The following is a 135,983-nucleotide window of genomic DNA, read 5'->3' on the forward strand; positions in this document are numbered from 1 at the left end:
TGAAACAGGCTCCGGGCTCTGAGCTGTCAGCACAGAGCCCGACGCGGGGCTCGAACTCACGGACCGCAAGATCATGACCTGAGCTGAAGTCGGCCGCTCAACCGACTGAGCCACCCAGGCGCCCCCTGAATTTTTTTTTTTAATTAAACATTTCTAAAAATTTAAATATAATTTATTGTCAAATTGGTTTCCATACAACACCCTGTGCTCATCCCAACAGGTCTGAAGGGCATTTGGCCTTGGGGTTGTGTTGGAGTTGGAGGTCAAAAGCCAGATTCTACGCCTCCCCCGCCCCCCTAGGCCTTTCTAGGCCTCTTTTCCTACTGTTGTACCCTAAACCAAAGCCATCAGAACCTTTCCTTCCTCAGAGTTTAAGGCCATTTCCACCTCAGGCCTCGGGGAGCAGGTCTCAGTGGACCCTGCTTCTATGGATGCCCCAAACTTGCACCCTGAAATTAGCCTCTGACCAGATGGAAAGGCCACACACAAGCCCCTCCCCATCCTCAGCTTCCAGGTGGTTCACCTTGGGGGGGTGAAATCTGAAACCGGCCCCCAGACACAGAGGTCAGGGTAAGACAGAGGAAAGAGAAAAGAGGCCACTCTGATCTCCACAGGTGGCAGGTGTAACAAGCAAGGGAATTTACACACTGGCAGGTGTAACAAGCAAGGGAATTTACACACGATGCTGGTCTTGGGCTCTGGAAGACAGAGGATCTCAGCGCCTGCCCACCAGAACCTTAACAGTTTACGGAGGGGCCTTAACCAGGCTCGGTCACAGGTACCGGCCAGAGGGTCTCAACAACACTTTGCTCCCTCAAGGCTACATCCGTGAAAATGGCTCCCGCTGTGGGAATGGTGGGCGGAGCCTATGCTCCAAGGACGGGGGAGGGGGAGGAAACTCCAACTGCCCAGGGTCAGCTTGCAGGTCAACTGGCGGCCACCATGTCCTCTCTGTGACCTCCTCCAACACTTCCTTGCAGTGGGCAGGGATTTCTGGGGCTCTGATACTTGCCAGTCCTCAAGTGTGAGTCGTCTGAGACCTGTTCTCTGACCACTCCGTGGGTCTTGCAGCTCCCGGCTTCTGCATCCCTTTCCTTGACCATCAGGTGGGGGAAACCCCTGGCTGCACACCCATGTGCCACCTCAGTGACACCACGGGCCCTGCGTCCTCTCTCTGCTGCTCTTCTGGATCTTACTCTCTGGGAGGCATAATGTCATTGGTAAGTGGGATATGTGGGGTGAGAGGGGCAGGCGGCTGAACCTGTGCCCCCTGCGAGGGGGTGCTCTTGAGGGCTACCTTCCTTTTCCTACCCAAGTGAAGGCCTCTTGTCAAGGGGATTGGTGCCTAGAAGGCCAGCTTCATATAGATTCACAAGCATCAGAAAAGAATGAAGAACACCACCCCCCCCCACCCCAGCCCCTGGAATTAACAGCTAATCCTTACCGAGCACTGACTATATCCCAGGTGCTGGGCTTGACGTGCACACTCGTATTTAATCCTCACAGTAGGCCTGGGAAGTCCTGAGAAAACTGGGAAAGTTTAAATAACTTGCCCAAGGCCTCAGAGTGAGTGGCAGGGCTAGTTTGAACCTTGGTCTGTAGGAGTGCAATAATTTTGGTATTCTACCTTCTCTCACTATAAAATGGTGGTAGGCAAGTGGTTTTGGATCAACTGTGATGGTTTGGGAAGTAAGAAAAAGAGAGACAGGTAGGGGTAACTCTGAGTTCCAATCCAGACTGGCTGCATGAGCTGGGGCAGGGTGCTTCTCCCTCTAGGTCCGAGAGGGAGAGAGATGCAGGGAGGGAGAGACAGGGAGAAATGGGGAGGGAGGGAGGGAGAGAGTGAGAGTGAGAGAGAGAGAGAGAGGACAGGGAGGGAGAGAGGGAGAGACAGATAGGGAGGGAGAGGGAGGGAGAGAGGGACAGGGAGGCAGGGAGAGAAAGAGAAGGGGACAGAGACAGACATCGGGTTCCATGAGATTTACAGTCCCTTCCAGGCCTGAGATTCTGCCCAGCTGAGCAGGTCCCAGGTGGGAAGAGCTTGGCCCTGGGTATCTGTGACCTATTCATACTCTCCCTTTCATGCTTTCTCATTCATATTCTGGTCACTCTGCCATCCTCTGATAGCAACTCTTGAATTGTTGTCTTCCAACAACAATCTGGGTCCCAGCACCAGCCTGAATCAGGACACCAGTGCACCCAGGGGAGGGAAATGAAATGCAGTTTGTGAGGGCTGGGGCAGAGCCCAGACCCTGAAGATGGGGTGTGTGTGTTCAGAGAGGGTTCAAGGCCTGTTTGGAGTGGGGGGGAGCTCAGATGCTCCTCTCCTCAGACCCTGGGCTCCGCTGCTTTGCGGGCCTGTGAGAACAACAATGGTTGGGCAGTTTTGAGTGGAAAGAATTCTTGGCTGGGTGCCTTTGTTCTCAGAGACACCAGAGGGCAGCAGAGGTCTAAGTCCTAGGCCATTCCCAGGCAAGAGAAATATGCTCCGAAATTCTAGGAGCCTAGTGAAGGGAAAAAGTTCAGTATTGTCTGAGTTCCTCCCAACTGTTTCCTGTCGCTTTGAGAAAAACGTTACATAGCAGGGTCTATAATCCAGATCCGTACTGGATTGCAGTTAATCAATTAAGACATAACATTAAGCCCTCCCTTTTCATACCATATGGAATGACCCTGCAGTTTGGGTACCACTTATCTTGGGGACATGATCACGTTGTATCAGTATTTCTTGGACAGAGTCACAGAGCAAGTTCTTTGTGGAGCTCAAGGTCAGGAGAAAGTTTCCCTCTGGCCATGAACCATTCTGAGAATGGGCAGGGAAGTAACTTTACTGGCATCACCTCTGTTACTGGCCCCTGTGAAAAGGTGCTTTCTAGAGCCGATGTTTCATTTTTGCCTCGGCTACCAGGAAGCCACGAGCTTGGATTTTGCAGTGAGGCCTGGGTTCAAATCTGGACTCCGCTGCTGCTCATGGGCTCTGTGCAAAATGAACGAGGACAATCATGTTATCACATTACCCACCTCACAGGATTGCCGAGTGAATATAGAAAGAAAGCACTTGGCACAGAACCGACACAAAAAGGGCACATTCAACAAATGTCAGCGATGGTTATTCAGTTTCTCTGAAAAAAGATGAATCTCTTCGTGATACCCTCTTTTATTATTCTCTTTGCTTTCTTTTACTCTTGGTATGATTTTCAGCTTCCTGTAATCTATGCCTGTTTGGAAGATGGTGTGGTATGTATACATGAGAGGTTAGCATCAGTGAAATTTTGGGGCAGAAAGAAATATCCAGAGCAGCGCTCTCCAATAGAACATAATGCAAGCCACACATATAATTGCAAATTTTCTAGTAGCCACTTAATGTAGTAAAAAGTGTGGTGGTGGCTCAAAAAGTTAAGCGTGGGATTACCACGTGGCTCAGTGAATCCACTCTCAGCTGTGTAACCAAATGAATAGAAGACAGGTGTTCAAAGGAAAACTTGTTCAACAGTGTTCATTGAAATAGCCAGAAGGTGGAAGCAAACCAGATACCCATGAGAGGATAAATGGATAAAAAAAAATGTCACCTATCCCTCCAGTGGAGTATTATTCAGCCACAAAAAGGGTTGAAGTACTGATCCATGCTACAATATGGATGGACATTGGAAACACTGTGCTAAGTGAAAGAAGCCAGACACAGAAGGCCACCGATGGTGGGTGATTCCATTTATACGAAAATTCTAGAAGAGGCAGATCCATACAGACAGAAAGCAGGTGAGAGGTTGCCAGAGGCTGGTTTTAGAAGACAGTTACTTGAGTGGGCTTGTCAATGTGCAGATTCCCAAGTTTCGTCCCAGATATTTTGATTCAGTAGGTCAAAGGTGGGGGCAGGCCAAAAGAAACTGCTTGTTTGTCTACCAGGAGCTACATTTCAAAAAAGCTTATCAGGGGATTCTAACGTGTGGTGCGGTTTGGTAATCTCTGAATTAGAAGTTCGTGAAAGTCCTTCCGGGCTCTGAGGATATGGGAGCCTAACTCAGTAGGATTATGGGATTATGCATCTTCTTTTTTTTCTTCCTTCCTTCCTTCTGCCTCCTCCTCCTCCTTTTCCAGTTTTGTTTTTTTGTTTTTTTTTTTTTTGAGAAAGGAGGTGTAATCACTGTTGAGATATTCAAACAACACAGAAAAGTCCAAAGAAGAGGATCCCTCGTCCATAGATAATGATTGCTAACTGGTGAACATTCATCCAGCCTTGTCTTAGGTATTCATGTTGATATGGTAGCAAGTGTGGGAAGGAAGCTCTTGCTGTTCTGTAATAGCTTTCGTCACTCAATGGTATGTCATAGACATGATTTTTGAAAAAAAATTTTTTTAACGTTGATTTATTTTTGAGAGACAGAGCGTGAGCGGGGGAGGGGCAGAGAGAGAGGGAGACACAGAATCCGAAGCAGGCTCCAGGCTCCAAGCTGTCAGCACAGAGCCCGATGCGGGGCTCGAACTCACAGACCGCGAGATCATGACCTGGGCCGAAGTCAGACGCCCAACCGACTGAGCCACCCAGGTGCCTCTAGACATGATTTTTAATTGTTAAAGTGTTCGGTTTCTTTAAATATATAAGAATTTTTTTTTATATTTAACCACACCCTGGAACTCTGTAGCTGCTGCTTGCTGTGTTTCCCATGTTCTTTGCCAAATGGCCTCAGAGGCTTTTACTCTCAATCTCACTGCAATTAGACCAATAAGTGTATTTAGATGCAAAGCCTCTATTTTTTGCAACGCTTCTTGGGCTTGCAGATAGATTGCTATGGATGTTTCCTGATATATAGGGATACTGGTTTTTAATTTTTAGGCTCTCCTGTCCTGTGGTGCTCCACTTTATAGGTTACATCTTCCATTTTTAATATTTTTCCAGTTTTAACATTTTTTTTTCGGTCTTTTGAACATAGGCTTCTTTTTATACCATTCTCTCCCCTGAGCCCAGATGGAAACAATCTAGTCTCTTTCCTCTCCCTTGTTTTCTTCTGCCTTCTTAGCACTGAAACTCAAAGCTAAAGCAAGCTTGCCTCAATACCCAACCAGTGGCCCAGACCACCGGGCTCCTAAGAATGAACAGTTTAAGGTACTTGATGAAGAGCTTACATTTAGACTGAAATTAAAATAGTTTCTTTCTGGTTTTCTGATTACAAGTTCTAGTGAAGTTCCTTAAAGCCACACTTTTCGTTACTTTGCTGATGCTTTATGTGCATGCTTAGCCTAGCAGCTGGGTGAGGCTACCCTTCCCTGGAGTGGAACCCTCATCTGACTAGGTAGTTGTGGGTCAGGGTTCTTTGTTACCAGCAATGGAAAGATACTGGCTAACTCAGTGTTAGAAATAAGACCTATGACCCTATCAAAGGAGGGATGCGGAGACTCGGAGCACAGTGAAGCGAGGCTTTAATCAACGTTCTTGCAAGAGCGGGTGTCTGATGGACAGGCACACTTGGGGCAGTTACAGCAGACAATTTATCTCCCAGCATGCAAGTCCCTCCCCTGGTTCCTCATTGGCTGAGTACTACAGAGGTTACAGCCTTACTGGGATGTTGCCTATGCCCACGTAAGGCAAAAAGTAGTCTGATTGGAAAAAGTGTACATTCCCTGGGGTGATGCAGAGACATTTAGTCCTTCCTCCCTTTGTTTCTTTGGTGCATGCTCATTGCAAAGCCCGTGAAAATAAGCCCGTGAAATGGAGAGGGGGAGAAGAACCAGGAAGTGAAGTGTCTAAGGGTTTGGGACTCCATTGTGTGCGGGAGTCCGTACATATTTCCAATAGCTTCTAAACCTATTATTAATTAGACAGCATACCCTTTATTTAGTATTTCTGAAATGAATCATCTCCCTTACGTCTCACATCAAGCAAACCCAGGAATGTGTTGGGACGATACTGGTGCTCACATGATTCATGGAAAGCTGGGGCTCCACGGTTGGGAACTGATGGCACCGCAGAGGGTCAACGAGGAAGAAGTACATTGTCTAAGCAGGAAGGTCATCTAGATTGGGTTGTGGTGGCACCGCTGTGACAGCGATGTTCACTTTCTCTTTAGCTTTTCTGAGAGAGGAAGAATATGATTCCTAATTGAAGGTTTCGCAACCTTCGATCTACTATCATTTTAGACTGGGTAATTCTGTGTTGTGGTGGAGGGACTGTCCTGTGTATTATGTGATGTTTAGCAGCATCCCTGGCTTCTTCCCACTGGAGGCCAGCAGACTTCACCCTCATTTGTGACAACCCAAAGTGTCTCTGGATATTGCCAAATGTCCTCTGGGAGCAAAATGGCCTAGCTGAGAATTTTGATCTTAACTAATGTGCTGCCCCCTACACACCCCATGTGTGGAGAAATGGTCTCGTTCCCTGATTTCAGTTGGTCAGTAGGCTCCTGGAATTGACCTTCACAAGACATCACAGAATGGGGGGGGGGGGGAGAGAATTCCCTGAAAGAGAAATAAGCCACTACTAGGAACAAGAAAGGGATGGAGGCGGCTCACTGTAAATCCTCAGGGCCATATAGACTCTGTGAAGAGGTTCACATTTTATGGGTAGAAGGCAGCTGGTGCAGGAGAAACTTTCGTTGTAAGAAGCTACTCAGGTAGATTTCCTTTCCTGATGCTTCCTGATTTTCCATAGGCTCGTACTTGCAAAATGAGCATACAAATCACCAATGGGTCTTGTTAAAAGGCAAATTCTTTTTTCTTTTCTTTTCTTTTCTTTTCTTTTCTTTTCTTTTCTTTTCACAAACTGGGGAAAGGCCTTGAATTGACATTCTCGCAAGAAGATACACCAATGGCCAATAAGCACATGAGAAGATACCCAATATCAGTCATTAAGAAAATGTAAGTCAAAATCACAATGAAATATTAAACAGGTTCATACTCACTAGGATAGGATAGCTGTAATTTTTTTTCTTTAATGAGGAATAACAAGCGTTGGTAAGGATATAGAGACATTGGAACCCCCAAACATTACAGGAAGGAACATAAAATGGCGCAGCCACTTTGGAAAGCAATTTGGTAGTTTATCAAAAATGTATGGGGTACATGGGTGGCTCAGATGGTTAGGCGTCCAACTTTGGCTCAGATCATGATCTCGTACTGCGTGGGTTCGAGCCCTGCATCGGGCTCTGTGCTGACAGCTCAGAGCCTGGAGCCTGCTTTGGATTCTGTTTCCCTCTCTCTGACCCTCCCCCACTCATGCTCTGTCTCTCTCAAAAAATAAATAAACATTAAAAAAAGTAAACATAGCATTATCACATGACCCAGAAATTGTACTCCTAGATATTTACCCTAAAGAAATGAAAACACGTGTCCATATTAAAACTGATACATAAAACTGATTCTCAGGTCCACCAGAGAATTGCCAAATTAGAATTGCGTTTTAAAACTGTTAGTCTGCCGGGGTGCCTGGGTGGCTCAGTCAGTTAAGTATCCGACTTTGGCTGGGGTCATGATCTCACGGTTCATGAGTTTGAGCCCCACATCCGGCTCTGTGCTGACAGCTCAGAGCCTGGAGCCTGGAGCCTGCTTCAGATTCTGCATCTCCCTCTCTCTGCCCCTCCCCCACTCGCACCCTGTTTCTCTCTAAAAAATAAATAATAAAAATAAAATTTAAAAAATTAGAAAAGGGGCACCTGGGTGGCTCAGTCGGTTAAGGGTCCGACTTCGGCTCAGGTCATGATCTCACGGTCGGTGAGTTCGAGCCCCGCGTCCGGCTCTGTGCTGACGGCTCAGAGCCTGGAGCCTGTTTCAGATTCTGTGTCTCCCTCTCTCTCTGCCCCTCCCCTGCTCACGTTCTGTCTCTCTCTGTCTCAAAAATAAATAAAACATTAAAAAAAATTAGAAAAAACTTATAAATGGATGCTCACAGTAGCACCGCTTATAACAACGACCTAAATATTCATCAACCGATGAATGGACAAAGTATGGTATACCCACACAACGGGACATTATTTGGCAACAAAAGAATGGAGTACTGACACGTACCACAACCTGGACAACCCCTGAAAGCACCATGCCAAGTGAAAGAAGTCAGGCACAAAAGAACACATTGTATAATTGCACTCACATGAACGTCCAGAGCAGACAAACCCACAGAGACAGAAAGCAGACTAATAGTTTTAATGTTTATTTATTTTTGAGAGTGAGACAGAGAGACAGAGCATGAGCTGGGAAGGGGTAGAGAGAGGGAGACACAGAATCCAAAGCAGGCTCCAGCCTCTGAGCTGTGAGCACAGAGCCTGAGCCCAACGCGTGTCTTGAACCCTGAGCGGTGAGATCATGACCTGAGCTGAAGTTGGACGCTTAACGGACTGAGCCACCCAGGTGCCCCAGCAGACTGATAGTTTTAAAACGCAATTCTAATTTGGCAATTCTCTGGTGGACCTGAGGTTCCACATTTCTAACAAGCTCCCAAATGGTGCTGATGCTGCTGGGTTTTTTGTTTGTTGTTTGTTTGTTTTGTTTTTTAGATTATCATCCTTAGGTTGTTTCATATTTTGAAAAAAAATCCAACAATTTCTTAAAAGTCACAAAAGTAATATTTGTTTATTATTTTTTTTTTCAACGTTTTTTATTTATTTTTGGGACAGAGAGAGACAGAGCATGAACGGGGGAGGGGCAGAGAGAGAGGGAGACACAGAATCGGAAACAGGCTCCAGGCTCCGAGCCATCAGCCCAGAGCCTGACGCGGGGCTCGAACTCACGGACCGCGAGATCGTGACCTGGCTGAAGTCGGACGCTTAACCCACTGCGCCACCCAGGCGCCCCAATATTTGTTTATTTTTAAAAAAATTATAAAAAGGTGATATATACAGATATATATGTATATATATGTATATATATATATCTGTATATATCAGAATATTACTCAGCAATCAAGAACGAAATCTTGCCATTTGCAACAATGTGGATGGAACTTAGAGTGTATTATGCGAAGCAAAATAAATCAGAGAAAGACAAATATATGATTTCACTCATATGTGGGGTTTAAGAAACAAAACAGATGAACATAGGGGAAGGGAAGGAAAAATAAGATAAAAACAGAGAGGGAGGCAAACCGTAAGAGACTCTTAAATACAGAGAATAAACTGAGGGTTTCTGGAAGGGAGCTAGGTGGGGAGATGGGCTAAATGGGTGAAGGGCATTAAGGAGGGTGCTTGTTGGGATGAGCACTGGGTGTTAGATGTAAGTGATGAATCACTAAATTCTACTCCTGAAACCCATACTACATTATATGTTAGCAAACTAGGATTTGAATAAAAAAATCAAAGCTATGAAACCTATCTGATAATTTGGCACCTCTGTCCTGGCTGGATTCTTGGAATATCACCTGCATATAAGAGACTGGGGAGACAATCAGGGATTTGAGAGGAGGTTGTATAACAATGTTGGAGATTCCCTCTTGTGGTTGTCTCCTCTTTGGATTTCTTCCCTTGATACATAGTTGCTTTGGGAGTCTATCCTGAGTACTGTCTTCTGACTTCTCAGGACATAAGACTATGGCTTTCTGCTTGAGCTTTATCTGCCTTGCTCAGGCTGGATTGGGGGTCTTCCTCTGAGAAAAGCCATGTGTGGATCTCTTCCACTGTGGCTCTTTTCTTTCAAGGATTAAATCCTATCCAGCTTCTGCTTAATTTTGGTCACTCTCCAGTGACTTAAAACCGCTGTTTTTTACATTTTGTCAAGATAATATAATCGTCATCTGTAGAATAGTTTGATATAAGCTATTCTGCCGTGCTCAGAACCAGAATTCCCCGAATGGTCTCTTAGAAACATTATTCTTCTTTTTGAAACCCTCCATTAAAGAAAAATTATGTATTTAATTTGGGGGCAGAGTGGGAAGGGCAGAGAGAGAGGGAGAGAGAGAATCCCAAGAAGGCTGTGCATTGTCAGTTCTGAGCCCGATGTGGGGCTCAAACTCACAGACTGTGAGATCATGACCTGCGTGGAAATCAAGAGTCAGATGCTCAACTGATTGAGCCGCCCAGGTGCCCCTGAAAACCTCCATTTTTATTCATCACAGTTGAAAGAAATCTAAACTTCTTTCCCTGACATATAAAGTCATACAGATGACCTGGGCCTGCTAACCTCCATATCTTCACTGTGCCCCCAGCTCTATGGGAGCACATTCAATTCTTAGAATATGTTATGCTTTATCCTGCCTCAAGGTATTCACGTTATCATTCTCTCTGGTGGGAATGCCTGTCCCCCTTGTGCCTTGTTATGCTTCAGATGTCAGCTTAAATATCATTTATTCTGGAAAGTATTTGCTGAATCTATTGATAGGTTAAGTTCCTCTACTGCACCTGCTAATAACACCCTATGCCTTTCTTGTAGATCGTGTATTAACATTTATCATCAGGTACTGGGTGGTTGTTGGATAAATGTCTGTCTCCTCTTTAGATTGTCAATTCCATGAGAACAGGGTATGGCCCTCTCTGCTCACTACTTTATCCCATGCCTCATATGGTATCTGGCTTACAGTAGGTGCTCAATGAACGTGCTGAATGAATGAAGAAGGAGAGAATGCATCGTGCATGGAAGAAAGTTCCCAACTGAGAGTCGAAGTATAAAACATAAATGAAACTATGAGATAATAGGGGGATTAGTCAAGTCACCTCACATTTCAGACCTTTCGTTCCAGTAAGTACAATAGGTCAGAATTGGATTGGGTCACTCTCCTCTCTCAAAGTCCATGCTACTCATAAAAAGACTCGTAAAGTTGAGACAAAAGTATAGGAAACCGTAATAATATGGGGCAGACATGGGAGACCTGGATATTTGGTTAAAATCTTAACCACAGGCAGTGTGTGTCTTGAATCAAGGGCCTGAGAAACAGAAATGGTGCTTGAGGATAATTATTCTGGCAACAGCAGATAGAACTAATGAGGTTTTGAAGTGGCCAGATCAAGGATGGATCTGATAAAGAGAGCTTGGCAGGATGGAACTGGTGTCAGGCTGCTGGATATGGAATTTCATGTGGGAGAATGATCTACCAGACCCAGTGAAGGCTAGCCTGGGGAAGGGTTGGAGCTTTTCTCCTACCCTATTTATTCCCCTACAGGAGATGGAATGGGATGGTTAGATGGGGGAACAGATCAGTGTCTTCATGATGATCATTAGATCTCCCTTCTTTCCATCTTCTCCCGGGTTCTGCTCTGCCCCCAGATGTGAGGGTGGAAGGCACTGAGTATCTCTCGAATGACAGGCATACTTGTGCCACATTCCAAGGTCTGCTGCACAAATTCCTTCTTTCTGGGGCCTCTTGGAATCAGAAACCAAACCTTCGAGTTTCTCTGGTGATCAGATATGACCTTGGGAAGAGACCAGACTCAGGACTGTAATCTTTTCGTTCTGTCCCTGGTGTACCCCAAGACCTTGCTTTATGTTGTCATCTGTGGCCCCCCTTTTATCAGTGATCACCCCCTCAAAATATCTCACTTGAATTTAATGTGAAATTCCTTTGGGTTTCTCATTAATTGATGTCCTGTATTACTCCTTGGGTATGTAGTTCTGTAGGAAGGCCTGCAAATGTTGTATGGCTTTGTGCCTTTTTACTGATCTTTGTTGGCACTTGTGAATATTGTCCTTCAGCACCACAGAAAACACACACACAAACCATCCTACAGGCAAATTTAGGATTGAGTGAGAAGGAAACTTGGACAATCACTTGAGCACCCAGGAGAAATCTGAAAACCTGAGGCTAAAATGGACTTTGGATACTAATTGTCTTCAGAGAGCACTTTACTTGTAGTAATTCTTTGGAATACTAGACTACAGTTCTGAAAGAGTTTTCAAGGAAATTACACTCGTTTATACTTGTTTATGTGACACTGTGTTTCACAATAGTCAGAGGGTGGGAAGTCTTCAGAATCCATGAATGTGCACCAGATAGGTCATACCCGTGATGCCAGGCCTAGGAAGAAGTTTTCTATGGATTCAGAATGGTCTGGGTTACTAGACTTTGGTTCAATATCCAGAAACTACCTTTTTCATTTGTCTCTTTTTACACAGGAACAGTTCCTGGGTGAAGGGCTAGGGTGACTGACATCTTTAACCTATGCTTCCTGCCAATTCCTGAGATTTCTCCAAGGCTGTGCCCAAAGTCCAGAGGCAGGGGTTGCCATTGTTGGGATTGACTTAGCATGCCCATATATGGACTTACCCTGGGCTACAGTGCCCCCCAGTGTTTATGGTCCTTAGAATGCTCGTATCACTGGACTCCTTTGTGAAGCTGGGTCCTTGATGAGAATGTGAATAGGGAAGTCAGGGCAAAGGGGAATGACTCTCCATACTCTGATTATAGAAGTTCAGCTTCATTTAAGATTTGCAGCTTCCAGGGGCGCCTGGGTGGCTCAGTCGGTTAAGCGTCCGACTTCAGCCAGGTCACGATCTCGCGGTCCGTGAGTTCGAGCCCCGCGTCAGGCTCTGGGCTGATGGCTCGGAGCCTGGAGCCTGTTTCCGATTCTGTGTCTCCCTCTCTCTCTGCCCCTCCCCCCTTCATGCTCTGTCTCTCTCTGTCCCAAAAATAAATAAAAAACGTTGAAAAAAAAAAAATTAAAAAAAAAAAAAGATTTGCAGCTTCCAGGTGTAAAGTCATAATTTCTATATTCCTGGTCCCTGGGGCACTGGAGATATTTCCCTAGAATATGAGCATTGTTGAGGGTTGAATGCTCATTGATTTGGGGCAGATGAAACAACTTAATGAGGATTATTTTAGTGCCACTTATATGGAAATCCACTGGGGTCAGTGACAAAATACAGGAGCAAACTCAGTTTTGGCGGGTCATGCCAAGGAGGTGCCAACAATGATTGCCTTTATACAGATGAATTCATTACATGGGTAGGTTGGTATCTTCAGAGAGGTCATCAGTGGTTTACATTGGAAGAATCTAGGATGGGAGGAAGTTCTCAGTTAAATTTTTATACATATAATCAGCATGAAAGGCAAATCTGAGCAAGGAAATTAGCAAGAATTCTGAATTCAAAATCTTCCAGTAATAGTCCCATTTATATTCAGAATTATTTTGGCATACTTTTGCATAAGGAATATTCCTTTTTCTTCATTTCTTCCTTATGTTGTGTTGGGTTTCCTTTCTTCCACTGCCTCTGTCTCTGTTAATAAATAAATGTAGCAATTGTTAGCACCTTTGGTAGAATCCATGGGTCTTTTACATTTCAGCAGAACTTCAGAGCTTTTTTTTTTTAACTTTATTTTTTCATTTTTTAAAATTTACATCCAAACTAGTATATAGTAAAGCAATGATTTCAGTAGATTCCTTAATGCCCCTTACCCATTTAGCCCATCCCCCCTCCCACAACCCCTCCAACAACCCTCAGTTTGTTCTCCATATTTATGAGTCTCTTTTGTTTTGTCCCCCTCCCAGTTTTTATATTATTTTTCTTTCCCTTCCCTTATGTTCATCTGTTTTGTCCCTTAAAGTCCTCATATGAGTGAAGTCATATGATTTTTGTCTTTCTCTGACTGACTCATTGCACTTAGCATAATACCCTCCAGTTCCATCCACGTAGCTGCAAATGGGTTTTTAATTCCTATACCATCCTGATCCATAATGCATCCATAAAATGTTAGTGAGCCAATATAGTACTCTACTCTGAGGACATACAAATTAATAAAGTGAGGTCTCTGCTCTTGAGTCTAAGGCTATTGTGTAGCCATTCACTATAGATACTGAACTACTCTGCCCATTCTCACTACTTTGCTTTTTAACTGTGCAAAAATAGGGGTTGAATAGGATCTTAAAGACCTGAGGTGATCATGGTAGTGGTGAGTTGTTGGGTGGAGAGCTTGGGCGTCTGGACCCACGTCCTTCTTCTGAATGAGCCTCTCGTTGTTAGCCTCTCTGGGCTCTGATTTTCACAATTTCAAAAGAGTTTTGTTGAACTAAATGACCTGAGACCTTGACATTTGTGCCTGTGACTGATCGTCCCCAACCCAGGTACAATCTTGTCCCATTGCTCAATTTCCCCTGGCCTCTTTCTTGCTTTTTTACTGAAAAACCAGGGTTTCTAGTATTTGGTGTCATTGGGGGTTGGGTGAGGAGCTGAGAGACTTACTTTTCAGGAATACAAAATTTTTCGCAGAGAAATTTATGTTTAAAGTTGTTTCTGTTGCCTCCACAGCCAGAGAAGACGAAGGGCTCACACAAAAATGTCAAGGTGTTGTAGTAGAATCTCGTGTAACCTGACTTACAGGTGCCAAATACCGGAGGATAGTTGCAGATTTCTGGGCATGAGAATCCCAGAGTCAGGTTTTCTTTTCTTTTCTTTTTTTTAAAAAATTTCATGTTTATTTATCTTAGAGAGAGAGAGAGAGAGAGCACAAGAGCAAGTGGGGGGAGGGGCAGGGAGAGACGGAGACACACAATCCGAAGCAGCCTCCAGCTCCAAGCTGTCAGCACAGAGCCCTACACGGGGCTCAAACTTGTGACCCACGAGATCATGACCTGAGCCGAAGTCCCTCGCATAACCGACTGAGTAATCCAGGCACCCCAGGTTTTCTTTTCTACTGCCAAGCGGACATTCTTTTCCTCATGGACTCAGATGACTGATGGTCATCAGCCCATGTGAATCTACCTGTTACTCTTTCACTGGGAGAGTTCCTTCAGCAAAAATATCACTGTATATGTGATATGGGGCAATGATTCTAGACTACGGCCTGGGTCAGTGACTCAGATAATTGGAGAAGGACGGTAAGGTAGAGTGGAAAGCAAGAAAGACCTGAGGCTTCTGCGCTCTATCACAGCATTTCATATTAAATATATCCCATTTCCTGATTCTCCACAGGCTTTCCCATGGCACTGGAAGTAAACATGTCATCTGCTTCCCCAAGGCCATAGGTCAGAGCCCTTACTTTACTTTTACAGAGTCTCTGCAAACACAAGCTAAAAAGGCCTTTGTCTGTCTACATCTACTCCTGAAGGATAGGCTCAAAATGCTTAATTTGCAAAAGATCTTCCTTCCTTCCACCAGTGTCTGTGTCCTCTCGCACCTATCTATGCCCCTCCCCTTTTACCTACCATGCAGACTCACCTGGCCTCACTGAGACCATGGAGGTGGGTGGTCAGAGCAGGAACAATGACGTCCATGTTGGAGACAAAGAATGAGTTAATGTCAGTCTTCCTGAAGTCCAACTCCAGCCCTCACCCACAACTGGGACTTTGCCACATTTACTCATGGATACATGAGTATTCCACATGTGTCCATCATGATAAGTAGATGTGAGTGCCCCAAGTGTGTGAATGATGGCTTTGCTTCTCCATATCTGTGGAATGCAGAGTGGTCCTGTATATATGCGTTAAGTAGAATTAAAGTTCATCTAATACACACACACCCACACCCACACACAACAATAAAGAGGTTTTCTGGACACTCTTTACGTTAATCCAATTTTCACAATCCCCCTCCTCTTCCACTGAAATCCCTTGGAAAAAACTTGATTCTATTTTCTGTCTTCCTCCTTCTCCAATCCATAGACAGAAATGAATGAAACTTCTGGAATGAGATGCTCTAGGGCTGTGTGGTGTAAGAGAAAAGCAGGACTTCATTACTGCCTATCACCCAGGCTGCCTAGATCGCCTTCACCTTCACAGTGTTCTCCTGGGCTGCCCTTCCTATTTTGCCTTACCTCCAAGATGTCCACTTTCACACAATTGTTTTCTGAGAGGTAAAGGAAACAGGACGCCTGAAAGTGTCTGGAGGGGCATAGACAAGATGAGGAGACATAGAGAAAAGAGGATCCATTCAGTCTTCATGGTGTTGCAGGCCGGAGATAGGAGAGTCTAGGACTGGGCTGACATTTTATATTTGGGATGGAGCTCCTTCTCTTGGGAGGAGTTGAACCCATCTTTTTGATTTCATCTCCCCAGGGCCCAAGCCTGGGCAGAGTTCTGGTGCATACAAAATCAGCCTAGTGAGCAGAACACTAAGTGCTTGGGTACCCAACCATGTAGCATCCAAGGTCATGGTTTGTCACAGCTAGACTGGTGAGCCTCAGTGCCCCTACTCTCTTCTTCATATCTAAGGCTCAGGGCATCAGCATTTCTATAATGAACATTTAACATATAAATGTAAAAATTTGAAAGTAAGTTAATGCAGGCTTGAACCTAAGAAAATGGAACAAAAACAGCAAAATAAATGTAAAGAAAGTAGACAGGATATTGATGAAGATATTGATGCAGATATTGATGAAGATAGTTGAAATTAGTGAGTAGTAGAAAAAAGACAATACAATTATCAAATAGTATTAAAAATTTGTACTTTATTTTTTTATTCTTATTTTTAAAATTATTTAATTATTTTTTATTTTTTAAATTTACACCCAAGTTAATTAGCATATAGCGCAACAATGATTTCAGAAGTAGATTCCTCAATGCCCCTTGCCCATTTAGCCCATCCCCCCTCCCACAACCCCTCCAGTAACCCTCTGTTTGTTATCCATATTTAAGAGTCCGTTATGTTTGTCCCCCTCACTGTTTTTACATTATTTTTACTTCCCTTCCCTTGTGTTCATCTGTTCTGTGTCTTAACGTCCTCATATGAGTGAAGTCATATGATACTTGTCTTTCTCTGACTAATTTCACTTAGCATAATACCCTCTAGTTCCATCCATGTAGTTGCAAATGGCAAGATTTCATTCTTTTTGATTGGCGAGTAATACTCCATCGTATACATATACCACATCTTCTTTATCCATTCATCAGTTGATGGACATTTTGGCTCTTTCCATACTTTGGCTATTGTTGATAGCGCTGCTATAAACATTGGGGTGCATGCGCCCCTTCGAAACAGCACACCTGTATCCCTTGGATAAATACCTAGTAGTGCAATTGCTGGATCATAGGGTAGTTATATTTTTAGTTTTTTGAGGAACCTCCATACTATTTTCCAGAGTGGCTGCACCAGCTTGCATTCCCACCAACAATGCAAAAGAGATCCTCTTTCTCTGCATCCTCACCAACATCTGTTGTCGCCTGGGTTGTTAATGTTAGCCATCCTGACAGGTGTGAGGTGGTATCTCATTGTGGTTTTGATTTGTATTTCCCTGATGATGAGAGATGTTGAGCATTTTTTCATGTGTCAGTTGGCCATCTGGATGTCTTCTTTGGAGAAGTGTCTATTCATGTCTTGCCCATTTCTTCACTGGATTATTTGTTTTTGGGGTGTTGAGTTTGAGAAGTTCTTTAAAGATTTTGAATACTAACCCTTTATCTGATATGTCGCTTGCAAATATTTTTTCCCATTCTGTCAGTTGCCTTCTAGTTTTGCTGCTTGTTTCCTTTGCTGTGCAGAAGTTTTTTATTTTGATGAGGTCTCAGTAGTTCATTGTTGCTTTTGTTTCCCTTGCCTCTGGAGACGTGTTGAGTAAGAAGTTGCTGCGGCCAAGATCAAAGAGGTTTTTGCCTGCTTTCTCCTCGAGGATTTTGATGGATTACTGTCTTACATTTAGGTCTTCATCCATTTTGAGTTTATTTTTGTGTATGGTGTAAGAAAGTGGTCCAGGTTCATTTTTCTGCATGTTGCCGCCCAGTTTTCCCAGCACCACTTGCTGAAGAGACTGTCTTTATTCCATTGGATATTCTTTCCTGCTTTGTCAAAGATTAGTTGGCCATACATTTGTGGGTCCATTTCTGGGTTTTCTGTTCTGTTCCATTGATTTGTGTGTCTGTTTTTGTGCCAGTACCATACTGTCTTGATGATTACAGCTTTGTGATACAGCTTGAAGTCCAGGATTGTGATGCTTCCTGCTTTGGTTTTCTTTTTGAAGATTGCTTTGGCTATTTGGAGTCTTTTCTGGTTCCATACAGATTTTAGGATTGTTTGTTCCAGCTCTGTGAAGAATGCTGGTGTTATTTTGAAAGGTATTGCATTGAATATGTAGATTACCTTGGGTAGTATTGACATTTTAACAATATTTGTTCTTCCTATCCAGGAGCATGGAATATTTTCCCATATTTTTGTGTCTTCTTCAATTTCTTTCATAAGCTTTCTATAGTTTTCAGTGTATAGATTTTTCACCTCATTGGTTAGATTTATTCCTAGGTATTTTATGGTTTCTGGTGCAACTGTAAATGGGATCGATTCCTTGATTTCTCTGTTGCTTCATTGTTGGTGTATAGGAATGCAACCGATTTCTGTGCATTGATGTTGTATCCTGCCACTTTGCTGAATTCATGGATCAGTTCTAGCAGTTTTTTGGTGGAATCTTTTGGGCTTTCCATATAGAGTATCCTGTCATCTGCAAAGAGTGTGAGTTTGACCTCCTCCTGGATGATTTGGATGCCTTTTATTTCTTTGTGCTGTCTGATTGCAGAGGCTAAGACTTCCAATAGTATGTTGAATAATAGTGGCGAGATTGGACATCCCTGTCTTGTTCCTGACCTTAGGGGGAAAGCTCTCAGTTTTTCCCCATTGAGGATGATATTAGCATTGGGTCTCTCATATATGGCTTTTATGATATCGAGGTATGATCTTTCTATCCCTGCTTTCTTGAGGGTTTTTATCAAAAAAGGATACTGTATTTTGTCAAATGGTTTCTCTGCATCTATTGAGAGGATCATATGGTTCTTGTCCTTTCTTTTGTTGATGTGATGAATCACATTGATTGTTTTGTGGATATTGAACCAGCCCTGCATCCCAGGTATAAATCCCACTTGGTCATGGTGAATAATTTTTTTAATGTACTGTTGGATCTGGTTGGCTAATATCTTACTGAGGATTTTTGCTTGCATGTTCATCAGGGAAATTGGTCTATAGTTCTCCTTTTTAGCGGGGTCTTTGTCTGGTTTTGGAATCAAGGTAATGCTGGCTTCATAGAAAGAGTTTGGAAAATTTCCCTCCATTCCTATTTTTTTTTGGAACAGCTTCAAGAGAATAGGTGTTAATTCTTCCTTAAATGTTTGGTAGAATTCCCCTGGAAAGCCATCTGTCCCTGGACTTTTGTTTTTTGGGAGATTTTTGATTAGTAATTTGATTTCTTTACTGGTTATGGGTCTGTTCAAATTTCCTATTTCTTCCCGTTTCAGTTTTGGTAGTGTATATGTTTCTGGGAATTTGTCCATTTCTTCCAGATTACCCATTTTATTGGCATACAATTGCAAATGATATTCTCTTATTATTGTTTTTATTTCTGCTGTGTTGGTTGTGATCTCTCCTCTTTCATTCTTGATTTTATTTATTTGGATCCTTTCCTTTTTCTTTTTGATTAAACTGGCTAGGGGTTTATGAATTTTGTTAATTCTCTCAAAGAACCAGCTGCTGGTTTCATTGATCTGTTCTACTGTTTTTTGGGTTTCGATAGCATTAATTTCTGCTCTAATCTTTATTATTTCCTGCCTTCTGCTGGTTTTGGGTTTATTTGTTGTTCTTTTCCCAGATCTTTAAGGTGTAAGCTTAGGTTGTGTATCTGAGACCTTTCCTACTTCTTTAGGAAGGCCTGGATTGTTAAACACTTTCCTCTTATGACCACCTTTCCTGCATCCCAGAGGTTTTGGGTTGTGGTATTATCATTTTCATTGGCTTCCATGTACTTTTTAATTTCCCCTTTAAATTCTTGGTTAGCCCATTCATTCTTTAGTAGGATGTTCTTTAGTCTCCAAGTATTTGTTCCCTTTCCAATTTTTTTTTCTTGTGGTGGTTTTGAGTTTCATAGTGTTGTGGTCTGAAAATATACACGGTATGATTTTGATCTTTTTGTACTTGTTGAGGGCTGATTTGTGTCCCAGTATGTGGTCTATTCTGGAGAATGTTCCATGTGCACTGGAGAAGAATGTGAATTTTGCTGCTTTAGGATGAAATGTTCTGAATGTATCTATTAAGTCCATCTGATCCAGTGTGTCATTCAAAGCCATTGTTTCCTTGTTGATTTTCTGATTAGAGGATCTGTCCATTGTTGTAAGTGGGGTGTTAAAGTCCCCTACTATTATGGTATTATTATCAATGAGCTTCTTTATGTTTGTGGTTAATTGATTTATATGTATGGGTGCTCTCACATTTGAAGCATCAATGTTTACAATTGTTAGGTCTTCTTGGTGGATAGACCCCTTAATTATGATATAATGCTCTTCTTCATCTCTTGTTACAGTCTTTATTTTAAAGCCTAGATTGTCTGATATAAGTATGGCTACTCTGGCTTTCTTTTGTTGACCATTAGCATGATAGATGGTTCTCCATCCCCTCATTTTCAATATGAAGGTAGTTTAGGTCTAAAATGGGTCTCTTGTAAACAGCATATAGTTGGATCTTTTTTTCTTATCCATTCTGTTACCCTATGTCTTTTGATTGCAGCATTTAGTCCATTGACATTTAGAGTGAGTACTGAAAGATATGTATTTATTACCATTATGTTGCTTGTAGAGTTGGAGTTTCTGGTGGGGTTCTCTGGTCCTTTCTAGTCTTTGTTGCTTTTGGTCTTTATTTGTTTGTTTGTTTGTTTTAGTCCTTTCTCCCCTCAGAGAGTCCCCCTTAAAATTTCTTGCAGGACTGGTTTAGTGGTCATGAAGTCCCTTAATTTTTGTCTGGGAAACTTTTAATCTCTCCTTCTATTTTGAATGACAGCCTTGCTGGATAAAGAATTCTTGGCTGCATATTTTTCTTATGCAGCACATTGAATATATCCTGCCACTCCTTTCTGGCCTGCCAAGTTTCTGTGGATAGGTCTGCTGCAAACCTGATCTGTCTTTCCTTGTAAGCTAAGGAGTTTTTTCCTTTGCTGTTTTCATGATTCTTTCCTTGCCTGAGTATTTTGTGAATTTGACTATGATATGCCTTATTGATAGTCAGTTTTTGTTGAATCTAATGGGAGTCCTCTGCTTCCTGGATTTTGATGTCTGTGTCTTTCCCCAGGTTAGGAAAGTTTTCTGCTATTATTTGCTCACATAACCCTTCTACCCCTATTTCTTTCTCTTCCTCTTCTGGGACCCCTGTGATTCTGATGTTGTTCCTTTTTTAATGAGTCACTGATTTCTCTAATTCTTCAATTGTGCTCTTTTGCCCTAATATCCCTCTTTTTTTTCTGCTTTAGCCTTCCTCTTTTTTTCTGCTTCATTATTCTCCATAAGTTTGTCACTGATTCTCTGCTCTGCCTCATCCATCCTTGCCGCTGTGGCATCCATTAGAGATTGCCTCAGTTACAACATTTTTTATTTCATCCTGACTAGCTTTTACTACTTTTATCTCTGCAGAGAGGGATTCTAATCTATTTTCGACTCCAGCTAGTATTCTTATTATCGTGATTCTAAATTCTGGTTCAGACATCTTGCTTGTATTTATGTTGGTTAAGTCTCTGGCTGTTGTTTCTTCCTGTTCTTTCTTTTGGGGTGAATTCCTTCATTTCATCATTTTGAAGGGAGACAAGGAATTAATGAGGTAAAAAAATTAAAATAATTAAATTAAAAAAGGAAGATTGAAATAAAAAATTAAAAACAACACACACACACACAAATCAAATAAATGATGTCAGATCCTAGGTGTGTTTAAAAAAATTTTTTTTTAACATTTATTCATTTTTGAGAGTGATAGAGGCAGAGCATGAGCAGGGGAGGGGCAGAGAGAGAGGAAGACATGGAATCAGAACCAGGCTCAAGGCTCTGAACTGTCAGCACAGGGCCTGACGTGGGGCTTGAACTCATGGACTGTGAGATCATGACCTGAGCTGAAGTCGGATGCTCAATCCACTGAGCCACCCAGGCGCCCCAGATCCTAAGTGTGTTTTTGTCTGGTTGTTGGCAGGGTCTTGATAGAGAAATGGAGAAAGGAAAAAAAAGGAAATCATTTGAAAATTTGAAAAAAACGAATACACTGAAATAGAATAAAATGAAATTATGTAAGTAAAATAGAAGTTGAAAAAATTTACACAAAAGTAAAAACATAATAGAAAAAAATTAAAAATATTTTTAATAGAAATTGAAAATAAAAATAATTTTTTTCTTTTTCTGCATTTAAGAAAAAGAAAGGAAATGCAAAAGAGAAAATAATTGAATAGTTGGACCAGTGAACAGACTGAGATACGATTGAAATTACTTCATTTTCACCTAGAAGTCAAACTTTGAAGCACTTTATAGTCCGTAAACTAAGCAGCTGGAGAGATTTGTGTTCCTGAAGACGAAGGTTGGCCCAGTTGGACGGGGCTTAGTGTAAGGGCTCTGCTCTCCACTAGATGGCACTGCTTAGCTACTGGGGTGGGTTGGTGTGGCGCTTGTAGGTGTGTATGCGCATGCGCGGTAGCAGTGAAAATGGCGTCACCCAGCTACTCAGTCTCTGGGTAGTATCGGGACTCAGTTCTCCCCGATCAGCAATCATGCACCTGTTCTTTATCTCTGGCTTTTGTCCACTCCATGCTTTTACACTGTCAGTGACCAAGCCCCAGGCAACACCTCCCTCTTTAGTTTTATCTCAGATGCGGCTGTGTTTCCCAACCCCTCACTTCTGAGGGACTGCGGCTTTGACCCCTTCTGCCCCTCTGCAGGAGAGTCTCACTGAGCAGTGGCCGGGTGCCGGCCGCACCCAGGAATGTTCGCGGGATCGTGCTGCTGCTGAAGCCCAGAGACCGCGGCCGGGTGCCAGCCCGCCCCAGAAAGAGTTCACGCGATCGTGTAGCAGCAGCGCTTCAGGGATTATGGAAAATCACAACACGCGTCTGGCACCAGGCTTCACCCCCAGCGACCTTGTTCCAGCACCAGCGAATGTGGTTGTTCTCCCGGGTCCACTGGGGCACACAGCCTCTACCAGATGTCCTCCAGAGAGGGAAACCGCCTCTCCCCTGTGGCCCGAAGACCCCCCGGACTCCTTTCTGCTCCTGGGGATTCACCCTTCTCACCAGAGCACCGCCAGGTATCGAGCTGCAGAGTTTCAGACTCTGCGCTCCCCCTGTTTATAGTCTTAATGGAATTTAAACCCTCTCCTTTCTCCCTTTTTGGTTCAGTCCCTGCAGCTGTTTCCACTTTTCCACGTTCTCTCCAGCTGCTTTTGGGGGGATGCTTTCCCATATTCTCCCCTGATCTCCGTCCTCTCTCCACAAGCAAAACAGCTCCCTGCCCCCAGCAGCTTCTCTCTCCCCCAGTTCACCTCTCTGCGCCGCGTACCTGCTGAGTTCTGTGGTTCAGGTTGTGCAGATTGTTGTGTTAATTAATCCTCAAATCAGTTTTCCAGGTGTGCAGGATGGTTTAGTGTTGATCTGGCTGTATCTCTTGGACAAGAGATGCAAAAAAAGCTTCCATGCTGTTCTGCCATCTTGGTCCCCCACCCCCCTCTTTTTTTAAATTTTAAAGAGAAAGAGAGCGCACTAGCTGGGGAGAGGGGCAGAGGGAGAGAGAGAGAGAGAGAAGGAGAGAGAGAGAGAGAGGATCTTAAGCAGGCTCCACACGTGGAGCCCGATGCAGTGCTTGATCCCATGACTCTGGGATCATGACCTGAGCCAACATCAAGAGTCAGACGCTCAACTGACTGAGCCAGCCAGGCGCCCCATGCAACTGTGTGCTTAACGTTTTGAAGAACTGCCAAGCTGCTCTGCAAAACAGCCTCTCCATTTCCCACTCATACCAGCAATGCATGAAGGCTCCAATTTCTTTATATTCTTGCCAACAATTTTACTAAGTTAAAAAAATTATTATTATTTTAATTCTAGTGTAGTTAACATACAATGTTGTATTAGTTTCAGGGGTACAATATAGTAACTGAGTCCTCATAATGGTAAGTGTACTATTTATTTTTTTTTAAGTTTACTTGTTTTGAGAGAGTGTGAGAGAGAGCGCAAGTGGAGGAAAGGCACAGGGAGAGGGAGAGAGAGAACCTTAATAGGTTCTGTGCTGACAGCGTGGGGCTCAATCTCACAAACTGTGAGATCATGACCTGAACTGAAACCAAGAGTTGGACAATAAGTGTGCTCTTAATCCCCATCATCTATTTTACTCATCCTTCCACCTACCTCCCCTCTGTAACCCTCTGTTCTCTATGGTTAAGAGGTTAACCTTCTGTTTTTTGGTTTGTCTCTTTTTTCCCCCTCTTTTGTTAATTTTGCTTCTTAAATTCCACATATGAGTGAAATCATATGGTACTCGTCTTTCTCTGACTTATTTTGCTTAGCATAATACACTCTAGCTTGTGAATGTATATGTTCCCAACCACAGAGGTCTAAGATATGTAACAGGGAGTAACTTAGCATGTCTGACTCCATATTGCTTTTATTTCTCTTGCTGCTGTGAAACTGTATAGCTAGGAAACCTTTGCTTAGCTCTGCACATAAGCTTGTTACAGCTGAGTGGTAAAAACTGCTCTTTTTCCAAAACCTACCTCACCCAAGGAGATAAAGAAGGACATACAGAAATGACTATACTATGTTTATTTGCTAGAACGACAAGATCAGATTCCTGTATGCAGAGGTCAACTGACCAAGGACACATAATTTACATGACCTTCCTCTTGTGTTATAGATGTCTGTCACCTTTTGACTCCAAGCCCTTCCCACTTCCCCCTTCTGCTAACATAAAAGAAGCTCAAATTTCATGCTGAGGGGAGATGAGTCTTTAGGACAGTTGTCCACCATCTCCTTGGTTTGCTGGTTTTCTGAATAAAGTCATTTTCCTGCTCCCCTGCCCCTGGTATCTTGCCTGTTGACATTTGAGCCTATCCCGTTGAGAGCAGTAAGAGTTTAGATTTGATTACAGAGAAACAAACAGAATATTGACAGGATTGGACCAATTGGCAATCCGAATTATAATGTAAGATTTTTTTAAAGGTTTTTTTTTAACCTTTATTTATTTTTGAGAGACAGAGAGAGAGCATGAGCAGGGGAGGGGCAGAGAGAAAGAGAGAGAGAGAGGGAGACACAGAATCCGAAGCAGGCCTACTGAGCCACCCAGGTGCCCCATAATGTAAGATTTTTAATATACCTTTATGAGAAACTAAGAGATCAAAAAGACAAAAACTCTAAACATATACATACATACATGTATCCATGTATATGGATATTTTATTTTACATATATACATGTATCCAAAAATAGATAATGTTGGTTATTCTAAAGCCACTTGGACTGGAAGATAATACAACCTCTCATCTGAGCGCCATGCCCACATGTTGAACGATCTATTGAACATACCCACTCACATGTTTTGGACAAGCCAGGTCTTTCCTTCTCATTCTTACATGTATTAGTGAATGACACATCCACCTACTTAACCAAGCTCACCTGGGAGGCATCCATACCTCCTTCTAATGCATATCCCCATCGTCCTGTCTATTTACAAATCCTTTTAATTTTATCTCAAAAGATGTCCCTACTGTGTCCACTTCTCTCTTTTCTACCACCCCTCTCCAGCCCATGCTATGGTCATTCTGCACTTGGGTGTCTGCCAGAGCTCTCAACTGGTCCCCCTCACTCTGCCTGTGGTCTGATTTAGTTTACTCTCTATAGAAATCAGAGTGAGTATTTTTTAAAAAATTTTTATTTGTTTTTGAGAGAGAGAGAGAGAGAGAGAGAGAGAGAGGCAGAGAGAGAGGGGGGAACAGAGGATCCCAAATGGATTCTGAGATAACAGCAGAGAGTCTGATATGGGGCTCAAACTCAAGAACTGTGAGATCATGACCTGAGCTGAAGTCGGATGCTTCACTGACTGAGCCACCCAGGTGCCCCAGAAATCAGAGTGAGTTAAAAAAAGGAAAATATTTTAAAATAGGTTCATACTCAGGGCGCCTGAGTGGCTCAGTCGGTTGAGCCTCTGATTTCGGCTCAGATCATGATCTCACGGTTCATGGGTTTGAGCCCGTATTGGGCTCTGTGCTGACGGCTCAGAGTCTGGAGCCTGCTTCGGATTCTGTGTCTCTCTTTCTCTGATCCTCCCATGTGCACTTTCTGTCTGTCTCTCTCTCTCAAAAATAAACAGCAGCAACAACAACAAAATAAAATAGGTTCATACAGCATCGTAAGAATAGTATGGAGAAGTGTCTTACACTCTTTGTTTAGATATCCTACTCAAATTCTGCCAATTGTTCCAGTATCCTCCTTTTTAATAGAAAGGATCATTCTAGGAGCATGTGTGACATCTAATTGTCATGCCACTCTGGTCTTCTCCAGTCCAAAACAGTTTCTTGGCATTTCTTGACTTTTATGAAGTTTCGTATAGGCCAGGCATCTTGTATAATGTCCCTCAATTTGAATTATACCAACGTTTCCTCGTGATTAGGTGTAGGTCATGAATTTTGACCAGAATATTCCAGATACTGTGTTTTTGCCATTGCATCGTATTGAGTGGTTCACAATGTCTATTTGTCCCATTATTGGCAGTGGTGATTGTAGTCACTTGACTAAGATGGTGTCTGCCCCGTTTCTTTATTGTAAAACTGTTCTTTTGCCTTTGTTATTAAATATTTTGTGAGGGGATCTTTAGAGATCATGCAAAAATTAAATTGCTCATTGCACTTGTGACGGTGATTCCCTCATCTGTCATCTTTTGGCCCGTATTCAGATGTGGGGTGTGGATGTCATGAATGTAACTCTTAACAACTAGATTTTATGCAGCGTTCCGTGATCCTGGCCCTATCAAATCCTTTCCTTTAGGAGCTCTTGGCACTATTTTCTTTCTTTCTTTCTTTCTTTCTTTCTTTCTTTCTTTCTTTCTTTCTTTCTTTCATTTAGATATAATTGACATTTAACACTGTATGAGTTTAAGGCATACAACATGATGATCTGATGCGTTCACATATTGCAATATGGTTATTGTTGACTATAATCACTACGCTGTGCATTAGATCTCCAGGACTTACTTATCTATTATTTGAGTGTTTGTATCATTAAATAAAAATCTCCCTAATTTCCCCAGCCCCCAGCCCTGGAAACCACCATTATACTCTTTGTATTTAAGAGTTTGGCTTTTTAAGATTCTACGTATAGGTGATATTATATAGCATTTGTTTACCTCTGTCTGTCTGATTTATTTCACTTAGCATAATGCCCTCAAAATCTATCCATGTTATTGCAAGTGGGGAGATTTCCTTCTTTTTCATGGCTGAATGATAGTCCATTATATATGTGTATAATGGAGTATTTTATTTTATTTTATTTATTTTTTCAAATTTTTACTTAAATTCTAGTTAGTTAATATAATAGTGTAATATTGGTTTCAAGAGTAGAATTTAGTGATTAAGAGTCTCTTGATAAAGAAGATATGGCATATATATACAATGGAATATTACTCAGCTATCAAAAAGAATGAAATCTTGCCATTTGCAATGACATGGATGGAGCTAGAGTGTATTATGCTAAGAGAAATAAGTCAGTCAGGAAAGACAAATACCATATGATTTCACTCATATGTGGAATTTAAACAACAAATCAGATGAACATAGAGGAAAGAAAAAAAAGAGAGGGAAGCAAACCATAAGAGAACAAACTGAGGGTTGATGGAGGGGAGGTGGGCAGGGGATGGGTTGAATGGCTGATGGGTACTAAGGAGGGCACTTGTTGTGTTGAGCACGGGGTGTTATATGTAAGTGATGAATCACTAAATTATACTTCCAAAACCAATGCTACACTATATGTTAATAAACTAGAATTTAAATAAAAAATTGAAAAAAAATTGAAAAAAAGTCTCTTTTGGTTTACTTCCAAAATTTTTTTCTTGTGGTTGACTTCAAGTTTCATAGCGTTATGGTCTGAAAATACGCATGTTTTGATCTCAACCTTTCATACATGTTGAGGCTTGATTTGTGACCCAGTATGTGCTGTATTCTGGAGAATGTTCCATGTACATTGAAAAAGAGTGTGTTTTCTGCTGTTTTAGGATGAAATGTTCTGAATATGTATCTTAAGTCCATCTGGTCCAGTGTGTCATTCAAAGCCATTGTTTCCTTGTTTATTTTCTGCTTAGATGATCTGTCCATTGTTGTTAGTGAGATGTTAAAGTTCCCTACTATTAATTTATCATTATCAATAAATTTCTTTATGTTTGTGGTTAATTGATTTATCTATTTGGGTGTTCCAAGTTGGGGGCATAAATATTTACAATTGTTACATTTTTCTTGTTGGATAGACCCCTTAGTTATGATATATTACCCTTCTTCATTTCATATTACAGTATGTGGTTTAAAATCTAGTTTGCCTGATATAAGTATGACTACCCTGGCTTTCTTTTGAAGTCAATTAGCATGATAGATGGTTCTCTATCCCCTCACTTTCAATCTGGGGATGTCTTTAGGTCTAAAATGAGTCTTTTGTAGGCAGCATATGGATGGGTCTTTTTTTTTTTTATTATTAATCCATTCTGATACCCTATGTCTTTTGATTGGAGCATTTAGTCCATTTACATTCAGTGATTATCGATAGATATGAATTTAATGCCACTGTATTACCTGTAAAGTTGTTGTTTCTGGAGATTTTCTCTATTCCTTTCTTTGTTTTTTAATGTTTATTTATTTATTTTTGAGATAGAATGCACAGAGGAGGGGTAGAAAGAGAGAGGGAGACAGAAAATCCAAAGCAGGCTCCACATTTTGGGGAGCTGGTATCAAAACTCCAAATTTTGGGGACCTGGCACAGCATGAACTTGGTGCTGATCTTCAGGGGAGGGTCTTGCCATGCTCATACACCCATTAACTGCTTCTTTTGCTGTTTGCTATAATCTTGTAGGTCTTGTTGATGCAAATCTCACTGTCTTTCAGAATTAGTGTTCTGGGGGCCCATTCTTTAGGTGGGGCACTAAATTTGGGCTTGAAACACTTTGCTCCTCAAAAGGCTGGGAGTTGGGAGTTCCTTCCTGATTGTATGGCACTGTGCTAGGGGTGGGATTTATTTATTTATTTATTTATTTATTTATTTATTTATTTATTATTTTAGCGGTGGCATTTATGATGAGAGTGTCTCAGGCTTTTCTACCTGTTTCAATATGAGTATGTTCTCATTTGCCCAGTGTATAGGAATCACTCAGCTAGTTTCTGGCTTTTTTTTTTTTTCAGAAGTAATTGTTCCATGTGTAGCTGTACATTCAATGTTCAAGGTGGGAGGGGAGTTCAGGAGAATCCTGTATTGCCATCTTGGTTGATCCCCTATCTCCTCCTCTTTAAAAGGACACTATTGCTGGATATAGGATTCTTGGTTGATGGTTTTTTCTTCTGGCATTTTTACTGTATTAGCCCACTGCCTACTGGCTTCTAAAGTTTCTGATGAGAAATCTGTTGTTATCTTAATGAAGATCCCTTGTATGTGATGTGTCACTTTTCTCTTGCTGCTTTAAAGATTCTCTCTTTGTCTTTAGCTTTTGAAAGTTTGATTATAATGTGTCTCAGTGTGCATTTCTTTGAGTTCATCTTATTTGTAGTTTGTTGAACTTCTTGGATATTTATAATCCTATCTTTCATCAAATTTGGGAAGTTTTCAGTCATTATTTCTTCAAACAGTATCTCTGGTCTTCTCCCTTCTTCTTCTTCTTTTTCTTCTTCTTCTTTCTCCTCCTCCTCCTCCTCCTTCTTCTTCCTCCCCCTCCTCCTCTTTTCCTCCTCCTCCTCCTCCTCCTCCTCCTTCTTCTTCTTCTTCTTCTTCTTCTTCTCCCACGATGCATATCTTGGTTTGTTTAATGGTGTCCAAACATCTCTAAGGTTTTGTTCGCTTTTATCAACCTTTTTTCTTTCTCCTCTTTAGACTTGATAATTTCCATGGTTCTATCTTCATGTTTATTTCTTTTTTTCTTCTGTCTTCTTCAATCTGCCTTTGAATCCCTCTACTGAAAATTTCATTTCAGTTATTGTACTTTTCAGCTTCAGCATTTCTTTTAAGTTTTTTTTAAAGATTTAAAAAAATATAGGGATGCCTGGGTGGCTCAGTTGGTTGAGCGTCCAACTTTGGCTCAGGTCATGATCTCACAGTTCATGGGTTCAAGCCTCACATTGCGCTCTGTGCTGACAGCTCGAGTCTGGAGCCTGCTTCAGAGTCTGTGTCTCCCTCTCTCTCTGCCCCTCCCCTGCTTGTGCCTCTCTCTCTCAAAAATAAATAAACAGTTTAAAAAAAGATTAAAAAAATCTCCTTATTAATATTTCTGTTTTGTTTATACATTATTTTCTTGATTTTCTCCATGTTATTTCTTTGAGCATCTTTAAGACAGTTGTTTTAAAATATTTGTCTAGCAGATCTGCCATCAGATCTTTCGGGGGGGAGGCAGTTTCTGTTTGTTTGTGTGTTTATTTATTTACTTAAAGTTTACTTATTTTGAGATGGGGAGGGGCAGAGAGAGAGGGAGAGAGAAGAGTCCCAGTCAGTGCAGAGCCTGGCGTGGGACTCAATCCCAGGAAGTGTGAGGTTATGACCCGAGCTGAAATCTAGAGTCGGACGATTAACTGACTGAGCCACCCAGGTGCCCCTGATTTATTTATTTTGACTTGAATGGGCCATACTTTTGTGTTTCTTTGCATGCTTTGTGATTTCTTTTTGGTGGAGACTGGACATTTGAACCTAATAATGTGGTTAACTCTGGAAATCAGATTCTCTTGCTTTCCCAGGGTATGTTGTTTTATTTTGCTCTTGTTTTTGTGAGGTTTTATTTGCTTTTTGGATTGGTTAGGTTGTCTCTGTGCTGAGGAACAGTCTTAAATGTACACTTAAGGTGTTCTCATATCTTTTCCTAGGTGTGTATGGTCACTTTCTAATTTTCCCTATACATACAGTTGTTTTGAATGTCCTAGTCTTTAATGTCTGGCTCCCAAAAGGAAAAAGAGGAAAATAAAGGGAGGGGAAAAAAGGCACTGGCCCTTTAAACACCTGGAAGTCACTTTAGCATGAGAGGGAGGGGCTTGCAACAATGAGGGGAGGTGCTTCTTTGTGTGCACTCTGATCAGAGGCAGCAATCAGTGATCAGACCGTGGATCCCTGACATTTGGAAGAGGGGATCCTTTTTTGCCTACCCTGGCTGCTGTAAGCTGTGTTTAAGTTGCTCCAGGAACATGTGCACAGCTGCCTGCCATGAGGCAGGATGAGGGTGGAGAATGTGTAGCTACTAGTATGCTAAGAACTGAAATTGATTAAAATTAGTTGCAATTACCATCTAAGCCTTCCTGTGGAAGTTGCAAACCTCAGTAGACTCCAGTTCTGAATATAGTTCCATCAGACATATTTTGTAAGTGCCATTGTTGTCTAGGCAGAGAGACAGATTCCTGGCGTTTCCTGTTCGGCCATATCGCTCTGCCTTAATTTTCATATTTTAAAATTTCTTTATTCTTTTCTGGTATTTCAGAGGGCTCCTTGACCTAATCTTCTACCATCACTAATTCGTACTTTGGCTGTATCCTTTATTTTTATCTCGAGTTACTGTGTCATTTAGGTCACCTTTTCTATTTTCCAAATCCTATTATTTTTTATTGGTTCTTCTTTGATAATATATGTTCCTGCTTTAACCTACCCATTTCAACTCTTACCTAGTTGAGAATATTAATTATGTCTATTTCATTTATCCCTTCAATTAATTCTGGGTTATTTAATATTGGTTATTTAGCTTGTTGTTTCTCTTTGTTTACATGTTTGTGACAAATTTTGTTTGTGATCATTTGTGGAAATACGAGCCGGTTTTGCTTTCATTGTGTGTGTTAACCTTAAAACTAAAAACTACCAATTATTTTACCAGCAAAATATGGGTTTATTGGGGGGAACAAAAGAGAATTGTAATCTGGACAAACAAGCTGTGGCCAAACTGTAGGCAAGTTTGGGGAACAAAGGAGAGGTACGCTTTTTTAATGAGAAAAGGAGTACGTTGGGAGGGCTGTTATAAACTAAAAGTGCATTGGAGTATAGTGGGAGTTCAAAGTATGGTGGCTTCTCATTGGCTGAGCTCTTGCCCAAAGGGATGAGGGGAGTATTTCTTCCTGAGGCAGGAAGAGTAGAGTAGTATCCACATGCAAGGTCAAGTCTGTCTCTTCCTGCTTGGTCTACAATTGACTAGGAGAGGTAGAGCTCCCCCTGCTGACACCTCCCAACTCCATTTTAGTGAGGCTTCCTGTTATAATTTTCATATGTATGTGGTGGATGGGTGGTTGGTGGGGTAACTTGCACTTCTCTTGGTTGATTCAAAGTAGGTGGTGGAGAATTCCAGTCAAAACTCCACAATAATACAATCTGGTCTTACTTACACTCATTTGCTACTTCCTAAATAACACTTTCCCTCTGTCTCCCTCCCTGCTTAGGGAACATTTCTATGTTTCTCCCCTAGATGTGTTTTCTATGGCAATTTTTTTTTTCTCTTTGGTTTAGCCGTTATCCCTCAGTGTGTATAGGAAGAAGGATAAACAATAAACTCTGTGTCTGCCTCGTCCAATTGCACCTGTTTTTATATACTTCTTACTATAGCCGTGCTCTGGAACCACCACTTTGTTATATCTGTTGCACTTGTGGTATCTTGTGGATGTGGATGGTGATAGATCCAGATTTTTGTGGTGGGGAGAATAATTTAACTCAAAAGCTTTCATCCAACTCCTTCTTTTACCATTGGTGCCCAGCAATCTGTCTTGGGCATCTATTTCTTTTCTCACCAAGATAACACTGCCCTCTTTCCTCAAAAAATTCTTAGTCTTGGGGCACCTAACTGCATACCCAGTGGCTCAGTTACTTAAGCAACCAACTCTTGTTTTAGGCTCAGGTCATGAACATGCAGTTTGTAGATCTGGGCCCCATGCCAGGCTCCACACTGACAATGCGGGGTTTGTTTGGGATTCTCTCTCTCTTGGTCTCTCTGTCTCTCTCTCAAAACAAATAAATAAACTTAAAAAATTCTTAGTCTTGACTTTAGTTATTCATATCCATATACCTTCTTTTTACTTGTCCAGCATTTCCAGGATTTGGTTAGCAGAAGAAGCAAACAGGCTGGGGGAATATGTTATTTTGTCTGAAAGACTGTCTATTTCTGGGACACCGAGCTTCGTGACTTGCAAAAGGAAAATCTCAGAACTTCCAGTTATGTGAACCAGTCAGGTTAGCCTAGTTCCTATTATTTCAGAGTGCACAGCATGTCTCCAACAGCTTATTTGGCTTAAGAATAATTTGTAATTCCCAGGTCTTCACCAAAATTGAAACATGCCAGAATTTGGGCTTCACCTGTTCAGAGTAAACTCTCTTTGGATGAAGGCCTAATTTTGCAGTAATCAGAGCTCTTGCAGAAAATGGTCTCAATTTGGGGGATTAATTTTCTCATTTTTAAGACTGAGAAAAGACCAGGCTTGCATGTCTGGTTACAGGATCTCACTGGTTTATAATGTCTCTGATGTTGGCCCTAGCTACTAATAGTCCAGGATGCATTCTCAGGTAAGGAATTGGACTTGGTCAATAAGACGGACAGGGAAGGTATGCAGGACAGGGATGTTTGGATAAATTCAGAGATAAGATGGTCAAGCTGAGTGTCCTACAGCTGGGAAGATCATGGCCATGTCGAACCTTGTAGCATTATATTCAGGCACTTGGCAGCTAGTGTCTGGGTGATTATTTTCTTGATAGTAAAACACAGTCATTGATTGAAATTGAGTTATTTTGCCAGAATGACTAAGAACAGCCAAGTGAAATTTCAATGACTGAGATACTAAACAGTGTCTAAATAACTACTTATTGATAGGGATCAAGTCAGGAGGCTAGTTAAGCTAACTGCGGCTCCTGACTTGGTGTGCATGAATCAGAAAGTGTCACAAAGAAACATTTGTCATGAGTGCAAGGACATGTATTTCATGTGAATGTGAGGCTCAGGGCTCATTGTGCTCATTTTGGTTTCATGGGCAAAAAGGAGCACAAGTTAGGTACTTTGGTTCTACTAACTAGTTCAACCTGAGAAAGGAGGTGATATAAACCTCTACAGATCTGGTTTGTCACACCTGAAACATTGTGTGCATGTATAAGAAATGGTTCAATGGGGAGAGGGCAGCTAAGGATGGAACCAGCTGACATTCAACTCTGGGTAAGGTGGGGGAGAGACATTTCAGAGAGCAGGGAAAACTGACACAAAGTTGCTTTCATTTTAATGGTCATACAGTTATTTCTCAAGAAAGATAAAACTAAAGTCAGGAAAATAGCAAACAGATGGAAGTTTCCAGGATTATGGAAATATTACAAAGATCTTAAAATTGGTTTGAATTTTCTTACAGCTATGTTTCAGAATGATGTATCAACTCTTGACTTTTTTTAACTTGGTTTCCCTGTTGAAGCAAAAACAAACAAACAAACAAACAAACAACAAAAACAACAAAAATCTGTGTTATAGGTTTTGAAAAGTCTCCCTCGATTAATTTAAGTCATTTTTATCCCAGGGGAAGTCCTGAGGATGCCATATCTTTCAATGTCCCCCCTGTTCCATTGATTGATCTCTTACTCTTTCATTCCCTTAAAACTTAGTCATTGTCTACTATGTGCCAGGCATTGCAAAAATTCACTAGGAATATTAAATAAATAAAACAAAATTTCCGTTTTTGAGTTACACCCAAGGTTACTTTCCAACTCACTCTCCTAGAAATCAGCCATACCATAGCCTTGTTAGCCTCCATAGACCTTCTTCTAGTTCCAATGACTGGGGAATGGTCAAATTTGGGCTGAGAGCTTAGTTGTATAAAACAGGATATCGCTATGGAGAGATCACAGGTCTAGGATCACAAAGATTGGGTTTGGGTGAACTTTTGCACGTAAAATGGTCAAGCTGTAGGAGACCATCAAATCTGGTTAGAAAACTTGGTATGTCATTTAATGTGAACTTGGGCCAGTTAGTTACCTCTACTGGAGTTGGTTTCTTAATCTGCCACTTTAATAATACAAATCTACCTTAGGGTGCTTTTAATTTTAAATTGTATCGATACATGTAAATTGCTTAGGGCAGCGCCTGGCACACGGTAATTATCTGATAACTGGTGACTACTATTTTTCCTCTGGACTTTTGATTTCCTAACTGAAAAATGACAAATGATCCTGAGATCCAACCCAACTATTAAACTTTTTGGTTAGGACAATCCTCCCTCTTCCCATCCCAACCAGGGATCCTAGGATCTCAGAGCCTCTCCTTTTCCTCTCCCCCAAGGACCAAGGGCAAGATGGGACTCCTTACTTTATTCTGTATTCTTCAACACAGGCTATGTCACATTCTAATTTAAGCTTGTAGTTGTTAAGGTTGCCATTACAGCCAGTGAAGATAAAACTTTCACATCTTTTGGAGGTTTGGTTGTAGAAAAATCTAAAGTGAATTTCAAAACAGCTGCCAGGATTCATATCCATTTTGCAGGGATCTGCATGAGAGGTTCCCATTGAGTTAGGGGGAATTAGTTAGGACTCAGCAGGAGATCTTGCCTTCCAGGGCCCTTAAAAATTCCTCATGTTAGTTTGGAAATGGGTGGTAAGTGATTGAGTGACTTGACCAAGAGCCCACATTTGCTAAGTGGCTGGGCCAGAGTTTGGGGTGTCTGACTTGCAGGATAGACTCTGCCACCTTCCCATGCTCCAGAAGCACCAAGCCTGTACTCATGATCTGTGGAAGAAAGCTTCATTATCTTTCACATCTACATTGTGAGCTTATTAAAACAGGGGCCATGTGTTCAAGTGTTCTCTATGCACTGGGAGCCAAGATATTGAAAATGCCTGTTTTCTCAGTATCCAACCCCCCTTTATTCTCATCTCAACATGTACTCTTGAATGGTCTGAGATCTTTGAAATTTGTCATAAAACCCCTAATTCAAAATACTTTTGGTCCTTTGGACACCCTTCAAAAGACGGCCCTATCTGGAAGGGTGTTATTTGCATCATAGTTGTTTTTTTTTCTCACCAGACATCCACAAGACCCCTAGATTAAGCAATTCCCAGAGTCAAAGGACTAAGAATCTATGGGTAATAACACAAAAGGAGAACCTTCATGGACCAGCTGTATATAACATTTTCTTTTTTTACCACTTTCTCCCTCATTCATAATTGGTCTTTGGATTTATTTTCTGCTTCAGGCTCATACCTTTGAGGTCTCCACATATCATTTCAGCAAGTCTAGCAACACCACCCATTAATGGGGTAGTCAGCAAGAAGAAGATGAAGAGACCTAGAAGAAATCCCAACTCAGCAGTCTTCATGATGCAGCAGACAGCAAGTAGGAGAGTCTTAGTGTCAACTGATGTTATATTTTGGCCTTGGTACTTGAGAGGGCTGAACCCGCTTACCCCAAGGGCCAGGACTGGGCATTACTAGGTGTTGAGTTGAACAGTGAATGCTTGGGTACCCAGCCATGAAGCTGAAGGCCCCAAGCTGATTAGACCCCTGATAGTGAGTCCCATGTTCATCTAGAAACTATAGAAACTAAAGCTTCAGAGCTGCTAACATAAGTTTAATCATGGAGAATAGAATAATTAGGGCAAAAATTTAAAAAGGCTTGCTTCCTTTCTTCTCTTCAGCCTTCCACAATAAGGAAGAGACTGATCCTGGTGAAACAGGAAGAATGTAATAAAAACAATAATAGTAATGATAGTAACCAACCTCTATGGTACTTCCTATATGCTAGGCTCTATCTATCTATCTATCTATCTATCTATCTATCTATCTATCTACACAAAATCATTAAATTTCAAAAGAATCACAGGCACCCTGTGAGTTTCATGCAATTATTACCATCATAGATGAAGAAATTGAGGCCGAGGTTAAGTTATATGTGTAAGGTCACCCATCGATTATGTAAGTGGAATCAAAATTTGAACTCACTATACCTAGGAATATGGGACAAATTTATTTTTTCTTAGTTTTGTTTTCTTGTAAGACTTTTGAAATTTTGACTTTCACATCTATACTCTTCTTTATCCATTTCAAATTAAGTTTCATGAGTGGTTTAAGATAGGGGTCCAGTTTCATTGTTTTGTACGTGAACATGTAGTTTTCCCAGCATCATTTATTAAAGTGACTATCCTTTTCCCATTGTGTATTCTTGGTTCCCTCGTGAAATATTGGCTAACCATATATGCGTGGGTTTATTTTTGGGCTTTTGGTTCTGTTTCATTCGTCTATGGGTCTGTTTCTTTTTAAATGTTTATTTTATTTTTGAGAGAGATAGAGAGCAAGCAGGGGAGGGGCAGAGAGAGAGGGAGACAGAGGATCCGAAGTGGGTTCTGCGCTGACAGCAGAGAGCCTGATGTGGGGCCTGAACTTATGAACTGGGAGATCATGACCTGAGCTTAAGTCAAACGCTTAACTGACTGAGCCAGGCACCCTGTGGGTCTGTTTTTATGCAAATACAATAATGTTTTGATTACTGTAGCTTAAAAATTTTTTTTTAAATGTTTATTTATTTTTGGGAGAGAGAGAGAGAGACAGAGCGTGAGCAGGGGAGGGGCAGAGAGACCGGGAGACACAGAATCCGAGGCAGGCTACAGGCTCTGAGCTCTCAGCACAGAGCCCTACAGGGGGCCGAAACCCATGAACCCGAGATCATGACCTGAGAAAAAGTTGGACACTTAACTGACTGAGCCACTCAGGAACCCCTGATTACTATAGCTTTTTAAAAAAAGTTAATTTATTTATTTTGAGAGAGAGAGAGAGAGAGCGAGTGAGCAAGCAGTGGAGAAGCAGAGATAGAATTCCAAGCAGGTTCCGTGCTGTCAGTGCACAGAGCCCAACATGGGGCTTGATCTCACGGACTGTGAGATCATGACCTGAGCTGAAATCAACAGTCAGACACTTAACCAACTGAGCCACCCTGGCACCCTGGATTATTGTAGCTTTTAAATGTAGTTTGAAGTCAGGAAATGTGGTGCCTCCAGCTTTGTTTATCTTTCTCAAGTTACTTTGGCTATTTGGGGTCTTTTGTGGTCCATACAAATTTTAGGATTGTTTTTTCTATTATGCCTTTGGAATTTTGATAGGGATTGCATGGAATCTATAAATCCCTTTGGTTAATATAAGGGAAAAATACACTCCTCCTGTGTGTCCTTTACTCTCCTGACTGTACAATAACACTGCCTCACTTCTGAGACCAGGTGTGAGTGTGTGTGTGTGTGTGTGTGTGTGTGTGTGTGTGTATGTGTGTGTGTGTGTGTGTGTGTGTTTCCACACATCAAGCAATTCTGTAACACCAGCTGGGTGCCCTACAATTTAACTAAATTCTCACACTGTTTACCTGGAAATATCATCAGATCCCACAGATAAGGGGGCTCAGTCTGACAAGACCACACCCCTCTACTCACATCAGATACCAATGGCAAGTCCAGGTTGTTAAGGGTACTTCTGACCAACCAGTTATAAATTGGACGTTCCCATGATCCCCTCCTTGGGTTTGAGCAATTTGCTAGAGCAGTTCTCAAAATTCAGGGAAAATAGTTTACTTATCGTGTTACTGATTTATTATAAAAGGCTACAACAGGTTTTGTGGAGCGTGAAACCTGTATAATTTTGGGACCTTATTTTAGAAAAATAATGCAATGGGGGCGACTGGGTGGTTCAGTCAGTTGAGCTTCCAACTTTGGCTCAGGTCATGATCTCGCGATTCGTGAGTTCGAGCCCTGTGTTGGCTCTGTGCTGACAGCTCAGAGCTTGGAGCCTGCTTCTGATTCTGTGTCTTCCTCTCTCTGTCTGCCCCTCCCCTGCTTGTGCTCTGTCTCTCTCTGTCTCTCAAAAAATAAAATAAAATGTTAAAAAAATTTAAAAAAAGAAAGATAATGCAACGGAACAATACAAAACTACAGATAAAAAATTAGGTAGGTAAGTGAGAATATGCATTTGGAATGAAAAAAGAAATTACAAAAAATCACATGTTTCCAAAAGCTTATAAATATATCAAACATCATGAATCCTAGAAAAATAACATTTCATTACCATTATTTAAAACATCTTTATAATACCCTTTTCCTATATTTTGTGGCTGATTATTCTTTGATCACCTTTTATTATGACAGTGATTCTGTAATATCTTATTTCTGTAGGGAGAACAGAAAGATAATTCAGTCTTTTCTCTAGCATGGTTGATCAAAAATTTAAAGTTGTAGTCCTGGAGAGCTAATACACAGCATAGTGGTTATAGTCAACAATACTGTATTATAATCTTCAAAGTTGCTAAGAGACTAGATTGTAATCATTCTCACCACAAAAAAGAAATAACAATTATGTGACTTGATAGAGGTGTTAGCTAATGCCACAGTGGTAATTATATTGTAATATATAAATTTATCAAATCAACAGGTTGTATACCTTAAATGTACACAATGTCACATCTCAACTATATCTCGATAAAAAAATTAGTTACTGATTATTTGGGAAAAATCCTTTCCAGATGGATAACACTGGCAAAGCCACATCTGTAACTTTCTTCATAGTTTCTGGTTCAGGTGGTGCTACATGCCTGGGGCAAGCCCTTGGAGAATTCTAGCTCTTTGATCTGGATCTAATGGACTCTCATTGCAGCCTAATAGCCACTGATCCCGCTCCGCCAAGTCCTCACCACCCTCACTGTGCCTGTCTTGGGTTCGTGATATGGCCATGAAACCTTGAACTCTGGCTCCCAGCACGTTGTAGTGCAACATCTTATTGCTACTTCTCCCTGAGGTCAAACATGGGAGCATTTTGGCCGATGGGTGCAACCAGGGGCAGATTGTCAGTGAAGGTTGTCCAGACATGAACACAGAAGTAACTTAAGATCGCTATTAGGATATACCCCCCAGCCCACCACCCTTCCATCCCCCATCTTGGGTTGGGACAGTGATGGCTGTTTCTGGGCTTGGACGGTGTTGTTCTTTCCTTTCCTCATCCTGAGAGAAGCAAGTGATGGATCTGGAGCTTAAACTACATGAGTTTCATGGTAAATTAGTCTTTTCTGCCAAACTCAAAATCTGTTTGCAAGTCAGATTTCGTTGGGGAGAATGACCTCAAATTTATTGCTTCTCAATGCCTTCCTCAAAGTGGACTAAGAAAAACAATATTGTGGAGGTCTGTGGGGGAAAAAGAGGATAATTAGTGCATTTTTTCTTCTGGGTTCTTGAAACACATCCATGGATTATACCATGTAGGGCCTCCAAAGAGCTGTTGTCATTGAATTGTGTATTGTTGGCTTATGCTTAAAAACCCTTAAAGAAGTAGCCCCAGAAAACTTCCTGGAATCTAACATGACGTCATCATGGAGAGTGTTGTCCATCTTACTGCACAGTCTTTCCTCTTTGAGAACATGTGGAAGAGCTTGTCTCTTTTGCTGTTTACTACCATGATTATTTCCACTGTTCCTGAGTATCTTTTTGGGCTAAACTTATGCTTACTGTAAAAGTTGTAACTGATTGTGCTGCCCTTGTTGTGCTGTTATTACGAAAGCTCAGAGCGAATTTTATAATATTTATTTTATTTATTTTTTATTTGAGAGAGAGAGAGAGAGAGAGAGAGAGCGAGCATGGGTTAAGGAGAGGAGCAAAGGTAGAGAATCTTAAGCAGGCTTTATTCTCAGTGTGGAGCCCAACACAGGGCTCCATCCCACGACCCTGGGATCATGACCTGAGCTGAAATCAAGAGTTGGATGCTCAACCAACTGAACTACCTAGGTGCCCTAGTTATGATATTTCATAGCAAGTGTCTGTGATCCTTGTAGCATGTATTTGCTGTGCTAATCTTCTGCATAGTTTTACCATACTTTATTATTTTTATATCGTCTTTCCTCTGTCTTACTTAGATAGGCTAAATTTATTTATTTATTTATTTATTTATTTATTTGAATACTATGTATTATGAATCCTGGTAAGCTGCCTTAAATCCTTCAAAACAAGGTTGAATGTCAATAAATAAAACCGTAAATTGATTTGAACCCAGGTCTTCACATAAACTTAAATTATTTTTTCTAGGACATCATGCTGCTTTGAAGGTGGATAGGAGGGGATGGGACTCTGGGGACATAAGATTCCCCTTTGTTCATTAGCTACATCCTGTCCTGCCCCAAGGGCTGAGAGGTAGTGAAGTGGGGAAGATGGGAACTAAATGCAAGAGGAACCACCAAAAATCTACGTCCCAACCTAAAAGGATAATCTTATCTCAGATGAAATTTCTTCCGTGTTGTCCTGATAAAATCAAGTAGGAGGTTCATCTGAACCCTTCTGGGTGCTTTACTCACTGCTCCAGATGATTAGACTGAATGGCATAGTAGAGCAGGACTGAGACCCCTGGAGGGGCTACATTCTTGCCCTAGCCTTTACCATGAAGGAGTGTTAGAATATTGCGAGGCTAGACTCTAGGTCAGGAATTCCTAATGCACTAGGGAGGTATTCTTTCCTGTAATCAGAACCCACAGTTTCGCTCTCAGTTTAGGAAGGAATGCCTAATGACAAAAGGCTGATGGAATGTAGGATCTATCTCTGACTTCTCTGAGTGGATGGTTTTCTGGAAAGCGGCCCAAGGGAGTAAGTAACTAGGTACTTTGTGTATGAAAAGTTTAATAAAACTGACTCCGACTGATGGTGAGAGTGGACATACCAATAGTGCAGGCAAATCCCCCTGAGTCAGGAAGTGTGTGCCTGGCAGGGGGACCACCATGAAGCTAATGCTATCAGAGCTTCATGGAATCCCAACTGCTTCCCGGGCCACTGCTCCTGATACTTCAGAGTTCCCGGGTTAAGTCTTGAAAGCTTGGCTATGAGAGAAGAGGTGGGACTCTAAAACTTGGTTGCATGAGTACATGCTGCTGGTGAAGGAGTTCTGCATACTTGAGTATGGACACTATGTTACAAGGGGTCTGAAAGCAAGAGAAGTGTACCGCATGCTTCTGCATCAGTACAGCCCATTAAACCCATGGGGACAAAGCAAGACCCAAGATACTGTGCTTTGACTCTACCAATGCCACTTTCCTTTTATGTGGTCTCGAACATATCCTCCCTTTCTCTATCAGTTATTCTAACTTTAATTTTTTTTAATGTTTGCTTATTTTTGAGAGAGAGGGAGACAGAGCATGAATAGGGGAGGGGCAGAGAGAGTGGGAGATACAGAATCTGAAGCAGGCTCCAGGCTCTGAGCAGTTAGCACAGAGCCCAATGTGGGGCTCAAACCCACGAACGCTGAGATCATGACCTGAGCCGAAGTCGGACGCTTAACCGACTGAGCCACCCAGGTGCCCCTAACTTTAAAATGCAGAGATTAGACCAAATAATTGCACAGATCCTTCTGGTTCTAAGGTTGTGGGAAGAAGGAATGTGAATTGTGTCTGTCCAACCAGGAGTTTGAGGGTAAAAAAGGAAATAGATCTGAGGTGGTAGGTAATAAAAGCAATATATGGTTAAACAACAGTGGGCAACTGGGTGAAGAGAAGTATTTCAGCTGCTTGGCACCGCCATGATGGAGCTGTGGGCCCAGACATGGTAGAACCTGGCCATGAAAAGCTTGATGCCTGTTTGTTGGTTCCATGGACAAAAATGGGGGTGCAAATCTGATATTAGGTGGAGCTATGAAACCCCTTGCAGTCAAGGAGTCTGGGGCCAGCCTCTGGGGTTGGGTTATTATGGCCCTGATTTCCTTCCCAGACCCTGGTACATGCCTCTCCTTTTCTTTGACAAATCCCAGGGCCCAGGAGTCATGGAGTTGGCTGATAGCAAGTATACAGTGTCTGACCCAAAGTTAGCAATTTAAAAAAAAAATTTTTTTTTAACGTTTATTTATTTTTCAGACAGAGAGAGACAGAGCATGAACAGGGGAGGGTCAGAGAGAGGGAGACACAGAATCTGAAACAGGCTCCAGGCTCTGAGCTGTCAGCACAGAGCCCGACGCGGGGCTCGAACTCACAGACCGCGAGATCACGACCTGAGCCGAAGTCGGCCGCTTAACCGACTGAGCCACCCAGGCGCCCCCCAAAGTTAGCAATTTAATAAGTCCTAGTTGTTGGGATCTTACTTGTTTTGTTGTGTACTTTTTCTCCTTGAGTCTTTTAGAGCAGGGACCTTTGGGGCTCCAATTACTCCTCCATCAAAAGAACACCCTCACTCTTTCCTTTCCTTCCTTCCTTGTGCTGAGCCCAAGGCAATTGGGCATTTTTCTGAAGTATTTCAGATCATACTTGGAGCTTGACACCCAAGTTGCCAGAAGTTCACAGGGAGACTGCAGTGGCTATAACTATAGCTTTCCTACCGAAAAGGCACGTGAGAGAACTTGTGCATTCTCAAAGTAGGGACCTCACAAAGCACATGAGTTCAGAGGTCGTGCTGTTAGGTTTTAAGAGCCATAGATGAATAAGCCAAAAGGTAAGAGTTTGGTGGGGGATTTACATGAGTGATGGCTTAGAAATAAGGATTTTCTTTGATTTCCAAGTGAACAGAGGTAGCTAGTGCCAATTGTTTGCAAAATTTGGGACGAATGATGACTACAATTCCAAGTCTCTCTTCATATCTCTTCCTATTAAGGCTGCTTGAGTTGTTGTGTTGCTGTCCTTGTAACACTTGGGACTTCCAAACCTAGGAGCTCATCCTCATATCCTCCCTTTACTGTTTGTCCCACCATCTCACCCCTTGTGCCCACCACATGTTATGTGCCTATGGTAAGTGAGGGAATTACAAGCAGATACCCCTGGACTCAGGGAGTTTTTAGCATTTGAACTCCAGAAAAACAAACTTGATCTGTTGGGAACAAATCTAGTTCTCAGGAGCATTCGTAGATATGTTCCAAGGATCTTACTGTATCTTGCCACTGTACCCATATTGTATACACTCTGTATGTACACTCAGTATGTACTTCTACCTTAGGACTGTGCCCCTGGGCTTCTAACCTTTTTCTGTTGTATTCATATGGAAACTGTTATGCCAAGTCACTAGGAGCAGAGCACTCAAGGCTAACTGGGAAAAGATCTAAAGTCATAGCTCCACAGCAATAATTTTGTCCCAATGTCACTGTGACTTCTTTCCGCTCTGTTGGTCAATGCCGATGCAAGATATTTTATTTATTAGCCTAATACTACTTGCTTAAACAGCCCTTCCCACCACTGCTCCAAAAGATTCCCTGGATTTGTCTCATGGAAAGTTTCTGCCCTGAACTCCCTTCTTGGGTGTCCAAATTCCAGGACCAGCTTCTCTGATTGATCGCTGCATTAAAGTTTCCTTAAGCAACTCAGCCATACGCATACACTACTATATTTATCATTTGTATCTTGAATCAATACACAGTTTTCCTAAGGCCTTCAAGTTCCTTTATACTTCTATTATGTAGCATTCTTGTGCTGCAGTCAAACTCCCATTTAAGATCCTTCACTGAAATAATTCCTTGTACTTATCCAGACACTCACTTAGTTCTGGTTGAATTGAAAAAGTTTGTTCCAATAAGGATGTGTAGATGGGACACAAAAGGACTTAGTAAAAGTTCCCATCAGGAGAGTCCCAGATTCCAACAAAGGCGAAATCTCTGATCCCTATTTTTGGCTTCACCACCTTCCCTTTACTCTTCCTTTTGCTCTTTTGGACTACAATTTTTTTTTTTTCACTTATTCACCATCTCTACAGAGAATACCTCGTTAGGGCTTTGCTTCTTTCACATTACTTAAATGGTGGAGGTACAGACAGTCTTATTCCTTATTCCTTATTCCTTATTCCTTATTCCTTATTCCTTATTCCTTATTCCTTATTCCTTATTCTTTATTCCTTATTCCTTATTCCTTATCCTCCTGCTTCTATCTTCCTAGCTCCCCTCCATCCTGTCCATTGCTTCCAGTATAATGTTCACACTCTTTATACTATCATAGTTTTCTAAAGGTTTCAGAGTCATTCAGAAGGGACTTTTCTCTATTTTGAAATGCAAAGTGTGAATACACTGGATGCATATGCATTTATAGTAATTAAGTTAACCTCTTTCTTGTTAACCTTATCAAATCCATTATTATTATTATTTTAAAAAATTTAATGTTTATTTATTTTTGAGAAAGAGAGACACAGAGCACAAGCAGGGGAGGGGCGGAGAGAGAGACACAGAATCCGAAGCAGATTCCAGGCTCTGAGCTGTCAGCACAGAGCCCAATGTGGGGCTCAAATCCACAAACCATGGGATCATGACCTGAGCCGAAGTCAGGCTCTTAACCGACTGAGCCACCCAGGTGCCCCTCAAATCCATTATTATAGATCTACCCTCTTCCAATGGCCTCCAGGTGGACAGACTGTACTCCCTCTGTATTTTCTAGGTCTTTGACTTTGGACTTGATCCTTTTGTTTGCTTTAGTCAAAGAATAATATCAGGCTTGAAATATGCTTGCAGGTTGGATTTCCTCTTTTGAGCTCTGCATTTTGCCACAAGAAGAGTGTTTCTTGAGAAACAATTGTCCAAGAAGCATGAGAGACACAAGGATCAAAAGTGGACTCTACCCTTGGCCCGGATCTAAGCTCAGTCAAATCCAGTTTAGACTAGTTAGACATCTGTTTTCCTGCTTATGTGTGAGAGAGAAATAAACTTTTGTTGTTGCTGTCACTGAGATTTACTGGTGAGGGATTGTTATGGAGCAATGCTGACTAAAACACCCATGCAAAAAATTCTAATGTAAATATTACCTGCTCACATAATATAAAATAGTAGGAGAACATGGGAGATGGAAAATAACTAAAATAAACACACACATACAATATTAATGACATTTATATTTATAAACATCCATAGTATAGCAACGAAGAGAAAATTATGGTCCTCTTTTCTGATCAGAAAGTCATGGCTGATATTTTTGACTTCTTCCTCACACTATTCATCCACATTCCCTTGCTTTCAGCCAGCAATGCATCAGCTGATTAATGTTGTTGTTTTTCTCAGCTGGTAGAATGTTCCAAATCCTCATTTCTTTAAAAACGATTTTTTAAATGTTTTTATTTATTTTTGAGACAATGCAACAGACAGAGTGCAAGCAGCAGAGGGGCAGACAGAGGGAGACACAGACAGAATCCAAAGCGGGTTCCAGGCTCCAAGCTATCAGCCCAGAGCTCGATGCGGGTCTCGAACTCAACAACCGTGAGATCATGACCTAAGCCAAAGTCAGACGCTTAACCGACTGAGCCCCTTAGGCACCCCCCAAATCCTCATTTCTGAAGCGTGTGAGCTCTTCATGGCTCTGTCTGTATTGGTTGCTGTTATCTTCTACTATGCCAGACCTAGAAAGTTCCTGTGTTCTAGCTCTAATTCCTGTCCCACTGTTGAGTAGCAGTCTTATTTCTCCTTTGTAATGGTGACTGATCACTACAGCCAACAGGGCAACTTCTTTTGATTTGTTCAGTGAAATAAGAAGCACAAAGTGGCCACTTGGCAGTCTTATTCCATAAACCAGGTACGGTTTTTTGACATTTGGTAGAGGAATTCTACCCTGGGATACTAAAAACCAAAAAAACTACACAAAAACAAAAACAAAAAAACCCCAAACTGGTAGAACACAATTGCCATTGTTGGGGACATTCTTGGAGCCTTAGAAGAAAGATCTGTGGTAAGACAGAAGGGGAACTGGGAATCTTGGGTTGATGAGCCTTTGGAAGATTTCTAATCTAGCCTTTCTTAAGGCATGTCCATACCCATCCCCCTCAGTCCGAGGGGCATTTTCAGTTCCAGACTGCAGCATTCCCTGATGAGGTGAAGCACTTTATGCTAACTTCTTCTATAACTGCCCCTGGCAACACACACTCAAGGTATCCACAGCTTGTAGCCTTCTTGCTGAAGTTTTTCCTAGATGTCCCAAGCCTGGATACTTCTGTTATTTCCTTGGCTCACAAAAAGCCTCAGGCTTCCTAGCTTTTTCAAACTCTGGATGGGAAGACATCTCCCATCACCTCTCATCATCTAGACAATAGTCTCTATGCCTTTCAACCTCAGAGGACACACCTCAATCCCTTCTAAGCACTCTTATATGCTCTGCTTGGACAGCAGCAGGGTAGGGGATCGCCTCTTCCTGAAGTTCATCTGCACCCAGCTTGGGGCTGGAATGTCAATGTCTCTTCGGGCAGAAGATTCAACTCACCTGTGAATGGTTGATTCCTCTAAAGCCTCTCATTAGGCAGGGTGGAGGGGAGCACAGCATTCCTTAGTTCTATGACACCTCTTCCAAAAGCATGTTCATGAACCCTCTCTATATTAAAGATCTAACCTTCTCTTGGATGGTTAGAGGTTAAGGGTGGCCATTGGACCCACTGTGGTCACTTGTGAATACTTTCATCTTCAGGCATTTCACACTTCTCTTTAGAATGGGTGGGCACTCATCGATAATTGTCTGTAGCTACAAAGTCTCAGCTAAAATCTATGAGACAAAGGACAAAGTTCCATTTCACAGCCTGTCATAAGTACATTTGTTTCACACCAGGGATCTATCATAATCTACATAACTAGTCTCCTATTGTTGAAAATTAAAGTTGATTCAAATATTTTACATTTATAGGTAATATTGATGACTATCTATCCACACCACTTTGAGTAACAGGTTTCACTTGGTTTGATGGATGTGGGCCTTCCAGTCCAACACTCATCTAATCCTCCAAAAACATGGGCCCATTCCTGTATCACTCCCAATTCCTTCAGTTGGAAAATCTGCAGTGTGGGTGGCTATGAGATAGAAGACCTTCATTTTCCCAATGCCTTCACCGCCTGTCCCTACCTCAGGTTCTTTTCATATTACACTGTTATACTATAGCAGAGTAAAAAGTTCAAATACATCTTCGACAGCACATATCCTCAAATTTTATTTCCTTACAAATAATTGGAACTAAATGCTAATACATTAAATGTAAAATAAAAACTCCTATAATAGTAAACCCTTGTAAAATTCTCTGACATCATGATCTTTATTTTCCCGTTATTATTTAGACATTAGCTCCATATAACTCAAAGCAATGTTTCCAATAGAACTTTCCGCCATGTTGGAAATGTTCTGTTTGCATTGTTCAATACAGTAGCTACAAGCGAAGGACGGTTATTGAGCACTTGAAATGTGATTAGTGAGACTAGGGAGCTGATGGAATATTTCATTTTACTGAGTTGTAATTAATATAAATTTATATATATATATATATTTTAAATTTTTAAATTCATTTTTGAGAGAGAGAGAGAGGGAGGGAGAGAGGCAGAGAGAGAGGAAAACACAGAATCTAACGCAGGTTCGAGGCTCTGAGCTGTCAGCACAAAGCCCAGTGTGGGGCTTGAACTCGTGAACTTCAAGATCATGACCTGAGCCAAAGTTGGATGCTCAACCGACTGAGCCACCGAGGCGCCCCAATATAAATTCACCTTTAAATCGCCTCCTGTGATCAGTGTTCTTGTAAGGGACAGAACAAACTCAGGTGATTCAAACAGTGGTAGCTATAGTTTGAACCGGCCACTCTTAGTGTGAGAGGTCACCTTGAACCACATCAGGTCAGCTCATGGCAGTGAAGGACCCTGTAGAGTTTTTGAACAATGTTTCCAGCTCAGGGTCAGGGGTCGCCAGAGATCAGCTGGATTAGAAAGGGGGAAACAGAAGAGAAGAGTGCAACATGGAATTGTGATAAATTTATCTTGGAATAAGTTCATTTGGATGGGATGTGGTTGCGGGAGTGGTAACGTGGGACTAGGTGACCACAAATTTCCAAGTTGGCACATTCCCATGGGATTTGCAGGGGAAGAAACATCTTCCCTAGTTGCTGGAGGCTTGGTAGAGGAATCAAGATCATTGTTGAATTATCTGGTTCTTCATCACGTGGTTTAATTATATTGTCTCTCAGGGATGGAGTACTTTCCACGACTATGCTTGATTCCGTCTTAGATGTTTCCAAGGTCAGAGACATGCCGCTTATCTTCTCTGGGAGCTAATTTATTTGGAACCTAGAGAAATTTTTTAAAAACATAGAGTTTCAGATGGAAGATACACTTGGATTCTTTTCTAAAACAAGACTTTTGGATAAAAGAAGGATTGAGGGGCGCCTGGGTGGCGCAGTCGGTTAAGCGTCCGACTTCAGCCAGGTCACGATCTCGCGGCCCGTGAGTTCGAGCCCCGCGTCAGGCTCTGGGCTGATGGCTCGGAGCCTGGAGCCTGTTTCCGATTCTGTGTCTCCCTCTCTCTCTGCCCCTCCCCCGTTCATGCTCTGTCTCTCTCTGTCCCAAAAATAAATAAAAAAAAAAAAAAAAAAAAAAAAAAAGAAGGATTGAGAAGACGTGAACAATGATGGTAACCTTCTCCTCAGACTCTCTATCAGGTGCTGTGGTACATGCTTTACCTGCCTCATCTCATTTGGTCTCATGACACTCCTGAAGGTAGGTGGTATTCAGCTCCATTTATAAATGAAGAGACTGAGGCCCCAAGGAGTTGGAAATGCCCAGCTCCCCCAGGCCAGCAGGGACAAAGCTGGACTGAGTCCCAGAGCAGCTAGGACCTAAAGCACTTACGTTCCTACATACTAGTTCCACTACTGACCCGTTGGTTAGTGCTGTGCATGTGACTTTATGATCCTCAGTTTCCTTGCCTGTAAACTGGGTGTAACGGCTGCTGTGGGGACCAAAGGAAGTGAAGCATGGCTAACACATTAGCTCACATTTAAAAAGTTGGAAGCCCTTGGCAACGCCCACCAGAGCCCAGATTATATGGAAGACACTGGCAAGGTATGCCGGGGCTGTTCTACCCACTTTGCCACCATAGGCAGCTGAACACAGCACTTTCTGGGAATCAGATGAGCATTTTTCTCAGGTCCTCACTGGCACTGCTATCTCCTTCCTCACTTGAGCTTCCCAGCCAACACCAGCTCCTCCAGAGCAGTAGTGGCCAGTCGAGGGGAACGGTTCTCCAGAGGACAGGCTGCAGGACTGGGGAGAGCAAACATTCTGACATGGGGATCTAACAGATACCACAGTTAATGCAATGCATCAAAGGGCACAGTCTTAGCTGAGCCTACCAGAAGATGACAGGATGGGGATGTCTATTTGTATAGAAGACACACTCAGGTCTATGGCAGTGTTTTTCTGCTTGTCGAAGATGAAGTCTTGTCTCTCTGGGCAATGCTTAAGATGAGGCTTGCTACGGCTCATATACCTGTAGCCACACATCCCTGAAACGGCGATAAAAATACTCTGTATAGTTGCACCAGCCACCTTCTGTTACCTCTCACCTGGATAGAACCCCTGGGTTCTTATTACAGGCTCAGTATCTTCCCACTGCGCAGGCCGTGGATTATGTGACAATGCGGATGCACTGAAGGAGAGCCAGGGTGTGGTCAGAGTGCCTGATCACCTACAAGGTGCAGAGGAGTTAGCATGGCTGACTCACCAGGGTCTGAGCAAGGTGGTATTCATGCACGTAAATTCCTCCACTGGACTCCACTTCTCACCATTTATCAAACTCCTTTGTACAGGGTTAATGAAAGGACTGCATAAGCTGAAATAACCCTTGGAAACTCTGGTGACTTCCGAAGGACTGTTAGAAGACCCTAAGGTCCTCCTCTTTTTCCAGTCTAAAACAAAATCCACCAAATTATAAGTTGTAGCTTTGTTTTGGTGGTGGAGTTACAGAGGACTCTATTTTGCTCAGCTTTCTTGTAACATTGTAAAATAATAAAGATGATCCCCCCTTTTTTAAGAGGCAAAATCTGAAACCCATAAAGAGTGGGTTGCTGGCAGCTTCTAACCTTTGCAGGCCCTTTGCAACGATCAAGTTCTTCCATTCCACGTGGCTTCATGTAATCCTCGAAAAACCTGACACATGGATGTTCTCCTCATCTCTCACACGAGGAAGCTGATGGTCTCAGAGGTGCGAGGAAACTAAGCCACACAGAGTGTGAAGGGCTCAGCTTGACTTCCTGCCTAGGACATCATTAACACTCAGGCTGGCAGAACCTGATCCTTGGCAATGGCTCAGATGTGAGGGCCCTGTGTTCCCCTGGGGCCATGACTCTGCCTCCTTATGTTGCTCTGTGAGGTAGAACTCACCCTGGACCACATCCCGCTCCAGGGAATGAGAGCATAAACGGTGGCGGTGTGTGTGCGGGGAGTAATGGAGAAGGGTGAAACTGGGATGACAAAAGGCTATTCTGACATTGCAGGAATATTGGAGAGGTTAGAGGAGGAAAACTGGAAAAGGCTATGCTGGGAATCTCAGGCCAAACCCCCATACTTACAAAATGCTCTGAGAAACATGCCTCAGTTACCAGCCATGATGTTTCTTATGTTTGGTTCTGTAGAAGAAAAATATTTTCAAATATTCTCTGGTTAAGTTTTGTTCTTAGAAATGTAGGTATTTAGGGGTGCCTCGGTGGCTCAGCCAGTTACATGTCTGACTCTTGGTTTTAGCTCAGGTCATGATCTCCTGGTTCCTGAGTTCGAACCCTGGGTTGGGCTCCATGCTGGCAGTGGACTCAGCTTGGGATTCTCTCTCTCCTTTTCTCTCTGCTTCTCTCTCTCTCTCTCTCAAAATAAATAAATGAACTTTAAAAAAATTAAAAAAAGAAATATAGTTATTTAATTTTTCCATTACTTCCATCATTAAAACTAGACCATAAAGCTAAATTTTCCTGCCATAGAGAAAGCAGAACCTCAAAGAACCAAGTGACAACAAAAAGTCTTACTTATGCTTCTGCATTCCACTTTAGAGCCTGGAAACATGTGAAGTTTCACTGCAAAGGCCCACCTCTTAAGAAAGAAGTGGTTGCCTAATTGCAAAATTTACTGAGTAATTAATCTGTCGTGAGTAACGTTTTTAGAGCTTGCATGGGTTATCTAATTTAATCTCAGTCTTGTTCCAGTCTTAAAGATGAGGAAGCTGATGCCCGGAGAGAGGTTGATTAAGTTGTCTGAGATCACTCAGCTAAGAGGTGATAGAGCCAGGATTTGGGTCTGGGTATCTGGCTCTGGGCCCCTACTTCACCACTCTGTTCCTTGTGTCCTATGTTGGGTATTGTGCTCAGGGCAGGGAATACAGCAGTAAACAAGACAGTTTAGAAGGTCACTGGTTGAGTCTCTTGCCTTGTGGGTCTTTATAGCAATCTTGTAAGGCTGAATTAAAGAGTCCTTATCTTATGCATGAGAAAAACAAACAGAAAAGGCAAACATGTCTTGCTCAAGGTCATAGAAAGACATAGTTGGAAGATAGAATTAGAAAACCAGATGTCTCATAGCTCTTTAATGCCCTTTCTCTGCTCTGGAAGCACTTCCATTCAGCAGACTTGGGGCCAGCGTTAATGCCTCAGCAAATAACCAAAGTTTTGCTCAGGCTGGAGGATGTGCAGTGCCCAGGAACACTGGGAGCCAAAGGTTGGTGTTGGATGAAAGAGGGAAAGCAAAACCAGAAAAAACAGATTGACTTTGAGATTTGGGTGAGACTTGAAGATATAATGTCCCAGGCTTCTGGATAAAAGTGGATTCTGGGACAAGCAGGGTCTGTGGATGGGTGTTTGGGTGAGTTCAGAGAGACATATTCAGAGATTCACAGATGTGGTGATGAGGAGACAAGTTTGGGAGTGGAGGAAGGCTCTTTTTGCCAGGACATTTAAGGAAATTATTGTTGGTAAAGAGAAGGTGAATGTTCAAAAAATAGTTCCACTGTAGGGGCTGGTAAGAGACTCTTCTGTTGAATTCCCAAATGGCAGCTGGATCAGAACTGGGAATGAGAATCCCCTTACCTGTCATGCTTTATATTTATGTTTAGAGTACAGACTATCCCACAGAAGGCAGAACAGCACTGAAATCCTTTATGGCAATCTTCCTGCAATGTACAGAAATGAGTACAGTTTTCAGGGTCTGATTTGCAGGGTGGCGGTTCCAAGATACTCCCTGGAACACAGAACAGGAAAGAGAAGGGCTTAAAGTAGGCTGGAGTAACATTCAGAACTCCAAAAGCCTAAGGAACTTCCAGGCAATCAGCCACCCTGATCTTTCTCCTGTGGTTATAGGGAAGTGGAATCAGATTTTGTCTGTAGCTCCTGCCTTTCTCTGAGTTCTCAGCAGGGAAAACCAAGAACTCTGGGTATCTGATTGAAGACAGAGGTAGGCAGAACCCTACACCCACTGGTGATTCACCTCCTTGCAGATCAGATATCTTATAGACCCTGGCTGGGTCCGGTTCAAGGGAATGAACAGTGTGTGGTGAGCAAGAGAGGGGTGTGTAGGTGCATTTGCACTGACTCATTGCATAGTCCCAAACAAGTTGTACGAACTTTCATTAACAACATAGTTTATCTCAGGGTTGACCTAACATGTATTATTTGTGTGTAGGAAGAATGAGTGGGAAGGAAGATTTTGGGAAAGGGCGAAGACCACACAGTAAACTGAAGATACTGGCATCAGAATGCTAGAACCCAAATCACAAATGAGTTCTGAGGGTGACTTATTTCATGGAGTTGAGGGTGGGCATTTCAGAATGGGGTGCAAAGATTGGCTTTTCTTTCCTCCCAGGTCTCTTCTGATAAGGAAGCCAGAGAACCAGGATGCCCCCACTTTGTACTATTAGAAAAGAATAAGAATCTTCATGCTAACATCCCATTTCTCCCATCTCTTAGTTCTTGGGTCAAAGTCCAGACCACCTACACCAGGAGATCCTACTGCAGGGCTCCAATTCACAATCTTCTTTCTGTTCTTGAAGTCCATGGCGTTAAGAATAGACACCATAAACCCCTTTATTGAAGCCAGGCCAGGCCTTAATTTTTGTACCTTGTGACTTGCCCTTTCTCGGGGCAAATGTCATAGGTGGAGCATTCTATAAACCCCTGTTGACTTATTCCTTTGCAAGTATTTGCAATTAGAAGGGGATCCATAGGATATCATACCGACCTGGAAGGAACAAATGATGATGAAGTTGGGGGCTATAATTGTAACAGCAAATGGCACCAGAGAAAAAAGCCAAGGCCCAAGCTATTGACAACTTGGCAGAGACCAGTATGAAGCTCACCCTGGGTCTCCAAGTCATCCCATGGCTCATTAGTTCAGTGCAAGAAATTGGAACTGGCCCCCACTTTGGGGGAGCTTGGGGAATCAATGGAACAGTGTGGGGAAGGAGTCTGTGAGCCAGGGATCTCAGAGAGGCAGATCTTCTCAAGTTTTGCCTCCTTTTCTGGGTATCTGGTCCCAATTTTACTCACAAAGACTTACTAGTCTTTCAGGACCCCTCTTTGTATTTCCTTTGCAATTTTAGTCCTTGAGGGGCCCCTGGGTGTCTCAGTCTGTTAAGCGTCCAACTTTAGCTCAGGTCATGGTCTTGTGGCCTGTGAGTTCAAGCCCTGCGTGGGGCTCTGTGCTGACAGCCCAGAGCCTGGAATCTACTTCGCATTCTGTGTCTCCCTCTCTCTCTGCCCCTCCCCAGCTCGTGCTCTGTCTCTCTCACTCTCACAAATAAATAAACATATGAAAATTAAAAAAATTTTAGTCCTTTATTCTCCAATTAACTCTACCCTGGATTCCCCCATTCTCTTGCATCTAGTTTAGCCTCCCTCAGTCTTACAAATCTGCGTGCCCTCTCTGAGACCCCTAAAACAGGATCTTCCCTCCCTGTACACCTGAGATAGTACTCACATCCCTCTTCTGAGCCTCAGTATTCTGAGGATGCTCTCCGCATAGAAGGGTGCAGGTATGATGGATAATAGTTCATTTCCCATTTGGCATTGGTCAAAGTCAACATAACATGGTCAGCACTCTTGTTAGGTTGAGCTGGGCAATGGTGGCTGCTGAGATGGACTCTGTACTTTGCCATTGATGACAGTCAGTGGCAATTGTGCAGGTCCCTCTGAATATTTAAAATGTGGAATAGGGGTACCTGGGTGGCTCAGTTGTTGAGTGTCTGACTCTTGATTTTGGCTCAGGTCATGATCTCACCGTTCATGAGTTTGAGCCCTGTGTTGGGCTCTGTGCTGTCAAGAGCAGAGCCTGCTTGGGATTCTCTCTCTCTCTCTCTCTCTCTCTCTCTCTCTCTCTCTGTCTGTCTCTCTCTTTCTCTCTCTCCCTCTCTCTCTCTGCCCTTCTCCCACCTGTGCTCTGTCTCTCTCTTTCTCAAAACAAAGAAATAAACTAAAAAAAATGTGGAATAAAATGTAAGGCTTTCTCTCCTTCCCTCCCAAAACATTCTCCAAGGCAGAGATTATGTAGGTGACAGCTCGAGTTCTACCAATGTAATTTTCCTCTCTGTTTTAATGCTTGAAAAGTTGGCGCATGCATCCGTGAAGGAACTTAGGCAGCAAGAATAACCTGGATGATGAGGCTGATAACATTTGCGGTAGTTAATTCTTATTGAGCATTTACCATGGTCCAGTAAGAGTGCACTCTGTGTGCATGCATTATCTCAGTTTCTCCTCCCAACTGTCCCAAGATCATTATATCAATTGCAAAGATAAAATCTGAGTCCCAGATACTTTTGTCCAAGACCACTCAGTAAGCACACAGCAGGGATTCAAACCTGGATCTTACTGACAATAAAACTTGGACCTTTGAACATGATACTATATTTTTTTCACAATGTGTATCCTCAGCCCTCAGATCCTCTCATCTCTACAAATGCCGCTTCCCTCCCTGGAGCCCAGACCCAACACGTACTCATAAAATGTTGCTTGGGACTCCCAGGCACCCGCTGAGGTGCTAAGTGAATCAACAGCAGAAGTTGAAGAAACAGCACAGGCTTCATGCTGCTGGCAGGATGGGTTGGTAAGTCCTGGCTGAGGACTGCTGGGTTTGACCAGGCACAGCTCAAACGAGAAGAGAGGAAGAGAGGGCAAATTAGAGGCATGGTCATTCATTGTGTATTCCAGTGACACATCCAAGTGCCTCCCAACCACACCCACCCCAGGGACAGGCAGTGTTTTCAAATTCACACCCATTTTATCCCCTAATCTTGGACTTGTTATGTCTCTCATCCATCTTGTTGCTGTCCTTTCGCAAAATTTTAACAATTCTTCCCATGTAGCGTTCTGGCATGTCTTTGTTATATTTATTCCTAGAGACTTGGACTTTTAAAATAAAATTGTAAGCAGTATGGCAACTTTTTGGTTATTTGTTTCTGTTTGTTGCTAATGTAGAGAAATGACTTTCATGTATTGATCTGTTACTAGCTATCTTGCTAAATTCTCCCCCTGTTCATCTTAATTTCTTGGTGTGTTCCTTGCAGTGTTCTGGGTGGTCATCATCTGCAAATGATGACAATTGTATTTTTCTCTTTAAACTTTATGCCATTCTTGGGGTGCCTGTGCAGCTCAGTCGGTTAGGCGACAGACTTCAGCTCAGGTCATGATCTCGCAGCTCGTGAGTTCGAGCCCCGCATCAGGCTCTGTGCTGACAGCTCGGAGCCTGGAGCCTGCTCCAGATTCTGTGTCTCCCTCTGTCTCTGCCCCTAACCCACTCACATTCTGTCTCTGTCTCTCTCAAAAATAAATAAACATTAAAAATTTTTTTTAAAAAATAAACTTTATGCCATTCTTAATGCCTTCTTGTGCAGACTAGGGCCTCTATACATTATTGTATAGAAGTGAGGATGTGCATATTCTTGTCTGACACCTGATTTAAAACGAAAGCTTTTTGGGGCATCTGGGTGGCTCTGTCAGTTGAGTGTCCAACTCTTGATTTTGGCTAAGGTCATGATCCCAGGGTTGTGGGATCGAGCCCTGTGTGGGGCTCCATGCTGTGCATGGAGCCTGCTTAAGATTCTCTCTCTCTCTCTCTCTCTCTCTCTCTGCCCCACTCCCCCGCTCCCCCACTTATGCACTTACTCTCTCTCTCTCTAAAATAAGTAAGTAAGTAAGTAAGTAAAAATAAAAGCTTCTTGAATTTCCCCTTTTAGGGTAGTATCTGTTTTAGGTTTCTCATAAACATCTTTATCAGGTCCAGAAAGTTCTCTTTCATTCCTGACAAGAAAATTTTCCTTAATTTATGTGAAGTTATATTTTTGCTTTTTTTTCTGTTAATGTGTTGAATTACATTTCAGATTTTCTAACATTAAACCATTCTTGCATTTCTCCAGTCATCTAATGTGATCATTTTATATTATCATTTTTCATATCATTTGGTTCAGTTTCCAATTTTTAAAAAAAATTTTTTTTTAACGTTTTATTTATTTTTGAGACAGAGAGAGACAGAGCATGAACGGGGGAGGGGCAGAGAGAGAGGGAGACACAGAATCGGAAGCAGGCTCCAGGCTCTGAGCCATCAGCCCAGAGCCCGACGCGGGGCTCGAACTCACGGACCGCGAGATCGTGACCTGAGCTGAAGTCGGCCGCTTAACCGACTGAGCCACCCAGGCGCCCCCAGTTTCCAATTTTTAAGGGATTTTATATCTATATTCACAAGAGAACTGTGCCTGTAACTTTCCTTTCTCACACTGTCCTTGCTTGGTTTTGTAGTAAGTTTGCACTAACCTCATAGAATGTGCTGAAGAGCAGACTTTATCAAATATGTGGGAAATTTTGTGTAAGATAAAGATAATTAGTTACCCGAATCTTTAATTTCCTTTTTTTTCCTCGCACAAATATACTCACTTGCACTTTGTTGTTTTCACTTAACAATATATCCTGAAAATTACCCTAAGGCAGCTCATAGCAATTTCTCCTTTTTTACAGCTGTGTTCTACACTACCGTGTACACACAAACTTAGTCATTTGGCCAATCTCCTTTAAATGGGCATTTATGTATTTTCCAAGATTTTGCTATTACAAACATGCTTCAGTGAACAACCATATGCATATTTTCTGTATTGTTGAAGGTGTAACATCAGGGTAAGTGTTTGTAGGTATTTTTGTTGCCTAAAAGGGTAAATTTATACGTACTTTTGTTAGATATCACTAAATTCTACTCCGTAAAGTTTATACTATTTTGTACTGCCACCAACCATGTGAGCATGGGTGTTTCCCGTAACAGACTGTATGGTGGTGTTTTTGAATTTTTGCCAAAATAAGTGAGGAGTGTTATCTCTGTGGTTGTTGTGGTTCATTCACATTGTAGTATGTATCAGTACTTTATTCATTTTATATCTGAATAATATTCCATTGCATGTATATGCCACAACTTGCTTATCCATTCATCTGTTGATGGACATTTGGGTTGTTTCCATCCTTTGGTGATTGCAAATAGTGCACTGCAAATGTTTGTGTACAAGTAATTTTTTTAGCACCTATTTTCACTTCTTTTTAGTATATATAGATATACATATATACGTATATATGTATATATACATATTCTTTTGGGTATAATAGCTAGCAGTGGAATTGATGGGTTATATGTTTAACTTTTGAGGAAATTTCAGGCTGCTTCTACAGTTGTTGAACTATTTAACATACATTTTTTATCACTAATGCATAGGAATTCCAATTTCTCCACATCTTTGCCAACTCTTATTCTCTTCCTCCTCCTCCTCCTCCTCCTCCTCCTCCTCCTCCTCCTCCTCCTCCTCCTCCTCCTCCTCCTCCTTCTTCTTCTTCTTCTTCTTCTTCTTCTTCTTCTTCTTCTTCTTCTTCTTCCTCTCCTCCTCCTCCTCCTCCTCCTCCTCCTCCTTTGTTTATAGTCATCCCTGAGAGTGTGAAGTGGTATTTACTTGTGGTTTTGACTTGCATTCCCCTAATAACTAATGATGTTGAGCATCTTTTCATGTGCTTGCTGACCATTTCTGTTTCTTCCTTGGAGAAATGTCTATTCAAGTCCTTTGCAACTTTGTCACTGGGTTGTTTATCTTCTTTGAATTGGAAGAGTTATTTTTATATTCCAGATATTAGACTTTTATCAAACATATATTTTTCAAATATATTTTACCACTTTATGTGTTGTCTTTTCACCTTTTTGATAGTCATTTGGTGCACAAGTGTTCTTAACTTTGATGAAGTCCAACTCACCTATTTTGTTGATGTTGTTGCTATGCTTTTGATGCCATTTCTTGCCTAATACGAGGTCATGATGATTTACCTCTACACTTTCATCTTAGAATTTTATAGCTCTTATATTTAAATCATTGATCAACCTTGAATTAATTTTTGTATATGGTGTGATATAGGGGTCCAGTTTCATTCTTTTGCATTTAGATATCTTTTGCAAATCGTCTCAATACCATTTGTTGATGCGACTATTCTTGGTCTTGATGCCCTTGTTGAAAATCATTGGCCATAGATGTGTGGGTTTATTTCTGGACTCTCGATTCTATTTGTTTTTGTTTTTAATGTTTATTATTTTTGAGAGAGAGACAGAGTGTGAGCAAGAGAGGGGCAGAGAGAAAGGGAGACACAGAATCTGAAGCAAGTTCCTGGTTCTGAGCTGTCAACACAGAGCCTAATGTGGGGCTCGGACTCACGGACCATAAGATCATGACCTGAGTCGAAGTTGGACGCTCAACAACTGAGCCACCCAGGCACCCCTCAATTTTATTTGTTAATCTATATGTCTGTCCTCATGCAAGTACCACACTCTTGATTATTGTAGCTTTGTAGTAAGTTTTGAAATTGAGAAATGTGAGTTCTCCAATTTGTAGTACTTTATCAATATGTTTTTGTGTATATGGCATGCCCCTTGAAATTCCATGTGAATTTGAGGTTTGGCTTCCTCATTTCTGCAAAAAAAAAAGGCCATTGGAATTTTATGTGGGATTCCATTGCATCACCATTTTAACACCCTGGATCTTCCAATCCACACATATGGGATGTCTTTTAATTTATTTAGGTCTTCCTTAATCTCTTTCAGCAATGTTTTGTATTTTTTGGTGCACAAGTTTTTCACCTTCATGGTTACACTTATTCCTAGATATTTTATCATTTTGTATCTTATTATAAATTGAATTGTTTTCTTAATTTTGCTTTTGGATTGCTAACTGTTGATGTGTAGAAACACAGTTGATTTTTGTGTGTTATTTTTATACTTTGCAACTTTGGTGAATTTGTTTATTAGCTCTACTAATTTTTTGTGTGGATTCTTGGGGAATTTCTCTACATGGGATCATGTCATTTGCAAAAAGACAGAATTTTATTTCTTTCTTTCCAATTTAGATGGCTTTTTCTTGCTTAATCGCTTTGGCTAAAACTTCCAGTGCAATGTCAACCAGCAATAATGACAGTTGCATTTTTGTCTTATTCCTGATCTTGGGAGGAAAGCTTTCACTCTTTCACCACTGAATATGATGATAGTGGTGTATTTTTCATAGATATCCTTAATCATGTTGAGGAAGTTCTCTCTGTTGCTAGTTTCATGAATGTGGTGCATTTGTAAAATGTCTCTTCTGTTTCAGTTGAGAGTATCATGTAATTTCCCCCCCCCCTTCTTTATATTAATGCGTTTGATTACATATCACTGAAATAGATAAAAGTTTCATAGTTTTTAAAAATAAGCTATATCTGTGTACTGAAGGAGACTGTATTTGGAGTTTAGAATATCAAAACAAGGTCCAAATCTTCACTGCTATCCAGCTTCTTCCCAGCTTCCCAGCCTATTGGGAGCCCAGTGTACACAGGTTTCCCCTTTTTCTCCTCTTAGGGGAAAGTCAACTTCTTTATTTCTGAGAGCATTTAATATTTCTCCACAATATTTACACTCAATAACCACCTTCTCCTGGAGAACCTGCCCTGGGCTCTTGGCTGACAGATCTCCTCTTCTGTCTGAGCTCTAAGATACTTACTGTGTGCTCCTATTCTTCCCATGTCCTCTTCTAGTCTCTCTGTATATAACATTTTTTATTATATTAATTACTTAGAATTAATATATATTAATAAATCTGGAAAATGTGTGTTAATATATATTTTAAGCTTTATTAAGATATAATTGATCTATTTCAAAATTTTTTCAAGCAGGAAAAAATACATGTGTGTAATATATGAAATTATATATGTAATATATTGTTTTCCAGCCTTATTAAGATATAATTGATATAACATTGTAGAAGTTTAAGGTGTACAATGTGTGGATTTGATATGCTTATATATTGTAAAATGATCTACCAGTCCATCACATCACTCACTTATCATTTCTTATTTGTAGTGAGAACACATAAGATCTACTCTCTTAGCAACTTTCAAGTAGGTAATATGGTCTTGTTTTCTATAATCACTATGCTGTATGTTAGATCCCCAGATCTATTCATCTTATAACTAGAAGTTTATACCCTTTGCCAACATTTACCCATTCTCCAGTCTCCAGCCAATCATTCTACTCTCTGTTTCTAACAGTTCAGCATTTTAGATTCCATATAGAGGTGTTATCATACAATATTTATCTTTTTCTGTCTGACATTTTACTTAACACAATGCCTCAAGTTTTATCCACGTTGTCAAAAATGGCAGGATTTCCTTCCTTCTCAGGGCTAAATACTGTATATATATTATACATAACATATTGTATATTATATAAATATATAATAATATATTTATATATAATATAATATATAATATATATATACCACATCTTCTTCATCTATTCAACCATTGATGGACTGAGGTTGTTTTTATATCTTCCTGCAAAAATAATGTTTTCTTCTTTTCTGTAAATCATTTTATAATTAGAATATAGAAATATTATTTCTTTCAGGGAAAAAAATTTTGTGTGCAAAAGAGGGGTTTAGACGTGTGAAAGGAGAGTTGTCTGCAGAAGCCCTAGTGCCACAGAGAAAAGGCCATGGTAGAGGCAGGCAAAGGAGAGGAAATGTTTTTGGCCAGTGGAAGCAGGGAGGAGCCTGGGATAACCACCCAGCTCTCCAGGGAAGCCTGTGCCAGACTGAGAGCTCTCCTCTCTGGCCAGAGTCATGCCAACCCAGGCTCTCCTGCCCATGCTTCTCCTCTCTGTGCTGCTGCTACAGGCCCAGGGAGGGCACCGTAAACTGAACAGGATGCAGGGTAGGTGATGGACTAAGGGGGTGGGGAGGGAAGGGGGCAAGAGGTGCTGTGTCGCTTCTGGGGAGGACCTGGAAACTGGAACCTTTCAGCACATCCTGCTCTGATTACAGCACTATGAAGACTCTGGGTCGTCCAAAGTCAAGGCCCTCTGGCCCCTTTACCCCGCACTGGGAACAATAATGGGGGTACGGGGGGAACCTATGTCTTTTGACTCTCCATTCCAAATACCAGGACACAAATGGTACATAGTGTGGTGAAAGGTACATCAGGGCTGAAAATCACTTGGGGACACCCAACCACTATTCTTGGATTTCTGCACGTATGTGATCTCTAAAGATCCGGAGATATTGTTGGGAGTGGGTACAGAATGAAAGGGCCCTGGGAAAATAAGCTTTGGGGTGTCCAGGGTCAAGTAGAAGTTCTCATCAGAGGACCAGGATGGTGGCAGCAGAAGGGAAATAGTGCAAGTGGTATTTTCTGGGAAAGGGCAGGGGTCCTGGACACAGTGACAGGCACAGGAGAGAGGGGGGAAGGTGACAGGTCATCTTCCTCTCTGGACCCTGCAAATCCTGGGGAGTGAGAGGGTCTGCGGGGTGTCTCAGACTCTGCTGAGTTCTCAGAGTGTAGATTCTATGGGGGTGACTTCACCAAGACCATGACTAACATGGGAGACAGGTTCCTGTCTGCAGAGAAAGGAGAGGGCCCAGGGAGGCCAGGCATTGAGATCTGTTGGGGCAGAAGGTGTGTGGGTGGGGGGATATAGGATTTAAGATACTACAATCACCAGGTTTGGGTAAAGGGAAGAAACTGCGTTCCCTGAAAAGTTCAAGAGCATCATGAGTAGGACTTGGGTTTTAGGGTTTTTGGGAGAGGATTTAAGCTTGAGAGGAGTGCTCTTGAGGGATCTGGTTCCACTGACTCTGATTCTGCTCTTTTTAGGTCTAAAGGCCTGTGAGAAGAAGCCCAGTGTGTATCTTTGCAGCAATCACTGTTCATATTTTCTAAAGTGTCCAAAAGCAAATACTGTATGTTGTTCAACCTTCTGTGGGAACGTTTGCATGAGCCTCCAGTGAGTGGGTGAGGGTGCTGGACTTTGCATTCTGCTCCCCCAAACTTCTATTCAGACCAAAGCACAAGGACCTCAGATCCTGGGTACCAGGATGTCAACGGGAGTACACCTTTACCCTGTCTGAACTGTTTGTTCCTGTCAAATAAACCAGAACAAATGTCCACAGACCTGCCTATCTTACTCCCAGGGCTTATAGTCATTGAGGACCCAGTGCAGACCCCAGAGCGCTCCCTTCTCTGGGTCCAGGGCTCTGATCTCTCCCCCCTTGTGATGTTTCTTTATTTTCTCTCCCATTGGCCCCTGCTCCCCCACCAGGGCCCCGAGGCCCAGCCTCATTGTTGATCTGCTCATTGAACCAGTGACGCCAGGGAAGAAACTGCTCATGTGTGGTACCTCCCAATGCTAACCAGAACACTCCTCAGCCTGGAGTCAGAAGGGCCAAGTTAAACATGAGGTGGGGTGGGGCTACACTCTGGGGCACAAAGTAGGAGGTCCCCAAGGAGGCTTCTTCTTAAATTTAATCCACCTCCATCCTGTTCTACCCATTCTCCTTGTGAGGTTCAGATTACCATATGTTTACAATATAGAAAACCAATCGCAGGGAGTTAAGTGACATGCTTGAGGCCAGAAGACAGTGAGAGGTCATGTTGTGGCTAGAGGACGATGTTCGTCTGGACTCCCTGTTTGCTCACTGCTCCTCCATTATTGTGAGAACATGGGTGTGGAAGTGAGTGCCTACACTATCGTCTCCCACCCCACCCTCCATCAATATGGCCCCTTTTGTGATGGGGCATGGAATGGGGTCCCAGGACCTGAGACTCCAATGTCTTCCATCAAATGAATGGTCCCCACCTTTCCCCAATCCTCCTCCTTATGGTCTCATTCTCTCTCTCTCTTTTAACCCAGAAAGAAGCCAGGTGGTAGGGAACAGGTGGTTCACGGTGATACTACTAAGGATTAATTGGCCACTAAGGGGTCAGTATGAGTGTTTCCCATGGTCTCATGGTGAATCAGTGGAATTCTGTGCAAGCAGAGCTCCTCTGAGGTTGTCCTGGGACTAAATCCAGGGACTAGGTCACATGTGCCCAAAGGGGACTTGGAGTCAAGTGTGAAGAACTCAGGCAGGTAGGCAGGGCTTGCTGGAGGCAGGTGTGCAGTGTTAAAACTCCAGGGAAGTGCTTCCTGTGGGCATCAGTGAGGATTTCCCACAGAAGAAACCAGCATCCCTCAGGCCAGAGTCTACGGCCCACCTCAGAAGCATCCCAGGGCTCCTGGTATTGGAGGAGCTTCTCCACCTATCCTGGGAGCTGGGACCAGGAGACTGTAGGAAAGAGATCATGATCCATTAGCAGCACAGACATCATCAGATGTAGGTGGATGGTAAGGGCATGCCCTGCAGCAGATCTTAGCGGGTGCTTCCTCAGACAACCTGACTCTGCAAGCATCTTCCCAGTGCTTGGCCATGCCCCCGAACACCCTGGGAGAGACTATTAAGAGAGGCAAAGCTACCTGCCAGGGCCCACATAGAGAATGACCTCCACGTCCATGACCAGTGTTCCCCACTATGTGGGTTCACCATGCTGCCAGCTGACCTATTCCTTGCCACCAGTGTGAGCACCCCAGACCATGAATTCTACTGGAAGGATCTGGTTTTCTCCATTGTGATAACTCGTGTCTTGGGCTGTTCCCCAGAGATCTCTGGACACTCTACATTGCCTCACTGGACCGAGAGGCCACACCTAGACTGCTTTGGCTGGGAGGAGTGCTTGCCTGGCCAGCACTGCAAGTTCTGTGGTATGGGACAACTGTGTGCCCCTGTGGTAGATCAAGCGGAGGAGTGGGGACCCCTGCAAGACCCTGAATCTCATGGAGGCAGAGGAGGAAGCGAATGTAAATTGTGCCATGGCTTGGGTCTCCAGAAAGCCAAGTCCCAGCTGAGGAGAATCGTTGATCAGGCTGGTCTGTCTGTGAGAAACAATGGCCTTGCAGTTGCCCTGGCTTCTGCACCGTTCTCTTCTCATGCCCCAGACATGCTTTAGCAAATTTTTTCTTCGCAAGTTCTCATCACGGTAATAAGAAGTAGCTTTCTCATATGCAGGGACTCAGCCACATGCCTTCACCATCTTAGTCAGGACTAAGTCATCTCCTTGGCCCTGTGACATGATAGAGGTTGAAGAGACTTTGATTACTTGATATCCCACAGGACATCATGCTGGTCTCTCAGGTCACTTACATTGTGCTAACTGACCATGGGGAAATAGTAGGTAGCCTACATGCTTTATCACGTGCATGCCGGAGGATAAGACTTTCTATCTGGTGTATTTTCAGAGATCCACTGGTCTAGGTCATATGGAGACATTCTCTTGAGACAGGAGACAACTTCCGGCACCTTGTATTGTTCACCATGAAGCAAGAGAAAATGCATGGTGGGCCTCTGGATTTTGGAGATGACAAATGTCACTTTTGGGCATTCTCTATTTCCTTGGGAAATATAAGGCTGCTAGTTTTTTAAATTTTTTTATTTTTTCAGAATTTTTTTCTTATTTATTTATTTATTTGTTTGTTTGTTTGTTTTTAACGTTTTATTTATTTTTGAGACAGGGAGAGACAGAGCATGCACAGGGGAGGGTCAGAGAGAGGGAGACACAGAATCTGAAACAGGCTCCAGGCTCTGAGCTGTCAGCACAGAGCCCGACGCGGGGCTCGAACTCACGGACCGCGGGATCATGACCTGAGCCGAAGTCGGCCGCTTAACCAACTGAGCCACCCAGGCGCCCCCAGAGTTTTTTTCTTTTTTAAGTCCAAGTTAGTCAACATATAGTATAATAGTAATTTCAAGAATAGAACTTAGTGATTCATCACTTACATTTAACACCCAGTGCTCATCCCAACCAATGCCTCCTTAATGCCCATTGCCCGTTTAGCCCATCCCCCCACCCAACACCCCGCCAACAACCTTCAGTTTGTTCTCTGTATTTAAAAGTCTCTTATGGGGGCGCCTGGGTGGCGCAGTCGGTTGAGCGTCCGACTTTAGCCAGGTCACGATCTCACGGTCCGTGAGTTCGAGCCCCGCGTCAGGCTCTGGGCTGATGGCTCAGAGCCTGGAGCCTGTTTCCGATTCTGTGTCTCCCTCTCTCTCTGTCCCTCCCCCGTTCATGCTCTGTCTCTCTCTGTCCCAAAAATAAATAAACGTTGAAAAAAAAAAGTCTCTTATGGTTTGTCTCTCTGTTTTTGTCTTATTTTTGCTTCCCTTCCCCTGTGTTCATCTGTTTTGTTTCTGAAATTCCACATATGAGTGAAATCATATGATACTGGTCTTTCTCTGACTGACTTATTTTGCTTAGCATAATACACTCTAGTTCTATCCACATTGTTGCAAATGGCAAGATTTCATTCTTTTTGATGGGCGAGCAATATTCCATTTATATGTACATTACATCTTCTTTATCCATTCACCAGTAGGTGGACATTTGGGCTCTTTCCATACTTTGGCTGTTGTCGATAGTGCTGCTATAAACATTGGGGAGCAGGTGCCCCTTCGAAACAGCATTTTTGTATCCTTTGGATAAATACCTAGTAGTTCAATTGCTGGGTCATGGGGTAATTCTATTTTTAATTTTTTGAGGAACCTCCATACTGTTTTCCAGAGTGGCCGCACCAGTTTGCATTCCCACCAACAGTGCAAGAGGATTCCCCTTTCTCCACATCCTTGCCAACATCTGTTGTTGCCTGAGTTGTTAATGTTTGCCATTCTGACTGGTGTGAGGTGGTATCTCATTGTGGTTTTGATTTGTATTTCCCTGATGATGAGTGATGTTGAGCATCTTTTTGTGTGTCCGTTAGCCATCTGGAAGTCTTCTTTGGAAAAGTGTCTATTCATGCCTTTTAAGGCTGCTAGTTTTGAACAAGACCCAGATTAAGAAAAGATTCTGCAGCATGATCAGGGTAGGTTGAAAGTTGCCTGCCAGTTGGGTCTTAGCACCTAGCCTATGCATTTTACTAAATGTGTCTCTGGTGGATTAAGATGCTGGATAGAACATTTGCATACTCAAGTAGGAGAATCACAGAACACATACTTGGAGTATTGAGGTCAAGCCTTGTCCTCTTCTGTTGACAAGTGCTTTCCATTTGAGAAGCATCTCTTTACTTGCTAGTGGACCCCAGTAAAAAAACTGAATGCCTGACCATGGGACATTGAGTCACTTTGAAACTGGAATTATCCATCACAAATTGGGAGCTATCTGACCTATGAAGTCTTAAAATGGGATGTGTATAGAGGCAGTCCATTGTCAAATAGAAATGGTATAAATGAGACTGGGCTTGATCAGATAATTTCTTCTAGAAATGAGTAACCTATGCAATCAGGTATTTGGGCTCCAAAGACCCACTGATATCTCCTCTTGCTTCATTCTTGCCTGCTGCCACTAAGTCTCCGACAGGGGCTCCCCTTTCCACACATGCATTCCCTAAGAAGTGGTGTCTTTTAACATCTGCCTATTTGGGTCCCTTGTACTTTCAAATCCCTTCCTTATGGTTTCTTAGGAACCAGAGAGACCTGATCTACCAGATATCAGCCTTGTGTTCTAGGCTAAGCCCCCTGCTCATATCTCATTTCCATACCATCTGTGTATGTCTTTGCCATTAACCTAAAATATAAAACTGTCAGTTATTTTTTACCAGCAAGAATAGGTTAACTTGGGAATAGCAGAGAATTGCAAATCAGGGCTAACAAGCTTCAACAGAAGAATAGGAGAGTCCAGAGAAGAAAGGAGAGGAAGGTTCTTTTATAGAGGAAAGTGGGAATTAACAGGGAGTTCCAACTAGAATGGCTTTTCATTGGTTGTGATAGTCTCTTATTGGGTGGGCTATTGCCAGGGGAGGAGGAAAACCTTTCGTCTTGCTGTGACAACAAAGCTAAGGTACTATCCACTTTCTGGGAACATTTCCTGTTGGGTCAGCAATTGATAACAAGTAGTGTGGTAGGAGCACTCCCCCTGGTGGCCTCCCAACTCCATTTCAGTGAGGTTTCCCTTTATTAATTTTCACATTGCTTCTATGTGGATGCCAACACTACTAATCCAAATCTGCTGGATATGAGTGTTTTATTTCTCTGCTCACAGATTGTTTGAAATTTGTAGCATTCTCTATTTCCTCATTAGGCTGTGGCTATGGGTTATAGATTGATTTATTTGCTTTCCTTGTTGAGCTGTATTTTTTTTGTTTTGTTTTGTTTTTAGGAAAAAGATCTTATAACGCCTGATGGGATGAACTCTATTCTTCCCATTCTTACATGTGAGTAAATGAAGTTTCAGAGAAATGAGACGACGTACCTAAAGTCTTTCAGTCAGCAAGTGGTGGAGGTGAGTTTCAAATCTGTCTGATGAACCTAAGGTCTGTGAGTATGACACTATACAACTGTGAACTTCCAATCAATAATACATTGGCTCCTCTGAATGACATTCTGGATCATCTATGGTTCAGGGTCAGGATGAGGGAAAATGGGTTGACCCATATTCTGTTGGTGCAAGTATAACCCAAACATTATGAAGGGAGAATTGGCAACATTTATGCACAGATTAAATTGTGTGTATTTTCATTTCTTCTCACATTGGCTTTCCCAAGGAATAAAGAAATGCTCAAGGATTTAGTTATAAGAATGTAACTAATAATAGTGAAATGATTGCTTACAATAGGGAAAAACTGGAACAACCAAGATGTCAATAACTGGTGATTAATTGGCAGACCAATCCCTTAATCAATGAAGTTGTAGAAAATATTTAAGACTATGGGAAAATATTCATTATAAATGTTAAATTTTAAAATAGTCACAGGATTTTCCACTATAATTTTTCTACTTTTATTGTGATAAAATACACATAAATCTAACCATTTTTCTTTTTTTTTTAATTTTCTTTTTTATTTTTTTAAAATTTACATCCAAATTAGCATATAGGGCAACAATGATTTCAGGAGTAGATTCCTTAGTGCCCCTTACCCATTTAGCCCATCCCCCTCCCACAACCCATCCAGTAACCCTCTGTTCGTTCTCCATATTTAAGAGTCTGTTATGTTTGTCCCCCTCACTGTTTTTACATTATTTTTACTTCCCTTCCCTTGTGTTCATCTGTTCTGTGTCTTAACGTCCTCATATGAGTGAAGTCATATGATACTTGTCTTTCTCTGACTAATTTCACTTAGCATATACCCTCCAGTTCCATCTATGTAGTTGCAAACGGCAAGATTTCATTCTTTTTGATTGGCGAGTAATACTCCATCGTATACATATACCACATCTTCTTTATCCATTCATCAGTTGATGGACATTTTGGCTCTTTCCATACTTTGGCTATTGTTGATAGCGCTGCTATAAACATTGGGGTGCATGCGCCCCTTCGAAACAGGACACCTGTATCCCTTGGATAAATACCTAGTAGTGCTATTGCTGGGTTGTAGGGTAGTTATATTTTTAACTTTTTGGGGAACCTCCATACTATTTTCCAGAGTGGCTGCACCAGCTTGCATTCCCACCAACAATGCAAAAGAGATCCTCTTTCTCTGCATCCTCGCCAACATCTGTTATTGCCTGAGTTGTTAATGTTAGCCATTCTGACAGGTGTGAGGTGGTATCTCATTGTGGTTTTGATTTGTATTTCCCTGGTGAGGAGTGAAGTTGAGCATTTTTTCATGTGTCGGTTGGCCATCTGGATGTCTTCTTGGAGAAGTGTCTATTCATGTCTTTTGCCCATTTTTTTCACTGGATTATTTGTTTTTTGGGTGTTGAGTTTGAGAATTTCTTTAAAGATTTTGAATACTAACCCTTTATCTGATATGTCATTTGCAAATATTTTTTCCCATTCCGTTGGTTGCCTTTTAGTTTTGCTGCTTGTTTCCTTTGCTGTGCAGAAGTTTTTTATTTTGATGAGGTCTCAGTAGTTCATTTTTGCTTTTGTTTCCCTTGCCTCTGGAGACGTGTTGAGTAAGATGTTGCTGCGGCCAAGATCAAAGAGGTTTTTGCCTGCTTTCTCCTCGAGGATTTTGGTGGATTCCTGTCTTACATTTAGGTCTTTCATCCATTTTGAATTTATTTTTGTGTATGCTGTAAGAAAAGTGGTCCAGGTTCATTTTTCTGCATGTTGCCGCCCAGTTTTCCCAGCACCACTTGCTGAAGAGGCTGTCTTTATTCCATTGGATATTCTTTCCTGCTTTGTCAAAGATTAGTTGGCCATACATTTGTGGGTCCATTTCTGGGTTCTCTGTTCTGTTCCATTGATCTGAGTGTCTGTTTTTGTGCCAGTACCATACTGTCTTGATGATTACAGCTTTGTGATACAGCTTGAAGTCTGGGATTGTGATGCCTACTGCTTTGGTTTTCTTTTTCAAGATTGCTTTGGCTATTCGGGGTCTTTTCTGGTTCTATACAAATTTTAGGATCGTTTGTTCCAGCCCTGTGAAGAATGCTGGTGTTATTTTGAAAGGTATTGCATTGAATATGTAGATTGCTTTGGTTAGTATTGACATTTTAACAATATTTGTTCTTCCTATCCAGAAGCATGGAATCTTTTTCCATTTTTTTGTGTCTTCTTCAATTTCTTTCATAAGCTTTCTATAGTTTTCAGTGTAGAAAAAATTAAAGAAAAATATTTTTAATAGAAATTGAAAATAAAAATAAATTTTTTTCCCTTTCTGTATTCAAGAAAAAGAAATGAAACGACAAAGGGGGAAAAAAAGTGAATAGATGGACCTGCGAGCAGACTGAAATACGATTGAAATTACTTCGTTTTCCCCTAGAAGTCAAACAATGAAGCGCTTTATTGTCTGTAAGCTAAACAGGTGGAGAGATTTGTGTTCCTGAAGAGCGAGGTTGGCCTAGTGGGTGGGGCTTAGCGTAATGGCTCGGTTCTCCACTAGATGGCGCTGCTCAGCTTACTGGTGTGAATTGTTGTGGCGCCTGTAGGTGTGTACACGCATGCGTGGGAGCGGTGAAAATGGCGTCACCCAGCTACCCAGTCTCTAGTGTTGTAACTCTGTTCTGCCGGACCGCCAATTGCACACCGGTCCTTTGTCTCCAGCTTCCATCCACTCCCCGCTTTTACACAGTCCTGACCAAGTCCCAGGCAGCACCTCTCTCCTGAGTTTTCTCTCAGATGTGGCCGTGTTTCCCGACCCCTTACTTCTGAAGGGCTGCGGCTTTGACCCATCCTGCCCCTCTGCGAAAGGGTCTCACCGAGCAGTGGCCGGGTGCCGGCGGCACCCAGGAACGTTGGCGGGACCGTGCTGCTGCGGAAGCCCAGAGACCACGGCCGGGTGCCAGCCCGCCCCAGAAAGAGTTCACGCGATCGTGTAGCAGCAGCGCTTCAGGGATTATGGAAAATCACAACACGCGTCTGGCACCAGGCTTCACCCCCAGCGACCTTGTTCCAGCACCAGCGAATGTGGTTGTTCTCCCGGGTCCACTGGGGCACACAGCCTCTACCAGATGTCCTCCAGAGAGGGAAACCGCCTCTCCCCTGTGGCCCGAAGACCCCCGGACTTCGCTCTGCTCCTGGGGATTCACCCTTCTCACCAGAGCACCGCCAGGTATCGAGCTGCAGAGTTTCAGACTCTGTGCCCGCGCTCCCCCCGTTTATAGTCTTAATGGAATTTAAACCCTCTCCTTTCTCTTTTCTTCCTTTTTAGTTCAGTCCCTGCAGCTGTTTCCACTTTTCCACTTTCTCTCCAGCTGCTTTTGGGGGGGGGGTGCTTTCCCACATTCTCCCCCTCCCATCTCCGTCCTCTCTCCACAAGCAAAAAGCAGCTCCCTGCCCTCAGCGGCTTCTCTCTCCCCCAGTTCATCTCTCTGCACCACATACCTGCTGAGTTCTGTGGTTCAGGTTGTGCAGATTGTTGTGTTAATCCTCAATTCAGTTTTCTAGGTGTGCAGAATGGTTTAGTGTTGATCTGGTTGTATTTCATGGATGCGAGACACACAAAAAACCTTCCATGGTGTTCCCAGGTTTTTTATATATGGCTTTAATTATGTTGAGGTGGTGTTCTATTCCTAGTTTGTTTTTATTATGAAAGGCTGTTGAGATTTGTTGAGTGATTTTTCTGCATCAATTGAAATGATCATGTGTTTTTTTCCCTTCCATTCTTTTAATGTGGTATATTATGTCGATCATTTTTCATATATTAAAGTATTCTTGCATTTCAGGAATAAATTTAACTTGATTGTGAGTGATGTATAATCCTTTTAGTACACTGCTTAATTCAGTCTGATATTATTTTGTTGAGGTCCAGAACTTCTCTTTGGTGGAGGTTTTTGCTGAGATTTTTGATTCAGTTTTTCAAATTAGTTCTAGTTAAGGGACCTGGGTGGCTCAGTCGGTTGAGCATCTGACTTCGGCTCAGGTCATGATCTTGAGGTTCGTGAATTTCAGCCCTGTGTTGGGCTCCGTGCTGAAGGCTCAGAGCCTGGAGCCTGCTTTGGATTCTGTGTCTTCCTCTCTCTCTGCGCCTCCCTCACTCGTGCTCAGTCTCTCTCTCTCAAGAGAAACTGGGGACTTGACCATCTGGCATACATGGCTCTAGACTCACTTCCTTTTAAATCCTGTACCTGGCACTTACTAGCTGTGTGGGCTTGGGCAAGTTGCTTAACTCTTCTGTGCCTCAGTTTCTGTATCTGTAAAATAAGAATAATAGTAGTACTAAACTCATAGTGTCATTGAAAGTATGTATTAATTAATACATGTTACATATCTGACACATAGTAAATTTGCTCTTAAACTGAATGATTCTCAACACTTCATTGGGCAAGTGTTTCATTTGTTTATTTAACAAACAAACATAGACTCTATGCCAGACTTTGGCTCTAAGTGCTTAACACATAATCACTCCTGGAGCCTTCACAACAACCTTATTGGTTGGAAAGTGCTATTATTATCCCCATTAGCAAATGAGGAAATTAGGGTGCAGAGAAGATTAGTGACTTGCCCAAGTAAGTGGAAGCTAGGATTTGGATCTGAATAGGAATTCAGTCATAATGTTCTAAATGTACCCAACTTATGGCTTGGGGCAGAACTCCCAGATCTGTCACAGCCAGAACGATAATTACATTCTGAGTGTTTGAAATCTACTCTGCTCATCGTTGCCCTGTGCAGGGGCTCTGGCATTCCCAGAGACCAGGAGGAAGAGCCACCAGTCAAATAGCTACCAGCTTCCAACTCGAACATCTTCAGAGGTAGGTAGAGGTCAGAGTCTTGGGGCTAGAATTGGGAACTTGCAAACACTTTTGTTTGTGGTTTGGTTGGATGAGTTCCCTGTCTAAATCATGCCTCCAGATCACGCCAACCCTATGCCTATATGGAAGAAATTATTGTCCTTTTTGTTCAAATGGAGAAACTAAGAGAGAGAAGGATGACGTGGATAGACACTGTGTCCCTTCATGCATGATACCCTGACAAGGATACTATGTATCGATCATGTAATATTCCCACTGAGCATGTATAACCTGAGTCTAATCATAAGAAATTTCAGACAAAGCCCAAAATGAGGAATGTTCAACTAAAAGAAAAGTTTGGCTCTGTTATTCAAAAATTTCAGTGTTGTATAAGACAAAGGACATTACTGGGTGAACTTGTAAAATGGAATATTGATAGTAGCTTAGATAAGTGTATAAAAGTATATTTTGTCAATGTTAAATTTAATGAAATTGATAATTGTACTATGATCACTCACCAGAACTAATTCCAAATAGGTCAAATAGTTAAAAAAAAAAAAGACCACAATAAACTCAATGAGATCAATGTTTACTCTTCTGGAGAAGAAAAGAGAGTCTGAGCTTAATAATCACAATAGCGGCCATTTATTTTGTGCATTCCATGTGCCAGACCCTATGCGTGGTACTTTCTATACTCAACATTTGCAATGTGGATTATAATATCACCTCCATGTTACAGATAGGGAAACTGAGGCTCTGAGAAGTTAGGTGGTAGGCCAATTTCAAAATTTCAATTAAGCTCAATGCGTTGGGGTCAGGTTTCAAGCCCAGGTCTCTCTGATTCCAATGCGCATGTTTTGTTCTCTGTCTTATATGATATTGACAGTCTTCAGTGTGGTAACAAGTGGGAGGGAATTTCCCTTTTATGGTGAGACAAGATGAGCATCCTATTTGCAGAATAAACCAATTTTAATGGAGAAGAAAACTGGCAACAACTATGTGGGGTTCGTAATAGGCAGTACCCTTTACTCAGGACTTCTGGAGCTGGACATTTGTGCTCTGAAGCTAATACTGGATTTAACTGAATTTCAGTTGCAATATTCCTACTGACACTTTTTCCTAATGCAGAGAAATTTTCAGATATTACAAATTTTCAGATACCTTATGATCAATGGGGAAGTATGAATGCTATATGTAACTAGAATATTGGGAAAATATTCACAGAGAGTGTTATTGATAGTATGGTGAAAAGCTTGTCCTTTGTCTCATTTAAATTTATTTATAAAAGCTACTTTTTTTCCCTACCTCCCTGTGAGACCTTGGGTGTAGAACTTGACTTTTCTAGACTTTAGAATATATAAAAAGAGTCTGAGCCCATGCAATAGTCAAAATACTAAAATTGAAATTGTGGCTTCCCCCACACCAAGAAACCTGCAACTGGGGAAGAGAGTGGACGGTTTCCTCTTCTCCTGCAGCTGGCTAAGTGCCATTTTGGAGGTGGGAGGAGGGAGAGGAGGAGAGGGGGTCAGGATGGTTCTTTCTGGCAGGGAGGATTGTACCTTTGTGCTCTGTGCTTTCCGGGCTTAGTATTGCTTAAAGTTTACTCCATTGTGGGTGGTTTCAAGGGTTCTTTGAGTTTTCCCCCCACCCCAACTGATGCAAGTTTCTCACCTGTGGTTCTCTTGATATGGCGGAATCTACCTCCTTTCTGATACCTTTCCCAGGCCCTAGGCATCTGGCTACTCACTTTCTACTTCTTTATGCTGAGGTCCCCTGGCCTTCCCAGGCAGCCCGCCTGACATGAAGCTAGTGCAAACCTACACTGGCTTTCTTCCATATGTTGCCTTATCAAATGCCATAGCACAAGCTGTAGTCTCTTGCTTGTGGCCATAGGTCATTTCAGCCAGTGTCCTACCCTTTGTTTCTCTGTTGTGACTCAGACACCTGCTACTATGTCTCCATAAAACCTTGGGGGTGCATAAAAAGCTCTATGGGAGGTATTCTCAAAGCCTTTCTGGTGACTTGGAATTAAAAGAGCACAGCAGTTGGGGCACCTGGGTGACTCCCTCAGTTAAGTGTCTGACTCTTGATTTCAGATCAGGTCATGATCTCACGGTTCTTGATTTTGAGCCCTGCATTGGGCTCTGTGCTGACAGTGCGAAGCCTGCTTAAGATTCTCTCTCCTTCCCTTTCTCTCTCTGCCCCCTCATCTCTCTCTCTCTTTCTCTCAAGGTAAATCAACTTTAAAAAAGAAAATAAAAGAGCACAGCATTCTTTAAAAATGAGAGAGAAAAATGGCCCAAGAGTGGTTGGTGACTCTTAAAACTCTGACTTTTTTAAAGGTAGAAAATGACTAGGAATTTGACATATTTTTTTGCAGGTGATTTTTGAGCACATCTTCTTGAAAGTACAAGTTGACTGGTCTCATATGCTCACTTTAGGGTCTCTCTGAAGGTCTTGGCCAAAACTTTAATTTTAATACCAAGATATATAAATAAATAATATATACATATATATCATATATATCATATATCATATATATATAAATAAAAAGTCAAGCCAGATAGCCTGATTTCAGCTTTATGTGCACATATAAAGGAATAACATACACCAATATAGTGGGGTTACTAGAAATATTTCATTGTCTTCTTTGTATTTTTTTATGTTTTAAGAATTTTGTAAGCTGGATCTAAATTATCTTCTAATCAGGGGAAGGCAGCACATTTTTAAAAACACATTTTCAAAATAATTTTTTTTTTTTTTTTGCAAAAGGAAGGCATGAAATGTGAGATGGAGAGAAACCTTTTAGCAAAGCCAATGTTCAGTGTGCCTTTTGCCGAGTGGGTAGAGGCAAGGAGGAATGAGTAGACAAAGAATAAAGAAATTCTAGGAGCACGTCTTCTTGCTTCACAACTCTGTTTATACTTCTTGGTCTCCAGCAGCAACTGGAAAGGGGAAAAACATCCTGACAGTATATATTCAGACACATACGGTCAGCCTCATGAAGCTCTGGACGCCTCAACTCATGACATTCCTCTGTATGGTGCTACCGTCTGTGCTGGGAGTGATAAAAGAAAAACACAACTGTAGGTGACTAGGCCGGGCTGGGGAGTCAAAGGGGCGGGGGGTACTCTGCTTGTTCCTGGATAAGTGAAGGGGTATTGTGTCTGGCACATCTGACTCAGGACTCAGGACCTTCCCTGGAACACCTAGTGGAGATTCAGAGACTTTCTTACGCACAGAGTCCAAGAAGTGTCCAAGTTGAGGTCCTTTGATGCTTCCTCTCCAACCTTGAAAGTGGCAATGGGTACCTGTCACCTTTTATGTACATTCCATATGTTATAAGGATATAATATTTTCCCATGTCAGGCTACCATAACTTTTTGTACTTCCAGAAGCTCTGTGTCTTAGCTTGTGTGTACTTTAATGAGTCCCATATGGGGATTTCTTAATATATACACTTAGTTTCAGTGGCAGGATCTTTTTGAATATGAAAAGATAGAGAAGAGACATGAGATGGGGCCCTAGTGGGGCAAAGTTGGGGGCCATGTGATGAGAAAATGGAATCAGTCGAGGGTACCAAGAAAATTGAGTGAGAGAGAGAATTTGGTGAGAAGCTGTTCTTAAAGGTGGAGTCAGCAAGGAAGAGAAGAAAAAGAGAAAGAATCTGTTCCTTACTCTCCCTGGTCTGGCTTCCCACACTAGGAATTAAGTATGGTAATAAGGCTAGAGGCTACCTTGGGCCCCTCCTATTACAGAAATGTAGATTTTATAGGATGACACATGAACATGGGGAGTATGAGGAGTCCTGTCTCCAGGATGCTTGATGAGGGCCCAGAGGTCTGTGGGAGCAGAGAAGGCAGAGATCTGTGAAGACACAATGAGGAAGCTCAGCAGGGGGATTTTCTCATAAGGCAGATGGATAGTCAGGTGGGGCTTGGTGGGGCTTTGATTCTAGGAGGGGCCGTTAAGCTCATGAAGGACTTCTCTTCCCACCTTGGCTATGTAGCCCCTGTGAGCCTCTTCCCATCTCATCTCAATTACAGGGGCTGAAATGTTACTTGAGGAGTGCTGGGGACAGCCAAATGTCCTTGAATGCACCAAGAAGTGTTCTGGAACCTTTAAATGTATAAACAAAAATCACACATGCTGCTGGACCTATTGTGGAAACATCTGCTGGAAAAATAAAGTGAGTTGGGAGGTGTGTTTGGGCATGGATCTTCACTGATTCTCAGATGCTGTCATTCATAAACAGAAGGCCGAAGCACCCTAAATCCTAGGCACAAAAATAGTGGAAGACAATGTACCTTAAACCTGGACAGCAGTTCACTGGCAAGTAAACCAAGATACCAGGCTGGGGCATATTGTTCATTATATAATCAATGCCTATGTTGTTCTCATTATATTGCTCAATGGTTTGCTCTTTTCCTGATTTTTGTCCAAATTTCTAACCATTGCCTCTAGAGTCAGACCTTTCTTTGAGCCCTTTTGGCTCAGCCAGGCCCCAAATCTCTATGTTTCTCTGTTCAATGAACCAAACCCACCTCCCCACCTCAGAAGTGGACTTTTTCTTGTTACAAAAAGTACTCCTGTCCCAGGGTCTGCCATAGATGGGTAATATTAAGCTTGGGAATGAATGCTTGTTCCTCAGAGTTCCCTAACCTCTGAGTATATAACCTTTCTGTCTTACAGGAAATCTTTGAAAGACGTCTAAAACCCTAATCTCCCAGCTGGACACCAGTCTGTTCTCACTGAGGGCTGGGCAGGAGCAAATCCTTGACAAATAAACTCATTTATCAACAGTGGCTTTTAGCTTTTTCAACTCCATTTCACTACTTTTTTTTTTAACTTTATTTTTTATTTTTAAAAATTTACATCCAAATTAGTTAGCATATAGTGAAGCAATGATTTCAGGAGTAGATTCCTTAATGCCCCTTACCCATTTAGCCCACCGCCCCAATAGATCTCAATGCCTGGCCTCCCTGGGCCCTCTCCATTGTCTGCAGCCAGGAACCTGTATCCCTTGTAAGTCATGGCTTGGGTGAAGCTACCCCCCTTAGAATCTACACTCTGAGAACTCAGCAAAGTCTGAGACATCCCGCAGACCCTCTCTCTCCCCAGGATTTGCAGGGTCCAGAGAAGAAGATGACCTGTCACTTGTCCCCCTCTCTCCTGTGCCTGTCACGGTATCCAGGACCCCTGCCCCTTCCCAGAAAATACCACTTGCGCTATTTCCCTTCCGCTGCCACCATCCTGGTCCCTCTGATGAGAACTTCGACTTGACACCCCAAAACTTACTTTCCCAGGGCCCTTTCTTTCTGTACCCATTCCCATCAATATTACTGGATGTTTACAGGTCACAGAAGTACAGAAATCCAAGAATAGTTGTTTGGTTTCCCCAAGTGATTCTCAGCCCTGATGTACCTTTCACTACTGAGTGTACTGTTTAGTGTCTGGGTACTTGGGATGGAGAGTCAAAAGACATAGTTTCCCCCTCCACTCCCATCAGTGTTCCTGGTGCTGCGTAAAGGGGCCAGAGGGCTATCGTTTGGGAAGACCCAGAATCTTCATAGTGCTGTGGTCAGAGTGATGAGGGACCATAAGGCAGGCTGAGGGCCAAGCACAAGCTAGCATCACCCCCCACCCCCAGGTGGGATATGAGATATTCCTCAGACACTCCTAACTGCACAAGTACAAAGGAAAGGACAGAAAACAAATGACTAACTGATAGAGATCACAGTCATACAGGACATGGGTCTCCATCAGTTTACAAATATCTTAGTAAATTAAAATTTAAATAAATTTTAAAAATTTAGCAAATTTATCAATAGCCTAGTCTCTAGAAACCTATAGACTCAGTTTCCTGGAGTCCCTAATATCACCCTTCCCTCCATAGTGATGTGGGGAAGGATTAAAGGCAAGAAGGAAATGGCAGGTAAAATTAAATTTCTTTATAACCTGCAGCCCATCGACAAGTACTTGAGGCAAATATAGAGTAGTACATTTCTCCAGGAACATTTGTCCTAGAGGGCCCTACCGCCTTAATGCTTTGCTAGAGGGAAAAACAACCTTAGCTTGACAATAGCTAGGCTTCCAGTAATCTGTGAGTCTTTAGCTTATGAAAGTCTCTTTGGAAACTTCCCTTTTGACTTTACCTCCCCCAAGTCCATGGTTCTACACAACCCCAGTGAAGCTCTTCCTGCCCACTGGTCCTGTTCCCGTGCTTTAATAAAATCACCTTTTTGCACCAAAGACATCTTCAAGAATTCTTTCTTGGCTGTCGGCTGCAGACCCCACGAACCCCACCATCACCCCAAAACCTCATCAAGAGCAGAATGTGCTGAAAGGGTCCAATTCCCAGGTCTCCCTCAGAAGGGACACAGCCCCTCCTGGCTCCCTTCCCTCCCCACCCCCTTAGTCCATCACCTATTCTGCATCCTGTTCAGTTTACGGTGCCCTCCCTGGGCCTGTAGCAGCAGCACAGAGAGGAGAAGGATGGGCAGCAGAGCCTGGGTTGGCATGACTCTGGCCAGAGAGGAGAGTTCTCAGTCTGCCACAGGCTTCTCTGGAGAGCTGGGTGGTTATCCTGGGCCCTTCCTGCTTCCACTGGCCAAGCAAGGGGCCTTTTCCCCCATCCCCTATGCCTGTACCTGACCATGGCCTGTTCTCTGGGACTTGGGCTTCTGCAGACAAGTCCTCCTCTCACGTGGCTAAACCCCTCCCTTGCAAACAATTATTTTCTACTTTAATTATAGTGCCTTAGAGCTCAGAGTTATCCAAAGCACAAAGACTCAGGGGCTCAGGGCTGGGCTTTGTTTTGACCCTTAGGGATAAGAAGGACTTGGAACTGGAACTGGACTGAGTGAGGGTGGTTATTCCTTCATGACAAAAGAGGTAGAGAAGAACAAAAGGTTAGGGACCCTGAAAGGAAGGATCAGGGAAGGAAAGCATTTTCCTCTTGGATATCCAGGATATTACAGGGGAGGAAAGCAATTTTTCCTCTACCCTTCTGGGTTCTTGTTTGAAACCACCCCTGCAGTAAAAGATTAGCAGGAGAAAAACAAACTGAATTTTCCTAACATGTATACCTCCAATATACATGGGAGAGACCAGGAAAGCTGAGTAACTTCCCCAAGTGGCCCAAATGATCTCCTCAAAACCTGCTTCAGCTGAAGACAAAAGATGTGGAAAGGAAGGGGAAGACCAGTTATGGGAAGTCACCAGGAAAGGCACTAAGAACAAAGGTATGGTTGTTATGCAGATTTCTGCTACAGGCTCCATTGATAAAGAGTTTCTAGGGTTTGAAAGTCACCCTTCTTTTCCACTTAACAGAGAGGAAGACACGTTTACAAATGGAGACTTTCCTCATACGTGTAAATGTTTCTTATGAGGGGGAGCAAACTTTGCCAACCCAGGATCTGCCTCTATGGCATATTGATTATTTTACGCTGGTTATTTTTAAGAACTAGCAGACACAGGTGAAACTCTGAAAACTGAATAGAAGTTACCATTTTGTAAGAGATTGTTTAATGTAATCCCGGGCCATTGAGAGATGGAAGGGAGAGAAGATGTGTTGCTTCAATTTGGAGTTTTGACTTTCTTATTTCCAGACACCTTCTATTTCCCTCCCTTTGAACATCTGAAGGAATTTTGTTCATTTCATCTGGAGTATTCCAAAAAAGGAAATAACTTTAAGGGAGACAGTTCCTTGACAGTCCGAATATCAGAACTGTATACTTTTTGTCTCCTCCTTCTTTTTCTACTTGAGTGCCCATGTAGTAGGAGAGTAGAGCCAAAGAATGCATGCCCAGCTGTAGATAGTACGTCCCAGTCATCCTGTAAGTAGTTGCTTTTCCTCTGAGGGGGCTCCAGAATTCCTCAGCCTCTGCACCAGCTTGTCTGGTCTCCAGGGCCATACACAGCAGCACCGGGGACTTCACTTCACCATCATGGAGGCACTTCAATTCCTCCCGGATTAGGAGCCCATTTCCTAGATCCCTCCTCTCCCTTTTTCTTGAGGACCTCGTTTTGGTAACATACACTGCACAGGAGCTTCCTGAGAGAGCATGTGAGAAAGAAGTAAAATAGAGACTTTTAAGCCTCCATTCTACATTACCATATACTTCGGTTGGTATTTCAGTTCAGATTAGTTTTGAGTACACGATGACTACAACAACAAAGAAAATAGTGGCTTAAATAAGATAGGTCAATATTTGTTCGCATGGAATATTCAGGATTTAGGTGTCCCAAACAAGTGTGGAGACACCACAAAACGATGGAAGATCCAGGCTGCTTTGCCTCTTTGCTCCATTGTCCTTGGCATGAAGTTTCCATTTCCAAGATCACCTCATGACCTACCAGGACTAACCGAGATATGAAATATCACCCGTATTACTCAAAACTGGATGAGGAAAGACTCTGTGGACTTAATAATAAATATGGTTTTGTGGTGCAGCATTTACAATTTTTTTTAACGTTTATTTATCTTTGAGAAAGAGAGAGAGAAACAGAGTGCAAGCAGGGGTGGGGTAGAGAAGGGGGGAGACACAGAATCCGAAGCAGGCTCTAGGCTCTGAGCTGTCAGCACAGAGCCTGACACGGGGCTCAAACCCACAAATCATGAGATCATGACCTGAGCTGAAGTTGGAGGCTTAACTGACGAGCCACCCAAGCACCCCCATGGGGCACCATTTTAAAAAAATATTAATCTAGATACTGTTTTTTCTACTTTGCAATTCCTTATTTTTCCATCAAGGCCTTTGACCATGAAACTAGGACATGAAGCTGAGGTTTGTTTCCCCAGGGAAAAGGGATCACAAAATAAACCAGTGAGGATAGTCATGTTCATGGATCTGAGGTCACAAATAGTTTTGAAAGCCATTACTGGTCATTGAGAGAGAAAAGTTGTTTCTCTATGTTTGTCTTGCGTTTGAAATAACAAAGGCTCAGCTTTGGCTATCACGAGTGTGGAGTCATTCCATAACCTCAGAATTCGGGAAAAAGCTAAATAACGTAAGAATAGATCTTGTCCACTGGGAAGGTATAAGCACTTGGAGAGAAAGGTGGACACCAGAAGACTGGGTTAGGATAGAAACAGAAACGTCCAGATAGGTTGGAAATCCCAACACAAAAACAGGTCCACCAGGTAAACAGGGTATTTGAATATGAATATTTGTTTCCTATGGCTGCTGTAACAAGTCACCACAAATTTAGGAGCTTAAACCACGCAAATTATTACCTTACAGCTCTGTAGGTCGCAAGTCCCACACAGGTCTCTTCTGATTGCAATCAGAGTGTCAGCAGGGCTGCGCTCCTTGTGCATTTCCTCTCTAGATGGAAGGACCCATGTCTGTGTTCATTTATTTATTTAATTTTTTAAAATGTTTATTTATTTTTGAGACAGAGAGAGACAGAGCATGAGTGGGGGAGGGGCAGAGAGAGAGGGAGACACAGAATCCGAGGCAGGCTCCAGGCTCAGAGCCATCAGCACAGAGCCCCACAAGGGGCTCGAACTTGTTAACCGTGAGATCATGACCTGAGCTGAAGTCGGACGCTCAACCGACTGAGCCACCCAGACCCCCTGTGTTCATTTAGATTGTGGGCAGAATTCAGGTCCTTGATGTTATGAGACTGAGGTCTCCATTCCCTTGTCTGCTGTCAGCTGAGGGCTGTTTTCAGCTTCTAGAGGCCACTCACATTCCTTGGCATGGGCTGTGTTCCTCTATCTGCAGAGCCAACAAAGGCCAACTGGGTCCTCATGCTTCAGGTCTCACCTTCTTCTGCAGGCCTCTGACTCACTGCAGTCAGGAAACATGCCTGCTTTCAAGGGCTCATGGTTATACCCGTCCCATCTGCCTCCCATCTCAAGGTCCCTGCTCTTCACCATGCCAGGTCAGGTAGTCCCAGTTTCCAGGGACTAAGACATGAGCATCTTTAGATGGGCCTTTATCCTGTTTACCTCTGCTTGCACTGAAAACCTCACTAAAATAATGAAGAAGAAAAAAAACCCCACCTTAAGAGGTGAGGAAATGGTAAATGAGCATTTTCAAGGAATTAAAAGCTGGAAAGCAATGGCTAACTAGTAAGTATCTTACTTCATTAGAAAACATAAACCGTCCCTCCCCATATGTTCATCTGTTTTGTTTCTTCAATTTCACATATAAGAGAAATCATATGGTATTTGTCCTTCTCTGACTGACATATTTTGGTTAGCATAATACATTCTAGTTTCATCTACATTGTTGCAAGATTTTATTCTTTTTGGTGGCTGAGTAATTATCTATCTATCTATCCATCTATCTATCTATCTATCATCTGTTCCCCACATCTGCTTTATCCATTCATCAGGAGAGCACTGGTTGTGATGAGCACTGGGTGTTTTATATAAGTGATGAATCACTAAAATCTCCTGAAACCAAAACCAAAACCAAAACCAAAACCCAACACCAAAACCAAAAACCAAACCCAGATTCCCTGGGGGATATGTCCAGATTCATAGGAGTTTAGGGCAGGGGCTGGGTGAGGAAGGCAAACCCAGCTGATTTAGCCAAAGAATCACAAAATGTCTGAGAACTGAAGCCATCAAGTGTCTGAAGGTGGGGATGTGGATGTGGTTGAAAAAAAGGTTGTTGGAAAACCAGAACAGTCAGAACTTGCCTTTATACATTGTCTTTATCTTCTGTACGTAAATTAAGCAGTCTTTCACTCTTCTCAAATCTCTTGAAACTCTTCTCGACTCTTTGAAATTCACCTTCTTCACAGAACTACCTCCTTTGTCCACTGCCTTCTTCTTGAGATATTTGAGGCTATCCATCACAATTTGCTGTATCAACCCGGTGCTTGACTCCCCCCGCATAGTGATTGTGCTTAGCAATCTACGTATGTATTTTACTAGCATTAAAAAATATCATGCCATGCTCTGGTGACTCACCACAGCTTTCTAGAGCCTACGAAACTTTCATAATTCATTTTCCTGTGCGCAGAGGAATCATGTGGTCTTTTATGTGTTCACCATCCTCAAGTGCTGAACACTTAGCAACTTTTCTCCTAATACGGTGGGCTTTTCCAGTCCCCCTTGGCTCATGCCAACCTCATTCATAAGGTTTAATTTGTGTAGAAGATGTCTTCACTTAGTAATGTGCGGAAGATGAGTCGATAATGCACAATATGTGTAAATAATGTGAGCGTGGAACAAGCTGAAGTGTGCCGCAGGGACTACATATACTTCCTCTTGCCTGGGTTCACGGAGAACTTAAACATTTTTGCAGGCACAATTCCTTAGAGGATTTGTTTTAAAAATCTGGATAGATATGATGCAGGTAAAGTCAAACTGTGACTAGTAACCTCTCCAATGTGTCCACACTTGGATTGCTTTTTTCCCAACAGTGTGATGGAACATCTCTGTTACACGTCCGGACTTCCACAAAGCTTGTCATATGTGGGTGATGGTCTAAATAAGGGTTCTCCCTGGCTCCTGGACTGTGGCCAAGAGGGGAGAGTGCCAGTTCACAGGCCACTTCAGGGTCTCATGCCAAGACCGAGGTCTCTATGCCTATGACCCAACCTATGGGTGAGACTCCTTCACCTCCCTTCATGTACAGAGCTTGATCCCACAGCTTCCACAGAGGTACTTCTGTCTGTGGGTGGATGCCAAATTGTTGTAGGGGGATGACTCAAGCAGGGGTGTCTTATTCAGCCATCTTGCTGATGCTACTCCCTAAAAATACCTTAATGGAATTGAGGGATAGAAAGTTAGTGTATCTCCAAAAGTTGTAAATTAAGTATGCTTTAAAAATGAAATGTGCTGTTATCATTTAGGAGCTAATTCTTGAGAAACACAGAAAAAGTAGGGGAAATTCAGGCTTAGAAAAAATTGTTCCACTTCAAAGTTTGTGATCAATTTTTAAAAGTCTCTGGTGATCTTTGGGGCGCCTGGGTGGCTCAGTCGGTTGGGTGTTCGACTTTGGCTCAGGTCATGATCTCACAGCTTGTTCGTTTGGGCCCTGCCTTGGGCTCTGTGCTGACAGCTCTGAGCCTGGAGCCTGCTTCAGATTCTGTGTCTTCCTCTCTCTCTCTGCCCCTCCCCATCTCTCACTGTCTCTCAAAAATAAGCATTAAAAAAAATTGTTTTTAAAAGTCACTAATGATTTTTAAATTTTACTTTCCTTACATTTGATATTCTTTTTTAAAAATTTTTTTTTAATGTTTATTTATTTTTGAGACAGAGAGAGACAGAGCATGAACGGAGAGGGGCAGAGAGAGAGGGAGACACAGAATCGGAAGCAGGCTCCAGGCTCTGAGCCATCAGCCCAGAGCCCGACGCGGGGCTCGAGCTCACGGACCGCGAGATCGTGACCCGGGCTGAAGTCGGACGCTTAACCGACTGAGCCACCCAGGCGCCCCACATTTGATATTCTTTAATGGCTCTTAAAATACAGCAAAATACTTTTACAATAAATACCTATTTTTTTTAATTGACACATCAATTCTAAAGTTACCTTTCATGAAAGGCAAATGACCCTATTATCTGACTAGCTAATGGATAGCTTATCTTATCTTATTATTTTTGTTGTACTTTTCTGTGTTTTTCAAATTTCTAAAATAAGAAATGGTAAACTTTTGAAGAATTCATTTCTGCAATGAGAGGAGGAGAAAGCATAAGGAGAAGGCAAGTAGCTCAGGAGACACCCGTGCCCAGCCAAGGAGTGGTGCGTGGAGGAGAGGAGGCAGAACCAGAGGGGGCAGTGAGAGACCAGTCACGTGTTTTCCACACCCCAAAGCCCTTCGCTACCCCCAGCAGGACCTGGTGAAATCCTGGGTCTCCTGCCAGGCTCACACTCAGACATCCCGAGTTCACATCATGAAGGGGTTGTTTCTCCAGCTGCTGACACTCTACGGCCTGGTGATCTCGCCAGTGGCAGGAAGTCTTAAAGACAAAACTAAGACTACAACTAAGCCTCCAAAAGACAGTAGGTATTCTGGTTGAGCTTCAAAATGAAGAAGGGGTTGAAAGCAGAAGAAATAGGGACTGACTGACATATATGAAGGCATTAGTTCCTTTTATAAGCCAGGATACTAAGGAAAGTTGAATGTGCACTTCTTAAGTTTGAGGGTCTCCAGATGTTTCATGTAATGATGTTTTTATGTGTGTCGTGGGGACTGTGGTGGCTACATGGCATTTTTAAAAAAAGGAGCTTAGCAGTGGAAACCTCCACAGGGTTCAAAACCCACGTGGAAGGTGCTTAGACTGAGTCACCAGGAGTTTGTGTCCTCCAGTTAGGAGTTCCAAGGGTGACTACCACATTGGGAAAAGGGTACTAACTATTTCTTGAAATATGCCCTTTGCTTAGGGAATTGAGTATTTTAGAACATTGGGCGTGGGGTGCAGAAATAAAACACATGCTTATTGAAGAGAAATTTGGAATTCTTGGGGTAAAGAATTCAAATCAGCAATAAAGTGGAAAATTGTATATCCATAACTGATGGCAAAGGTTTCTGGGGAACAGCTAGGTTTGGAGGGCTGTCTCACCCAGACACAAAAAGTACAAGACAGTTCTTTTTTTCTCTGTAATCCATTCTCCCAACCCTGTAAAATGAGAGCAGGTGGCAAGAGGATCTCTTGAGTCTCTTTGTTCTGAGAATTGGGTTTCAGGACTCTGTTCCTGTGATGTTAAGTTCCATGGAGGTGACTTCATGGTTGCTGGATTCGTTAGGGGATAGGAGCTGGATTTTGACTCGAGGAATGGAAAAGGCCACCAGATGCCTGGACAGGGAGAAGAGAAACCAATGGAATGGGTCCTGGGGCCTTAAAGGGGCTGATAGTAATGGGAAAATGTCTTCTTCTTGGAGTCATTGCTCATGTGTTCCTTCTCAGTTATGGTAAAGGCAAATCTGAGAAAATGCCACTTGGATTCCTAATGCCTACAAATGCTGAAGAAAATGCCAGCTTAACTCAAATTGTGATATAGGCTATGAATGCTGCATTTCTATCTGTGGAAATACCTGCATGAAAAACCCAGAACCTGGTAGGATCTTAAAAGCACCACTCTTTTGCCATTCAGTTTTCAAAGACTATGGACCCCCTAATTGTGAGGGGACAGACAGAAGGAGACTATGCCTCCCTAGTCCCAGTGCCCAAACCAACATTGAGACCCCCATTTCTTCATCCCAGCCCAAACCCCCATTCTCCACTTGCAGGCCTACCTGATTTATCCAAACTTCAGGAGGTCTGTCATTTATGTGTCTTTGCTCACTGGACTTAAAACATCGGAGAAAAGCCTTGTGTGGGCATCTTCTAAGCCACAGGAAATATTCCTGCCTCCTGGGTTTGGGAGGGTGTTGCACTTAGAGAAATGTATTTCACTACACCATGTGGCCACTGACTACCTACCCCTTCTCTCTTCCAGAGACTGGCACTGAGAACTATATACCCAGCCCTAGGGAAGTGCTTACATGACATCCCATAACCACCACTAAGAGCTGTGGGACAGACACCAGAGGGGCATCAGAATAATACTAGCTGAAGTCCAGTGGGACCATTGTCTTGTCCCAGCTGGAAAATGAGAGGAGAAAAGAGAAGGGGTCCCAGGACAATGTCTTTCCTACTTGACAACCCTCTTCCCTGAACCATTGTATCCTCAATTCCTTGACAAATAAACTGTGGCAGTAACCCAGAACCTCTGTCTCTTCTATAATCCCAGGACCATTCGCTGCCCTCACATTTTCCCTAAGCCCCAAACCCCTGCCTCCCAGTGGATTTCCCTGCCTTCTCAACATCCAGAAGCTTATTCTCCTTAGCCAAGAGTCTTGGACTCTCTTGGTTCATTGACCAACATCCCTGAAGAAGGCTGCTATGTGTGGGAGATTCTTATGGCTACAGGAAACATCATCCCTCTGGGTTCCCCATACCTTGGTGCAGCCTTTCTTTCCTTTTTTGTTTTTTTTTTTAATGTTTATTTATTTTTGAGAGAGACAGAGACAGAATGCGAGTGGGTTAGGGGCAGAGAGAGAGGGAAACACAGAATATGAAGCAGGCTCCAGGCTCCGAGCAGTCAGCACCAGAGCCCGATGTGGGGTTCGAACTCATGAGCTGTGAGATCATGACCTGGGCTGAAGTCAGACGCTCAACTGACTGAGCCACCTAGGGCCCCATTTCTTTCCTTATTTCAGGCCTGTGATTCTAGCAGGTTCCCACAAGTGGCCTCCCTTTTAACAATCTTCCTAAAAAGTGGCAGCACCCATGGTCTACAATTGGAAAGAAATGCCTTTGGCCTCTCCAAACTGTCCTCTCAGATGATGCCTCATTTATTACCATTATTTACACAGTCACTTGGAATCTGGAAAATTTTTTTCAAATGTAAATACTCCTAGAAAGAATAGGCAACCTTTAGAGGTTATAGAGAGCTTACAATGTGTTCAGGTTTGTGGCAAGGGCTACTCCTCATGAGTGCAGATGTGACCAACTCTCTATTGGCATATAGCCCAATGAAGGGTTAAGTCTTATGATCCAAACAAGCAGAAACCAGGTGGGGTATGCAAGAAGGGATGAGTGGGGCATATAGTCAGTGCCTTAAGGTATAATAAATCCAGAGGAGTTTTTACATGTCTGGGTCATGATATCAGGTTTCCTGGAAGAAGAGATGCTTGGTCCTACCTTGAGGGATAGAGAGGAGTTGGGGTAACTCAGAAGGAAAGTTAGTTTTCCTCCATGACAGGGTTAAATATGGACTTGGGGGGAAAGGAAGGGAACTTGAGGGAAATGAAAGGTTGAAACCCTATCCTCCTCCTGCTCCCAAAACCAACAGGTGAAGTTGCAGACAAGGTTGGATTATGGATTTGGTATTAAGCTCTATGACCCTCGCATATTCAAACTGCCAACTTTTCCTTTTGGGTCCCTGTTGTTATACCCATAAAACCTGCAGAGCACAAGTATTGTTTGATAAAATTAACAGAGGAAAACAAACAGACACAGACAGGTGGCTGAAACTACTCAGTCTGCTCTGAAGGTTGATGACAAACAGATACGTAGACTTCAGTGTCCCAATGCCCCTGTACTCAAGTTTCCTGAAATATATACAAGTTAAGGGCCAGAGATGTGCTTAAACAGGGGTTCTAGTGGGGAATAGGGATGGGAGGGATGCTTTGCAGAAAGAGTATTAGCTGAGATGGGTTAAGGAGGACAGGTCTGTAGTGTTGGACTAGCAGGGGGTGATTGCCTTAGGACAAAACAAATGAACTGTTTCATGCTAAGCAATTAGCAAAAAAAGGCAATTGAGAGAAACTCTGGGGACACCAGGTGGAGACGACACTCTAAGCCACAGGTGCTTAAGGAACACACTGAGCTTTTATACTTGGGTGTCTCACTTCAAAGGCCACAGTTAATCCACACTGAAAGCAGAAGTGGGAGGTTATTTGTATCCAGCCATGGGGCTGGGTAACCCACAGGGATTTCTTTTGCTCTCCTGGAAGGATTGGTCCCGAGTAAACTAGACTGGCAATGCCAGAAGAATTATGGACCAACAGGCAATTTGAACATACTTCCTAGGAACTTATATAATAGGAAGAAAAAACAAAACAAAATAAAACAAACCCAGTAATTACCTAAATTATGTTGTTTGATTTGAACAACACAAATAATAAGGGACTAACTTCTCTCAAAAAGAATTCAGAATATACAAGAGCAAATGGAACATTTTTTAAAAAGTCTCAACAAATGTCAGGAAATTGAAATCAAACTGATCATGGTAGAAGCAAATAAAAATAAGTAATGTAAAATGGCTAGAAAAAATTTCCATATGATTAAAAATTAAGCAAAGCAATTAAAAGGAGTCAAGAGCCAAAATGAAATCATGATAGAAATAGAAAATATTTCAAACCAAAAATGAAAATATGACATCTCAAAACATATGCATACAGAGGGATGTCCACCAAATGACAACATATGAGACCCCAGCCTCTGTCCTCCAACAAAGATCAACAATTACACAAGAATCCAGGAACAAAAATAGTTCTGGGAAAGCTCTGGAGTCCACGTAGAAACTTCAGCAAAACAGGGAATATACACCTGAGAGTAATTGCGTACGAAGAGACGGAAGGGCAGCTACATTCGCCTATGTCATCCCATCCCCCAGCTGGCCTTGCTGCATACCAAGGGGAAGTCTCCCATTAAAGCTCCCCTCACCACAGAAGGAGAAAGCAGAGTGAGTCACTGCCCCCACCCCTAGCCTTCTGGGGTATCACACAAACGTCGGGCTTCAGTTTCACCCCACACAGACCAGCAAAGCTGAGACGTTTAGAGACAGCTAGGAACAGGGATGAAAAGCAGTAGCAGCCACACAGTGGCAGTGATTGTGGTAAATAGTGACCTACCCTGCAAACAAACCCAGCAGATTTTCCACTGAAGAAACCAATGGCCAGCATGGCCACCATAGACTCCTGCGGATTTCACTAGCTTTTGCCACACGATTATTTGCATCCACTGTCATCAACCACCTGAGTCTCTCCCAACTCCTTACCGCCTGCCCACCTGGAGTCCAGTAACTGCACTGGTAGCTGATCCAGACCTCTGCAGCTGTGCAATTGCAAGATGCCAGTCTAGACCCCCATGGCTGACTCCCACCAAAGGGTGCATACTTGGGGCTGGCCTTTCCAGCTGTCACAGGCCACCATGTAATGCACATGGCTGGGGGAAACTGTGAAGTCCAGGAGGGCATGCTCACCCCCACGGCCCCTGCAGCTGCTTGTGGTCCTGGATCAGGCCCTGTCTTTGGTCACTGGCCTGTACCACAGCACTCATCTACAGATGGCCCTCTAGCTGTGCAGCTGCACATTCCTGGTCCCACCCCCACCACAGGTCTTCACTGACAGGTGCTGGGGACCTATGTACAGCATGTTGACTATAGATAATAATAGTGTAGTGCATACTTGCAAGTTGCTGAGAGAGTCAATCCTACATGTTCATCACAAGCTTTTTGAGTCTATAGGCTTGTGTCTTTCAACATACTTGGAAATTTTCAGTCATTATTTCCTCAAATGTTTTTTCAGCCTTGTACTGTTCTCTTCTCCTTCCATGAGTGTGACAGATGTCAGGACTTTGGTTATTGTCCCTGAGGCTCTGTGTATCTTTTTTTAGTATATTTTTTTGTTATTAAAATTGGATAGTTTCCATGGGTCAGTCTTCAAGGTCACTGCTCCTCTCTGTCATGTGCATTCTGATATTAAGCCCATCCACCATCCAGTGAGTGTTTAATCTTAATTATTATGTTTTTATTAAGTTTCCTTTTCCTTCTTCTTTATGTTTTCTGTTTCCTTCCCAAGACGTTCTATTTTTCCATCAGTTTCAATGGATAGAAACCATGATTACTTGCTTCAGAATTGTTATAATAGCTGCTTTAACATCTTTGAAAGATAATTCCAACATTTATTTCATCTCAAAACTAGAGTCTGTTGGTAGGTTTTTTTTGTTTTTTTTTTTTTTGCCACAGGAGTTGATATTTTCCTTTTCCTTCATAGGCTACATAATTTTGGATTATATCTTGGACATTCTGAAAATTATAAGACTGAGTCTTACTTACACCGAATGGAGAAGGTTGATATTGTGTTTTGAAAAGTAGTTGAAATGATTAGGTTCAGGCTGAAGAACTTAACCTGTCTTGAGTGGGTTGTATTCAATGTCAGTTCAGCTTTTCAAAGCTTTGTTTGTAGTTCATTTATTGCCTCCCTGGATATGCACCACCAAGTGGTTAGTCTGGGACCTAGGTGGTGGTGTATCTGTGAATTCATTTCTCAAAGTATGTCAGTATGCACAGCTTAGAGGTGAACCCAGGAATACATAAACAACTGTATGTGTTTGCTTTCTCAAGTTTTTCCCTTGGTGATCTCACCAGTGCCTTCTGTTTCTCCAAGGTTCCAAACAGGTTAGGCTTTGTTTACCCTGAATTGCCAGGCCCTTCCGCAACTATATACATATCCAGAGCCAAGTGGCAGAGAACAAAGAGAGAAAAGAGAAACAGGGGCAACCCACCAGGGGTTCACCCACTCTCTTAGAATTACAGCTGACCCAACAGAGAAAGAGTTCCCCTCTCTGAGTTTTCTCTCCTTCCAATCCTATTCCACCTGCTGCCCATCACTACTATAGATTTTGTTAGGGACTAGGAAGCAGAACAAGAATTAAGGGACACCTGGCTGGCTCAATTGGTAGACAGCGTGACTCTTGATCTTGGGGTTGTGAGTTCAACCCCCATGTTGGGGGCTAGAGATTACTTAAAAATAAAATCTTTAAAAAAAATCACCAGAGTATTGAAAAAGTACCAAGTAGAATATCTAGAAATAAAATATATAATTGAAATAAAAAGCAAAAAGAAAGAAATTGTTTGAATCACTGAGGATTACTCAAGAGCAGCAAAAAAAGCATAAAGAGAATAGAAATAAATTTTCAACATGCTGGCTTAAAACAATTAAACAGTTCTGAATACCCAGTGGAACCTTCTTTTTATTTTTATTTTTTTTTAAGTTTTTTTTGTATTTATTTTTGAGAGACAGAGAGAGACAGAGCGTGAGCAGGGGAGGGAGATACAGAATCCGAAGCAGGCTCCAGGCTCTGAGCTATCAGCACAGAGCCCAATGTGGGGCTTGAACCCATGAACCATGAGATCATAACCTGAGCTGAAGTCAGACGCTTAACTGACTGAGCCACCCAGGCAACCCCCTTCTTTTTATTTTTAAAAAATTCTGTCAGGGGGACCTGGGTGGCTCAATCAGTTAAGCATCGGACTCTTGATACGGGCTCAGGTCATGATCTCAGGGTTATGAGAGGGAGCCCCACGTTGACTCTGCACCGGGTATGGAGTCTGCTTAAGATTCTCTCTCTCCCTCTCTCTCTGCTCCTCCCCCACTTGCTCTCTCTCAAAATAAATAAATAAACTTAAAAAAATTCTGTCCAGGTTTTTGAGGTAGATTGACCAATAAAAATTGGGTATATTAAAGGTAGGTATCATAAATTTTGATATAGGTACATATTGTGAAATGATCACCAAAATCAAGCTAGTTTGCATATTCATCACTTCAAATAATCACCTCTTTTTTTTATGTGTGGTGAGAACACTTAAGGTCTACTCTCCTAGACACAGTATTATTAATTACAGTCACGATGCTATCCTTTGGATCCCCAGAGCTTACCCATCTTTTAACTGAAGGCTTGTCTCCTTTGACCAGCATCTTCCCTTTCATACACCCCCTGATGCCTGGAAACCACTATTCTACTCTCTTGTTTCTATGAGTTCAACTTTTTGAGATTCCACATGTAAGTGAGATCGTGTAGGATTTGCCTTTCTGTGCCTGGTTTCTTTCACTTAGCATAATATCCTCCAGATTCATCCATGTTGTTGCAAATGGCAGGATTTTTTTTAAGGCTGAATCATATTCATGTATATCATATTTTCTTTATCCATTCATCCATCCATGGATACTTAGACAGTTTCCGTGTGTTGGCTTTTGTGAATAATGCTACAATGAATATGAGGGTGCAGATATCTCAAGATCGCGCTTTCATTTCCTTTGGATATGATATCCCCAGAAGTGGGATTGCTGGATCATATGGTAGTTCTGCTTCTGATTTTTGAGGAACCTCCAGACTGTTTTCCACAGTGGATGCATCAGTTTAAATTCTCACCAAACATGCACTAGAATCCTCTTTTCTCCACATCCTTGCCAATACTTGTTTTCTTATGAATGTTGGATGATAGGCATTCTAAGAAGATATGAGGTGATATCTCATTGTAGTTTTCATTTCCCTGATGATTAGTGTTGTTGAGCATCTTTTCATATACCAATTGGCCATTTGTATGTTTTCTTTTGAGAAATGTCCTTTCAAGTCCTTTGTCCATTTATTGATTGGGTTATTCTTTTTCTTGTTATTGAGTTGTTTGACAAACACACAAAATGAATTCGCAAATACTGCAAATATCTGCAAAAAATAAGCATAGATTATAGATAACTCAAAATAAGATTGTAGAAATGAACCCACATATGTAATTAGGCCATAAATGTCAATTAATAAAGACTGGCAGACCTGGTTTTTTTTTTTTTTTTTTTTTTTTTTTTGTAGATTTACACGATTTGAAAAATGAAACACAAGTGCATGGAAAGGTTGAAGCAAACTGAGGGGGAAAAGTCGAGGCAAATGCAAACAAAAAAAAGAGATGGTATAGTTAGATCGATATCAGGAAATACAGAACCGTAAGACGAGTTTATTCTCAGGATAGAGGAGGAGTCACTGTATAACAATAAAAGATTCCATTCACCAGGAATGTTTGCATTTACCTAAATCAATAGAATCAAGATCTATTAAACAAACACCGATGCAATTGCAGACATAAATTGAGAAATCTTTGTAGTGAGAGCCCTCCACACACCGTTCCGAATTATTGACAGTCAAAGAGACAAAAAATTCCAAAGATTTAAGATATTTAAACAACACACTGTGGAGATAGGCAGTGCTCTGCATGCCACACTTAGCGAGATTCAGTATCGGAATGTAGATCACTGGATAGGAGTTATGTAGAAGATCACATCTTGGGAGGAAGCATCTGCTTACTGTGCCCAAGCGTGGGACAGGGTGTATGAAGGAGATCCATGGAGCTAATTGTCCGCCTCAAGGTCTGCCAAGTGACTGAGGCAAAAGGCACATTGCTGGTTGAGTAGCCAAGCAGGAGACGTGCCGTGCCATTGAGAGGAGGAAGATGTGAGGAAGGAGCTCTCGGCCATGGAAGTGGGACCTGAGGCTGGTGTACTCCCGGCATGGGTTGGGAGTGGGGGGAGCAGTAGGGGGTTATGGGATGTGATAGAATCATAGTGAGGCCTTACCTGTAGTTTCTGGAAATGGTAACCTGGAAATTCAACTGTTCCCCTAGCTCCTGACCACCTGTGGACCTTTCAGTTGCAAAACGCTCCTCCATTCACTGCAAAGAGCAACCTCTGCCATGTGGGGAAGCTGGGCAAAGAGGTAGGTTCGACGATGGGGTTCTGGGGAAGCTTCTGACTACCCAGGCTCAAGAAAGGAGGAGCCCACTGGGTTTGGAACGTTGTCAAAGGGACAGCTGGGAAATAGGGAAAATATCCCCACCATCGTTTTAAGTGACTTAGAATCTTATGGTCCCAGAAATTCAAGCAAATTGCCTTAATCTCTTAAAATTTCTCACAATTGCACCACTACGCATGTATTAGAACGACTAAAATACAACATCTGCGATCTTAAATGCTAGCAAGTAAGTGAGGCAAGCGGAGCTCTCCTGCACCACTAGAGGAGATGCAAGATGGCACAGACACTTTGCAAAGCATTTTGGTGGCTTCTTGTAAACATATACTTATCACACAACCTAACAATCCTACTCCCTGGTACTTTCCCAAGAGACATGGCAATTTATGCTCATACAAAAACCTGTATGAAACTGTTTGTAGGGAGTTAATTCATAATCACCACAAACTCGAAACAACCCAAGTGCGGGCTAACTAGTGAATGGATAAACAACCTGTGGTGCCTCCATACGATGAAACATAACTCAGCAACAAGAAGGTCCAGACAACACACAACAACATGAGGGAATCTCAAATGCATTATGAAAACATGTTGTGAACGTTAATATTTTAAACACTGCAACATAACTTTTATTTTATTTTAATTTTTGTTAATGTTTATTTATTTTTGAGACAGAGAGAGACAGAGCATGAACGGGGGAGGGGCAGAGAGAGAGGGAGACACAGAATCGGAAGCAGGCTCCAGGCTCTGAGCAGTCAGCACAGAGCCCGACGCGGGGCTCGAACTCATGGACCGTGAGATCGTGACCTGAGCTGAAGTCGGACGCTTAACCGACTGAACCACCCAGGCGCCCCTGCAGCATAACTTTTAAAACAAATCCTTTGGAGCCAAAATACCATCCTAATTTGATACCCACAATCATCCACTTAAAAAATATATGGGGGAGGGGAAGGGAAAAAAAAAGCTAGAGAGAGAGGGAGCCAAACTATAAGAGACTCTCAAAAACTGAGAATAAACTGAGGGTTGACGGGGGGTGGGAGGGAGGGGAGGGTGGGTGATGGGCATTGAGGAGGGCACCTGTTGGGATGAGCATTGGGTGTTGTATGGAAACCAATTTGACAATAAATTTCATATATTGAAAAAAAAATAAAATAAAATTTAAAAAAACAAAGAGGAAAAAATATATGGAAAGCATTTCTTGAAAAGTTAGACATTTTAAAACTCTTCTCCTCGTAGAACTCATATTTCCATTCTTATTGCCCCACAGACTCACAATCTAATGCAATATAATCTTATGCTCAAAAGCCTTTTAATCACGACCTTTTCATACTGCTATGCCATAAACACATGTATATAGATTAAAATGTAAAGTTTTCAATTCCTGGGACCATAAGACTCTGGGAATAAAATGTTTTCTTATGGACTGATTTTTCATTCCATTTGTTACTTTAATAACATTATAATAGTGACCATATAAGTAAATACATTGAAATTATCGATTGGCAAAATTTTATTGATAAACAAAATTCTATAGGTAATGAATCTCTTGGTGATATGTAAGTGCATGGGAACAAAAGGAGTTTTAGTATAGGTATGTCACGTGGTTCTTCAAACTTCCAGATCATTGCCCCCCAATCATGTAATATTCTATAATAAAAAACTCTTTTTAATGATCTAATCTAAATATTCATATAAGCTTACTTAAATCCCCTTTCTATGTTTACAAGGCATAGAACTGGAAACCTTATACTTGAAAAGAATTTGTTTCCTAGGAATTAGGATACTGATCACAAATCACATGTGACTTTCTCAATTTCTGGAAAGTACCAAAAAGGCTTTACCAGTATTTACCAAATGATCAATAATGTTATTAATTAGACTTGTTACTCTTTTATGTAGAGACATTGTTTAATCTGATACACTGTAAGTGTTGGAAAGTTTGAATACTACTAACTTTGATAGACCTTCCGTAATATATATTTTATAAAATGCTTTTATCTTATTGCATGCTTTAAATAGATTTTAAAATTTGGGGGGGCACCTAGATGGCTCAGTTAAGCATCCCACTCTTGATTCTGGCTCAGGTCATGGTCTAGTGGGATTGAACCCCACGTCAGGCTCCAAGCTATAAGTGCAGAGCCTGTCTGGGATTCTCTCTGTCTCCTCTCTCTGCACCCCACCCCTGGCTCTCTCCCTCTCTCTCTCTCTCTCTCTGTCTCTTAAAATAAACAAATAAGCATTAAAAAAAATTTATGCCACAGATTTAACTCTATTTATGGAAAATGTTAAACAAATCAACTAATTGGCAAAGTCAGTCCTCAATCGGCCAAATCAGGCCACTTTCTCCCACAATACAGCTGACTTCATTTTTCAATTGAAATTAATGTTTTCATACACATCCCTGTGGATATGTGCCATCACTCTTGGGATTTCTTTTCTTTTTTCTTTTTTTTTTCAACGTTTATTTACTTTTGGGACAGAGAGAGACAGAGCATGAACGGGGGAGGGACAGAGAGAGAGGGAGACACAGAATCGGAAACAGGCTCCAGGCTCTGAGCCATCAGCCCAGAGCCCGACGCGGGGCTCGAACTCACGGACCGTGAGATCGTGACCTGGCTGAAGTCGGAAGCTTAACCGACTGCGCCACCCAGGCGCCCCTTGGGATTTCTAACTCTAGAAGAGGGAGCTAAAGGCACAGTGACATACTATGACTTTGTCACCTGAGTGAAACAGGGTACTGACCAACCTCTTAGTATTTCCTACCCACACATTTTTGCTTTGCTCTTTGGGAAGCGTCCTCAGGAAAATGCACTCTCAAAGTGTTCCTTTGTTTGTAAGTCAGTTTTTACACTTTGGACACATGCAAGAGATAGGTAAGAAGTATGGTCCCTACCCCTCCTTTTTTGGAAGCAGCACGGGGCTTTGTGCGAGACAGAGAAGGAGAAAGGCAGACTGCAGGCTCTTCCTCAGGCAGACCAACTTCAGGAAGAAGTAAATGCGGAATTTGAGAAGCAGGACATCATGTCCTTAAATCTGTCCGTGCCTGTGTACCCTCTGGAAAACCTTCCTGTGCCCTCAGGGGTACGTGTGTGCCAGCATGATCAGGACTGACTGAGTCGAATCTCGTCATTTTCACATGGGTAGACTGACATAGGAGGAGCCCCAAATGGCATGGCTTCAAAGTCTCTTCGTTCCTGGTTCGTTGCTGTTGCTACAGCACCCTAGTGCCCATGCCTCCCACGTCTGTCCCGCTGCCTAGGGCCACTGGGCAAGTCCCCCACACGCATTTGCTCATTCCCCATAGGACCCATGTTTTGTAGTCTCTTGCCCAAACAGATCCTCCTCAAATCAAAATGAATCCACTGTTTTAAAGTTGCCAGATTTAGGGGCGCCTGGGTGGCTCGGTTGGTTAAACGTCCGACTTGGGCCCAGGTCATGGTCTCACGGTCCGTGAGTTCGAGCCCCGCGTCGGGCTCTGTGCTGACAGCCAGAGCCTGGAGCCTGTTTCAGATTCTGTGTCTCCCTCTCTCTCTGATCCTCCCCCATTCATGCTCTGTCTCTCTCTGTCTCAAAAATAAATAAACTAAAAAAAAATTAAAAAAAAATAAAGTTGCCAGATTTAGCAAATAACAATATAAGCTGACCGACTAAATTTGAATGATAAACACCAAATAATTTTTAGTATAACGATGGTCCTTGTATTTCATGGGATATACTTCTATGAAAAATTCTAACCGGACGTGCTGTATTATATTTGGCAACCTTTGGTCTGCATCTCGCCCTGCTCCCCCCCCCCCCCCCCCCCCCCCGGGAGCTCTGATTCCTACTAACTGACTACAGGCTAATCTAACCAATGAATTCCAAAGACTGGGTTAACAGGTGTAAAACTTCACACCAAAAGGGTGATTTGATTATAAGAATTTAAGGCAACCTAGGGCCTTGGCTAATCTTTTGGGGGAACAAAAGTAATGATATACAAAGTCTTATACAGGAAACTCAAAAGCTAAAATATATTTTAAAATATTTTAAAAATATTTTTCTGCATTCAGTCAATTATTTGTTTAGTGACTAAGCTATATTAAGTACTAATATGCTAGTCACCATGCTTTCCACAATAGTTCAGTTAATTCTCATGTCTATGAAGTAGATGTGTTATATTTCTTTTAAGGAAAACTGAAGCTTGGGGCTTGTGTCTAGATCAGTCAGTAGAGCATGCAATTCTTGATTTCAGGCTTGTGAATTCAAGCCCCACATAGGATGTGGAGATTACATAAAAATAAAATCTTAAGGGCGCCTGGGTGGCTCAGTCGGTTAAACGGCTCTTGGTTTCCGATGAGGTCATGATTTCACAAATCATTGAGTTAGATTTGGGCTCCACACTGGGAGTGTGGAGCCTACTTGGGATTCTTTCTCTCCCTCTCTGCCCCTCCCCCATTCTCTCTTTCTCTCTAAATAAACTTACAAAAAAAAATTAATAAAATCTTAAAAAAAAAAAAAAAAAGAAAGGAAAACTGAGGCTCAGTGAGGTTCAGTGGCTGAGCCAAGGCCACATAGCTGGCAAGTGGGGGATCCACAGTGTGAACTCGGGTCCAACCTCAAGCACTGCTTTTGACCCCTCCATACCACTCAGGAGGAATCTCACACAATCTCATCTAACTCTCACAGTGACAACAAAGCTGCCAGGTAGGTGTATCATTTCCATTTCCTCGATGAGGAAACTGAGGATCCGCATACAGCTACACCTGTAAATTACCAAGCCAGGACCAAAAACCAGTTGTCACTGAGTTTGGGGCCATAATTGCCATTCCGAACAGTCCAGGCATTGCTGTAACATTCAGAGAGGATACAGGATTAGAATTCCGGTGGCGGGGGTGGGAAACGATAAGTTGCTACAAGTCTTTCCTCTTAGGCAGCCACGTAACATGGTTCAGGAGATCTGGAAAAGACTCCTGGCAAGGTCTGAAGTTCCACCAATAATATAGGTGCATTCTGGGCATAATGACGTTCTCTGTCTCTCTCTTTCTCTCTTCCTGTCTGCCTCCCTCCTCTCTTGCTGTTTTCAAATTGCATTTATGTATTTATTAATTTAATGTGTTTAAGTTTATTTATTTTCAGAGAGACAGAGAGAGAGAAAGAGTGAGCACCCACGAGTGGGGGAGGGGCAGAGAGGCGGGGAGAGGGAGAATCCCAAGCAGGATACTCTCCGCAGATAGCGGGGGACCAATCTCACAAACAGTGAAATCAGGACCTGAGCCAAAATCAAGAGTCAGATGCCCAGCCAACTAAGCCAGACAAGTGCCCCTCAAAACGCATCTTAGTTTGAGAGGTAACACTGTATGGCCTTATCAGTTCTTCACATCACAAAATGAAACAGTATATAAGGAGCAGGAAGAGACATATGGAAATGGGATTGAGTGAATGGGAGAGAGCTGTCAGTTTATTAGGTGCTCTAGGAGTAATTTAGGGGAGCAGGGGAGGGTGGGTGAGCAGAGCTAGTCCTCTGAAGCCACAGTAGAAGTTCCTTCATCCGACATGAGTCCTTGCCTGCTGTCTGACCCTCAGTCCCAGGAAGGCCTCCTGAAGAAGGGGCAGCCGTAGCTTCCCTCGACCCACCTTTGACTCTTTTCATTGGCGATGAAGATGTCTCCTCCAAAGAGAGAGAGAGAAGCAGCAGGAGCACTACATTCCTTGGGGAGAAGGTGGAACTGTGGACAGGAAGGTGCCTGTGTGGGGTGACAAGAGGCGGGGGATTAGGCACAAGCCAGACAGAGATACAGAGGGTGTGCTGAGAGCCATGCAGATGGTCCACACTTCCCTCAGTTCACAGATGAGGAAATCAAGATACACGGTGGGGAAGGGGGTTGTCAGAGGTCACGTGGAGAGTACGGCCGGCCCTTCAAGCCCAGGACCCTCCTGTTGGCCCCACACTCTGTCCCGGCACTGGGCCATGTCCCACCGGGACCCTCGCCCATTGTGTCACTCCTACATGAGAGGTCACATATCAGTGATCACAGGGATTTGTCTGGAACAGTTGCAGGGCTGGTCTGCCCACTGTCATTCCCAGGGCAACCCCAGACACGAGAGAACACCTTTTTCTTGCTCCACTGATGGCAAGACACTGATGGTAGGAGACTTTCAGGAGGGCCTGAGATGTCCCATTGGGTCCAGGAGCAAGAAAGTCCCAGATGACCGAGGGTTAACCAAAGGATCCCTCATTTCCTTTCTGTTGTTATCCAAGCCTAGCTTCTGATACTCCTAGAGCACCTCATAAATAGACGACCCCCCCCCCCCCCCACTCACTCAATCCCATTTCCATATGTCTCTTCCTGGTCCTTATGTACTGTTTCATTTTGTGATGTGAAGAACTGAGAAGGCCATACAGTGTTACCTCTCAAACTAAGATGCGTTTTGAGGGGCACTTGTCTGGCTTAGTTGGCTGGGCATCTGACTCTTGATTTTGGCTCAGGTCCTGATTTCACTGTTTGTGAGATTGGTCCCCCGCTATCTGCGGAGAGTATCCTGCTTGGGATTCTCCCTCTCCCCGCCTCTCTGCCCCTCCCCCACTCGTGGGTGCTCACTCTTTCTCTCTCTCTGTCTCTCTGAAAATAAATAAATAAACTTAAACACATTAAATTAATAAATACATAAATGCAATTTGAAAACAGCAAGAGAGGAGGGAGGCAGACAGGAAGAGAGAAAGAGAGAGACAGAGAACGTCATTATGCCCAGAATGCACCTATATTATTGGTGGAACTTCAGACCTTGCCAGGAGTCCTTTTCAGATCTCCTGAACCATATTACGTGGCTGCCTAAGAGGAAAGACTTGTAGCAACTTATCGTTTCCCACCCCCGCCACCGGAATTCTAATCCTGTGTCCTCTCTGAATGTTACAGCAATGCCTGGACTGTTCGGAATGGCAATTATGGCCCCAAACTCAGTGACAACTGGTTTTTGGTCCTGGCTTGGTAACTTACAGGTGTAGCTGTATGCGGATCCTCAGTTTCCTCATCGAGGAAATGGAAATGATACACCTACCTGGCAGCTTTGTTGTCACTGTGAGAGTTAGATGAGATTGTGTGAGATTCCTCCTGAGTGGTATGGAGTGGTCAAAAGCAGTGCTGGAGGTTGGACCCGAGTTCACACTGTGGATCCCCCACTTGCCAGCTATGTGGCCTTGGCTCAGCCACTGAACCTCACTGAGCCTCAGTTTTCCTTTCTTTTTTTTTTTTTTAAGATTTTATTTTTAAGTAATCTCTACAGCCAACACGGGGTTTGAACTCACTTGCCGGAAATAAGGAGTTGCAGGTTCTACCGACTGAGCCAGCCATGCGCCCCAAGCCTCAGTTTTCCTTTTTTTAAATGTTTCATTTGCTCTTGTAAAGAATGTGTGTTCCACAGTATTTCTGAATTCTTTTCGATAGACTTCTTACTTGCGTTGTTCAAACTTGTGCTACTGGGTTTGTTGTACCTTGGTTTGTAGTATCTTCCTATCAGCTACTGGAAAGCATGTTCAAATTGTCTTTTGGTCCATAATGCTTCTGGAAATGGCAGGCCCATTACCTTGGGAACAGTTTTTCCAAGAAATCAAAATGAGATCCCTTGGGTGTCTCCTCACCAAACATTTAGATACTAATCACCTCCCACTTCTGCTTTCAGTGTGGGTTAACTCTGGCCTTTGAAGTCAGCCACCAGAGTGTGAAGGCTCAGTGTGTTCCGTAATGCACCTGAGGGTTAAGAGTGTCCTCTCTGCCTGGAGGCCCCAGAGTTTTTTCAAATGCTCCCTTTTGCTAATTGCTTAGCATGAAAGAGTTCATTGGTTTTGTCTTAAGGCAATCATCCCTTGCTAATCCAGGAGAACACTACAGACCTGTCCTCCTTAACCCATCTCAGCTAATAGTCTTTCTGCAAAGTACCTCTCCAAACCCTATTCCCCACTAGAACTCCTATTTAAGCACATCTCTGGCCCTTAACTTGTATATATTTCAGGAAACTTGAGTACAGGGGCATTGGGACACTGAAGTCTACGTATCTGTTTGTCATCAACCTTCAGAGCAGACTGAGTAGTTTCAGCCACCTATCTGTGTCTGTTTGTTTTCCTCTGTTAATTTTATCAAACAATACTTGTGCTTTGCAGGTTTTATGGGTATAACAATAGGGACCCAAAAGGAAAATTTGGCAGTTTGAATATGCGAGGGTCATAGAGCTTAATACCAAATCCATAATCCAACCTTGTCTGCAACTTCACCTGTTGGTTTTGGGAGCAGGAGGAGGATAGGGTATCAACCTTTCATTTCCTTCAAGTTCCCTTCCTTTCCCCCCAAGTCCATATGTAACCCTGTCATGGAGGAAAACTAACTTTCCTTCTGAGCTACCCCAATTCTTTTCTATCTCTCAAGGTAGGACCAAGCATCTCCTCTTCCAGGAAACCTGATATCATGACCTGGACATGTAACAACCTCAGGGTATTTATACCTTAAGGCACTGACTATATGCCCCACTCATCCCTTCTTGCCTGCCCCACCTGGTTTCTGCTTCCTTGGTCCTAAGACTTAACCCTTCCTTGGGCTATATGCCAACAGATAGAGTTGGTCACACCTGCACTCATGAGGAGTGACCCTTGCCACAGTTTGAGCACAGTGTAGGCTCTCTACGAGTATTTACATTTGAAAAAATTCCTCCACTTTCCAAGTGATTGAGTAAATAATGGTAACAAATGAGGTCAGAGAGAACAGCTTGGAGAGGCCGATGGCATTTCCTTTCAATTGTAAACCATGGGCATGGTCACCTTTAAGGAAGATTATACTTCCCTGGATTAGTTAAAAGGGAGGCCACTTGTAGGACCCTTCTAGAAGCACTGGCCTGAAATAAGGAAAGAAAGGCTGCACCAAGGTATGGGGAACCCAGAGAGACAGTGTTTCCTGTAGCCAAAAGAACATCCCACACATAAGCAGTTTTCCGCAGGGATGTTAATCAATGAACCAAGAGAGTTCAGTCGTCTTGGCTAAGGAGAACAAGCTTCTGAAAATTGTGAAGGTGGGAAATGCCTGGGAGGCAGGGAGTGGGGACTTAGGTTAAAGGTGGAGGTAGTGAATTGTCCTTGGACGAAAGAGCAAGAGACAGAGGTTCTGGGTTACTGCCATAGTTTATTTGTCAAGGAATTGAGGCTGATGATATAATGGTTCAGGGAAGAGTGCTGTCAAGTAGGAGAGACATTGTCCTGGGACCCACCCTCCTCCACCCTCTCCCTGCTTTCCAGTTGCAACAAGAAGAAGGTCCCACTGGACATCAGGCAGTATTATTCTGATGGCCCTCTGGTGTCTGTTCCTGGCTTTCAGGGATGGTTATGGGATATATAGTAACTTCCGGCCAAGGGTTGGGTGCATAGTTCGCAGTGCTGATCTCTGGAAGAGAGAAGGGGAGGGTAGTCAGTGGTCACACAGTCTGGCGAAATACATTCTCTAAGTGTAACATCTTCCCAAACCCTGGGGGCAAGAATATTTTCTGTGACTTAGGAGATGCCCACACAAGGCTTCTCTCCGATGTTTTAAGTCCAGTGAGCAAAGACACATAAATGTCAGACCTTCTGAGGTTTGGCTAAATTAGGTAAGTCTGCAAGTAAAGAACTGGGGTTTGGGGTGTGATAAAAAAGTGGGGGTCCCCAGGTGGACTGGTTAACAGGACGAGGGAGGCATATTCTCCTTCTGTCCATCCCTTCAGTTAGGGGGTGCATAGTTTTTGACAACTGAATGGCGAGAGAGGGGTGCTTGTTAGATCCTATCAGTGTTTGGAATTTTCATGTAGATTTTTCCATAACCGGAATAGCAGCATTCATAGCGGAAACCACACTCTGAGTAATATTCACAATTTCGTTGGCAACCAGAGTAGGTGGGAACTTCCATGCATATTGATAGTTTCAGTGTTGGTTTAACTGAGAAGGAACACATTAGCAATGACTCCAAGAAGAAGACTTTTTCTCACTATTATCAGCCCCTGTAAGGCCCCAGGACCCATTCCATTGGTTTCTCTTCCTCTTCTACCTGTACAGCGATCTGGTAGCCTTTTCCATTCCTAGACTCAAAATCCATCTCCCACCCCCTAACAAACCCAGCAGTTGTGAGCGCACCTCCATGGAATTTAACATCACAGGACCTGAGTCCTGAAACCCAATTCTCAGAACAAAGAGACCCAAGAGATCCTCTTGCCACCTGCTCTCATTTTACAGGGTTGGGAGAATGGATTACAGAGAAAAAAGAACTGTCTTGTACTCTTTGTGTCTGGGTGAGACAGCCCTCCAAACCTAGCTGTTCCTCAGAAACTTTTGCTACCAGATATGAAACCACAACTCTCTCCTCAATTGTGCTGATTTCAAGTCTTTTACCCAAGGATTCCAAACTTCTCTTAATCCTCCCCATGCCCAGTGTTCCAAAATATCCAATTCCCCAAGCAAAGGACATATTTCAAGAAATACTTAGTACCCTTTTCCCAATGTGGTACTCGCCCTTGGAACTCCCAACTGGAGGACACAAACTCGTGGTGGCTCAATCTTGGCACCCTCCATACATGCTTTATACCCTGTGGAGCTTTCCACCGCTAAGGTCCTCCTCAACAAAACACCATGTAGCCACCACAGTCCCGGCAACACACATAAAAACATCATTACATGAAACAGTAGAGACCCTCAAACTTGAGAAGTGCACATTCAACTTTCCTCAGCATCCCGGCTTATAAAAGGAACCAATGCTTTCATATATGTCAGTCAGTCCCTGTTTCTTCTGCTTTCAACCCCTTCTTCATTTTGAAGCTCAACCAGAATACCTACTGTCTTTTGGAGGCTTAGTTGTAGTCTTAGTTTTGTCTTTAAGACTTCCTGCCACTGGCGAGATCACCAGGCCGTAGAGTGTCAGCAGCTGGAGAAACAACCCCTTCATGATGTGAACTCGGGATGTCTGAGTGTGAGCCTGGCAGGAGACCCAGGATTTCACCAGGTCCTGCTGGGGGTAGCGAAGGGCTTTGGGGTGTGGAAAACACGTGACTGGTCTCTCACTGCCCCCTCTGGTTCTGCCTCCTCTCCTCCACGCACCACTCCTTGGCTGGGCACGGGTGTCTCCTGAGCTACTTGCCTTCTCCTTATGCTTTCTACTCCTCTCATTGCAGAAATGAATTCTTCAAAAGTTTACCATTTCTTATTTTAGAAATTTGAAAAACAGAAAAGTACAAGAAAAATAATAAGATACGATTAGATATCCATTAGCTAGATAGGTAATAGTGTCATTTGCTTTTCATGAAAGATAGCTTTAGAAATGATATCCAATAAGAAATATATATATATATTTATTGTAAAAGTATTTTGCTACATTTTAAGAGCCATTAAAGAATATCAAAATGTAAGTAAAGTAAAATTTAAAAATCACCCAAGACTATTTATTTATTTAATATAATTTACAGTCAAATTGGCTTCCATACAACAAAGACTTTTAAAAATTGATCACAAAATTTGAAGTGGAAGAACTTTTAGTAAGCCTGAATTTCCCCTACTTTTCCTGTGTTTCTCAAGAATTAACTCCTAAGTGATACCAGCCCATTTCATTTTTAAAGCATACTTAACTTGCAATTTTTGGAGCTACACTAACTTTCTATCCCTCAATTCCATTAAGGAAGGTATTTTTAGGGAGTAGCATCAGCAAGATGGCTGAATAAGACACCCCTGCTTGAATCGTCCCCCTACAACAATTTGGCATCCACCCACAGACAGAAGTACCTCTGTGGAAGCTGCGGGATCCAACTCCATACACCAATGAACCCAGAAGGAGTCTCCCCCATGTGTGGGTCATAGACCTAGAGATCTCAGTCTCTGAGATCAGAGACTCTGAAGTGGCCTGTGAACTGACTGTTTTCTCCCTCAGCCACAATCCAGCAGCCATCAGAGAACCCTCATAGACAATCACCGCAGATGACAGAGTTTTGTGGAAGTCCAGGCATGTAACAGAGATGGAACAGAGGGAATTACAGATAGATGGATGCAGGGAGCTTGAATCAGGCATGGCATGGGGGTTGTTCACCTATGACATTCAGTGAAATTTATTGTGAATGAGGATAAACCTTTACTGTGTTTACTGATATTTTAAAAAAATCTCTGCATTTTGCTAGAGTCATGAGTCTACTTACATATGTTAGTACCCATGGTGGGAGGGGACAACTGTTGATCGTTGTAAAGAGAGAAATTGAACCACAGGAGTGGAGTATAAAACAAGGCAGAGTCCTCAGGTTGGTTATCAGTTTATTTGTCAAGGACTCGAGCCTTCTCAGGGTGGGGAGGTCAAGGGGAGAACATGAGTCCTCAGTCAGGGCAAGTGAAACCCCAACAGAGAGCCAGGCAGCACTCTTCTTAGACTATATAGGCATCTTCTCAAGCATAACAAACCCAAAATCTGGAACCTGAGCTCAAAGTCACAAACAAAATATGTCTATGTATTTTAAGAAAATCCTTTTCTTGAATTCTGTGTCTTTTCACAGGAAGCCATTCTGGCATCCCATGACTTCCCTCTTTCTCCATGTCCCTATAGCCCTGCAGGCTTTCAGGCCCTCCTTAAGGTCCCTAAGGTTAAAACCCAGGACAACCTCACCATCATAGGCATCAGAAAGACTATTCTCATAGGATGTTGGATTTCAGGGCCTACAATATTCTGAAACTCTAATTTCCATACCCATGTGCAGACTGGAAAGCTGAGCTGGAGGAGAAGAGGTACTGATCTCTCCCCTTGTGTGTTTTCTTCTGTGCTGATACCACCTAAGCAATCAGCCTCTCCCCAGATTCATATCTTTCACAAAATTTGGGGGACTTACCTAAGCTTTCCTGCGGAAGCAAGGAAACAACTAGCCATTCTGAATAAAGAATACACACAAGGGAGACAAAATAATATGATCACATCACACAAGTCATGCCAACAAGCCAACCATAAATATCATGATCAATCCCCCAGAGATGGTTAAGGAAATTGTTAAGGAAAAAAGAGTGAAGCAGAAGATGAGATAGCCTGCTGACAACTGGCAGCTGAGGGGTGGGGGGAAGATAATTACCAGTCAATTTTCCCAGCGCTCTACTGTTCTGCCCCCTTTAACCTTTATCTTCTGCTTTACCATCCTGGAACCAGAAAGGAAGGAAAACAAAAGAGCCCAAGGAAAGATCAAAATTGTAATGTTATGATTGCATCGTCACAGGTAATGATTGTCCTTGTTCCTGAAAGTCTTTATATTTGCTCAGAAGTTTTCAACCAAGCAGAAGAGACTCCTCTGCACTGTCCAGTATGGTGGTCCTTCCCATATGTGACTATTTTAAGTCAACTTAAAATTCAGCTTCCAGTCCTTTCAAGCATTCCATAGCCACACGTAGCTAGTGGCTATTATATTGGGCAGCTCAAACATCAAACATTTCTATCATCACAGAAAATGCTACTGAAAAACGCTGCTCTCGACGAATCGACCAAAATGCCTCTGCTCAAAAGCAAGTGTAAGTCATACAGATCATTTAAAAGGTGCAAAATGCTTCCAAGGGGCCTTTGAAAACTTACTCTCCTTTCAGAATAAGTGAAATTTAGAAGCTGGAGAAATGCAAGTTTTAGGCATGTGAATGTTTGGCACGCTGACTTTGAGCAGGTTGGATTTAGGAGACCTGAAGGGAAGAGGAGAGAAGGAGATTGTGGGGAGAAACAAAGGAGAGCAGCTTTAAACGTAAAAGATCAGATGCTGGGGGGACTTCCACTCTTAGGTGCTTACATCTGCGCTCCCACATTCTCCGTTCAGAAACCATGTCCCTGCCAGCCTGCCTCAGCACGGCTTGATGAAGGAAAGCTGCCAAGTGAAGGCATGGGGGCTCATTTACCGTGGGGCGGTGTTTACCAGAGGATACAACCGAACTGGTGAAGCTCCAGGGCGAAGGCAAACTGTCTTCGAGCACGATAGCTTTCCAGAAATCCTATAAACCACTCACGTTGTTTGCACAAGCAAGCCAGCTCAAGGTGCAGGGCGTCCGATTCCTGAGCCTGGCTCAGACCGTGTCTGTGGTCCTCTGAGGGCATCGGCACAGGGCAAGAGAGACACGCAATGCCGACGCTCCGTCCTCCACTTACAGGTGGGGATCTGAGGTAGGAGGTAGCTGGGGGAAGGTGGGCACGCACTGGGGTACACCTGGGTTCCTGGAAACTGCCTTTTGCACAAAGAAGGAGGAAGGCTGGTGCACAGCAAATCCAAAGCCACGGGTTCCATGCAGCTATTTATTTGTATCTAAAAATATCACTCTCCGCCCAAGTTTTCCAGAACTTTGAGATCTGTTCGTTGACAAGGCCTTGCTCTTAGTCCAGTTTTCTGCGTTCCTTACTTGCCCTAAAAGGGTGTTGAGGATCCTGGGGGTGTCCCATCCCCTTCTTCGCACACCTCAGGTGCCCTAACTGAGCCAGAGAAGAGAAATAGAATCACGCCCAGGCTGGGCACTGCTCACATAGAGAATGCTGGGCGACTCTTTGGGCATCTTCTGAGACAGAGTGTAGGGTGATGACGAGGCCCCTGGGCATCACAAAGACCCAGAACTACCGCTCCCCTCAGAATTCAGGGTCCTCGGCTTTCCAGATAATGTTTAAGAGGAGAAAGTGTTCGATTTAGTTAGAGTCAGCGATACGGGGGTCTCGTGTCACGTCTGCCCCTTTTATTTGTGTGACCTCAGACAGGTATGCCACCTCTCTCTCAATGTTCTTATTTGAACACCAGGGACAACAATCCCCATCTCACAGAAATGGTGTCGACACCACCTGGGCCGGGAACTCCTCCAAGAAGCCACAAGTAAAATGTCACGCCTCAGGACCCTTACCCCCACCTACCTCTGAAGGTGTCTGAGGTGAGTGTGTGCGGTAACTGGCTGAAAGCTCTTTTATGTGGCCACTTCCACCCGGGGAGCGGGAGGGGAGGTAGTGGCTTGGAATGGGGGCAGAGGAGCAGAAAAACAAAGTTCAAAGGCCTGGAACTTAATGGTGATTGGGTCGTGGCGGATCTGTAAGTTCTACCCAGGAACTACACGGTGGCCGTATCACAGACTCTTTCCTTTGATATTCTCCCCTTCCAAAGTATCGGATTTTCTTTGATGTGAGCAGCACCTCCTGTAAGCTGGGAGGAACGCTGTGCACCCGAGTCAGCTCTGGCCTCCTAAGCAGACCCAAGTCTAGACTCTTTCTGTGGCGCCTCCGATTCTACCCAAAGGTGGGGAGTGAAGGGCGGTTTGTACAACTATTTGCCTTGGACTTGCTTGGTGCTAATAAGGTCCCACCCTCCTCTGTATTGATTCTCTTTTGCTATTTCGGGCATCACACTGTCTCCCACCAAATGCCCTGGGGGTCGTATGTGGACACAAAGAGACTGTCTAGGAAGGACTTTAGGAAAGACAGATGACCACCCAGCAAATGAGGGAAGGGAAGTGACGGAATCTATCACGAATCTTGGCAGTTTGTGAGGTGAGGGGTGGGCGGATCTGCTCACCAAGTATCAGAGAGGAGCAGTGTATTGGGCACTCGCACCCATGCCTTGGAGCTGATTAGACAAAAGAGAAGAGTCAGGTGGGCAGGGGCCAGGGCTCCCGAGGAGCAGACCTCCTGCTTGCGAACTCTGTCTCCAGGAATATTTCCTACACTGTCTGGAGACACCCATATGCAAGTGATGTGCCCCAGGATGCATCGGGTGCATCGAGCAGTGGGATTCCAGGGACTTGGCTGAGGAGGGTGGACTGTATAGAGACAAAAGGCAGGATTTGGGGACCTGGGTACAAATGTGTGGGAGCAAACCGAAGGGAACTTTGGGGGGGACCGCAAATGGTGCCAAACCTAAAGCTACTGAATTATGGATTCCCAAGTCCTTGCTTTCTATGGTAGGAAAACGATGTTCTGTACAGGGCGATCACAGCCCTGCCCTGCGTCTGGCCCGGATGTTAGGGGCCCTTCGGGGTCTGTTTGAGGAGCACCGTCGCTGAGAGGGCCAAGGAGCTTCCTCCCAGGATTCTTGCCACTCTTGGTTCCGGATCACGCGGATGGGTATGCAAAAAAGCTGTGTAGAATTTAGGAAAACAGCAGGCTCTGGCTGTCACTATCCGCATATGTTATACACACAGGCACACACATGCACACGCACACACACACACACACAGTGTATATGCACACACATATATAAACACACACATTTTTACACACATATATAAACACCCCTCATATACATACACACATGCACACACAGACGTACAAACACACATGTTTACACACACCCATATGGACACAGATGTATGTATAGGTTATTATGTATGTATACATATTATTATACGATTATATATACACATATACATATTATTATACGATTATATATACACATATGCACACATATATTACACCTGTATATAATACTTGCTCATGTATTTCTGATCCATAGTGTGCCTATGTGTTCTCCTACAGCTGCAAGGTTTGTTGTTGGTGCCTGCTCTCATAGTCTCCGTTCCCGAGCTCTCCATATATCCTAGAAATCGATTACTCCACATGCATTTGCATTTTCAAGTGGATATATAATTGACATATAACATTATGTTAGTTTCAGGTATACAGAGTAATGATTCAAAATTGGTGTAGTGAAATGGTCATCACAATAAATCTAGCTAACAGTCGTCACCACACCACTACACATTTGTTTTCCTTGTGATGAGAGCTTTTAAGATCTAGTCTCTTAGGAACTTTTCAATACTGCTACGCAGTATTGTTAACCACGGTCACCATGCTGCACAGTACATCCCCAGGACTTACTCATTTCATAACTGGAAGCTTGTGCCTTTTGAACACATTTTGTTCACACCCTACCTTCCACCTCTGACAACCACCGAATTGTTCTTCGCACGCGTGAGTTTGGGCTGTCTTTGTTTTCTACTCACATAGAAGTGAGATCATACAGCGTTTGCATTTTGAAAGGGATCCAATCTCCAAAGAAAAAAAATGGCTGCTCGTGGAAATGTAAGCATCACTTAGGAATCCTTTTTGGATAGGAATCCTTTTTGGATAGTTGGCCTCAGGGTAAAGGGTGAGGGTTGAGTGTCTTGGGCTAAAACTATCCCACCCAGGAAATGTTGAAAGAGGACGCAGTTTGTGGAGATCTTCCCACAGCCACTAGGATGAACAAGTAGAGAAGAGGAGGCAGGTGAGAAAGGAAAGGCTGAGGGACTCCCCCTAAGGGAGTAGGTCGTGGAGCCTATCGACAGGAAGAAATAAGTTGAAGGACAAGGTAGAGTAATTGACCCTCAACCTCATAGGATGAGAAAAGGTCCCTGGAGCAGACTTCACCTCCTCCCTCCAGAAAACCAGAACAAATTCCCCCACACTGTCTGTTCTTTAAGAGAGTAGACATAGTTCATTTGAAATGGCTGTTTTGGGGTTCCTGTACGTCTACTCCTGGCTATGCCTCCAATCCACGTGGAGTCAGCGGATCTGCTTGCATAAGCACGAGAGTCCCGCTGACTCCTGGACAAAAAGGTTTTTCTTCTAAGAGTCCAGTTCCAGGGCTGGGTCTTAATACCCAGTATAAACTAAGAGGTAAGAGACTTCTTTTGGTCCTTTTTGTGCGGGGCTTGCTATGTGTGGTTGGGAGGGGAGAATGGAGAGAAGACCAGTGTTACATTGAGCACTTGCTGTGTGCCAGGTAGTATGAAGGTGCTTCTAGATGCCATTTTATCTCATCCTCACAGCGGAGGTGCCAAGAAATAATGAGTAAACGAAGTCTATAAAGGTCATAGGATAGTCCCAATATTACAAAGCTGGCAAATATTGGAATCAGGATTCCACTCCTCATCTGCTTTAGCACCAGCACAAAACCTAAGGACATTCCTCTGCTACTCAATTTTTTATAGCCAATAGAGGGCTGATTCCCCACAACATCTCCTGATTTATGCCGTGGTGCCTTTCAAAGTTTGAGGAGATTGACAGTCAACCTCTGTTCAGTTCAACATGATGCAAACATGTTTAATTACAAATCTCATTCTCCTTCTCTCTGTGTCTCCAAGTATGTGTGTGTCTATACAGGTAAACATGTATATATGTGTGCATTTATTTATTTATACTTGAAATAACTTAACTCTTACACCCATAAATTCTACCTCTCTTATATTAGTCTAAAAACTAAAAGGTTTATGGTTGAAAATGCCCAACATAATATTGTCTAGATAATCAGTAATTAGAACAAGGCAAATGCTTGACAATAGATAAGTTTTTAAAATTTTTCAATGTTTATTTATTTTTGAGAGAAAGACACAGAGCAGGAACAAGGAAGGGGCAGAGAGAGGGAGACACAGAATCCAAAGCAGGATCCAGGCTTTGAGCTGTCAGCGCAGAGCCCGACCTGGGGCTCGAACCCACAAAACTGTAAGTTCATGACCTACACTGAAGTCGGACACTTAACCAACTGAGCCACTCAGGCACCCTGACAATAGATATTTATCTTAAGTTAGACGTGTGTAATTATGGAAAACCACACTGGGGAATATTTTCCTGATTAGATGAGGGTGGGACCAGATGGGTAACAAAAGGTCAGTTGTTCTAAATGTGAGAAAACGATAGATACTTTATGTTAAATATGCAAAAAATAGAATGGTAATGCAAACAGGCACAGGTTAATTCTCTGCAGTTAGATTATGACAATTCTTAAAAATTACACCTTCTTCCCTCTTTCTGTGAATCATCTTATCATTAGAAAGTAGGAAATATTGTTTGCAAAGGAGAGAGTAAATCATGTAAGAGGAGGAGTCATCTGAAGAGTCTAAGTCCCAGAGAACAGGCCATGGTAAAGGGCAGGCAAAGAGGAGGAGGGTAAAGCCTCCTTGTTTGGCCAGTGGAAGCAGGGAGGAGCCCAGGACAAGCACCCAGAGACTCCCAAACTGAGAGCTCTCCACTCCGGCCAGAGTCATGCCAACCCAGGCTCTCCCGCCCATCCCGCTCCTCTCTGTGTTGCTGCTGCTGCTACAGGTCCAGGGAGGGCACCGTACACTGAACAGGATGCAGAGTAGGTGATGGACTAAGGGGGTGGGGAGGGAAAGGGGCCAGGAGAGGCTGTGTCCCGTCTGGGGAGGACCTGGAAATTGGAACCTTAAATCACACCCTACTCTGACCACAGCACTATGAAGATTCTGGGTCTTTCCAAACGATAGCCCTCTGGCCCCTTTACCCAGCACCGGGAACACTGATGGGGGTGGAGGGGGAAACTTTGTCTTTTGATTCTCCATGCGAAGTACCCAGACACAAATGGTACACAGAGCAGGGTACCCCCATCAGGGCTGAGAATCACTTGGGGACACCGAACCACTATTCTTGGATTTCTGCCCATATGTGACCTGCAAGCATCCAGAGATATTGATGGGGGTGGGTACAGAATGAAAGGGCCCTGGGAAAATAAGTTTTGGAGGGTCCGGGGTCAAGTCAAAGTTCTCATCAGAGGGACCAGGATGATGGCAGCAGAAGGGAAATAGCGCAAGTGGTATTTTCTGGGAAGGGGCAGGGGTCCTGGACACAGTGACAGGCACAGGAGAGAGGGGGGAAGATGACAGGTCATCTTCCTCTCTGGACCCTGCAAATTCTGGGGAGTGAGTGGCTCTGCAGGATGTCTCAGACTTTGCTGAGTTTCTTATAGTGTAGACTCTGTGGGGGTGACTTCACCAAGACCATGACTAACTTGGGAGACAGGTTCCTGGCTGCAGAGAAAGGAGAGGGCCCAGGAAGGCCAGGCATTGAGATCTGTTGGCTAGACTGGAGGGATATAGGATTTAAGATACTACCAATCACCAGGATTGGGTGTAAAGGGCAGAAAGTGAGTGCCTTGAAAAGTCCAAGAGCTTCATAAACGGGACCTGGGTACTGGGGTCTTTGGGGAGGCTTTAAGCTTAAGACACATGATCTCTAGGGGTCTGGTTCCACTGACTCTGCTCCTGCTCTGTTTCAGAAATAGAGCAGTTCAATGAAGTCAAGGTTTGTGAAAAGCACACCAACATATATATGTGCAGACGTCCATGTGAATATCACCAAGATTGTCAAGCAAATAACATTTGCTGTTCAACCTTCTGTGGGAATATCTGCATGACACTCTAGGGAGTGGGTGAGGGGGATGGGTTGTGCACCCTGCTCCCCTAACCCTCTAGGCGGACCAACACCAGGCCCGCAGATCCCTGGCACCAGGATGTCAAGAGGAATGCACCCTCCCTCCTGTCTGAACCGCTTGTTCCTGTCAAATAAACCAGCACAAATGTTCACAGAGCTGCCTGTTTTACTCTCTGTGCCTGTAAGCATTGAGGACCCAGTGCAGACCCTTTCTCTGAGTCCGGGACTCTGATCTCTCTCCCCTTGTCATGCTTCTCTATTTTCTCTCCCATCGGCCCCTGCTCCCCTGCAGGCCCCTGAGGCCCAGCCTCATTGTTGATCTGCTCACTGACACAGTCCTGCCAGGGAGAAACTGCCCATTTATGGTATCTCCCAGTGCTAACCAGAACACTCCTCAGCCTGGAGTCAGAAGGGCCGAGTTAAAAATGAGGTAGATGGGGCTACACTCTGAGGCACAGAGTAGGAGACCCCAAGGGGGCCGCCTCTTAAATTTAATCTACCTCCATTCAGTTCTCCCCATTCTGCTCCCTTAGGGGGGGTCCCTCAGCCTTTCCTTTCTCACCTGCCTCCTCTTCTCTACTTGTTCATCCTAGTGGCTGTGGGAAGATCTCCACAAACTGCGTCCTCTTTCAACATTTCCTGGGTGGGATAGTTTTAGCCCAAGACACTCAACCCTCACCCTTTACCCTGAGGCCAACTATCCAAAAAGGATTCCTATCCAAAAAGGATTCCTAAGTGATGCTTACATTTCCACGAGCAGCCATTTTTTTCTTTGGAGATTGGATCCCTTTCAAAATGCAAACGCTGTATGATCTCACTTCTATGTGAGTAGAAAACAAAGACAGCCCAAACTCACGCGTGCGAAGAACAATTCGGTGGTTGTCAGAGGTGGAAGGTAGGGTGTGAACAAAATGTGTTCAAAAGGCACAAGCTTCCAGTTATGAAATGAGTAGTCCTGGGGATGTACTGTGCAGCATGGTGACCGTGGTTAACAATACTGTGTAGCAGTATTGAAAAGTTCCTAAGAGACTAGATCTTAAAAGCTCTCATCACAAGGAAAACAAATGTGTAGTAGTGTGGTGACGACTGTTAGCTAGATTTATTGTGATGACCATTTCACTACACCAATTTTGAATCATTACTCTGTATACCTGAAACTAACATAATGTTATATGTCAATTATATATCCATTTGAAAATGCAAATGCATGTGGAGTAATCGATTTCTAGGATATATGGAGAGCTCGGGAACGGAGACTATGAGAGCAGGCACCAACAACACAACCTTGCAGCTGTAGGAGAACACATAGGCACACTATGGATCAGAAATACATGAGCAAGTATTATATACAGGTGTAATATATGTGTGCATATGTGTATATATAATCGTATAATAATATGTATATGTGTATATATAATCGTATAATAATATGTATACATACATAATAACCTATACATACATCTGTGTCCATATGGGTGTGTGTAAACATGTGTGTTTGTACGTCTGTGTGTGCATGTGTGTATGTATATGAGGGGTGTTTATATATGTGTGTAAAAATGTGTGTGTTTATATATGTGTGTGCATATACACTGTGTGTGTGTGTGTGTGTGTGCGTGTGCATGTGTGTGCCTGTGTGTATAACATATACGGACAGTGACAGCCAGAGCCTGCTGTTTTCCTAAATTCTACACAGCTTTTTTGCATACCCATCCGCGTGATCCGGAACCAAGAGTGGCAAGAATCCTGGGAGGAAGCTCCTTGGCCCTCTCAGCGACGGTGCTCCTCAAACAGACCCCGAAGGGCCCCTAACATCCGGGCCAGACGCAGGGCAGGGCTGTGATTGCCCTGTACAGAACATCGTTTTCCTACCATAGAAAGCAAGGACTTGGGAATCCATAATTCAGTAGCTTTAGGTTTGGCACCATTTGCGGTCCCCCCCAAAGTTCCCTTCGGTTTGCTCCCACACATTTGTACCCAGGTCCCCAAATCCTGCCTTTTGTCTCTATACAGTCCACCCTCCTCAGCCAAGTCCCTGGAATCCCACTGCTCGATGCACCCGACGCATCCTGGGGCACAGCACTTGCATATGGGTGTCTCCAGACAGTGTAGGAAATATTCCTGGAGACAGAGTTCGCAAGCAGGAGGTCTGCTCCTCGGGAGCCCTGGCCCCTGCCCACCTGACTCTTCTCTTTTGTCTAATCAGCTCCAAGGCATGGGTGCGAGTGCCCAATACACTGCTCCTCTCTGATACTTGGTGAGCAGATCCGCCCACCCCTCACCTCACAAACTGCCAAGATTCGTGATAGATTCCGTCACTTCCCTTCCCTCATTTGCTGGGTGGTCATCTGTCTTTCCTAAAGTCCTTCCTAGACAGTCTCTTTGTGTCCACATACGACCCCCAGGGCATTTGGTGGGAGACAGTGTGATGCCCGAAATAGCAAAAGAGAATCAATACAGAGGAGGGTGGGACCTTATTAGCACCAAGCAAGTCCAAGGCAAATAGTTGTACAAACCGCCCTTCACTCCCCACCTTTGGGTAGAATCGGAGGCGCCACAGAAAGAGTCTAGACTTGGGTCTGCTTAGGAGGCCAGAGCTGACTCGGGTGCACAGCGTTCCTCCCAGCTTACAGGAGGTGCTGCTCACATCAAAGAAAATCCGATACTTTGGAAGGGGAGAATATCAAAGGAAAGAGTCTGTGATACGGCCACCGTGTAGTTCCTGGGTAGAACTTACAGATCCGCCACGACCCAATCACCATTAAGTTCCAGGCCTTTGAACATTGTTTTTCTGCTCCTCTGCCCCCATTCCAAGCCACTACCTCCCCTCCCGCTCCCCGGGTGGAAGTGGCCACATAAAAGAGCTTTCAGCCAGTTACCGCACACACTCACCTCAGACACCTTCAGAGGTAGGTGGGGGTAAGGGTCCTGAGGCGTGACATTTTACTTGTGGCTTCTTGGAGGAGTTCCCGGCCCAGGTGGTGTCGACACCATTTCTGTGAGATGGGGATTGTTGTCTCTGGTGTTCAAATAAGAACATTGAGAGAGAGGTGGCATACCTGTCTGAGGTCACACAAATAAAAGGGGCAGACGTGACACGAGACCCCCGTATCGCTGACTCTAACTAAATCGAACACTTTCTCCTCTTAAACATTATCTGGAAAGCCGAGGACCCTGAATTCTGAGGGGAGCGGTAGTTCTGGGTCTTTGTGATGCCCAGGGGCCTCGTCATCACCCTACACTCTGTCTCAGAAGATGCCCAAAGAGTCGCCCAGCATTCTCTATGTGAGCAGTGCCCAGCCTGGGCGCGATTCTATTTCTCTTCTCTGGCTCAGTTAGGGCACCTGAGGTGTGCGAAGAAGGGGATGGGACACCCCCAGGATCCTCAACACCCTTTAAGGGCAAGTAAGGAACGCAGAAAACTGGACTAAGAGCAAGGCCTTGTCAACGAACAGATCTCAAAGTTCTGGAAAACTTGGGCGGAGAGTGATATTTTTAGATACAAATAAATAGCTGCATGGAACCCGTGGCTTTGGATTTGCTGTGCACCAGCCTTCCTCCTTCTTTGTGCAAAAGGCAGTTTCCAGGAACCCAGGTGTACCCCAGTGCGTGCCCACCTTCCCCCAGCTACCTCCTACCTCAGATCCCCACCTGTAAGTGGAGGACGGAGCGTCGGCATTGCGTGTCTCTCTTGCCCTGTGCCGATGCCCTCAGAGGACCACAGACACGGTCTGAGCCAGGCTCAGGAATCGGACGCCCTGCACCTTGAGCTGGCTTGCTTGTGCAAACAACGTGAGTGGTTTATAGGATTTCTGGAAAGCTATCGTGCTCGAAGACAGTTTGCCTTCGCCCTGGAGCTTCACCAGTTCGGTTGTATCCTCTGGTAAACACCGCCCCACGGTAAATGAGCCCCCATGCCTTCACTTGGCAGCTTTCCTTCATCAAGCCGTGCTGAGGCAGGCTGGCAGGGACATGGTTTCTGAACGGAGAATGTGGGAGCGCAGATGTAAGCACCTAAGAGTGGAAGTCCCCCCAGCATCTGATCTTTTACGTTTAAAGCTGCTCTCCTTTGTTTCTCCCCACAATCTCCTTCTCTCCTCTTCCCTTCAGGTCTCCTAAATCCAACCTGCTCAAAGTCAGCGTGCCAAACATTCACATGCCTAAAACTTGCATTTCTCCAGCTTCTAAATTTCACTTATTCTGAAAGGAGAGTAAGTTTTCAAAGGCCCCTTGGAAGCATTTTGCACCTTTTAAATGATCTCTATGACTTACACTTGCTTTTGAGCAGAGGCATTTTGGTCGATTCGTCTAGAGCAGCGTTTTTCAGTAGCATTTTATGTGATGATAGAAATGTTTGATGTTTGAGCTGCCCAATATAATAGCCACTAGCTACGTGTGGCTATGGAATGCTTGAAAGGACTGGAAGCTGAATTTTAAGTTGACTTAAAATAGTCACATATGGGAAGGGCCACCACACTGGACAGTGCAGTCTCTTCTGCTTGGTTGAAAACTTCTGAGCAAATATAAAGACTTTCAGGAACAAGGACAATCATTACCTGTGACGATGCAATCATAACATTACAATTTTGATCTTTCCTTGGGCTCTTTTGTTTTCCTTCCTTTCTGGTTCCAGGATGGTAAAGCAGAAGATAAAGGTTAAAGGGGGCAGAACAGTAGAGCGCTGGGAAAATTGACCGGTAATTATCTTCCCCCCACCCCTCAGCTGCCAGTTGTCAGCAGGCCATCTCATCTTCTGCTTCACTCTTTTTTCCTTAACAATTTCCTTAACCATCTCTGGGGGATTGATCATGATATTTATGGTTGGCTTGTTGGCATGACTTGTGTGATGTGATCATATTATTTTGTCTCCCTTGTGTGTATTCTTTATTCAGAACGGCTAGTTGTTTCTTTTCTCCTCCTGGAAAATGAAGGCAGGAGCCCCACCTTTTGTGTGACTGCTCAGTCACAAAACATCTCAACCTAATAGTTAAATGTGCAGGTCCATGTAACGAACCACAACTCCACCAATTGTTGAGAACTGTGGACTCACTCCTCCCTCAGAAGCTCTAATTGTGGAAAAGGGTGTGATCGGTATCTCCATCTTGGGCTCTTTGTGATTCTGTTCTGTCACCCCCATCTGGCTAAAAAACATTTCTGCTTCCTAGAGAGTAGAGGCAGGGAGAACCAACAGGAGGAAGTAGGACAGCTCTCACACAGTAGATGCTATCCTAAGCTGGCTTTGTGCTGCTGGCGCCTTTTCGTGGGAGATTCCAAGGGTTCGCTGCAGACACAAAACACTATCTGGCCATTTACAATTTAGATGTGCCCCAACTGCAGCCCTCTTCTCTGCTACTAAAGGCCATTCTGGCCAGATCCCTCACCCGTTAGAGCCTTCAATCATGACTCAGATCTATGGTATCCCTACAAACTTCTGGGACACACAGTAAGCTCTATGAGTAGTATCCACAAAGCCTTTTCTCTCAACTTGGAATTAGAAGACAGCTTCCCTGCTTCCCGAGCAGAGCTTTGTACCAATAAAATCGTTGAAGGCCTCTCTACAACTCCTTTAACTTTGGGTCATCTGATTAGATCAAAGTTTAAGAGGTCCCTGACCCGTTCTTGGCTGTCAAATTTCTCAAGTCCTACTGAGTAACCCATCTCTCGTAATTCATTTTGGGTTCACTCTGGCACTCTGTCGTAGCGTCTAGACTAACACTTCCATTATATTATCCTATTACATATGTTCTTAAGTAAAAAAAAAAAAAAAAATATTCAGGACACTTGGCAGGTTCTATTATCCAGGTTCATAAAAATATTGAGGGCAACAAAAAGGATACACATACACTGGTTATCTCTGGGTGGTGCAATTACGAATGCCTATCTATTTCCTTCTTATATTTTTTGTTGTTTGACTAGTTATACAAACTGAAGATTTATCGATTTTTAATCAGAAAATGCAATGCATTTTTATTTTTTATTAAATATAATTTATTGTTGAATTGGTTTCCATACAATGCCCAGTGATCATCCCAACAGGTGCCCTCCTCAATGCCCATCACCCACTTTGCCCTTTCCCCTACCCCCCAACAACCCTCAGTTTGTTCTCAGTACTTAAGAGCCTCTTATAGTTTGCCTCCCTCCCTCTCTGTAACTTTTTTTCCCCCTTCCCCTTCCTTCCCCATGGTCTTCTGTTAAGTTTCTCAGGATCCACATATGAGTGAAAACATATAGTATCTGTCTTTCTCTGCCTGACTCATTTCACTTAGCATAATGCCCTCTAGTTCCATCCATGTTGCTACAAATGGCCAGACTTCATTCTTTCTCGCAATGCACTTTTAAACGAAAAAATTTTGCAAAGGAAGTGGCTGTAATGTGAGATGGGGAAGTAGCCTTGGGAAGCCAATGGCTAGTTTGATACGTTGTTGGGTGACAGAGGGTGTAAAGGGAAAGTAGGAGAAAGAATAACCCAATATTCATAAGCATGTTCTCTCTCTTTCTGATCCTACTCTCCTTAATTCCTGTTGTACCTCTGGCAGCATTGGGAGAAGACCAGAACTTAACCCAAACACGCATAGAGACTACTACCATGAAGCCCTGGGTTCTCCTACTCAACGTGATCATCTATGGGGTTGTGATGCCTCTGCCTGTGCTGGGAGGCCTCAGGAACAAGACATTTTGTAGGTGGTATGGCAAGGGAGGAGGGGTCTCTGCCCAGGCCCGGGATGTCTGGTGTAGCTGATTCAGGGACCACCTTTCCCGGATCCCAACCCTCCTTAGAGCTGAGACACCCAAGAAAGATTTTGGTTGGATGTTGCCAATCAAGTGCCCCTCCATGCTCCCCCTCTCATCTCTGAAAGCAACAATCATGGGTATATGGAAAGGGAACATAGTTCAGTCCATAAGTCCATTCCATAAGCTTGTGGGAAATGATATTTGACAAAGGTAGACTACCTTAGGTAGGGGAAGCACCAACACAGAGCTTCCCTCTGAGCCCTTCTTTTCGGAATCTGTGCCTTTGATGAATACCAAAAGGGCAATATTATTTCCTTGGAATATGAAAACTGGAAAAAACTAATAAGGGATTCTTAGAGTCTAAGTTTGGGGTCAGAGGATAAAATGGGGATAATAAAAGGAGGGTTGTGGGCCAGGGAAAGATACTGGGAATCTGGGGAGAGGCTGAGTGCTTAGGTGGTACCAGCAAGGAAGCAAATAGACAAGGGGAAATATAAGTGCCTATTCTCCCCCAGCTCAGTTTTCCATTCTGCAAACTGAGTGTGGAAATTGGAGCTACAGTATATTGCAGGCCCTGAAATCCAACAGTCCCATGAGAATAGACTTGGTGAAGTGGTGCCATTAGATGATGAGGTTGTCCTGGGTCCTATCTTTAGGGAGCTTGGGGAGGACCCGAATACCTGCAGTGCTGTAGGGATGTGGGGAGAGAGGGAAGGCATGGCATGCAAGAATGGTCTCCTGTGAACAGACACAACTAGAACTCAAGAAAAGGATTTTCTTAAAACGCAGAGAAATGTTTTGTTTGTGACTTCAAGCTCAGGTTCCAGAGCTTGGGGATAGTTAAGCTTGAGAAGGGTTTCTTCTCTAAGTTGTGGGTGGATGGATCTGCCAACATCTATCGTCTCAGTTTCAGTTGGAAGAACAGTGGTCGAGCAGTGCTGGATACAGCCTCTGTTACAGTACTGTGAGAAGAGGTGCACTAAATTACATGAGTGTTTATCTCCCAATCATACATGCTGCTGGACCTTCTGTGGAAACATCTGCTTGGACAATGAGTGAGTTGTTTGGGGTGGCAAGGTCGGGCCTAGATATGCTTCCTCACTACTGGTCACCCTCGTTCAGAAGGTGGGACCTGGAACAGAAGTCACCCAAGTCCCGGACAAAGAAACAGGCAGCATAAGTCGATGCCCTACTATCTCTGTACCTAGGCTGACATTCAGGGCAAAATAAATCAAGACACAAACATGGGGGCTCCACTTTTCTCCCTTCTCATTCAGTTCCCCCAAAAGGTCACCCATCAGTTATTCATCCCTCCTTTGTCCAAGGCCCCGATTATGGACTCCTTAGTCTGGCCTCTGTGTGGGCCCCTTGTCTCAGGCAGGCCCACGAGGCCCAGCCTCCACCTGTGTGATGAATTGGCAAACTTCTTGGGAGAAATTGCTTAAAAGTGGGTAACCCCTGAATTACAGAACAAATTCCTTTTCCCATTAACCGGGGCCAGGGATGTTGTTAAGTTTGGGAATGGGTGTTCCCTGACTTTTAACCACCTGACTTTTCTCTTCCAGAGAACCCTTTAAATCCATGCTAAACCTCTAGGCTCTAGCTGCCCCACCACTGATGTGGGCTAGAGGACGCCTATGTAGTCTAAGAAGAGTGCTGCCTGGCTACCTGTTGAGTTATTCCCTTGCCCTGGCTGAGGACCATTCTATTCTCCCCTTGATCTCTCTGTCCTGAGAAGGTTCAAGTCTCAGCCAAATAAACTGACAACCAACCCGAGGGCTCTGCAGTGTGTTTTACTCCATTCCTGTGGTTCCATTTGTCTCTTCACAGTGATCGAACTGTTCTTCCCACCCCACGACGGGTTATAGACAACCCAGTTAGTCTGCCTTCCCACTTATTCAGTAGACTCACGGCTGTAGCAACAATGCAGAGATTTAGAGAAATGTCAGTAAACACAAAGCTTATTCTCATTCACAATAGATTTCACTGCGGGTGGTTGGCGAACACCCCCATGCCATGCATGATTCAAGCACCATACATCTTTCTATCTATAGCTCCATCATCTCGCAGAGCCTCCTCTGCATCCAGCCAACAGATGGGAGAAGGTTGCGTGGAAGCTCCTGCAGAAGGTTTTTAAGAGCCAGGCCTAGAAGTGGAGCTCTGCTCCATCCACATGCTATTTGCCATAATGTGGTCATGCGGTCCCTTATTTGCAAAGGAGACTGGGAAATATAGTCTCGCTGTATGCCCAAGGAGAACAGAAAGCAGGAGTTGGTGAACACAGGGTGGTCTCCGACCTGTCTACTTAGGCAAAGCCAAACTCCTCAAGCAAGACCCAAGACCTTGGCCTCCACATCACTGCAAAATGGAACAAGCGCCCCCTGGAAAGCTGGTGGCTCCTCTCATTAGAGAAGGTGGTCCTGCCCTCAAGGCGGGCACTCAGCTTCCAGAATCGTCCCTCCTTCTGCCTCCTTACATCCTCTTATTCCTGCCTGTTGTGTCTGCATGGTAGTTTTACGTGGGTAATATGAGTCATATCCTGACATGTCTGGTAATGCCAGGCAGGCTTCCGGCCCATAGTGTTCCCTTAGATTAAATTCGAATATAATATGTGTCATATTATATTCTGCCATTAGTATCTTGAAGACCATTTTAATGTTTATTTATTTATTTCAGGGTCGGAGAGGGACAGAGAGAGAGAGAGAGAGAGAGAGGGAGACAATTCCAAGCAGGCTCCCCATTGCCAGCAAAGAGCCCAAGGCAGGGCTCGATCTCACGAACCACAAACTCATGACCTGAGCCAAATCAAGAGTCGGACGCTTAAACGACTGAGCCATCCAAGCTCCCCTTGAAGATCGTTTGGAGATATAACTTCCCTTGGATGAGGGGATTATAAAGTCCCTAGGATGTATTCATATCTGTGCCTCTTCCTGATCCAGAGGACAGTATATATTCATTTAGAGGGGCTGAGTCAGCAGATCACACTTATCAGCGGTGGAGCCCAAGGAAAGGTTCCACGATGTGATACAGCAAAGACCGAGGCCAGCGAGGATTAAGGCCTAACAGAACGCTGGTTAGTGCCTTAGAGCTCAGAGTAAGGAAGAGGCACAAGGACTCAGCGGCCCAGGCAAACATCCTTCAGGAGTGGGGCTTCGTCTTGACGTGCAGGGATAAGGGTGACCTGAAGCTCGATTGAGTCAAAGTGGTTATTCCTTCAGGACAAAAGAAGTCAAGAAAAACAAGAGGTTAGGGACACCCAACAGAAGGATGAGGGAAGGAAGAAGGTATTGTCCTCTTGGGTATCCAGGATAGTATAGGGAGAAAAAGCGCCTTTTCCTCTCCCCTTCTGGGTTCTTGTCTGAGACCCCCCACAACCCCCCCGCCACTGCAATCAAAGACAGATTAGCAGGAGAAAAACAAACTGAAGTTTCCCAACACGTATACCTCCAGTATACCTGGGAGAGACCAGGAAAACTTAGGGCCCCAAGTGGCCCAAGCCATCCCCTCCAATGACATCTTCAGCTGAAGACAAAAGATGTGGAAAGGAAAGGGAAGGCCCGTTATGCGAAGTCACCAGGAAAGGCACAGTGGACAAAGGCATGGTCGTTATGCAGATTTCTGCTGCAGGCTCCCTTGATAAAGACTTTCTAGGGGCTGAAAGTCATCCTTCTCTTCCACATCCAGAGAGGAGGACAGGCTTACAAATGGAGACTTCCCTCATGCGTGTAAATGTCTCTTCTGAAGGGGAGACATTTTTGCCAACTGAAAGATCTGCCTCTATGGCATATTCATGATTTTAAACTGGTTCTTTTTAAGAAACAGCAGACACAGGTGAAGCTCTGAAAACTGAATAGAAGTTACCTTTTTGCAAGAGATTGCTTAATGCAATCCTGAGTCGTGGAGAGGCGGAAGGGAGAGAAGATGTGTTGCCCCAGGCGAGCAGTTGCTTACATTTGGAGCTTTGGCTTTCATCTCCTATTTTCCTCCCTTTGACTACTGGAAGGGATTTCATTCAGTTCATCTGGGGCATTCCAAAAAGGAAATCCTTTTAAGAGGGACAGTTAGCTCCTTGACAGTCAGAATACCAGAACTGTATACTTTTTGTCACCTTTTCCTCTTTCTACTTGGGACAGAATGGGAGCACATCGGGCGGTACAAGGGTAGAGCCAAAGAATGCACCCGCGGCTGAAGCCACTCGTCCTAAGCCTCCTGGAAGTGGCAGCTTTTCCTCCGTGGAAACTCCGAAAGTCTTCAGCCTCTGCACCAGCATGCTGTGCTCCAGGGCCATACACAGCAGCACTGGGGACTTCTCTTCACCAGCACGGTGGCACTTCAGTTCCTCCAAGATCAGAGCACCCAGTTCCTAGATCCGACCCCTCCCTCTTTCTTAACGACCTCATTTTGGTAACCTACAACTCACCAGGCTTCCTGAGAGAGCACGTGAGAAATAAAAAAGATAGAGACTTCTTAAGCCACCATTCTCCATTAATATGCACTTCGGCTGGTGTTTCAGTTCGGATTCGTTTCGAATGCATGATGACAGCAACAACAAAGAAAATAGCGGCTTAAAGTAGGACGGGTCAATATTTGTTCATGTGGAAGACTGAGGATTAGGTGTCCCGAACCAGTGTAGGGACACCACAAACCATAGAAGATCCAGGCCGCTTCACCTCTTTGCTCCATTGTCCTTGACATGAAGTTTCCACTTCCAAGATCACCTCACGACCCACAAGGACTAAGCAAGATATGAAACACCCCTCTCCCCCAAGAATAAAATTCAGACAGTTACTTCAAATGTCAAATCCAAGTAAGAACATTCGAACCATAGCCAAACTAGAGGAAAATGGAACGCTGTATTGCTCAAAACTGGACGAGGAAAGACTTTGTGGCCTTAATAATAAAATGGTGCTGTGGTGCAGCATTTTAAAAAATATTAACCAAGTCGCAATTTTTCTTCCTCTGCAGTTCCTTGTTTTTCCATCAAGCCCTTTGACCATGAAACCAGAACATGCAGGTGCGGTTTGCTTCCCCAGGGAAAAGAGGTCACAAAATTAACCAGCAAGTACAGAGTCACGCTCAGGAATCTGAGGGCTGGAGTATTCTGAAAGCCATTACTGGTCATTGAGAGAGAAAAGTTGTTTCTCCGAGTTTGTCTTGTGTTTGGGATGACAAAGCTTCTGCTTTGGCTCTCACGAGTGTGGAGTTCATTCCACAACCTCAGAATTAGGAATAAAGGTAAATATGTAAGAAGGGCTCTCGTCCACTGCGAACGTATAAACACTTGGAGGGCAAGGTGAGCGCTGGAGGAGTGGGTTAGGATAGAAACAGAAACATCCAGATAGGCTGGATATCCCAACACAAAATTGGGCCTGCCGGTTAAACAGGGTATTTGAATATGAATATCTGTTTCCCGTTGCTGCTGTAATAAGTCATCACGAATTTAGGGGCTTAAACCACACAAATCATTACCTTACAGCTCTGTAGGTCGCAAGGGCCCCACGGGTCTCTTCCAATGACAATCGAGATGTCAGCAGGGCAGTGCTCCTTTTTGCGTTTCCTCTCTAGACGGAAGGACCCATGTCTGCGTTCGTTCAGATTGTCGGCAGAATTCAGGTCCTTGAAGTTATGAGCCTGAGGTCTCCATTCCCTTGCCAGCTGTCAGCTGAGGGCTGTTTTCAGCCTCTAGAGGCCACTCACATTCCGTGGCGTGGGCCGCGTTCTTCCATCTGCAGAGCCAGCAAAGGCCAACTGGGTCCTCATGCTTCGCGTCTCACCTCGTTCTGTGGGTCTCTAGCCCACTGCAGTCAGGAAACATCCGTGCTTTCGTCCACTCATGGTCACACTGGACCCACCAGCCTCCCCATCTCAAGGTCACTACCCTTCATCTCATTTGCAAAGCCCCTTCACCGCTCCAGGTCAGCTAGTTCCGGTTCTTGGAACTAAGACGCAGGCATATTTAGAGGGACCTTTATCCTTTTTCTCTCTGCTTACACTTAAAACCTCACTAGAATGACATAAAAGAAAAAACTCACCCTAATATGCAAGGTTGAAGAGAATAGGAGAGGAAATGGGGAATAAGCATTTTCAAGAAATTGAAAGCTGGAAAGCCACGGCTTAACTAGTAAGTATCTTAATTCATTAGAAAAGATAAACCCAAACTGCCTGGCGGATTTGTATGGATTCCTGAGAATTTGGGCGGGGCTGGGTGAGGAATGTAAATAGAGCTGGTTTAGCCAAAGAACCCAAAAGAGAACTGAAGCCATTTTGCCAGCATTCAAAAATATCATGCCATGCTCCGGTGACTCACCTAGCTTTCTAGAGCCTACAAAGCTTTCATAATTTATTTTCTTGTGCACAGAAGAATCATGTGGTCTCTTATGTGCTCACCATCCTCAAGTGCTGAACACTTAGCAACTTTTCTCCTAATACGGTGGGCTTTTCCAGTCCCCCTTGGCTCATGCCAACCTCATTCATAAGGTTTAATTTGTGTAGAAGATGTCTTCACTTAGTAATGTGCGGAAGATGAGTCGATAATGCACAATATGTGTAAATAATGTGAGCGTGGAACAAGCAGAAGTGTGCCGCAGGGACTGTATATGCTTCCTCTTGCCTGGGTTCACGGAGGACATTTCAACGTTCTTGCAAGCACAATTCCTTAGAGGATTTTTTTTAAAAAATCTGGATGGATGTGATGCAGGTAAAGTCAAACTGTGACTTTTAACCTCTCCAATGTGTCCACACTTGGATTGCTTTTTCTCTCCAACAGTGTGATGGGACATCTCTGTTTCACGCCTGGATTTCCACAAAGCTTGTCATGTGTGGGTGATGGTCTAAATGAGGCTTCTCCCCTGGCTCCTGGACTGTGGCTGAGGAGGGAATACAGCCAGTCCACAGGCCACTTCAGAGTCCCCGGTAACAAGACTGAGTTACCTATGGCCTATGACCCAACGCGTGGGGGATACTCCTCCCAGGTCCCCTGGTGCAAGGAGCTGGATCCTGAAGCTTCCACAGGGGTACTTTTGTGTGTGGGTGGATGCCAAATTGTCGTAGAGGGAGGATTCAAGCAGGGGGCTCTTATTCAGCCATCTTGCTGCTCTCACTCCCCAAAATCACTGTAATGGAATTGAGTGATAGAAAGTTAGTGCATCTACAAAAATTGTGAATTAATTATGCTTTAAATAGGAAATATGCTGGTATCATTAGGACCTAATTCTTATGAAAGACAGGAAATATTCGGGAAATTCAGGCTTAGGAAAAGTTGTTCCACTTCAAATTTTGTGATCAATTTATAAGTCTGGAGATTAAAAAAATTTTTTTACTAATATTTACTGATTTGTTTTTGTTGTAATTTTTATGGAGGGGGGTGGGGGAGGGGGAGGGAGAGAGAGATGATATTAAGTGGCTCCATGCCCAGGGTGGGGACTGACTCCCAGCTCAGTCCCACAACCCTGAGATCATGACCTGAGCTGAAATCATGAGTGGGACGCTTAACCAACTGAGCCTCCAAGGCATTTCCATGTGCTTATGTTCTTAAATGGCTTTTTTTCCCCAGTCCTTTTATTTATTTATTTTTTAAATATGAAATTTATTGTCAAATTGGTTTCCATACAACACCCCAGTGATCATCCCAACAGGTGCCCTCCTCAGTGCCCATCACCCACCCTCCCCTCCCTCCCACCCCCCATCAACCCTCAGTTTGTTCTCAATTTTTAAGAGTCTCTTATGTTTTGGCTCCCTCCCTCTCTAGCCTCTTTTTTTTTTTTTCCTTCCCCTCCCCCATGGTCTTCTAAGTTTCTCAGGATCCACATAAGAGTGAAAACATATGATATCTGTCTTTCTCTGTATGACTTATTTCACTTAGCATAACACTCTCCAGTTCCATCCACGTTGCTACAAAAGGCCAGATTTCATTCTTTCTCGTTGCCACATAGTTTAAATGGCTTTTAAAATGCAGTGAAATACTAATGCAAGAAATATGTATGATTTTTTTTATTGAGAGATAAACTCTAAAGCTATCTGTCATGATAAGCTAGATGACTATTATCTATCTAGCTAATAGATAGCTGATCATATCTTAATACTTTTCTTTGTACTTTGCACTGTTTTTCAAATTTTAAAATAAATGATAATGCTATGAAGAATTCATTTCTGCAATGAGAGGAGGAGAAAGCATAAGGAGAAGGCAAGTAGCTCAGGAGACACCCGTGCCCAGCCAAGGAATGGTGCGTGGAGGAGAGGAGGCAGAACCAGAGGGGGCAGTGAGAGACCAGTCACGTGTTTTCCACTCCACACCCCAAAGCCCTTCGCTACCCCCAGCAGGACCTGGTGAAATCCTGGGTCTCCTGCCAGGCTCACACTCAGACATCCCGAGTTCACATCGTGAAGGGGTTTTTCTCCAGATGTTCACACTGTATTGTGTGGTGATCATCATGTCAGTGGCAGGAACACTGAGAGAAAAATCTGAGACTCAGTCTCCTTATTCAGGTAGGTATTCTGGTTGAGCTTCAAAACGAAGAAGGGGTATAAAACAAAAGGAACAAAGGGACTGGCTGGCATCTATAAAAGCATTGGTTCCTTTTTAAAGCCAGGATACGAGGAAAGTTGAATGTGCACTTCTCAAGTTTGAGGGTCTCCTGATGTTACAAGTAATGATGTGTTTATGTGTGTTGTGGGGACAGTGGTGGCTACGTGGCATTTTTTTTTAAAAGAGGATCTTAGCAGTGGAAACCTCCACAGGTTTCAAAACCCAGGTGGAAGGTGCTTAGACTGAGCCACTAGGAGTTTATGACTCCAGTTAGGAGTTCCAAGCATGAGCACCAAATTGGGAATGGGGTACTAATCATTTCTTGAAATATGCCCTTTGTCAAGGGCATTGGGTATTTTACGTTTATTTATTTTTGGGACAGAGAGAGACAGAGCATGAACGGGGGAGGGACAGAGAGAGAGGGAGACACAGAATCAGAAACAGGCTCCAGGCTCTGAGCCATCAGCCCAGAGCCTGACGCGGGGCTCGAACTCACGGACCGTGAGATCGTGACCTGGCTGAAGTCGGACGCTTAACCGACTGCGCCACCCAGGTGCCCCAAGGGTATTTTAGACCATTGGGCATGTAGAGGAGAAATTAAATGTGTGCTTGACCAAGAGAAGTTTGGAATCACTGGGGTAAAAAATTGAAATCAGCAGAATTGAGGGGGGAGTTGTGGGTCCATAACTGGTGGCAGAGGTTTCTGGGGAGCAGCTAGGTTTGGAGGGCTGTCTCAATGAGACAGGGAAAAGTACAAGACAGTTCTTCCTCTTCTCTGTGATCCATTCCCCCTACCCTGTAAATGAGGGCAAGAGACAAGAGGATCTCTTGGGACTCTTTGTTCTGGGAATTGGGTTGCAGGACTCAGGTCCTGTGATGTTAAGTTGCATGCAGGTGATTTTATGGTTGCTGGATTTGTTAGGGGTGGGAGCTGGATTTTGACTCCAGGAACAAAAAAGCCCACCCAGATCCCTAGACACAGAGAAGAAGAAGAAAAACCAATGGAGTGAGTCCTGTGGCTTTAAAGGGGTGGATAATAGTGAGAAAAAGTGGTCTTCTTGGAGCCACTGCTCATGTGTTCCTTCTCAGTTGTAGTAGAACTGAAACTGAGACACTGCCCGAGGCTTCCCAGTAACTACGGGTGCGGCAGAAGGTGCAAGTATGCCTGGCAATGCGGTGCGGGCTACGAATGCTGCTGCTATTCTCTCTGTGGTCCTATCTGCATGACCGTCAGAAAACATGGTAGGACCTCAGAAGCACCCCTCTCTTGCCGTTTGGTTTTTAAGACCGTGGACTCCCTACTGAGGGGACAGACAGAATATGTCTTCCTAGTCCTGGTACCCAGTCCAACTTGAGGTACCCCCCCCCTTCCTCCCATCCCAAATCCCTGTCCTCCCTCCATTCCAAGTCACTTGCAGGCCCACCTGATTTATCCAAACCCCATAGGTCTGACATTTATGTGTCTTTACTCATTGGGCTTAAAACATCTATAGTGTGCCTGGGTAGCTCATTTGTTTAAACATCTAACTTTTAATCTCATCTCAGGTCTTGATCTCAGGGTCGTGAGTTCAAGACCCACATAGGGCTCTGTGCTGAGCATGAGGCTTGCTTAAAGCAAACAAGCAAACAAAAAACATCTTGAGAGAAGCGTGGTGTGTGAATATCCTAAATCACAGAAAATATGCCTACCACCAGAGTTTGGGAGGATCTGTTATACTTAAAGAAATGTTTTTCACCAGACTGTGTGGCCACTGAATACCTACCCATTCTCTCTTCCAGAGGCTGACACTGAGGACTATACACCCGTCACCACCACCACCACGCCAGCGTTTGCTTTTTCCATGACCACCACCCTGACTGGTTAATAAATGGATACGGGGCATCAGAATAATACTACTTGATGTCCAGTGGGACCATCATCTTGTCCCAGCTGGAAAGGAGGGGGAGGGAGGAAGAGGGGTCCCAGGGCAATTTCTCCTACCTGACAGCCCTCTTCCCTGAACCATTATATTATCAATCTCAATTCCTTGACAAATAAACTGTGGAAGTAATTCAGAAGCTCTGTCTCTTCTTCTATAATCCCAGGACCATTCACTGTCTCCACCTTTCCCTAAGCCCCCAAACCGTGTCTCCCAGTGCATTTCCCTGATTTCTCAACGTTTGGAAGTTTGTTCTTCTTAGCCAAGACTCCTGGACTCTCTTGGTTCACTGACTAACATACCTGGGGAAAACTGCTTATGTGTGGGATGTTCTTATGGTTACAGGAAACACCATCTCTCTGGGTTCCCCATACCTTGGTGCAGCCTTTCTTTTCTTATTTCTGGCCTGTGATTCTAGCAGGTTCCCACAAGTGGCCTCCCTTTTAACTAATCCAGGGAAGTACAATCTTCCTTAAAGGTGGCAGCACCCATGGTCTACAATTGGAAAGAAATGCCATTGACCTCTCCAAGCTGTCCTCTCAGACAATGCCTCTTTTGTTATCATTATTTACTCAGTCACTTGGAATCTGGAGGAATTTTCTCAAATATAAATACTCCTAGAAAGAATAGGCAAGCTTTAGAGGGTTATAGAGCCTGCACTGTGCTCAGGCTGTGGCAAGGGCCACTCCTCATGAGTGCAGGTGTGGCTAACTCTATCTTTTGGCAGATAGTCCAAAGAAGGGTTAAGTCTTATGATCCAAGCAAACAGAAACCAGGATGGGAAAAGGCAAGAAGGGATGAATGAGACAGTGCCTTAAGTTATAAATATAGAGGGGTTGCTACATGTCCGTGTCATGGTATCATTTTTCTGGAAGAAGAGATGCTTGGTCCTTGAGGGATAGAGAGGAATTGGGATAGCTCAGAAGGAAAGTTAGTTTTCCTCCATGATGGAATTAAATACAGACTGGGGGAATAAGAATGAGAACTTGAAGGAAATAAAAGGCTGATATCCTACCTTCTACTATCCCAACACCAACAGATGAAGTTGCAGACAAGGTTGGGTTATCAATTTGGTATTAAGCTCTATGACCCTCGCATATTCTAATTTGCCAACTCTTCCTTTTGGGTCCCTGTTGTTATACCCATAAAACCTGCAGAGCACAAGTATTGTTTGCTAAAATTAACAAAGGAAAACGAACAGGCACAGACAGGTGGCTGAAACTACCATAGTCCACTCAGCAGGTTATTACAAATAGATATGTAGACTTCATTGTCTAAAAGCCCCTGTGCCAATTTCCTGAAATACATACAAGTTAAGGGCCAGAGATATACTTAAATAGGGGTTCTAGTAGGGAATAGGGTTGGGAGGGGTGCTTTGCAGAAAGAGTATTAGCTGAGATGGATGAAGGAGGACAGGTCTGTGGTTTTCTTCTGGACTAGCAGGGGGTGACTGCCTTAGGACAAAACCAGTGAACTGTTTCCTGCTAAGAAATTAGCATAAAAAAGGGGTTGAGAAAAACTCTGGAACCACCAAGCAATAGGACACTCTTAACCTGCAGGTGCATTAAGGAACATGATGAGCTTTTGCTTGTGGGTGTCTCACTTCAAAGCCCAGAGCTAACCTACTCTGAAAGCAGAAGCGGGAGGTGATTTGTATCCAAAATGTTGCTGGACAATCCTCAAGGAATGGTATTTTGCTTTCCTGGAAGGATCTCAAGGTCCCAAGTAAACTGGTCTGCCATTGCCAGAAGCATTATGGACCAAGAGACAATTTGAACATACTTCCCAGTAACTTATAGAATAGGAAGAAAAAACAAAACAAAATACAGCAAACCCAGTAACGATCTAAAAGATTTGAACAACACAAATAATAAGTGACTAATGTCTATCAAAAAGAATTCAGAATTACTGTGGAACATACATTCTTAACAAGAGCAAATGGAACATTTTTTTTTTTTTAATTCTCAACAAATGTCAAGAAATTGAAATCAAACTGACCACGGTGGAATTAAGCTAGAAATAAATAAACTAAAATGGCTAGAAAGATTTTACATATGATTAAAAATTAAGCAAAGCAATTCTGAGGGATCGTGGGTCAAAATGAAATCATGATAGAAAATAGAAAATATTTTGAACCAAAAATGAAAATATGACATTTCAAAACATATGCATACAGAGGGATGTTCACCAAATGACAACATATGAGACCCCAGCCTCTGTCCCACAACAAAGATCAACAATTACACAGGTGTAATTGGGCAAGCTCTGGAGTCCACGTAGAAACTTCAGCAAAATGGAACATACACCTGAGAATAATTGCATACGAAGAGAAGAAAGGGCAGCTACATTCGCCTGCATCATCCCATCCCTGCACGCTCCATGCCAAAGGGAAGTCTCCCATTAAAGTCCCCTCACCATGGAAGGAGAGAGCAGGGTGGGTCAGTGCCCCACCAGCTTTCCGGGGTATCACACAAAGGGTGGGCTTCTGTTTCACCCCACACAGACCAACTAAGCTGAAACATATAGAGACAAGTACTAACAGGAAATAAAAACAGTAGCAGCCACACAGTGGCATTGATTGTGGCAAACAGTGACCTGCTCTAATGTACAGCATGTTGATTATAGTCAATAATAGTGTAGTGCATACTTACAAGCTGCTGAGTCAATCTTACATGTTCATCACAAGCTTTTTGAGTCTATAGGCTTGTGTCTTCCAACATCCTTGGAAATTTCAAGTCATTATTTCCTCAAATGTTTTTTCAGCCTTGTACCGTTCTCTTCTCTTTCCATGACTGTGACAGATGTCAGGACTTTGGTTATTGTCCCTGAGGCTCTGTGTATCTTTTTTAAGTATATTTTTTGTTGCTGTTGTTCAAATTAGATAATTTCCATGGGTCAGTCTTCAAGGTCACTGCTCCTCTTTCTGTCATGTGCATTCTGATAGCAAGCCAATCCAGTGAGTGTTTAATTTCAGTTGTTATGTTCTTACCAAATTTCCTTTTCCTTCTTCTTTATGTCTTCTGTTTCTTTGCCAAGACATTCTATTTTTCCATCAGTTTCAAGGGTGTTCATGATAACTTGCTTCAGAATTGTTATATGGGCACCTGGGTGCTCAGTTGGTTAAGCATCCAACTCCGGCTCAGGTCATGACCTCACAGTTTGTGAGTTCGAGCCCTGTGTCAGGCTCTGTGTTAACAGCTCACAGCCTGGAGCCTGCTTCAGGTTCTGTGTCTCCTTCTCTCTGCCCCTCCCCAGCTCACACTCTGTCTCTCTGTCTCTCTCTCTCTCACAAAAATAAATATTAAAAAAAAAAGAATTGTTATAATAGTTGCTTTAACAACTTTGAAAGATAATTCCAACATGTATTTCATCTCAAAACTGAAGTCTGTTGGTAGCTTTTTGCCATAGGTTGATATTTTGCCATAGGAGTTGATGTTTTCCTTTTCCTTCATAGGCTACATAATTTTGGATTATATCCTGGACATTATGAAACTTACAAGACTCTAGGTCTTGCTTACACCGAATGGAGAAGGTTGATACTGTGTTTTGAAAAGTAGTTTAAATGATTAGGTTCAGGCTGAAAAGTTCAATCTGTCTTGGGTGGGTTGTGTTCCAATGTCAGTTTAGCTTTTCAAAGCCTCTGTTTGCAGTTCATTTGGTGCCTCCTTGCATATGCACCAC

The 135,983-nt window shown here is 43.3% G+C and overlaps 5 protein-coding genes and 1 long non-coding RNA gene across 6 annotated transcripts; 3 read left to right on the forward strand and 3 right to left on the reverse strand.

The window, feature by feature from the left end:
- Positions 1–880: 880 nt before the first annotated feature.
- Positions 881–62,914, forward strand: WFDC10B (WAP four-disulfide core domain 10B). The gene is made up of 4 exons (XM_042930834.1): positions 881–1,220; positions 35,959–36,098; positions 61,376–61,680; positions 62,620–62,914. Exons 3-4 carry the CDS (start codon positions 61,590–61,592, stop codon positions 62,751–62,753), a joined length of 225 nt encoding a protein of 74 aa, XP_042786768.1. The 5' UTR covers positions 881–1,220; positions 35,959–36,098; positions 61,376–61,589; the 3' UTR covers positions 62,754–62,914.
- SPINT4 (serine peptidase inhibitor, Kunitz type 4) lies at positions 35,072–36,081 on the reverse strand. Its single transcript, XM_042930072.1, has 2 exons — positions 35,967–36,081; positions 35,072–35,253 (listed from the first exon to the last, which is right to left on the reverse strand). The coding sequence occupies exons 1-2, from the start codon at positions 36,079–36,081 to the stop codon at positions 35,072–35,074; spliced, it is 297 nt and encodes a 98-aa protein (XP_042786006.1).
- WFDC13 (WAP four-disulfide core domain 13) lies at positions 49,633–55,523 on the reverse strand. Its single transcript, XM_042930073.1, has 3 exons — positions 55,427–55,523; positions 52,528–52,678; positions 49,633–49,720 (listed from the first exon to the last, which is right to left on the reverse strand). Exons 1-3 carry the CDS (start codon positions 55,512–55,514, stop codon positions 49,633–49,635), a joined length of 327 nt encoding a protein of 108 aa, XP_042786007.1. The 5' UTR covers positions 55,515–55,523.
- Positions 62,915–63,393: 479 nt separating the features above from the next.
- Positions 63,394–77,749, forward strand: WFDC11 (WAP four-disulfide core domain 11). Its single transcript, XM_042930074.1, has 5 exons — positions 63,394–63,476; positions 71,157–71,326; positions 75,884–76,030; positions 76,991–77,145; positions 77,637–77,749. The coding sequence occupies exons 1-5, from the start codon at positions 63,394–63,396 to the stop codon at positions 77,664–77,666; spliced, it is 585 nt and encodes a 194-aa protein (XP_042786008.1). The 3' UTR covers positions 77,667–77,749.
- A 26,351-nt stretch (positions 77,750–104,100) lies between these two features.
- Positions 104,101–135,072, reverse strand: LOC122215484. The gene is made up of 2 exons (XR_006200393.1): positions 134,954–135,072; positions 104,101–104,378 (listed from the first exon to the last, which is right to left on the reverse strand). It is a non-coding gene; the product is annotated as an uncharacterized LOC122215484 (long non-coding RNA).
- On the forward strand, positions 121,714–123,467 carry WFDC9 (WAP four-disulfide core domain 9). The gene is made up of 3 exons (XM_042930835.1): positions 121,714–121,804; positions 122,767–122,914; positions 123,425–123,467. Exons 1-3 carry the CDS (start codon positions 121,714–121,716, stop codon positions 123,453–123,455), a joined length of 270 nt encoding a protein of 89 aa, XP_042786769.1. The 3' UTR covers positions 123,456–123,467.
- Positions 135,073–135,983: the final 911 nt, after the last annotated feature.

Source organism: Panthera leo, chromosome A3 (assembly GCF_018350215.1).
Source record: "Panthera leo isolate Ple1 chromosome A3, P.leo_Ple1_pat1.1, whole genome shotgun sequence".
Classification (NCBI taxonomy): Eukaryota; Metazoa; Chordata; class Mammalia; order Carnivora; family Felidae; genus Panthera; species Panthera leo.

Bases quoted from the DNA above. Each gene is read 5' to 3' on its own strand.
- WFDC10B (XM_042930834.1), top strand. From the start codon at position 61,590: ATGCCAACCCAGGCTCTCCTGCCCATGCTTCTCCTCTCTGTGCTGCTG. The intron at 61,681-62,619 runs GTAGGTGATGGA...TGCTCTTTTTAG, and splicing joins TAAACTGAACAGGATGCAGG to GTCTAAAGGCCTGTGAGAAG.
- WFDC11 (XM_042930074.1), top strand. From the start codon at position 63,394: ATGTTGTGGCTAGAGGACGATGTTCGTCTGGACTCCCTGTTTGCTCAC. The intron at 63,477-71,156 runs GTGAGTGCCTAC...CTTCACCCCCAG, and splicing joins GTGAGAACATGGGTGTGGAA to CGACCTTGTTCCAGCACCAG. The intron at 77,146-77,636 runs GTGTGTTTGGGC...TCTGTCTTACAG, and splicing joins AAAATAAAGTGAGTTGGGAG to GAAATCTTTGAAAGACGTCT.
- WFDC13 (XM_042930073.1), bottom strand. From the start codon at position 55,514: ATGAAGCCTGTGCTGTTTCTTCAACTTCTGCTGTTGATTCACTTAGCA. The intron at 52,679-55,426 runs GTACGTGTTGGG...TCTGTGTTCCAG, and splicing joins TCCCAAGCAACATTTTATGA to GGAGTATCTTGGAACCGCCA. The intron at 49,721-52,527 runs GTAAGGGGATTC...TGCTCTCCCCAG, and splicing joins ATAAATATAAAGCATGACAG to TCCTGCAGCCTGTCCTCTGG.
- SPINT4 (XM_042930072.1), bottom strand. From the start codon at position 36,081: ATGAAGACTGCTGAGTTGGGATTTCTTCTAGGTCTCTTCATCTTCTTC. The intron at 35,254-35,966 runs GTATGAGCCTGA...CCTCTCATGCAG, and splicing joins GATATGTGGAGACCTCAAAG to ATCCCTGCAAAATGGATATG.
- WFDC9 (XM_042930835.1), top strand. From the start codon at position 121,714: ATGAAGCCCTGGGTTCTCCTACTCAACGTGATCATCTATGGGGTTGTG. The intron at 121,805-122,766 runs GTAGGTGGTATG...CTATCGTCTCAG, and splicing joins CCTCAGGAACAAGACATTTT to TTTCAGTTGGAAGAACAGTG. The intron at 122,915-123,424 runs GTGAGTTGTTTG...TTTCTCTTCCAG, and splicing joins AACATCTGCTTGGACAATGA to AGAACCCTTTAAATCCATGC.